The sequence below is a fragment of the Notolepis coatsorum genome, assembly GCF_963971535.1.
Source record: "Notolepis coatsorum genome assembly, chromosome: 9".
NCBI classification, from domain to species: Eukaryota; Metazoa; Chordata; class Actinopteri; order Aulopiformes; family Paralepididae; genus Notolepis; species Notolepis coatsorum.
This window is the reverse complement of record NC_140173.1, coordinates 139,221,809-139,342,126: the sequence shown is the minus strand read 5'-3', so window position 1 is coordinate 139,342,126 and position 120,318 is coordinate 139,221,809. Positions and strand designations below refer to the sequence as shown.

Here is a 120,318-nt window from a genome sequence, read left to right as displayed (position 1 = left end):
ACTGCCAATTGTATTAGTATGAACGACCGGCCAAGCTGGTAGCAATGCCGAGAGCTGGGCTCGAACCCAGCATCTCCTTTGTTGGTGGCGAGCGCCTTGCCCACTGCGCCACCTAGCCGCCCATAAAACTCTTGACTTGACTTGATTTTCAAATACATGGTTTGGGTCCCCATTGACTTCCACTAGTATGGCCAACAAGTACTAATCATTTGTACTTAAAGGAACACACCAATATTATGGGAAATGCAAGAAGATAGATGCCAATTTCCTTTCTGTGTGTTCAGTCGAAAGCTATCCGGCTGCAAGCTAGCCCAGCTTAGTACAAATGAGTGGAAGCAGAATGTGGACCACTAGCCTACCTTAAATCTCCAGGAGAGCTGTCAGCCAACAGCTAGACATTCATTTGTGCTAACCAAAAAATAAAAGTCCATTATGGATGGACTGATGGGCTTCTTCAAATGGGTGGAGTATCCTTTTAACCCTTTCACTGCCACACTACAGAAGGTTAATCCTAACCGTCTGTAGTGTGATAGTAAAGGGTTAACCTTCTGTAGAGGTAGTGAAAGGGTTAACCTGCTGTTGTGTGGCAGTGAAAGGGTTAACCTGTGTTGTTGCAGTGAAAGGGTTAACCATTTGGTAGTGCGGCAGTGAAAAGGGTTAACCATTTTGTAGTGCGGCAGTGAAAGAGTTAAATGGCCATACCAGTCTTTTTGACATGTGGGTTTCCAAGTCATTCTCTTCTTGATACAAAATTCAAGGAGCCCTTTTTTTTCTCCATAATTTTTTACCGTTACTGAAAGTGTGGTAGTTATTTTCTGCTGATTCACAACTGCATTGGTTTCTTTCCTAACCAGAAGAAAGGCACCACATTTGACAAAAATGCCATGCTGCCACGTGTCACTGAAAGGTTTTTCCATTGTGATATAATACAGTATCTGAAGAATTCCTCTTGGTAAATGGTGCATTTATATAGTGGTTTTATCCAAAGTGCTTTAAAATGTTCCTCACATTCACCCGTTCACTCACACATTCACTCGCCAACGGCAGAGGTGCCAACCTGCTTATCGGGAGCAATTAGGGGTTAGGTGTCTTACTCAAGGACATGCTGCAAGTTGCAACCGCAAACCTTTTGATTACCAGATGACCGCTCTACCTCCTGAGCCACTGTTGCCCCCCTTTTTAGACACTTCTTCATTTTTTTTTAGACGCCATATAAGGCACAACGGAGCAACTTTTCTGGGGGGAAAACTAAACCTTTTCAGGAAAATAAATGCACCTCAGATGTTAACATGGCATTTTGATCAGATGGTGGAGAGAGTAGTAGGGTGGTGTGACAACATTCACCTCTACCTCAACATCCTCCCCCAAGAGGAGGAGGTGGAGATGGTGGACACCTACAAGTTCCTGGGAGTACAGTAGTAGACTGGACTGATCAGACAAACACAGAGCCAGCCTCTACAGGAAGGACTGTTCTTCCTGAGGAGGATCGGGTCCTGGTAACATCAAGAGGCTAACAAACTGAACACGCTGGTGAGGAAGGCTAGCTCCATGTAAGCGGGCTGTACATTGTGTTATTATTATTGATATACAGTACATATGTCTCATGTGGTCCAGCAGATCATTTATATTACATTTCATTACATCAGATCAGACCCACACCTTTATTTTTTTGTTCTATCTTGTTCTACCTTTTATTATATTATTCTCATATATTTGTATTATCCTCGTAATTTATAGTACCCTCCCCTCCCCCATGCTGCTATGACCCCTGAATTTCCCCAAGGGGATCGATAAAGCAATATCTTATCTTATGTCTATTGTTATTTGCACTTACAAACATACATCCTGGAATAAAATAAGTAAAAGAAGAACAGTTAAAATGTGCAGAAAATACATCAGAGACATCTTTCAGTTAAAGTCACACAGGTTAGAACAGTGGTTCACAAACATGTTCATGTCAAGGACCCCCAAATTGATACGCAATTAACCAAGGACCCGTCCCAGGATCCCCATCTCACTATATATTCATGTTAAATAATAATCCAGAATTCCATAACTGTCTATATACTGTAGGTGGAGAGATAACAGAGGAGAGAGCAGAATAGGCATTATTATACAATCACTCACTGTACAAACTTGTAGTGAAGAATACATTAGTGAAATTAATTAATGAATCTATTTCTCATTTAGCTGTGGCCTGTGGACCCCCTGGAACCCCCTCAAAGACCACTGGGGGTCCCCGGACCCCACTTTGTGAACCACTGGGTTCAAGCAACGGCCTGAAGATGACTTGTCTGGACCACTTTACCTCCAGAGCCTCAGACATCCTGTCAGACGGTATAGAACATTGTGACGGAGAGCAGTTGATAAATGTCCACAGACGCGTCCAACAGAAATAGGTTACTTTTCGAGCCAGTCTTTCTTGAGAGCAGCAACAGAGCCTTGCAATCTAATGCAATGTAATCCAGATGATCCACGCTGCCAGACAACAGATTGCTGGAAAACCCAGCTGTCTCACAGACTGGGCAGGAATACTGGAACATGTGGTTTTCAAAGTGGGGTCTGGGGATCCCCTGGGGTCCTTGAGAGGGTTCCAGGGGGTCCCCAGAAAAATGAGTAACAGTTTCATTTCTAGTGAATAATGTATATTCACTAGAAGTTTAGCCCAATGAGAGAATGCACATTTCTCTCCACTGTTATCCCTCCACCTATATAGACTATGGAATTCTGGACTAAATCACATCTTAAAAACAGATCTTCTCAGATAGTCTAGAGTTTTTTTTTTTTGTCACGGCATACAAGTATACAATGAAATGCGGGTCCCTGCTGGCCTGAGACAAATCAAATGGGGGTACCGTACCTGACCTATTACTTACTTTAAGGCTTGAGATTAGAACCAATGAGGCAACCTAGTATAATTTAAGATATTGATTGATTGATTGATTGATTGATTGAAAACTTTATTAACAGATTGCAGAATGGGTACAATACAGTACAGCTCAATACACACAATTGTTAAGGGGATGCAGACCAGAGAAAGACTTTCGTCTTGTTTACATCAGGGTCCCCCATTTTCAATTCATCAGGACATATGACATACATGACATACAGATAGTCAGTACTGCTACATCTATACATTTATGACATACCAGATTTGCAAATACAGTACTGTTTGTGATACAGAAGGAGTCAAGAAAAGGGAGTATATACATTTGACGTAGAAACTGTACATTGGAGGAGGTTGGGTGGGGGGGGTTGGGTACACTGGGATATTGACAACCATACTGGGTAATTTACATTGGAGGTGGTTGGGGGGGCACACTGTATAAACAAGCAAAACTGTACATTGAGGGGGGGGGGGAGACACTGTACAAACAAACAAAATTGTACATTGGACTATTGGCAAGACCATACTAGGTAAATGACTGTACATTGGAGGGGGTTGGGTTAGGATATTTACAGGGGCCAGTGTTGAATTGCAGTCTCCCGTAGGTGTCCCTTGAGAGAGGTTTTGAAAGTGGGTAGTGATCCACATTCCTTTACAGCTTTGGGTAGGGCGTTCCACATTGATGTGGCATAATTGCGAAACGTGTTTAGTCCCTTATTTGAGCCGAATCTGGGTTTAACATGATTTGTGGAGCTCCCTCTGGTGTTGTGATCGTGGTATTCACTGACCTTTGGGAAGTATTTTGACATGTACATGGGTACCTTGGTCGTGTAGTGTATCTTGTAGACCAGGCCCATTGCAAGTTGCTGTACTCTGTCGATAAACAGTGGATTCAGTATTAGGCCTATTATTATCTGTACAGTATGATGGTTAGTAAAAAAAATAAAAAATGCGTGTTTGTGGGAAGACGGTTGGCATTGGGTTGTTGTTGTGCTACCTCGGCCCTGAGTGGACCGAATTGAATAGTTGGAGCATTCTTATTTTCAGGGGCATTTTTGCAACAAAACAGCCGAGTTACTAACCATCAATATAGGACGCATTATTCAATGCAACAGTCTAACAACTACTACTCAACTACTGCTGCGGATGCGAGGTAACGACAACCTTGGGCAAATCACTGGGGGGTGCGTTGTTCGCCGGTCGCTGTTTGACACCGGTTTAACATAATGTCGCCGACCCGTGAGGTGAGGGGGTTGTTGAAGTAAGTGAAACTGTATATCATTCAGAACTACTTTGCTTTTAGTGCTAAACATTTACTGAAGTTGTCTGGGAAAACACCTGCATCACGTGTATGTGAATCAACTCAGACTACCATTGACCTCATTCTGACCTCCGACAAGTCCAAGATCTCAAATAAAGGGGTTATAGCATGCGGGTTAAGTGATCATTATATGATATTCTGTACCCGAAAAAAACTAAAACAAAAGGCTGGCTGCCACAAAACAGTCACATCTAGAGACCTCAAAACCTACTCTAGCGAGGCCTTCAACCTTGAACTGGAGAGTCTGGACTGGTCAGATGAACTCAATGGTACACTGGTTGACGAAACATGGCTTGGTTTCAAAACCAAATTCTCAGCAATACTAAACGACATGGCCCCCCTAAGAACCACCAGGGTAAAAAATCGCGCTGAGCCGTGGATGCACTCCGAAATACTGGCCGCTATGAAAACCAGAGACAAAAAATGCTCTGAGTTTCGTAAAAGTCAGTCAAAGCTTACTAAAAGCACGAGCAGTGAACTCCAAGCCCACGTGACTGAACTCAAACTAGAAAGAAACAGACTAAGAAACGACGTAAACTCCATGATCAAAACTGCAAAAAAGAATTTCATCAATGACAAAACTGAGGAAAACAAAAACAAACCACGTGAACTTTGGAAATTACTCAATAATCAACTAGGATGCAGTAAAAAACTTAAAACCAGATTCTCAAACATAAACATAAAAACTGACAACACGCTCATCACAGACAAGCTGGATGTAGCCAATTACTTAAACATTTTCTTCACAAACATAGCCACAACACTGGTAAACAAACTACCCTCCCACTCAGGGCTTTATGGGGTAGAACACATAGTAGCTTTCTACAAAAACCTAGGGGTCCGCAAGGACGACTTCAAGCTGGAAATGGTAACAACAGATGAGGTACTCAATAAACTGAGCGCCCTCCAACCTAACAAGGCCACTGGCCATGACAACATCCCCTCCAAATTCCTCAGAGACTCAGCAGCCGCCATCACACCAATCATCACACACATAATAAACCTCTCCATAAAACAGGGACACGTCCCCAAGGACTTCAAAATTGCGAGGGTGACCCCTCTGCACAAAAAGGGCAGCAAATTAGACCCAGGCAACTACCGCCCTGTTTCTATTCTCACCTCCATCTCGAAAGTCATGGAAAAAATAGTCTACGAACAGGTCGAAAAGTACCTAGCGGAAAAAAATCTAATCTACGAATTCCAATCTGGCTTCAGAACATCCCACTCCACTGACACATGCCTTCTCTATTTGAATGACCACATCAAACAAGAGGTGGACGCAGGCAAATACTGCGGCATGGTCATGCTGGACCTACAAAAGGCCTTTGACACGGTCAATCACTCCATTCTGATTGACAAGCTAAAAGCAATTGGTTTTGATAGTCTATCAGTGAGCTGGATGCAATCCTACCTTGAGGGGAGGGAACAGATGGTGGAGGTAAACGGTACCCTATCCCCCCCCCTCACAGTGAGCTGTGGTGTTCCACAAGGAAGCATACTAGGACCGCTACTGTTCCTAATTTATGCAAATGACATGTCGTCAGCTTGTGACTGCAACTTGTTCCTGTTTGCGGACGACTCAGCCCTGCTGGTCTCTGACAAGAACAAGTTACAGGTTGAAAAAACCCTCAGCTCGGAACTAGGCAGAATCTGCATATGGCTCGCTGATAACAAACTATCATTACACATGGGCAAAACAGAGTCCATTCTCTTCGGTTCAAATAACAAACTCAGCAAGACCGACGGCTTCTCAGTTACAGTGGGTGACAATATTGTCACAAGGAAAGATGAAATTACCTACCTGGGGTCCATCCTAGAGGCTAATCTCTCCTGTGACAAAATGGCATCCAATGTAATAAAAAAAGTCAACCAACGAACTCGATTCTTGTACCGGATCTCCTCTCTGGTAAACAAGAACACCCTGAAGACTCTGGCAGGAGCACTCATTCAGGGGTACTACGACTATGCTTGCACCTCATGGTACCAAAGCACCTCAAAGGCGCTAAAAACAAAATTACAAACATCTCAAAACAAACTGGTCAGACTACTGCTTGACCTTACTCCTAGAACCCACCTCACCCCTGCCCACTTCGACAACCTAGGATGGCTTAGAGTAGACGACAGAGTACAACAACTTGCAATGGGCCTGGTCTACAAGATACACTACACGACCAAGGTACCCATGTACATGTCAAAATACTTCCCAAAGGTCAGTGAATACCACGATCACAACACCAGAGGGAGCTCCACAAATCATGTCAAACCCAGATTCGGCTCAAATAAGGGACTAAACACGTTTCGCAATTATGCCACATCAATGTGGAACGCCCTACCCAAAGCTGTAAAGGAATGTGGATCACTACCCACTTTCAAAACCTCTCTCAAGGGACACCTACGGGAGACTGCAATTCAACACTGGCCCCTGTAAATATCCTAACCCAATCATTCCAACCCCCTCCAATGTACAGTCATTTACCTAGTATGGTTTTGTCAATAGTTCAATGTACAATTGTGTTTGTTTGTACAGTGTCTCCTCCCCCCCCCCTCAATGTACAGTGTTACTTGTTTATACAGTGTGCCCCCCGCCCCCCCCCCCCCCCCCAACCACCTCCAATGTAAATTACCCAGTATGGTTGTCAATATCCCAATGTACCCAACCCCCCCCACCCAACCTCCAATGTACAGTTTCTACGTCAAATGTATATACTCCCTTTTCTTGACTCCTTCTGTATCACAAACAGTACTGTATTTGCAAATCTGGTATGTCATAAATGTATAGATGTAGCAGTACTGACTATCTGTATGTCATGTATGTCATATATGTCTATATGAATTGAAAATGGGGGACCCTGATGGAAACAAGACAAACGTCTTTCTCAGGTCTGCATCCCCTTAACAATTGTATGTATTGAGCCGTACTGTATTGTACCCATTCTGCAATCTGTTAAATAAAATTTTCATTCATTCATTCATTCATCAGATTAAAAACAAACACAAGAAGCACCCCTCTGAGCCGCTGGAGGTTGGTATGACCCAAGGCTTCCCAAGCCTCCGCTGCTTCACGCCAATAGGGGATATCTGCAGAGCCTCAAGCCCGGAGGCTTGTATCCTTTCGGCAAGCAACAAGCCCTTCCGCGTTGCTCTGATTGGCCGGGCGCGCGCATGCGCATGAGCCGCGACAAGCCACTCAGCCAGGCAGGAATACTAAGCTCCGCTTAACGCAATTTATACAAATGGAAGTATTGATTTCGCCGTAACGAATCATTAAAAAATATATACCGTTAACTGGAATATGTTGTTTCTTTACACATTATGTTGGATTATGTAATTGGTTTGTCATGACAAACCAATAAAAAATCGCGAATTAACCGGTGGCTACAACAACACACAGTAACTACATGCATCATTGTTTACAATGAACGGTGGGGCTAATCGAAAGGACTGGACACGGACGCGTTAAACAGCAATCAATTAATTTAATATAACAGTCCGGTTCTGTGTTTGTTTGTGTCTGTAGATTGTTGGTGAACAACTAACTTTAGGTTAGTTTAACTTGTCCGTGTCCAGTCCTTTCGATTAGCCCCACCGTTCATTGTAAACAATGATGCATGTAGTTACTGTGTGTTGTTGTAGCCACCGGTTAATTCGCAATTTTTTATTGGTTTGTCATGACAAAACAATTACATAATCCAACATATGTGTAAAGAAACAACATATTCAAGTTAACGGTATATTTTTTTAATGATTCGTTAAGGCGAAATCAATACTTCCATTTGTATAAATTGCATTAAGCGGAACTTAGTATTCCTGCCTGGCTGGGGAGCTTGTCGCGGCTCATGCGCATGCGCGCGCTCGGCCAATCAAAGCAACGCGAAAGGGCTTGTTGCTTGCCGAAAGGATACAAGCAGCCCGCTTTACAAGCCCCGAAGCCCCGCCCAGACGTGGGGCTTGCGGCTCTGCAGATATACCCTACTCGCTCAGTGAGACAGACCAGTAACATGCGAGCCGCGTCTCTGATCATCATTATGTCTGACTCGGGAATCGGGATCGAGTAGGTTTTTGGACGCAGTCCTGGCTACAGGGAACCTCACTGTCGACTGAAGCGATGTGATGTTCTCCTTCTTCGTATAATTGGAAGAAGGTGAGTCGCCTACTTCTGGACTTTATTATTATGTTCAAACGAGTTTAATTATGATGACTGATGATGCACTTGTTGCATCGAACAACGACTCCCCCTCCACACACACACACACACACACACACACATAGACACAGACACACACGCACAGAGAGACAGACACACACACACACACACACACACACACACACACAGAGACACACATAGACAGACACACACATATACACACATAGCCAGACACACACAGACACACACACACACACAGACACACACAGACACACACAGACACAGACACACACACAGACACAGACACACATACACAAACACAGACACACACACACACACACACAGACAGACACACATAGACAGACACACACACAGACACACACATACAGTACACACATACACACATAGACAGACACACACACACATGCTGAGGGTTGGGAAAATAGCCTACGGGGGCGTCTGATACCACTGTTTTATGGCTTTGGACGTCACACACACACCTGACCATAAGACAGAAGGTGGGAAACTAATATAAACTTAATTAACTGATTCTCTGCATGTGTGACTGCAGAGCATAACTGTACATATAGCGGGGTTATTCAGTCCAGGGGAGATTGATGGGAAGAACTTTGACTCATCATCAGATTGTCTGACCTAGATGGTCAGGAATTCCCCGGACTTGATGACCAGTTTAATAACCAGTGTGTGGGTGGATGAGGTCTGTGCTGCTATTCATTCAGTCACACAATCCTGGTTACTCTTTGAGACCCCCCCCCCCCCCCCCGGCCCCCACTAGGGGGTCTGACTAACGCTACAGTCTCTCTGCTGCACCTCCAGACAATAGGATGCCTTGAATTGATCGTATGGTTAACTGGAATGTCTCTCTTGTCTGGGGGTGAGTCGGGACTGGGAATGCATTGGTTTGGTTCCAGACTGGGTGAATCCCCCCCCCCCCTGTTGTCCAGGTGCTTCCTAGCTGGGTGGATATTCCAGCCATCAGCACTAATCCTATATCAGTGGTCATTAATTAGGCTCGTCATCATAATGTGTGGCAGCGGGGTGTCTTAGTGGTCAGAGAGACCGTCCCATAACCGGAACGGAACACACGTTCGAGCCCCAGCAATGATGACCCAATGTGTTGGTCCATCCCTGCCGGCGTGCCTTTGAGCAAGTGAACACTGAATGATTCCCACAGAGTGTTTTGCGTGGTGGTGGTGGGAGGGGGGGGGGGGGGGGGGGTAGGATTCAGTTGACTGGGAAGGATGGTGTCCATGCGAGACAACAAATATATTGTTAATGTATCAGTTTGAGGAATCTATTTTGTGGTGGGCCGCCTGTATCTATTTTGTGGTGGGTCTGTATCTATTTTGTGGTGGGCCTGTATCTATTTGTGGTGGGCCTGTATCTATTTTGTGGTGGGCCTGTATCTATTTTGTGGTGGGCCTGTATCTATTTTGTGGTGGGTCTGTATCTATTTTGTGGTGGGCCTGTATCTATTTTGTGGTGGGTCTGTATCTATTTTGTGGTGGGCCTGTATCTATTTGTGGTGGGCCTGTATCTATTTTGTGGTGGGCCTGTATCTATTTTGTGGTGGGCCTGTATCTATATTTTGTGGTGGGCCTGTATCTATTTTGTGGTGGGCCTGTATCTATTTTGTGGTGGGCCTGTATCTATTTTGTGGTGGGCCTATATCTATATTTTGTGGTGGGCCTGTATCTATTTTGTGGTGGGCCTGTATCTATTTTGTGGTGGGCCTGTATCTATTTTGTGGTGGGCCTGTATCTATTTTGTGGTGGGTCTGTATCTATTTTGTGGTGGGCCTGTATCTATATTGTGGTGGGCCTGTATCTATATTTTGTGGTGGGTCTGTCTGGAATTGTGTTGGGCTGCACCAATTTAATCTTATGTATCATGAGGGAAACATTGACTGAATCCTTGTCTGCTTCAAGGTGTTCTCACCTGCACTCATTTATAGGGAAGGGGTATTTCTGATGTCTGGAACCCTAAGACGTTTCTTGCGACTAACCAATGATGTTGTGGATCGGTAGAGTCCAATGCAAAGTCAATGGGGTCACGCTCCTTGCCGTCTGTACACACACGCTGACCAAAGAAGACAACTGAAATCTACTTCACAGTTCACACACATGCAAAGTAGATCTCAGTTGTCTTCAGTCAGCTTGTACCACCAGACAGGAGCTTGACCCCATTGACTTCACATTGGCTTGTGGCTAACTAACTAGCCGGAGCTGGTATGAGGAACAGCATGGATTGTGCTGAGAAAGGACTCTAACTGATCAGCAACATCATTGGTAAAAGTGGCAAATAATAGGGCTATGGTTCCCAAACTCAGAACTATCCTGTTCAAGTTCAAGTTTCAAGTTTCTTTAATAGTTGTCATACAGAAGTACAGAATACTTTTATACAAAATGCTTCTTACTGTTACGCTCCAGAGACTGTGCAAGACAAGATAATATAAGTATGAAATAAAATAACATAGTATAGTATGTAAATTAGAAGTAAAAAAATGAGGTCACAGTGTTCAGTATAGACATATGTACAGTGTTCGATGCAGAATAGACGTAACTGAGTTACCATATAATATACAATACTATGCAGTGTACTAATATACAATACTATATAGTGCAAGGCAGAAATGGGATGAGGTGCAATTTAGGTACAATTTACAGTAGGTGTACGAGTTGTAGTGCAAATCCTTTATCAATAAATATAAAGTGTGTTTGTGTGATCTAAAGTGTGGAGAGTGGGTGCTGCAGTGTGTTGTTTGTTTAAGTGAGTGTGTGGGTGTGTGTGCTGTGTGCATTTGATGGTTGTTGCATAGTGTTTATTGTTCGTTTAGCAGCCTGATGGCCTGGAAATAGAAGCTGTTAAGTGTATTCTGGTGGTGGACTGCCCTATAGGTTGTCTGGGGGGTATCTCGGAAGAAATGCATTCCGTGACGACGACACCACTGTCCTCTCTTATCTACGCTAGATTGCTCCGTGTTCACCAGGCAGCTTGTATGTACAGTACAGTACTCGGTACCGCCCGGCGGGAAGGTTGTTTTTACACCCTGGAGGAGGGATCAGCGTGGGGGAGGGAGGGAGGACAGGGAGGATAGGGCCTGCGTGCTGCAGATGGTCACTCGCATGTGATGCCGGGTTCAACTCTGCTCAGCAACTAAGGGGCGGGGGGGGGGGGGGGGCCTGGAGACGTCAGCTGGACGTCTGGCTCTTCCCGCACACGCACACGCTCGGTTGAGATGCAGAGGTGTGGAGTAACGGTGTGGAACACCACGCTCTGCCGGGGACACTGTCAGAGATTCTCTACGGTTGGTTTCTTTCTTCTCGTTCATTTGACTATTATTATGAATGAATTCATTTTGTCTCTCTTTATACCTTTTTATTATCAACTGGAATTTGAGCCTGTTTTGGGGACTCAGTCAGTCGTCTACTGTCTCACGACTTAATGTCTGCTGGAAGAACCACCCGGCTGTATTTTTATTACAATTTACAATTTAGTCATTTAGCTCAGTGGTTCCCAAAGTCGGGGTCGCGACCCAAAGGTGGGCCGAGAGCAGCCACGGGAGGGCCGCGAGATGATTTCCAAAAGAAAAAAAAGATTTTTTTTTTCTTTTTTTTTTCAGGCCACTGAACTTCGAAGCAGGCCAGGACGCGTGAATATTTTAGGCAACCAACTTGTGTTTAGCGTTTCTCTGATTGGCCAATACGCCCATGTGACCACGGTAGCGCGAGAGAGCTGCAGCGCGGAAATAGGCTGTCTATTGCCATTCTCTAAGACAAACTCTAACCTTAACCAGCTCCTTAACAGCGCCTAAACTTAACCCTTCTAACCTTAAGCAACTCCGAAACAATGCCTAACCTTAACCAACTCCGAAACAATGCTTAAAGTTATGCCTAAACTTAACGGCGAAAGAATGCGAATGCACGTTAAAAAAAAAAAGAAAAAAAATTGAAGGGAATCGAACTTGCCAGCAACGGGCCGTAGGATCCACAGCAATGCAGCGCTGCCAATTGAGCTAGTTCTGGATAGTAAAAAAGGGCGGATTACTGCTACATAATGCTGCCGCGACGGAGCTCCGCGGCAGAGCTCTAAATAACAGATTATGCACATAAAACGCTGAAAACAACCGAAGCAACAATAGTATTTTAATGAGGCTATTATTATTATCATTATTATTTTGCAACAAGTTAGCCCTCTCATAAATAGCACATATAAATGAATAACTAACTTAATAGGATTGAAGTGATATTTGGCTTAAAAAATCGGTCGCCTGGCAAAAAAAAGAAAAGAAAAAAAGCCTGACGATGTGCATTGGGCCGCAGCTCTCTGACGCCTTATTTTCTGGGTCCCGGCCTGAAAAGTTTGGGAACCCCTAGCTGACTCTTTTATCCAAAGCGACGTATAAATTGTGAACAACAAGTCACCAGGAGCCGGAGGGGGTACCCCGGGTACTACATCCTTGTACAGCTTGAGTGTTACACTCTTGAGTGCATAGTAGTATAGACATAATTAGCAAGATGGGTAGTAGTATAAGAATAGTAGCATAGTATTGGGGTACATAGTAGTAAAACAGTAAGAGGTAAAAAAACAAAAAAAAATATTCAGATATTGTTTTATTATTATTATTGTTATTATTATTACAGTGTAATTTAGTATAGCATTTTCATACTATTTACTGTCCAGTTTATTTGCATCCTGTGTATATAAGAAATATGTTTATCTTCAGTAAGAATTAGGGCTGGGATGTACAGTATACTGAATATGAAGGTTGTCATGGATCCATGCAAACAAGGTATGGATTTTTTACTATACCGTCGTCCACGATATATACATATTAGGGGTGTAACGATACACAAAAACCACCGTTTGGTACGTACCTCGGTTTTGAAGTCACGGTTCGGTACGGGTTTTCGGTACAGTGGGGGAAAGTTTGGCATCAGCAGTCACGAAAGGGGCTAGCTCCAAGGCAATAGCTAAAAGACGATGTGACAAATCATGCAGGATACTCTAATGCTGGTAGTGATTTGGCTGTGAAAACGGTATTCTTTTTGACAATTAAAGTATTGACAATTGGTATCGTTTGTCTCTATATTTTTCAACACCAGGGTAGAATTGATTTGATTCAATCAATAGCTCGATGGTATTGACTTTCACTACCCAGTTCGAGGTGCCAGTGCTTCCTGTCCTATAGACAGAAAGTCTAAATCAGATCTGATTCTCCCTTATTGGACCCACAGCTCTCCCATGTAGATTAGATTATGTCTCACACACCACAGGTAGGCAGCCCAGTTAAAATGCATGTAAGAATAAACAATGTAATTGGGAGTGTTTTAACAATTTGGATTGGAGCAATTTCAGGGAAGCTTCAAGTTCAACCACTGCATGGAGTAACATCTTGTTTTTCATGTTCCACTTTCGCTCCCTGCCTCTTAAGTCTTAACCGTGGCCTCCGGCCAACACGGCTTAATTGTAGGATTCGGTTTGGCGGCTGTGGTGTATTACTGTGATAAGAGAAGGTTTACTGTTCAGTCTACCGGATTTACAGGTTTCCACATCTCTTGTGTTGACTGTCGGGCAGATGATGTGAGCAAGCGGCGTGTTTGAACACGTCGTCTCGAGGTGATGATGACGGGAGTGAAGTAGCCTTGCAGCAACAAACCCACCTCACCATCCTATACTGAGCCGGCGTGTTTTATCATGTTGCGTATGAACCTGTATGTTCCCATGGGGAGTGTTAGTTAGCCTCCAGTAAGGGCTCCAGTTTTAGCAGGTGGTACGACCGAGGAAAGGGAAGCAACAGCAGTTAATTTGTCGTTTTCCTGCACTTGTGACAATACCTAAGTAAGTACCTTTTTTATTTTTGTAGTTATTTTTCATTAGTCTGTTTTTCTTTTTTGACTGCAATGTTTGAACTAAATGTTTCTGGGCAGCAGGGAGTTTCTAACAGCGTTGCTCCCATGCTTCTCTCTCCTTGTATTTCTCCAGCCCTGTTTTTATGGTCAGACCTGAGCTTAGCAGGGCATCAGTGTGGTGGTGGCTCCGTGGTAATAAACCAGATTAATTGACTTTTGAAACAAGGCAACATCAGGCTTGACTTAAAACATTACTTTCCTAACTTAGTGAAACTAAATGTAACAAATTAACACATAGATATAAATGTACTGAATGGTTATTTGTTATTTTTTTTTATTATAAAAAAAATAATAACCAGTTTTTTTTTTACCGATACCCGATCCAGCTATTTTACTGATATCGGCGGCCGATACGATACCAATATCGGATCGGTGCATCCCTAGTCACGACCCGGTCACAGTGTTCTTGCCTATAGAATCCAGAACCCATTCAGCACAACATTGTGATGCTGGTTGCACACAAGGCTATGTATGTTCTTGGGTTAAAGGGGAATGCCACCCATTTCTTTTATTCACTATGTTTCTTCCTGAGCCCCAGGACAGTTCAGTCAGTATTTGTGAACACTCACCACCCTCTCCTGAAGCTAGGAAACAGAGAGAGAGAGAGAGAACCCTCCACTCTGTGATGCCACTTGTGTGTAAAACCGAGGCTGTTTCATCGACAATGAAGGGGCAGCGGGTGACTTTGTGGAGCTAAAACATTTGCTTGTGTAGCTTTTACACCCAAATGAGGTTTGAATTCTGGTTTGGACCTGTGGGCAATATTAGAATATAAATCTGCTTTTGGGTGTGAGAACTCGGTTGAATGTTTCATGACTCCACAGTCAGTCAGTCACACGCACACACACACGCACGCACACGCACACACACACGCACACGCACACGCACACGCACACACACACACAGTCAGTGCCCCATTCACTATTGGGCAAGAGTCCTAGAGACACACACTTGCACACTTTTACACACACACACACACACACACACACACACACACACACACACACACACACACACACACACACACACACACACACACACACACACACACACACACAGTCAGTGCCCCATTCACTATTGGGCAACAGTCCTAGAGACACACACTTGCACACTTTTACACACACACACACACACACACACACGCACACGCACACACACACAGTGCACACACACGTGCACTTGACCTCTATGCCCAGTTGCAGCCTCCTGAAAGCTGTGGCCACTAGAGGGCGGGGAAAGAGTGACTTACAGAGCTGCTGGTATTAATGAACAACAAATTGAGTAACATGATAATGAACTATAAGTGTTCGCTCCTGATTCATGTAGCTGTCTCGGAGGGAAAAACAGTTTCCTATGTTTCCTTATTTGAAGTGTTTTCAGTAGCCTTAGCCTATAGGGAGGTGTAGTCTGAAGTCACTTTGGACCACCCGTTTAGGGATTTATCATCGGGAAAATGGATTATCGTCGGCTATTGTAATAATTATGCCTCATGAGCATTGGCAAGCTTTCCATTTTTGCACAAAATGAGTTCCCTTCCATCACTAACATTATTGTTTAAGAATTTTTGGTTGAAATAGAATTTTACGTAATTATTTTCCGATTAATTGTGAATATTTTCAGGTTGAGCTATAGCTTGTGGATGAATACACACAGAAAGGTACACCATGCAAATGTTCATGCTTTATTTGTTTTAAACGAGACGATTTAGAAACGGGCAATGGGGAAATACATTGCGATTTCAAGCGAGGTGGACCGGCCGGAAACAACAATGACATAACCACTACACCTCTTTATTATAGTTATTCATTATCTACAAGGTAGTCATAATGTGTGCCTCCAGTAAAGTAAAGTGATACTGTATTAACTAACTGTAATATCAAAAGGTATAGTTGGATACTTTACATCATGTCGGCTAGCTTATGAAACGAGCGATTGTTTGAGTCTCACATGCTGTGGACGTCACGGTAGGACGGGGCGATTCATTCACTTTCAATTTCAATTACGATGTTTGCTTCCCACGATCATGGAAACAAGATAATCGAGATAAAGCGATTATTGTGCTGCATGCCGCGTTGCTCTCATTTTGTGTTGTAAATGCAGCGCACCCTTCCCTCACAGCGGTCCGCCCCCCCCCCCCCCCCAAGCCCAAACAATCAGCTCGTGTTGAGAGGGAGGAGGGAGCCACGGCGTGTTTTTCTAGTCATTTTTAAACGTCTTTCGTAACTTGTAGAAGATAGATGGATAGATAGAAAACTTTATTGCCATTTCAACACATGGCTGATTGGGATTTGTCTTGGTGCCAAACATACAGTACATACAGTATAAAAACACACGAGTACATGCGATGATGGGGCGGTCGGGTGGCGTAGCGGAGATTGCGCTCGTCACCAATGCAAGAGGCTGCGGTCTCGACTCCCGGAGTCGGCATTGCCCTGCGGCTTGGGCCGGTCGTCATACTAACTCGTTTGGCTGAGTTAGCGGGAGGGAAGTTGATGGGTGGTAATCTGGCGTTGTGGACAGCGACGCCTACAGGTCAGCTCTGGGCGCCTGCTCAGCGAAAGGCAGGAAGTGGTGAAGGCAGCGTGACCTCCCACGCGTTACGCTTCACCAATGAGAGTCCTCGCTGCCAGGTGAAAAGAGAGCCACTGGCTGTCTCCGCATGTGTCGGAGGAAGCATGTGGTAGACTTCAGGGTTCCCTTGTACAACAGGTAGGGGAGGGGGGGAATTGGCATAACGACTAAATTGGGATGGGGAGAAAAGCATAGAAAATCAGGCGGAGAAAAAGAGAAATAAAATAAAAAAATAGTACATGCGATTCAATCCCCACAATATAAGTATTTCACAAACAATAATAATAAAAAAAAAAAAAAGCTACAGTACCTAAAAGAGCTCAGTGTTCCTATTTAAAGTACATATTGCCTTAAAGTGCCTGTCGGCTGGTGCTAGCCCTTATGGTACAAAGTACCTGTGCATTAGGACTTGAGTTCAGGTGACGGTCAACCTCGGGATATGTGCTATTTTTAAAACGAGATGTCCTACACCTGAGACTTTGGAGTCTTCTACCAGAGGGAAGGGGGTTAAAAAGGTAGTAAGCAGGGTGAGAGGGGTCACCGATCACCTTCTCCCCTTTCCGCCTGATTTGTGTGGCATATATGGAGGCCACAGAAGGGAGATCACAGCCAATGATTTTTGACACTGTGCGTACAGTGCTTTCTAGTTGTCCCCGATCATGGACGACAGAAAGGCAGCCTTTGGTCGAGAAGAAAGAATAAATAAATCATTCAGTCGTCATCACATGATGGCCTCGCATCAATGAGCAATCGTGATTTCAATATCAATCAAAATTATTGTGTGTATGATATTTGCCATAATTGAGCAGTCACACAGTATCCTCAATGAATTCTTCACCTCTATTGGTGTATTGTTGATCCAGAGAGCTTGTAAACATGGGCCAAGCCATGTGGAGTTAATCTAGATGGCTGAATGATGGAAGGAATGCAGGCTAACCCTGTGGTGTTTACTTATGTCTGGGGATCCATGGGATTCTTCTCTTTGTCTGGTTATGACTGCATACCAATACTGTGTCAATGCAACAAAAAAAAAAGACTTTGTATTATGAAACTGTCTGAACAGGAAGCGTAACTAATTGGGCTGAAATGTGATGTTGTGTATATGATCATAGATGAACTGATGAGCTAATCTATGCTTATTTTCAAAAGTAAGCTAAAAACTCTTCACCTTAGCCTTTTTAATGCACTCTGCTGCTTGGACTCATGGCATTCAGACTGAGAACTATTGTATTGCACTACACTATTGCTGCACTATTGTACGTCTATCTTATGCTAATTTCGTCTATTTTATTCGTAAATTTTTATCTTATTCGGTCTATTTTTATATTCATTCTATTTCTGCACTTTATACATTGCTTTTATTTAGTCAGAAACCGGCTAATCAAATTAAAACCTGTTTTATAGATTTTAATGTCGGAAATCTATCATAATCAATAAGACATCTATTACAATCTTTTATTATTTGTATTGATTTTAATGACAGAAATCTATTATAAACCTTTTCTTTTTAATTTTTAAAAGTTTTGGGCACTTTGGGCTGCAATTCTTGTATATACAAATAAAGTTTATTATTATTATTTTGCATTCTGTTATCTCCATTCAAGGTTGATTTCATATAACAGTATTGGCCTGATGAGCAAAACCTGGCAGCTATATAATGCCAAACATATATCGACTGGTGATGGTGATTATTTTATTTATTGCATTGGTTTGATGAGAAAAACTGGGCCAACAACTAATTATTTATGTCTAGCTGTGTGTGTGTGTTTTTTCTTCTTTGGCCATACAGAGTTTGTTTGGGTAATGCTACTTGCATGTGACAATGATACGGCACAGGATTTTGAGCTAACATTGTTTCAGTATCCGTATGCACAAAAACTTTCATAAAATTTGATTATCACCGAAGTTTGTCTTGATAATAATATTGACATTGGTAATGTTGGTTATCGGCCATAACAGAAATATTCATATTTGTGCATCCCCACTAGGGGATACAGTACTCTGAGGACAATTATACAGTTCTCTATGAGGACAATTATACAGTACTCTATTTGTATGGTTATTGTATGCAAGTTGTTGTGTGTGTCACATTGTGAAACTAAGTTCTATCTGCTCCATGGTCACTGAGACTGTACTGTATGTTCATTATGTCTCTGATTCTGATACATAAAGCACTGGCAACAGATGACAACACAGTACATACCTGCCACAATAATTCAAATACACCACTGTTTCAGAGTCTGGTGTGACAGGGGAGTGAATAGGTTTGTGTTTTCATGCACATTGATATTATTCTGGATTAGGCAGAAGTGGGACAGTCATTGTTTTTGCAAGTCCCAAGTAAACCAAGTCTTAACACTCAAGTAAGTCTCAAGACGCAGGTTCTGTGTTCCTGCGTTACAACGTCTAAACCTTGGGTTCTGTGTTCCTGTTAGACGTCTAAACCTTGGGTTCTGTGTTCCTGTTAGAGGTCTAAACCTTGGGTTCTGTGTTCCTTTTAGAGGTCTAAACCTTGGGTTCTGTGTTCCTGTTGTTAGAGGTCTAAACCTTGGGTTCTGTGTTCCTGTTGTTAGAGGTCTAAACCTTGGGTTCTGTGTTCCTGTTGTTAGACGTCTAAACCTTGGGTTCTGTGTTCCTGTTAGAGGTCTAAACCTTGGGTTCTGTGTTCCTGTTGGACGTCTAAACCTTGGGTTCTGTCTGTGTTCCTGTTGGACGTCTAAACCTTGGGTTCTGTGTTCCTGTTGTTAGAGGTCTAAACCTTGGGTTCTGTGTTCCTGTTAGAGGTCTAAACCTTGGGTTCTGTGTTCCTGTTAGAGGTCTAAACCTTGGGTTCTGTGTTCCTGTTAGAGGTCTAAACCTTGGGTTCTGTGTTCCTGTTAGAGGTCTAAACCTTGGGTTCTGTGTTCCTGTTGTTAGACGTCTAAACCTTGGGTTCTGTCTGTGTTCCTGTCAGACGTCTAAACCTTGGGTTCTGTCTGTGTTCCTGTCAGACGTCTAAACCTTGGGTTCTGTCTGTGTTCCTGTTGGACGTCTAAACCTTGGGTTCTGTGTTCCTGTCAGACGTCTAAACCTTGGGTTCTGTCTGTGTTCCTGTTGGACGTCTAAACCTTGGGTTCTGTCTGTGTTCCTGTTAGACGTCTAAACCTTGGGTTCTGTCTGTGTTCCTGTTAGACGTCTAAACCTTGGGTTCTGTCTGTGTTCCTGTTGGACGTCTAAACCTTGGGTTCTGTCTGTGTTCCTGTTAGACGTCTAAACCTTGGGTTCTGTCTGTGTTCCTGTTAGAGGTCTAAACCTTGGGTTCTGTCTGTGTTCCTGTTAGACGTCTAAACCTTGGGTTCTGTCTGTGTTCCTGTTAGACGTCTAAACCTTGGGTTCTGTTAGACGTCTAAACCGTGGGTTCTGTGTTGTTCCTGTCAGACGTCTAAACCTTGGGTTCTGTGTTGTTCCTGTCAGACGTCTAAACCTTGGGTTCTGTCTGTGTTCCTGTTAGACGTCTAAACCTTGGGTTCTGTCTGTGTTCCTGTTAGACGTCTAAACCTTGGGTTCTGTTGGACGTCTAAACCTTGGGTTCTGTGTTCCTGTTGTTAGACGCCTAAACCTTGGGTTCTGTCTGTGTTCCTGTTAGACGTCTAAACCTTGGGTTCTGTGTTGTTCCTGTTAGACGTCTAAACCTTGGGTTCTGTGTTCCTGTTAGACATCTAAACCTTGGGTTCTGTGTTCCTGTTAGACGTCTAAACCTTGGGTTCTGTGTTCCTGTTGTTAGACGTCTAAACCTCGGGTTCTGTTAGACGTCTAAACCTTGGGTTCTGTGTTCCTGTTAGACGTCTAAACCTCTGGTTCTGTTAGACGTCTAAACCTTGGGTTCTGTGTTCCTGTTAGACGTCTAAACCTTGGGTTCTGTCTGTGTTCCTGTTAGACGTCTAAACCTCTGGTTCTGTTAGACGTCTAAACCTTGGGTTCTGTGTTCCTGTTAGACGTCTAAACCTTGGGTTCTGTCTGTGTTCCTGTTAGACGTCTAAACCTCTGGTTCTGTTAGACGTCTAAACCTTGGGTTCTGTGTTCCTGTTAGACGTCTAAACCTTGGGTTCATTCTGTTTTCCTAACATTTCTGACGTGGCCTTTGTTTTGTTTTCCTCACAGAATATGAAAGAAGTCACTGTGCCTGAATAGAGACCAAGGAGGAGACGGCCCACAACACCACACTGTCCAATCATCATGTCTGTCTCAGCCAAGCAGGAGAGGACCGTCTGTGTTCTCCTCCCCAACAAGGAACAGCTGGACATCACTGTAGCGGTGGGTGTCTCTCGCTTGGTAGGGGGGGGGGGGGGGGGGGGGGGGTGGTATAGACAGAACGATATATACTTGAAGGGTATAGACTGTATGGTATAGAGACGATGTGTGTATTGAGCTGTACTGTATTGTACCCATTCTGCAATCTGTTAATAAAATTTTCAATCAATCAACGATAGACTTGAAGGGTATAGACCTGAAGGGTATAGAGCGAAGGCTATAGACTTGAAGCGTATATGGCGCAGTGGGCAAGGCGCTCGCCACTAACGCATGATCTGCTGGTATCGAGCCCAGCTCTCTGCGTTGCTACCGGCTTGGCCAGTCGTCACACTAACACAATTGGCAAGTGTTAGAGGGTGGGAACGCCGGTGGGTGGGGATTGGACGTTGTGGACAGCGACTCCTACAGGTCGGTTGGTGCGCCTGTACAGCAGAATCAGGAAGTATCGGTGGCAGCGTGAGCCTCCCACGCGTTACGCCTCGCCACTGAGAGATTGCGCTGTTCAGGTGAAAAGATGCGACAGCTGCCTCCTCGTGTACCGGAGGGGACACGTGATGCAAGGCTTGGTCCTCACTGCAGCCGACCAGTGGGAGGCATAGTCTAGCAACGTTCGAGACAGGGGAGGGGAGAATTGAAGGGAGAATTGGCGAGGCGAAATTGGGATGGGAGAAAAATAGAAAATAAGGAGAAAAAGTGGATTAAAAAAAAGACTTGAAGCGTATAGTCTGATGGGTATAGACTGAACGATAATAGACTTGAAGGGTATAGACTTGAATACCGGTAATAATAATACACTTTATTTGTATAGCACCTTTCATACAGAAACTGCAGCTCAAAGTGCTTCACAACAGAAAGAATACGGGCATAAAATGAGCACATAAAGTGCAGACATGTAAAATCACAGTTTTTCACATGAACTCTTTCACGGCCAACAACGTTATATACGTTATTGGGCGCCAACGGTTAAGGGCCAATAACGTGTATATATACGTTTTTGGATCGTTTTTGCTTTTTTTTATTTTAATATTCTATTCAATGTCACGGAATCGTATGTTGCCGTTAAAAGGCATACTGGGACACCGAGGGTGCAGTACCAGCCAGATCCTGCTAGTAGGCAGTATCGAGAGTGCAGTAAACCCTGTTGCAGACCGGGTGTTACTTTCAAACCGCTCCGGGCGCAGTTTTCTAGTACAGGGAAGCCTAGGGCTTCACTCGATCGCATTGAATCATTTTCGGGACAATCGATGGATATGTTGTGCTGGATTATGTCGTGGACCAGATGAACATCAGATGGACCAGATGGCGATCAAACAATTGGAATATTCTTTTTGGAATACCCCTGACCACAGGTATCTGATGTCCATTTCAGCTTGATCCAACAATGTTTTCATACCGATCCAGCTAATCGGCGTGTGTTGTGGTAATAACGAATGCCGTTACTGACAATCAAAGCATCAGAAATGACCCCTCCCCCCCCCTTTCATGCATTCATGATGAGACATAATACCTATTATATAAATTTGATTTGGAAATAGTAGCGTGTCCAGGGACGAAATGCCAATGCTTTTAGTAGAATTCACGTTGCGCCCTATAGCCGGCCTCCCAGGAATTAGCCCGGATCATTCAGAAATTATACTTATATTCACCACGGCGTGCCGCGCGAACGTATTCATGAATTTTTTTTTATTCTTTTTTGCATATTGGACAGAAGATAGTTACTGTCAAATGACCATAGTATTGTATCCATAGCTATAATATAGATATAGCTCTACAAACAAGGTGACGCACAGTGAAAACATGTAATGAAAACCTGGCCTAGCTAGAGTAAGATGGGGGAAAGGCCTCGGCCCTGAATGAGTTAATAATAATAATATAATAATAATACACTTTATTTGTATAGCACCTTTCATATAGACACTGCAGCTCAAAGTGCTTCACAACAGAAAAAAGACAGGCATAAAATGAGCACATAAAGTGCAGACATATAAAATCACAGTTTTTCACATTAGGATCTAACATCCCAACAGACAACCTTGTTTATGGTTTGATTCAGTTTTAAATAGACAATAATAAAAAAGAGTAAGATAAAATAGATGGAGTAAAATAGTACAATAGTGCAGTGCAATAAAATAGTAGAATAGAATACATGAAATGTATTTTTTACAGTGCAATAAAATAGTTCTGGATTACTGTTCAACAGTTCAAAGTCGTCTTTACCTTCTCTGTTTGCTAGCCACAGTTTAAAACTTGACAGTCTTCCCTCCTGTTTTATACCCACTTTGACCCTTCGAACCTCCCACTCAGGGCAAACCTCCCTCTCAGTGCGCAGTTCCCTCTCTCAGGGTGCAGTTCTAGGCCTGGGTCATACACCGTTTTAAAGCCTGACAGTCTTTCTTGTTTGATACCCACACAGTTTAATACCTGACAGTTTTGAACCTGTAATAGACGGAGTAAAATAGTACAGTGCAATAAAATAGTAGAACAGAATAGATAGTAAAATTATGCAGCAGTGCAATAAAAAGTAAAGTAAACACTGAAGGGTATATAGACTGAACAGTGTCTATCACCAAGAGACCCTAATGAATGGCCCAGGTTCTGGTGTGAAAATGATTGTGTATGAAATACATCTCTCTCTCTCTCCAAAAAAATAAATACAGAAATGAGTATTGAGGATAAACAAAGTTATGTTATATTATGTATGTAGTGCTGTACTATATTCACTGCTGTCAAGTGAATCAAGTTTTTTCTTGTAATCTTTTAATATAAGTAAAAGTATATTCTATATTGTAATGTACTAAATTATGTTATATCTAGTCAAATTTAATGGAAGAACAAATATAAATGTAAGGGGGTAGGGATCAATAAGCTAAGCTTCCCTCTACTCCTTTTTTGGACATGTCTGCTAACCAAACACATTGCTCTTGACCTTTTGTTTATAATTCCCTTTTTTTCTTCTTTTTTTTATGTTTTTCTTTTAATGTTTTTTTTTATTTGCTGTTATGATTGTTAAGATACTGTGAGTTGTTTGGAGAAATATGGAGAATAACATAAACTTTTCATTCATTCAGGTCAAGGCCACAGGACAGGATGTTTTCGATCGCATGTCAGAGCTCCTCGGAATCAGAGAGCTACACTTCTTCGGCCTGACAGTAGTTAAGGGTAAGCGCTCTCTCTCTCTCTCTCTCACTCTCTCTCTCTCTCTCACTCACTCACTCACTCACTCACTCACTCACTCACTCACTCACTCTCCCTCCCTCTCTTCCCCTCTATCTCTCTCCCTCTTCCCCCTCTCTTTCTCTCTCCTCCCCTCTCTCTCTCTCTCTCTCTCTCTCTCTCTCTCACTCTCTCTCCCTCCCTCTCTTCCCCTCTATCTCACTCTCTCTCCCTCTTCCCCCTCTCTTTCTCTCCCTCTTCCCCCCTCTCTTTCTGTCTCTTCCCCTCTATCTCACTCTCTTCCTCTCTATCTCTCTCTCTCTCTCTCTCTCTCTCTCTCTCTCTCTCTCTCTCTCTCTCTCTCTCTCTCTCTCTCTCTCTCTCTACAAAACCTCTGAACCTGAAAGCAGTTTTTCACACTAGATTAGACAGCGCAGTAGATCGGCATCATCATCCTAATGTATGGAAGGAGTAAGGTTCAGGTCAGGCAAGTAGGCAACACAACCCCTCCCTCTCATGATGACTCTGCTAGTTTGTCCACTGCAAGTGGCACCTTGACAAACCCCCCCCCAAATACGGTCCAGGGCCCAACGTTGCCACCCTCCTTTTTAGTGGCACTGTTTACACAACAGTGCAGAAAACGGGGTTGGCTGCCAAAAAAAAGGGGGGATTTCACCAAAATAAAAGGTTCAGTTCTCTCGCCCGGTCTGCATCAACAAGTGGTCTAATCTTCAGCCGCTGAACTAATCTTCTCCCTCTCTCTCTCTCTCTCTCTCTCTCTCTCTCTCTCTCTCTCTCGCTCTCTCTCTCGCTCTCTCCCCCCCCCCCCCTGTACAAACATGATGAAATGCCTCGCGCTAATTCCTGCGCGGCTCACCTCTCCGAACAAGCGGCCTTTTGTTTTTTGTCGGTGTTGGTCCGGGCGGACCACTTCAGGCCTTTTGGATTCCAGCAATATTAACTTCATTAAGCCTGGAATGCACCCCCGCATTCCAAACCTCCTCAGCCGAGGGAGGGGGGGGGGGGTTGGATGGATGGATGGATAGATGGATAGATTGATGACTGGAAAAGGGGAGCAGGAGGGAGGGAGGGTGGGAGAGAGAGTAGTGGAGGAGGAGGAGAAGAAGAAGAAGAGGGACGGGGGTAGGGGGTAGGGGGCGAGTCTAGGTGACGGGGGAGTCTCACTCAAAAAGCCCTGGTGAAAGAAAGAGGGAGAGAGAGAGGGAGAAATGAGTCAGAGTTGAGTAGAGAACGGGTTGAAAGAGAGAGACGAATAGTTGGAGGAGTCTGTCCTAACTAAGGAATCTCAGGCGAAAGGCGGTTTGGCAAGCGAGCCGTATCTCACAACGTCAAGGAGTTACGGGAGGTGATGACGTGCATCGCTGAGTACCAGGCGCGGGGGGGCGATAAGAGAATATTTAGCCAATGAGCAAAGCACTTACAATTCACAAACAATGGCAGTAAATAGTGGCTTATCAGCCCCTCCTCCACCCACACGGAACAAATTGGATTGCGATGAAACACAAGATTAGCTTCGGTGTCCGCTTGTAATCCTTGAGCATGAGTCGTACTTTAACAGTTTGAGTCTAATTTTTATTATTTATTTCCAGCCACTTTCTTCTTCCCTGGTGTTGGACATGCCGTTGTGGTGGGTGTGGCACAAACCAAATCTTTAATTTTTTTTTTTTCACTGCCTGGCTACACCACACTCAAATTGGGCAGTAGATTAGGTAGGCAGTGTTCCTGGCCCCAAAAAGCACAGCTAATTGATTTAATTCAAGTAAATGTATTGCTTGTGTCCCCCTTGTGACATCATAACGAGCAATAATTCTGAACAGCTTCTAGACTGTAAAGTTCTATACTGAATAAACAAACTCCTCAGGTTGAAACTGGATCCCTGGAACACTGTTTGAAGCTAGAAAGCTTAGCATGTTTGTTTTATTTTTATGATAACATAAGATAGAATAATAAGAGTTACAGTAAATGTATTTTTCAGGCTCTGCTAACAAACCCCGCTGCTCTGAAACGGCATAGTTTTAAAAGGTGATGACATACCGGGACACAACTTATTTAAGACCATAAAGTCCGATGAACAGGACTCGTTGCAGTCTAATATTAAAACCATAAAAACATGTCAGAAGCTCGTAACTCATTGCAGTCTAATTTTAAAACATAAATGTCAGAAGCTTGTAACTCATTGCAGTCAAAATTATTTTCTTTTTCAATTTACACAAAACACAACACGATACAGTAACAACAATAATACACAGGACAGTACTTCAACAATAATAACGACAAGACCATTAGAAATAATAAATACAGAATATAAAAATCGAATTATATTATCACAGACTCCACAAAAAACATTTCCTCCCCCACCCCCCGACCCCCGGACCCCCCAGGACCAACACCCCAAACCCGCTCCGCTGCTAGATGGTGGTCTTAACCTTCTCGGCCGCTGCGACCCACAGCTCAATGCTGGTCTGGCCCACTCCAATCACACGTGCACTAGAGATTTCCATATAAATGACATCCAGTAGTGTCGGAGACCAATTAATCATTGTGAGTTTCTCAGGTTCCTTCCACCTCATGGCTATCAGCTTCTTGGCTGCAGTGACAGCCGCCAGAATGATTCTTTTTTGTTGTATGGATGCTGGTAGTAATGATGTATCTTTCAGAAGTAGTGTTGCTGCCGTAAGTGGGATTGTTAGGTTACATATGTTTGAAAGTTTAGTTGTTATTGATTTCCAAAAACTAGCTACTGGTGGACAATCCCAAAACATGTGCATATAAGTAGTGCCAGTGAAGTAGTGTCAGAGAGCACAAAGTGCACCGAGAGTCGGTCACCAGTCCCATAGCACACAGCTTCCTAGGTGTGAGATACGTCCTATGAATATAATTAAAATGTATTTGTTGGGGCGGTCAGGTGGCGTAGCGGAGATTGCGTTCGTCACCAACCCCGGAGACGCTGGATTCGCCTGTTCGAATCCAGCTCACAGCTCCGGGGTTGTCACCAGCTTGGCTGGCCGTTCACACTAATACAATTGGCAGTATTAGAGGGTGGGAGAAGCTGGCGGGGTGGGTCCGGGTCGTAGTAAACAGCGACTCCTACAGTTCGGTCGGGGCGCCTGCTAAGCACGGATAGGATCTAAGAGCGGTAGTGTCATCCTTCCACACGTTACACGCTCTCAGTGAGAGTCAGCGCTGCCAGGTGAAAAGAAGCGGTTGATTGGCTAGACGTGTGTCGGAGGAAGCACGTGGTAGCCTCCACTCTCCCAGACCGACTGTGGGGGGTAAGTGCACAGCGACCAGGAAGGGGATTGGGAATTGGCATAACGACTAACGATAACGATGGGAGAAAATCTGAGGAAAAAGGAGGGGGAAAAAGATCAATATAAAAAAAATAAAAATATTTGTTGATGATTAGGGTTGCGGGAGGCCAATGTAACATTAGTCCAAATATCATCCCAGTCAAACTCTGTGTCTAATTCTGGGATGTCCCCTCGCCCAGACTGTATCCAATGATAATTTTTTATATGTGGATTTGATTAAGAGTGTATACAAATCTGAGACCAATCCTCTTGAGGTTGTCCTGTCCCTGATAAGCTTAATAAGGCCTAACAAAAATAATAGTTGGTTTCAGGTTGGTTGTCAGTTTGGCCAGTTTGGCCTACGTAGGGCATTTTTTTTTTTTTTTTTTTTTTTTTTTTTTTTTTCCCACGGCGACTATGGATAGGGAATTTCTTTATTTAATTAACCCTTTCACTGCCACACGACAGAAGGTTAGCCCTTTACTATCACACAACCGACGGCGATGCTCCATCATTAGCATCATTAGCTCCGCATCCGCGGAGCTAATGATGCTAATGATGGAGCATCGCCGTCGGTTGTGTGATAGTAAAGGGCTAACCTTCTGTATTGTCACAGTGAAAGGGTTAACCGGCTGTCGTGTGGCAGTGAAAGGGTTAAAATGTTCACAACAACATGGATGCATGTACTCTGCCAGCATGTTTAATATCCATAATACTAAATGTTTGACTAAGATTTCTATGAAACTTTATTCTAAAAAAAAAAAAAAAAAAAAAAAAAAATGATTTTTTTTTTTTTTAATATATCATTTTTTTTTTAAACTCATAAAATATATTGGGTCGCACCTAAATCGGCAGGGTCGGTCGGCAACCTGAAACCAACCATTATTTTTGTTAGGCCTAACAGTGTATGGGTGTAGTGTTTGAGCCCACGGCACCCCATGTGTCTTGAGCACCGACCTTAGTTGCAAGTAGAGGAAGAATGATTTGCCAGCGAGATCATAAAAATCTCTTGGGTCCTGAAACGCTCGAAGGTCATTGCAGTCTGATTTAGAAACATAATGTCAGAAGCTTGTAACTCATTGCAGTCTAATTTAGAAACATAATGTCAGAAGCTCGTAACTCATTGCAGTCTAATTTAAAAACATAATGTCAGAAGCTTGTAACTCATTGCAGTCTAATTTAGAAACATAATGTCAGAAGCTCGTAACTCATTGCAGTCTAATTTAGAAACATGATGTCAGAAGCTTGTAACTCATTGCAGTCTAATTTAAAAACATAAAAACATAATGTCAGAAGCTTGTAACTCATTGCAGTCTAATTTAAAAACATAATGTCAGAAGCTTGTAACTCATTGCAGTCTAATTTAAAAACATAAAAACATAATGTCAGAAGCTTGTAACTCATTGCAGTCTAATTTAGAAGCATAATGTCAGAAGCTCGTAACTCATTGCAGTCTAATTTAAAAACATAAAAACATAATGTCAGAAGCTTGTAACTCATTGCAGTCTAATTTAGAAACATAATGTCAGAAGCTCGTAACTCATTGCAGTCTAATTTAAAAACATAATGTCAGAAGCTCGTAACTCATTGCAGTCTAATTTAAAAACATAAAAACCTAATGTCAGAAGCTCGTAACTCATTGCAGTCTAATTTAGAAACATAATGTCAGAAGCTTGTAACTCATTGCAGTCTAATTTAAAAACATAAAAACATAATGTCAGAAGCTTGTAACTCATTGCAGTCTAATTTAGAAGCATAATATCAGAAGCTCATTACAGTTTGATTTCCGGGTGAAATGTGTTTTTTATTTGTATGTACATCTTTAGAAATTGAGACATTTCCACATGCTGCTCTTGAGATGAAGATAATTATTTAACGAAAACCAACGAATATATTCAATCCTCTGACGAAGGTCCACGTTAGTGTTCATTAACAACTGATTGTGTTCTTCACCACAAGAGCAACATGTGGGAATTTTCTTAATTTCTAAGAAATGTCTTCTCCCGATGCACCCCGAAAAATAAATGGCGGATGTTCAGATTGATTTGCATACACATTCCAAAAGATTTCTGGACAAAATAATCGCTGTGTCTGTCTCCGAGTGGCCGAGTGAACACTGGGACGAGCAAACAGAAACATTAGCATATTAACACATTTGTCCCCGGCCTCCTGGTCGCCTTGTTCAACCCATTTAAAAAAAAGAATTCTACCCCCCCCCCCCCACCCCTGCTAATGAATTTCATTGTCAGGCCGATTTTACGCTCGGTTACATTATTCTTTTGTTGTGTGGCTCTTGTTTCCTGCTTGTCTCTCCCTACACTCCAGATAACGAACACATATTTCTGGACCTGGAGGAGAAACTGACTAAGTACTTCCCCAAGGAATGGAAGCAGGACTCCGTGAAGGTGAGGGGTTGTGTGTGTGTGTGTTTTTCTTTTTTTTGTCACCGAGTGAACAGGATCAGGGTGGCGGGACGGCAAACTGTTGTTAGTCGCAAATGATGAACACTTTGCTTCTTTGAGCCCCACTCCACTGTGTGTGCCATTATAGTTCCCTGCCCTACATACGAGACACACATCCTTTAGCGGGACGAGCGAGATCAAACTGGATCAAACTGGATTTAAACTCTCAAAAAGAGGTGGATGTTTGAGAAGTTTGTATGAGGAAAAAAATATATATATAGTGTGCCCACTTCGCCACATTGATCCTGCATTTTATGGTGTGGTAAGCAACATTTTCTAACTTGTTTGAGGCACACCTATCAGTCACATCTACCAGTCACACCTACCAGTCACATCCACATTTACATTTAGTCATTTAGCTGACGCTTTTATCCAAAGCGACTTACAAGTTCTGTACGACAAGACGGCAAGAAGGGTACAACTCTATCAGCTGAGTAACAATGTTTATCAGAGTGTTGCGTGTTACAGTGTAGGTTAGTTTATTAGGACAAGTGCATGACGGTAAGGTTAGTCGGGGTTAGATTTTTTTATTTTTATTTTAATTTTTTTAATTTTTTTATCATTTCAGATCATTTCAGACATCTACCAGTCACACCTACCAGTCACACCTACCAGTCACATCTACCAGTCACGTCTACCAGTCACACCTACCAGTCACATCTACCAGTCACATCTACCAGTCACATCTACCAGTCACATCTACCAGTCACATCTACCAGTCACACCTACCAGTCACGTCTACCAGTCACGTCTACCAGTCACGTCTACCAGTCACGTCTACCAGTCACGTCTACCAGTCACACCTACCAGTCACACCTACCAGTCACATCTACCAGTCACATCTACCAGTCACGTCTACCAGTCACGTCTACCAGTCACGTCTACCAGTCACGTCTACCAGTCACACCTACCAGTCACATCTACCAGTCACATCTACCAGTCACATCTACCAGTCACATCTACCAGTCACATCTACCAGTCACATCTACCAGTCACGTCTACCAGTCACGTCTACCAGTCACACCTACCAGTCACATCTACCAGTCACATCTACCAGTCACATCTACCAGTCACATCTACCAGTCACATCTACCAGTCACACCTACCAGTCACATCTACCAGTCACATCTACCAGTCACACCTACCAGTCACACCTACCAGTCACATCTACCAGTCACATCTACCAGTCACATCTACCAGTCACATCTACCAGTCACATCTACCAGTCACACCTACCAGTCACATCTACCAGTCACATCTACCAGTCACGTCTACCAGTCACACCTACCAGTCACACCTACCAGTCACATCTACCAGTCACATCTACCAGTCACATCTACCAGTCACATCTACCAGTCACACCTACCAGTCACATCTACCAGTCACATCTACCAGTCACGTCTACCAGTCACACCTACCAGTCACACCTACCAGTCACATCTACCAGTCACATCTACCAGTCACATCTACCAGTCACATCTACCAGTCACATCTACCAGTCACATCTACCAGTCACACCTACCAGTCACACCTACCAGTCACACCTACCAGTCACATCTACCAGTCACATCTACCAGTCACGTCTACCAGTCACACCTACCAGTCACATCTACCAGTCACATCTACCAGTCACGTCTACCAGTCACGTCTACCAGTCACGTCTACCAGTCACACCTACCAGTCACGTCTACCAGTCACGTCTACCAGTCACGTCTACCAGTCACATCTACCAGTCACACCTACCAGTCACATCTACCAGTCACATCTACCAGTCACATCTACCAGTCACACCTACCAGTCACATCTACCAGTCACGTCTACCAGTCACACCTACCAGTCACATCTATTCAAGCCAATGGGAGCACAGAGGTTATTCCTGAATAGTAACACCTCTATATTTTCCAGTAACTAGACAAACCTGTGATTGTCCAGTTGACGCATTCTTGGAGACGGCACGCAAATGAACTGTTAAGTTAAAGTTAAACATCTAAAGACTTGTAATCTGGTCTGGTATATAAACCTAGAGCCTTATTCCAGTGTGGCTCCTCCCTTTTTTCCACAGGGGCCCCAAAAAAGATCCCTGCCTCTGCTGCTGTGTCTCAAGGTGCAGTACTACGTTGAGAATGGCAGACTCATTTGGTACGTCATATATATATCTACCGTATATCAATATACAGGTGCAGCTCGATAAATTAGAATATTGTGGAAAAGTTATTTTATTTCAGTAATTCAATTCAAAAAGCGAAACTCTTGTAGATTATAGATTCATTACACACAAAGTGAAATATTTCAAGCCTTTATTTGTTTTAATTTTGAGGATTATGTCTTACAGCTCATGAAAGCCCAAACTTCTGTATCACCAATAAAAAAAGATGTATAGATGTATTTTTCTTTTGTATATAGAAATGTCGGCCTTCTGAAAAGTATGTTCATGTATGTTCACTCAGTACTTGGTTGGGGCTCCTTTTGCACAAATTACTGCATCAATACAGCGAAATATATAGACTTTTCCACAATATTCTAATGTATTGAGCTGCACCTGTATGTCCATTGTGAATCTTCACTTGTTAAAGGTGCTGTAGATAAATAAAGTAGAGTAATCATGTACAAAATAAACTTTTAGAGCTTTTAGAAAGGTGTGGAATAAAAGTAATGCTTTTAGATTGATTTAATGAATTTATCATTAAAAAATTGTTGGCATGTGCGCCTGATTAGATACAATGAATAAATGACATGCTGGTGCTTTAGTGCGACATCTAGTGGCTGAATGTTGTCTATAGCTCCTTTAAAAATTCACAGCTATCTTCACATCCCTCACTTGCGTCATCCGTGTCCTTACCGTACTACTGTTGTCTTTCTGTGTGTGACACCCCACCCCCACCACCTGTCTTATTACGGGCGGTCTCAGCGAGCGGAAAGCGCGGCGCCTGTACTACTGGGACGTGCGGGAGCGGGTCTTGCGCTCCGAGTGTCGTCAGCAGGAGGAGGTTTACTTCCAGCTGGCCGCTTACGCCCTGCAGGCCGACCTGCCCGACCTGCAGCCGCTGCCGGGAGAGGAGGAGGAGGAGGATGAGGGGGCCGTGCCGTACTTTCAGCCCAAGGAGTACTTCCCTCCCTGGGTAGGTGTTGCGCTTCTTTGAGTGCTTTCTAGATAACCTTAAAGGACCCAGTAGGGCTGTCCCCGACTTAGGATTTGGATGGTCGACTAGGATTGGCCAAAATGTGCCGTTAGTCGACTATTGGTCGCCAAAAAAAAAAGTATAATATTTTTAAACCTTTTATTTATTTTTATTTTTTTATCATTCCATTTGGGCTGTGGGGGGTGCTTAATGTCTGAAGGAGTCGACTGAAGGCTTCTTGTCCTCTGCAAAAGCATGCAATTGGTCCACTGATGGATACATCTTGATATTTGTCTAGTCCAGTGTGTTCATTAGATGGGTGAAATCCTCTTTCAGTGCCTCTGTGCCTGTTTTCGTAGGCAGTTCGCCTCTGGTATGCGTGCCATTAGCGTTAGCCACGCTTCTAGGCCTCTTTTCTTTTGGAAAGAATGATAAAAAAATATAAATAATAATTTAATATATATTATTATATTCGCCTAAGAGGTTAGCCAGTCGACTACGGCTCCTTTCGACCGATTAGTCGACTAATCGATTAATAGGGGTCAGCCCTAGGACCCAGACAACTTTATATTGCGGGAAAAAAGTTAAATAAAGTTAAAGGAACAGTACGACCAACATTATGGGAAGATGGATACCAATTTCCTCTCTGTGTGTTCAGCAGAAAGCTATTTTTTAGCACAAATGAATGGAAGTGGATACGGACCACTAGCCTAGCTGTTGGCCAACAACACGTTTTAAGCTAGGCTAGTGGTCCGTATCCACTTCCATTCGTTTGTTTTAAGCTAGGCTAGCTTGCAGCCTGGATGGTGTTCTACTCACTGAACGCACACGTGTCTATCTTCTTGTCTGACTCTGGAGAAGACGATAAGAGAATTTCCCATGGTGTGTTCCTTTTTAAGCTACAAGGTTTTCACACAACAGCATTATGTTAATTGATTGATTGATTGATTGAATGAACATTTTATTAACAGATTGCAGAATGGGTACAGTACAGTAAAGCTCAATACACACAATTGTTAAGGGGATGCAGACCAGAGAAAGACTTTTGTCTTGTTTACATCAGGGTCCCCCGTTTTAAATTCATCATTAAAATGGGACATTATTACGTTATGTGACCTACTTGAATCTGTGGAACATGTTAAATTTTTTCCCCTAAAGAAAACTAAATCTAAATCGAATCTAAGTAAATATATATAACTATTTATTTATCCAGCACCTCCTTGTATTGACCATGTTGTTTTTGTTGGGGCGTGACACATTTGAAATGAATGTGTTCCTTCCCTGCCTGGCCGCTTGAAGCCTTTTTTTACAACGCATCCGCGTTTCCGGGTTCCCGTTTTGCGCTCTGATTGGCCAAGTCATGTGACATGAGCGCCAATCGTGGGACGGCAAGTTTCTACACTGGTTAAGCTTAGGCACTCTTCGAAGTTGGTTACGGTTAGAGTTTGTCTTAGAGCATGGCGATAGAACGCCAGGTAGTTTGCAGGCTGTTCGACGCGGAAATGGGCAAACACACGCTATTGGGCGCACATGTCACATGACCTGGCCAATCAGAGCGCCGGAAACGCGGATGCATTGTAAAAAGGCTACACGCTGCCTGGCTATCCCACAACCAACAGTAAAAAAAAGAAAAAGAAAAACACCTTTACAAACTGGGCAGTACATTAGGTAGTAGTAGTCAGTGTTGCTGGCTTCAAAAACGCTTGTTAATGTGAAGACTAGAAAGACTAGATTAAAACTAGTCTATAATATGTCCAATATAACCATCTATTCTGGTTTGGCTGCCTGTAGATTTTGGCCAAGCGTGGGCTGAACTTCCTGCTGCGCCACGGGCCCAAGGTGCACCGGGAGCTGTGGGGCATCTCGTCTCGCGACGCCATCCTGCACTTCATCCGGGAGTCGTGTCGGCTGGAGGACGTCCCGGTCACCTTCTACAAACTACAGAAGGTAATTCACAGTGCGGCTAGGTGGCGCTAGTGGGCAAGGCGTTCGCCACCAACGCGGGAGATGCTGGGTTCGAGCCCAGCTCTTTGCGTTGCTGCCAGCTTGGCTGGTCGTTCATACTAATACAATTGGCAGTGTTAGGGGGTGGGAAGCTGGTGGGTGGGGATCGGACGTTGTGGACAGCGACTCCTACAGGTCGGTTGGTGCGCCTGCGCAGTAGAATCAGGAAGCGACGAGGGCGGGGCGGCGTGCCCTCCCACGCAGACCCTCGCCGCTGAGAGATCGCGCTGTGCAGGTGAAAAGATGCGACGGCTGCCTCCTCGTGTACCGGAGGGGACACGTGATGCAAGGCTTGGTCCACATTGCAGCCGACTTGTGGGAGGCGTGGCCTAACGGCGTTCGAGACAGGGGAGGGTAGAATTGGACGATACGAAATTGGGGACGGGAGAAAAATAGAAAAATGGGGAGAAAAAGTAGATAAAAAAAAAAAATAGGGTAATTCACAGTATCTGTCTAAAGCCAGCAGCGTGGTCGAGGAGCACACTCGGGTATATAACGGGGCAGCGGCGGAGAAGCGCGCTTTTGACCGGAAGGTCGCCGGTTTCGAACATTTGTGTGGGGAGGAAGTGAATGAATAACACCGTCTACTCCCTCAACACCAACCGTTGAAGTGCCCTCGAGCAAGGCACTTACCCCAGCCTTCTGCTCCAGTGGACCTGCTCTGTGGCCAACAGCAGAGGGCTGGTAGCACCGGGCGGCTCCCAGGTGTCAATATGTGTGACTGAAGGAGAGTGTAGCACAGCATTGCAAAAAAAAAATGGCATGGATGCTCAGTAAAGCCTATCCTGGTAAAAAATAAACGTATAGATGGAGTTTATTCAGCTCTCGCATGGCTTAATACCCTAACCAATATAACGTATAGAGTTGACCCAGCTCTCGCATGGCTTAATAACATAACTAATATAACTAGGGCTGTCAGTTTATCGCGTTAATTAGATTAATTAATTACACAGCAAATTATCGCGTTATGAAAATTAACTCAAAATTAATTACAATTTTTTTTCTTCTTTTTTTTTTAATAACATTTTTTTTTATCTCATTCATTCCATAAGAATGTAGAATACACATTACAGACTTTTTTTATATGGTCCATTTGCATGTTCTTGGTATCTGATTCTAGGGACATCTATGGATCTCAGGGAATGTATTCCCAGTGTCAGAAATACTGTGTCTGTTACTAGGCTTGAGTAAATTGTAATGAACCAAATGAGAATATAATTTTTTTTTTTTTTTAAACTTAAATTTTTTATTAACATTTATTTAGACAGACAGCACTTACAAAAAATAAATAATAAAAAATGAAGAGACTAGTATCACAATAAAAACAAAAAGAAAAAACAGTGCACATAAATATTTACATGGGTATCACATGGTTAGTTGTCTGGTTCCCCTACTGTTGTTTTCTAGGTATTTGATACAAAGGCTGATTGTGTATCTCCCTTAAACAGGCATAAACAGGTAATTCCTACTCAAAGACAATAAATGCTGACTAAGGTTTGTATGTGTGATCTGGGTCCAGAGACCCTCCTTGAGTTTCTTTCTTCCCTTCTCCTTCGTCCTTTCTTTTTTTTTCTCTTGTTTATTAACTTTCACTTTGCCTTTTGTTTCACCCATACACAAACCACATCATCCCTGAATATTTAATATCACACCGTTAAACAGACATAAATAATAAGTTATAAAAGCATTCAGCACTTGTAATATCCCAAAAACAAAATAGATAATATTAACTAAAGTACAGGTGTGTGACATGGGTTCATAGACCCTGCTTGAACATCTTTCCTCCTTTACCCTTCGCTCTCTTGTGTTGCATTTGGTTCTTCCTCTGTGATGTCGTTCTCGTTCCTTTTATAATCCTCCCACTTTCCCCATCTTTCCCCAAATTTCTCTTCCTGTAACCTCAGCATGTGTGTTATCCTTTCCATATCCTGTATTTCTTCCACTATTCCTACCCATTTTGCTATTGTCGGTGGGTCTTCCTTATACCACAGTCTCGTTATTGCTTTTCTGGCCGCTATCAACATTATTGTGAGAATATAAATTTAAAAGAAAATGTATCTTTGACTGTGAATAACACTATTCTCAAATTGACCAGACCTGAAAAATCTAAGCAAATTAATAGATGAAAGATGATTAAACAGAAGGTTTTGTAGATACAGTACTGAATTCTGCCATCTGGACACATGCAATTTGAAATATGATTATAGAATATAGAATATCAGGCATAAAATGGTTATGCGATTAAAATGCGATTAATTAATTACAAATCCTGTAATTAATTAGATTATTTTTTTTAATCGCCTGACAGCACTAAATATAACATATAGATAGGGTTGGGCATCGTTTGGATTTGAACAATTCCGATTCCGATTCTCCATTTCGATTCCGATTCTTTGAGGTGCAGGTCAAAACAGGTCACAGCTTATTTCGCAGGAGAATTATTTTTTCCGGTTCCAGAACCGGAAGTTAGGAACCGGTTCCAACCCTACATATAGAGTACCAGCTCTCTGACGGGGCTTAATAACCTAACCAATATAACATATAGAATATACCCAGCTGTCTAACAGGGCTTAATAACCTAACCAATATAACATATAAAATATACCCAGCTGTCTAACGGGGCTTAATAACCTAACTAATATAACATATAGAGTACTAGCTGTCTAACAGGGCTTAATAATAATAACCTAACCAATAAAACATATAGAATATACCCAGCTGTCTAACAGGGCTTAATAACCTAACCAATATAACGTAGCCTATCGGTATTGACTTCTATTAACACACGACCCTCCCCCCTCGAAGATCAAGGCAGGCGTACTTCACTCAGAACTGCCCTGGAGGACCAGCATGGCTCTGTGCCAGCTATAATAAGACCTCATGTTCCATCTATCTCAGTGTATTTGTACTCCTTGCGCTCAGCTAGTGTGAGTCGAGTGATCGGGCTGGTACACCGGTCACTTTTTTAATTTACCCTTTCTGTCTGTCTTCACCCCCCCCCCCCCCCCCCCGAGAACAGCCTGAAGTTTTCTTATCTGTGAGACTAGTCGGATGCCTTTCTGACATCTCCTCGTTCATTTATCTTCTCCTCCAGGACAGGAAGGCGGAGAGGGGGACGGCGCTGCTGGGCCTGACCCTCCGAGGAATGCAGGTTTATCAGGTGGGTACGTCTCAGGAGGAGTGGACGTGCGTCAGGCGTACGTGGAGGATGAGCGAACCTGTGTTTGCTCAGGAGGACTCTTTTTAAACCGTGGCTGGTGAAATACCTCCCTGTGTGTAGCCCATGTGTGGAATGTGTAGGGTTTGCCACCAGCAGGCCTTTCATCAGGAAGACGGAGAGGGTCTTGTCTGCCAGGGCCCATCGCCTGTTTGATCCGTCTTGTCAGAGAGGCCATCTGGGGGGGATTAGGCTTCCAGGGCTCCTGGCCCCCCGTTACAGAGCCAGCGGAGCGTGAGACGGTTACCTCCGTGGACCCCGGCCCCCCCCCGCCCGCCCTCTGACTGACGTCCAGATGGATCCAGCTAGAACAAAAAGGACTGTGAACCGTTGATAACGAATTGCCTAATTATAAGATAAGATACTGTGGACATGCGAGGAGATTATCCAGTCAAAAATCCACATGTCCTCTCTTGCACTGGGCTGCCGACTATAGAAGACTGTGGTTGCACTGGGCTGCCGATTATAGAAGACTGTGGTTGCACTGGGCTGCCGATTATAGAAGACTGTGGTTGCACTGGGCTGCCGATTATAGAAGACTGTGGTTGCACTGGGCTGCCGATTATAGAAGACTGTGGTTGCACTGGGCTGCTGTTTGTGTTACTGTATTGTTGCTGTGTGTGTGGTAGTCTGTTGCTGAGAACAGACTAGACCTTCTCTGGATAGATAAATGGCAATTATTAGAGTTGTTCCGATACCAGTATCGGAAAAGCCGCCGATACTGCCTAAAATGCTGGTATCGGTATCGGCCGATGCTGCTCTAATGCTGCGCTCCGATACCATATGACGTAATTTATCAACAACACTGCGGTCTATTGAGTGAGCGTTATAAAACAAACGTGTGCTTAATCGACCGTGAATTAAAGTGTCGATGCCGTTTGTCATTTTAACAGCAGATACTTTCTTAAAATGCCATCGTCCCGACAGAGCGGTGTTGACGGGGAGCTCGTGGGTTCGCTTGGTGGCTGGTGTTATTAGCATTGAACAGCTAACCGAAAGCTAGCTTTAACGTTACCTTGGCTAAAGTTGGGGCTATTCATAATCCAGCAATAATGGCTGCAGACCTGCAAGCAAAGTACAGCAAGTTGGCAAAGGAGTATTCGTTAAATCACAATGTCACCAGTAACGTTACAGTCTTTCCATATACCGGTAGCGTCTATACTTTCCGCAACGGAGCTCGGTTTCCGGGTTCCTCTGATTGGCCGCGACCCCCACGTGACCCGCGCTAGCACGCCCCCTTATCCACCGCTGCCGCTCGCCGCTGTGTTTGACGCTCGCTTCCTGAGTCAAGAAACGCGCCACTCTGAGTCAAGAAACGCGCTGTTGGTAACACCACCCACTTCAATGACAGAGCTCTCTTGTTTAATAATATTGTTGCGTCATCTTAATATGCTGCTTATGCAGTTATCAGCTGTATTTGGCATAGACGCCTGAGTCAAGAAATGCTATTGTCGCGCCGCCACTCTGAGTCAAGAAACGCAGCCATCTTAATATGCTGCTTATGCAGTTATCAGCTAGCTGACTAAATGTAAATCTTATGCAACGCCAGTCAAAAAACGACTGCCTCAGCAGCATCACGCATCAACTGTAATGTGGAGTGGACTTAAACATATTTACAATTAGCATTTTATAAAGTAGAACTGTAATGTTTACTTTCTCAGTCAGCGCTAAGTGCAGCATAAAGTCAAGTCCATGCCGCTCTGCCGCGCGCCCGTCAACACACAGGCGAGCGTCAACACACAGGCGAGCTGTAGCGGCAGCGGTGGATAAGGGGGCGTGCTAGCGCGGGTCACGTGGGGGTCGCGGCCAATCAGAGGAACCCGGAAACCGAGCTCCGTTGCGGAAAGTATAGACGCATACCGGTAGCTCATGCTATGCTAACCTAGCTCACGTTGACGTCGTCATTGAGACCACCTCGTGTACACAATTAATGACATGTTGCGGACAGCCATATCGGTGACAATGTTTAGCTTTTAGTGCCAAATGATAAGAGTCTGAGGCGCCGGCGGAGTCTCAAAAGAGAATGTTGAATATTTATTGTGCAAAAATCACAATAGATCCTCTGCTACTGACACGGAGCCTTGTAGACTGAGTAGGGTATATCTGCAGAGCCACTGGGTAGCGAGTGCAGCAACGTTAATGTCCGTGTGGATCATTGGAGTAGGGTATATCTGCAGTGCTGCAGCCCCATACTCATTGAATAATGATACTCTATACAATCACCTGTTGTTGAATAAATACCATTACTTTCTAGTTATTACTAAAAAACAGTATATATAAAACAGTATTTGTTTAAAAAAAAAGTATAATTTATATAAAATCGTTTTTTTTTTTTTTTTTTTTTTTTTATGCACTGGTATCGGATACGTATCGGTATCGGCCGATACCCAAAGCTTAGGTATCGGAATCGGATCGGAAAGGAAAAAATGGTATCGGAACATCTCTAGCAATTATACATAATATTCAAGGTCTTTCATGTATTCAAGTGGTTTCTGTTAGTGTAACTTCCTGTGTGTAACGACCCTGTGTGTAACGTCCCTGTGTGTAACTTCCTGTGTGTAACGTCCCTGTGTGTAACTTCCTGTGTGTAACTTCCTGTGTGTAACGGCCCTGTGTGTAACTTCCTGTGTGTAACGTCCCTGTGTGTAACTTCCTGTGTGTAACTTCCTGTGTGTAACGTCCCTGTGTGTAACGGTCCTGTGTGTAACTTCCTGTGTGTAACGGCCCTGTGTGTAACGGCCCTGTGTGTAACTTCCTGTGTGTAACGGCCCTGTGTGTAACTTCCTGTGTGTAACGGCCCTGTGTGTAACTTCCTGTGTGTAACGGCCCTGTGTGTAACGGCCCTGTGTGTAACTTCCTGTGTGTAACTTCCTGTGTGTAACGGCCCTGTGTGTAACTTCCTGTGTGTAACGGCCCTGTGTGTAACTTCCTGTGTGTAACTTCCTGTGTGTAACGTCCCTGTGTGTAACGTCCCTGTGTGTAACGTCCCTGTGTGTAACTTCCTGTGTGTAACGGCCCTGTGTGTAACTTCCTGTGTGTAACGGCCCTGTGTGTAACTTCCTGTGTGTAACGGCCCTGTGTGTAACTTCCCGTGTGTAACTTCCTGTGTGTAACTTCCTGTGTGTAACGGCCCTGTGTGTAACTTCCTGTGTGTAACTTCCTGTGTGTAACGGCCCTTTGTGTAACTTCCCTGTGTGTAACTTCCTGTGTGTAACGTCCCTGTGTGTAACGTACCTGTGTGTAACGTCCTGTGTGTAACGGCCCTTTGTGTAACTTCCTGTGTGTAACGTCCCTGTGTGTAACTTCCTGTGTGTAACGTCCCTGTGTGTAACGTACCTGTGTGTAACTTCCTGTGTGTAACGTCCCTGTGTGTAACTTCCTGTGTGTAACGGCCCTGTGTGTAACTTCCTGTGTGTAACAGCCCTGTGTGTAACATCCCTGTGTGTAACTTCCTGTGTGTAACGTCCCTGTGTGTAACTTCCTGTGTGTAACGGCCCTGTGTGTAACTTCCTGTGTGTAACGTCCCTGTGTGTAACATCCCTGTGTGTAACTTCCTGTGTGTAACGTCCCTGTGTGTAACGGCCCTGTGTGTAACGGCCCTGTGTGTAACGTCCCTGTGTGTAACGTCCCTGTGTGTAACTTCCTGTGTGTAACGGCCCTGTGTGTAACTTCCTGTGTGTAACTTCCTGTGTGTAACTTCCTGTGTGTGCTGTACGTGTTCCCAGGAGGTCGACAACATACGGCAGCTCCTCTACGACTTTCCTTGGTCCAACGTGGGACGTCTCACTTTCCTGGTAGAACTTTCCCCCCCCCCCCCCTCTCTCTTTTCACTCTCTACTAAGTGGAGGCATGCCGATGATAATTATTTAATGAGCATCTATTACACAACACTGTGAGACCCACCACTGATGTCATTCTCCTCGTTCAACCCCCCAGGGTAAGAAATTTGAGATCCAGCCAGATGGCCTGCCGTCCGCCAGGAAGCTGGTCTACTACACCGGCTCGGCGTTCCGCTCGCGTCACCTGCTGCTGCACCTGAGCTGCAGCCACCGCCTCTACCTCAGCCTGCAGCCTGCGCTCAAACACCTGCGCCAGCTGGAGGAGAGTGAAGGTACGTGAAGTAGAGCCCCCCGCCGGCGCCAGGTGTTTGGGGCCCGATACCGATATTAGGGAGTCAAATATTATTTATTATTAATAATCGGTATTATAAAATGTTAAAAGTTTGGGGGGCGTTGACTGAATTTGAGCTGGAACCAAACTAGTTTGCATTGCATTTTGTATTTTTATTTATATATTTTTTTTTTTTGGCGTTTTATCGCTTTATTTCTACTGGGCAGTCCAGTAGTGAGAGACAGAGGAGGAATGGGAGACAGAGTGGGGCGAAGACATTCGGCAAATAACGACGGGTCCGGGAATCAAACCCGGGTCGGCCGTGTGGCGGCTGAGCGCGCTATGTGGTCCCACTGGGGCGCCCTGCATTTTGTATTCTAAATAGCGTAATCTTCTGAATCTTTAATTTATTTTTATATTTAGGTATTATGGTATAGTAAAAAATCTGATAACGTTAAACCACATATTGTCTACTCTATCAAGCTAGCTATGAGATTCATGCACACAGTGCTGCTGGGTCTGTTGAGAGTATTATGACTGAGTTATATGTAAACAATGGAGTCAGAGCGCGCTCTGCTGGACGAACTGTGGTGACACCATTTCTAAATGACCCCAAGCATTTTTCTCACACTGAGGAGATATCGTTTGTTACAGGAATAATTTTAAAGGAATATTTTGGCGTTTAGAATTTTTTTTTGTGTGTATGTATGTAACATGTTTGGAGGGGAAGGGTTTTAACGTGATTCCTTCAGTCTCACTAAATTAGCATGGTAGTAGTATTAGCATAGCTAAACTGAAACCGTGGGACACAGCTAGCTGCAAGCTTATCGCTAGCAGTGGCCCATGGTTTCAGCGAGGAATGCTAACGATGCTAACATGCCATTTTAAGGCAAACTGAAGCGACAAGTGTCAAATATAAAATTCTAAATGTCAGTGTATCCTTTGGAAATAGGCCTATACATAAGCCAGTAAACATAGGCCTACATACAGTATATACTTGAGTTGTGCTTCAGGAAGGTTCTTTTTTTTTGGTGGCAAATATTATCTGTCAAGCTTGGGAGAGAAGGCAGAATGCTTTGTTTGTATTATAAGACCGAGCTGTAATCTGTATTTATGGAGTCTGTATTTAGGTATGGAAATGTATGTAATTTAGGCGGCTAGGTGGTGCAGTGGGCAAGGCGCTCGCCACCAACGCAGGAGATGCTGGGTTCGAGCCCAGCTCTCGGCGTTGCTACCAGCTTGGCTGGTCGTTCATACTAATACAATTGGTCGGGAGGTTGTGTGTGTGTGTGTGTGTGTTTCGAGAGAAGCTCCTGTCCCTCTCTCTCGCTCTCCCTCTCCATCTCTCTCTCCTCTCTATCTCTCTCTCACTCGCTCGTTCTCTGCCTCTCTCTGTCGGCACCCGCTTGAGGAAGTGTTTCCACTCGCTCTGTTGTTGCGCTACAACCATAGAGGGGCCGTTACTGCAGATCAGCTCCGTGCTACGTAGGACAGCGAGTCAAATCAGAATGGCAGAATGACTGGGGGAGGATATTGTCTCAACTGAATTGGAGCAATCAGCCAAAATGAGAATTAGAGACACAGACCCCATTGATACAAACCCCCATTGCTAGGAAACAATGCTAAACACTGGAAAAGGCCATTTATAAGACACAGGACCTTTTTAAAGGATAAAATGTAGTCCAGTCCTTGACTGGCCCCTTAGTCCTATTGCAGTTTCACGTGTGCTGAGCTTCCCTGGTACATACAGTCAAAACAAGCATTGCTGGTCTGGATCAGACGACTGATTGAAATGTGTGTCCAAAAGCACCACTATCCATGTCTTATGGTCTTAAGAGTGTGGATCTGTCTCGCAGCCTTTGTTGCATGTCTGTCCGTCTCTCTCTCCCTCTCTTCCCCCCTCTTTCTCTCTCTTCCCCCCTCTCTCTCTCTTCCTCTCTCCCTCCCTCTCTTCCCCCCTCTCTCTTTCTCTCCCTCTCCCCCCTCTTTCTCTCTCTCCCTCTCTTCCCCTCTCTCTCCCTCCCTCTCTTCCTCTCACTCTCTCCCTCCCTCCCTCTCTTCCCCTCTATCTCACTCTCTCCCCCCTCTCTTTCTATCTCTCTCTCTTCCCCTCTATCTCACTCTCTCCTCTCTCTCTCTTCCTCTCACTCTCTCTCCCTCCCTCTCTTCCCCTCTATCTCACTCTCTCTCCCTCTTCCCTCCCTCTCTCACTCTCTCTCTCCCTCTCACTCTGCCTCTCTTCCCCTCTATCTCACTCTCTCCTCTCTCCCTCCCTCTCTTCCTCTCACTCTCTCTCCCTCTCCCCCCCTCTCTATCTCTCTCTCCCTCTTCCCCCCCCCTCTCTCTCTCTCTCTCTCTCTCTCTCTCTCTCTCTCTCTCTCTCTCTCTCCCGACAGCTTCTGCTGTAATAAATAACCTCTAAAAAGCCTGTTTCCTTCCACTCCTCTCTCTCTCCAGAGAAGAAGCGCTACAGGGAGTCCTACATCAGCGACGACCTGGACACCGACCCCCCGGGCAGCGAGGGCAGCCCCGGCCTCTCCCGCCACTCCACCAGCAGCTCGGGCATCGAGGTGGACACCCGGCAACACAGCCTCTCCATGGCAGAGCTGGCGTCCATGTCGGAGGAGGCCCCGCGGCGGGCGGAGCGGTGCTTCAGCTCGGCCACCAGCCACGGCAGCTCTCACACCTCCGGCGTGGACACCGGCAGCAAGGCACGCACCGACGACGAGGAGTGCCAGGACGAAGGTTAGAGGCACCGTATTCAGCAGTTGGGTCATTTATGTTTTTATTTTTTATTTTTTATTGATCTTTTTCCCCCTCCATTTTCCTCCGATTTTCTCCCATCCCAATGTTAGTCGTTATGCCAATTCCCAATCCCCTTCCTGGTCGCTGCGCACTTACCCCCCACAGTCGGTCTGGGAGAGTGGAGGCTATCACGTGCTTCCTCCGACACACGTCCAGCCAATCAACCGCTTCTTTTCACCTGGCAGCGCGGATTCTCACTGAGAGGGCGTAGCGTGTGGAAGGATCCCACTATCCCACTCAAGTCCTATCCGCGCTTAGCAGGCGCCCCGACCGAACTGTAGGAGTCGCTGTTTACAACGACCCGGACCCACCCCGCCAGCTTCTCCCACCCTCTAATACTGCCAATTGTATTAGTGTGAACGGCCAGCCAAGCTGGTGACAACCCCGGAGCTGTGAGCTGGATTCGAACAGGCGAATCTAGCCGCTCCGGGGTTTGGTGACGAACGCAATCTCTGTTACGCCACCTGACCGCCCATTCCAGGCAGCTTTCAATAAATGTTGGTGGTGAGGCCCACCAGGCCAGACGTTGTGACTTTGTGTTTGAATGGTAAGATTGATGACAGTCCCTTTTTTTGTTATTTAATTTATTTTTCTCACAAGTGTTGTTTTTGTTTGTGTGGTTTTTTTTTATTTATTAAAAATAGAATTACTAAAGAAAGAAAACATAGAATAGGCTTAAAGTCATGGGGCTGTCGGTTTATCGCATTAATTAGATTAATTAATTACACAGCAAATTATCGCGTTATGAAAATTAACTAAAAATTAATAAAAAAATTATTTATCTATTTTTTATTTTTATAATTTCTTTTTTATCTCATTCAATCCATAAGAACGTAGAATACACATTTACAGACTTTTTTTTAATATGGGCCATTTGTATGTTCTTGGTATCTGATTCTAGGGACATCTATGGATCTCAGTGAATGTATTCCCAGTGTCAGAAATACTGTGTCTGTTACTAGGCTTGAGTAAATTGTAATGAACCAAATGAGAATATCAATTAAATTTTTTTTTATCTTTGACTGTGAATAACACCATGCTCAAATTGACCAGACCTAAGCAAATGAAGAAATGGAAGATGATTAAACAGAAGGTTTTGTATACAGTACTGCATTCTGCCATCCGGACACATACAATTTGAAATATGATTATAGAATATAGTATATCGGGCATAAAATGGTTATGCCATTAAAATGCGATTAATTAGATTAATTAATTACAAATCCTGTAATTAATTAGATTAATTGTTTTAATCGCCTGACAGCACTTCAGTCATGATCATAATACTATAATGAGTACTATAATGAGTACTGTAATGAGTACTGTAAGGAGTACTGTAAGGAGTACTGTAATGAGTACTATAATCCCACCCTAAACATCTCATTTTGGTGCTTGAATGAACGGTCTGTGTTAAATCACGAGGGATTAAGAGCAGCTGTCTGACTCCTCTGGCATGTAACTTCTTAAGTCCTGTGGAAAGACATGCATGATTGGAATTTCTCTCAAGATAAGATACTGTAAGTCAACAATGTCTTCATCAGCTATTTATTTTCTATTCCCAGGCCCTGTTTAACATTGTCTGGCGTGATGTTGACTGGTAGGCCTACATGCCATCATGTCAGATTGATTTAGTATTGAGAAGCACTGTGCTGCATCCTCTCACCAGGCCCTAATCCAAATGTATGGGGCAGGTGTTTTAGCTTAAAAAAAGCAGAACTATGGGGCGGCTAAGTGGCGCAGTGGGCAAGGCGCTCGCCACTAACGCAGGAGATGCTGGGTTCGAGCCCAGCTCTCGGCGTTGCTTCCGGCTTGGCTGGTCGTTCATACTAACACAATTGGCAGTATTAGGGGGTGGGAAAGCCGGTGGGTGGGGATCGGACGTTGTGGACAGCGACTCCTACAGGTCGGTTGGTGCGCCTGTACAGCAGAATCAGGAAGCGACGGGGGCGGCGTGTCCCTCCCACGCGTTACTCCTCGCCGCTGAGAGATCGCGCTGTGCAGGTGAAAAGATGCGACAGGCTGCCTCCTCGTGTACCGGAGGGGACACGTGATGCAAGGCTTGGTCCTCACTGCAGCCGGCCAGTGGGAGGCATGGTCTAGCAACGTTCGAGACAGGGGAGGGGAGAAAAAGTAGATAAAAAATAAAAAATAAAAAAAAGCAGAACTATGAGCTTTCCAAAACAGGAAGCTCACAGTATAATCAGATGTGTCTTCATCTGTTCTACTGAGGAAATGGTTACAAACTGTATATCATATGAAAATGTATTACGCATGTAAACGGGACACCTTTAGATGACGGGAGGGAGCCCCATGTGATTGGATTGGAGCCTGGTGGTGAGAGGATGCACCAGTGCAGCACAGTGCTACGTTTTAAAGCAATCGGTGAAACGATGGCCTGTGTTTAGTCCACATCACAGCAGACGATGTTAAAAGTGAACCTTTTAACCTTAAAGGAACACGCCAACATTTTGGGAAATTAGTTTACCGTCTTCTCTAGCTTAGCACAATGAATGGAAGCGGACAATGCCTAGGAGGCTAACCGGCCATGTCCGCTTCCATTCATTGTGCTAAGCTAGGCTAACGTGCTGCAGCCCAATAGCGTTCTACTGAACGCACAGAGAGGAAACTGGTATCTATCTAGTTGTCTCTCTCTGGAGAAGACGGTAAGCTAATTTCCCCCAAATGTTGCCGTGTCTTCACTCCTCCTTCCACTCCTGCTCTCCTCCACCACCAGAGGTCCAGGTCAGCGTGGCCGGCGGTCCCGGGGAGGTGTTGGTGGACGACCCCGACGAGATGTTCCGATTGGCCGAGCTGCTGGAGGGCGTGTCGGTGGATTCCCCCGAGCTGACCTCGGAGACCCACTGGTCACTGCGTTCAGATGGTAACGGTCGTTGGATCATATTTTTCTCATCCCTCCACTGAAAGTAATGACGATTTATAAACGATTTCCCCCTCGGTTGACCGATTTTTCAGAGCTTTTTGTTTGTTTGCTCACCACCAGGGACCCAGGAGGAGTCGTCTGCCACAGACGGCCGTGAGGATCCAGAGACGTTACGCAGCCAGGAGGAGGACGCACCAGGGCAGGTGAGTCCCCTCTGTCCTCCTTTGCTGTTGGATGTTCCTCGCTCTCTCTACTGGGGTCTATATTTCTAATACGCCTCTTGTCTCTATTCCAGGCGGCGCTGAAGTCCAGGGCCCACCACGGCTGTACTGTGGACCGACACAGCCAGAGTCTGGACGACGTGCGCCTGTTCCCCCCCCCCGTCCCGCTGGGGACCGCGGTGCCACCGGACTCCTCCCACCACAGCTACACATTCGGGCTCCCGGACCCGGACCCCCAGGAGGCCAGGGGCCACAGTTACTACCTCCCCCTACACTGCCAGCCAGCCAAGCCTTCCTTCTACGGCCGCCGGTCGACCAACTGCCTCTCCCTGGACCTGCTGGACCTGCTGGGGGACGAGCAGCTGCTGGAGTTCATCCTCTGAGTCTCCACGGAGCTCTGCCTGCCTCCCAGTTCATCCTCTGAGTCTCCACGGAGCTCTGCCTCCCTCCCAGTTTATCCTCTGAGTCTCCACTGAGCTCTGCCTCCCTCCCAGTTCATCCTCTGAGTCTCCACTGAGCTCTGCCTCCCTCCCAGTTCATCCTCTGAGTCTCCACTGAGCTCTGCCTCCCTCCCAGTTCATCCTCTGAGTCTCCACGGAGCTCTGCCTCCCTCCCAGTTCATCCTCTGAGTCTCCACCGAGCTCTGCCTCCCTCCCAGTTCATCCTCTGAGTCTCCACGGAGCTCTGCCTCTCTCCCAGTTCATCCTCTGAGTCTCCACGGAGCTCTGCCTCCTCCCAGTGACACTCGCATGCAGAGGGGCGGTACCTAACTCTGGACATCTCTTTTTTTTTTGATCCACTTTTTCTCCCATTTTCTATATTTTTCTCCCATCCCAATTTCGTATCGTCCAATTCAACCCTCCCCTGTCACGAACGCTGTTTCTTGCCTCCCACAAGCTGGCTGCAATGTGGACTAAGTCATACATAGCACAAGTCCCCTCCGGTACTTGAGGTAACAGCAGTCGCATCTTTTCACCTGCGCAGCTCGATCTCTCACTGGCGAGGAGTAACGCGTGGGAGGCTCACGCTGCCCCCGACACTTCCTGATTCTACTGCGCAGGCGCACCAACCGACCTGTAGGAGTCGCTGTCCACAGCGCCCGATCCCCACCCATCAGTTTCCCACCCCCTAATACGGCCAATGTGTATTAGTACGGACGACCAGGTAAACTGAAAGCAAATGTGGAGCGCTGGGCTTGAACAGGCGAGCCCAGCGTCTCCAGATTTCGTGGTGAGTGCCTTGCCCACTACGCCACGTAGCCGCCCAACTCTGGACATCTCTTTTGGTGGTACATGATTTCTCCTTGTGATGGTGACGAGGGAGGCGTGGCGAGGGAGGCGTGGCGAGGGAGGCGTGGCGAGGGAGGCGTGGCGAGGGAGGCCTAGCGAGGGAGGCGTGGCGAGGGAGGCGTAGCGAGGGAGGCGTAACGAAGGAGGCGTAGCGAGGGAGGCGTGGCGAGGGAGGCGTAGCGAGGGAGGCGTGGCGAGGGAGGCGTGGCGAGGGAGGCGTGGCGAGGGAGGCGTGGCGAGGGAGGCGTAGCGAGGGAGGCGTGGCGAGGGAGGCGTGGCGAGGGAGGCGTGGCGAGGGAGGCGTGGCGAGGGAGGCGTGGCGAGGGAGGCGTAACGAAGGAGGCGTGGCGAGGGAGGCGTGGCGAGGATGTTCCTTTTCACAAATTCTTTTTCTTGTGCTATTTTAGTGTAAACCTGCAAATATATGAGCTAGATAAGCGAGGCCCTAAATCCAGCAGCATTTCAATCAACCCGACCCATCATATTTATTGATATATTTCTTTTGTTACTGTATATTGTGTACATACTTGCATTATTTTATTACCTATTTCTACTTTTGTGAACTGCAGTCGTTATAGAAACAAATTGTTACCGTTAGGGATTTGGAAGGTTTACAACATTTTAAAAACGTATTGAATGGATGAACAATTCCAAATATGAATCGGAGAGTCTGTGCTTCCGTAAGTAACTAACCTGCTGTATGGAATATGAGAAACATGACCGGGACATATTCTCGCCACATATTCCTTGATGTTGGGTGATTTTATACATAACATTTTATAAGATTCTGAATGTTTTTGTATTGTATGTTTGAAGATATTCAGTAACCAGGTTTAAAACAATAAGAAAAGAGCATGAAATCTCACTTCCACATGTTTTCTTGTTTCAACCCAAATCAATGAATCATGTGGAAAATATTTTTTTTGTAAAAATATGTTATTTTGTACGTTCACTCATCATCCTATATTGTCTCCTTTCGTAAACTAGAGCAGCGCAGTATTACTTGTAAAGCACTATTTCTGTATATGAAGTGTATAATGGATCTATTTTTGTATTATATAACCCACAGACAAAAGGGCCTTTCTCTCAAGACGTGATTGTCAATAACTGCTTTGTAACTTCTAATAGACCTGTTAAGCCTGTTTAGATAAGAGTGATCCGATCTCTGTTCAAAAACAAAATAGAAATATTTGCCTTCAGTGATACATTTAAAGAAACATTTCTATCCATTAGTTCAGAGCTCACAGTCACCACTGACCCATTCTCTACATGTTTTTTTTATGATAATGAAAATAAATTATAAATGCAGCAACGTGTCAAATGGTCCTCTTGTCTTTCTTTTTTGTAATGTTTTTTAAATGTTAAATTAAATTACTGAATGAATACCCTTCCAAATGTAACAGTTGGAATCTAGATGCGTATAGAATATCTAGTTGTACAGAACATGCTCATGATGATGAAAACAACTTTTATATCGGTGACCGGGCCTGTTCTAAATACTGATATTACTCTGAATATGATGAGTGATGGGCCTGTTCTAAAAACTGATAATACTCTGACAATGATGGTGCACAAAATGAAGAGATGGCGCCATCTAGTGGGTGAACAGATATCAACCAGAACATACCTGATCCATGAGAGTTCTATTGAGAAGAACGTTTAGTTACTTGTTCTAATTTCTCATTTGGATAAGGAGGTTGACATACCAACCATACAAATGTCTCACGTACCACTGATTAAATTAACAGACCCCTCCTGGCTGGAGGTGAAATCCAGCTTTGATGGCCAAACAATGAATGGACATCTAACATTAGGTCAAGATTTCTGGTTATTCAGCGGTCGGGTGGCGTAGCGGCGATTGCGCTCGTCACCAATGCAAGAGGCTGCGGTCTCGACTCCCGGAGTCAGCATTGCCTGCGGCTTGGGCCGGTCGTCATACTAACTCGTTTGGCTGAGTTAGCGGGAGGGAAGTCGAGGGTGGTAATCTGCCACCCTTGGACAGCGATGCCTACAGGTCAGGTCTGGGCGCCTGCTCAGCGAAAGGCAGGAAATGGTGAAGGCAGCGTGACCTCCCACGCATTACGCTTCACCAGTGAGAGTCCTCGCTGCCAGGTGAAAAAAGAGCCACTGGCTGTCTCTGCATGTGTCGGAGGAAGCCTGCGGTGGACTTCAGGGTTCCCTTGTACCGACCAGTAGGAGGAACATGCGCACAACAAACCAGGTAGGGGAGGGGGGGGAATTGGCATAATGACTAAATTGGGATGGGGAGAAAAATTGTAAAATCAGGCGGAGAAAAAGAGGATAAAAAAATGTCTGGTTATTCCACTGATACAACAGTACCCTTTTAGAGAATGATGGATAACAAGGCATTGTATAGTCTCAGTACAAACACACAAAGATGAGTCATAACATTATATTTGTTATTTGATTATAGCTTATATAATTCTTTTTGCCCAGGTTGGACTTTCAGGGCCGACATAGCAGTGTTGCCGTATAAGGTATATTGTCATGATGTAACCAGTGGCCTGGTTTGCCTACAAGCGAGACTAAATAATCTAAGTTCATAAAGTCAATCTTGGTTTTAACCATCGCCATTTACAACATGTGTATTTTCTTCATGTTCCCGAGGAGCAAAACATGACAAAGGCAGTTTCCCATTGTTCCTTTAATTGGTTGTAATCTTGTTCAGATACGGATATTGGTATTAAAATTCCTCTTTAAAGAGTAAGACCAGTAGATTGTACAAACGATGGATAATCATGCACACCCCCATGCTCACTTTACCACACACTAGGGCTGTCCCCGACTATGGATAGTCGACTATGATTGGCCGAAATGAGCCGATTAGCTTCATGTCTGAAGGAGTCGACGGAAGGCTTCTTGTCCTCTGAAAAAGCATGCAATTGGTCCACTGATGGATACATCTTGATATTTGTCTAGTCTAGTGTGTTCATTAGATGGGTGAAATCCTCTTTCAGTGCCTCTGTGCCTGTTTTCTTAGGCAGTTAGCCTCTGGTATGCGTGCCATTAGCATTAGCCACGTTTCTAGGCCTCTTTTCTTTTGGAAAGAATGATTGTATTCGACTAAGAGGTTGGCAGTCGAGTCGACTACGGCTCGTTTCGGTCGATTAGTCGACTATTCGACTAATAGGGGTCAGCCCTACCACACACACACTCTCAATAGCAAAGCATGTTCATCACCGTAATTAGACTATGGCTACAATAAGGAGAATGGTACTCTAGTATGTCTCTATATACATGCTAAAACAGCAGTACATACAGCACAGAAATCAACCCAGTACTCAAAAAGCAAAGAACAGAAAGGAGGACATATTTTGTGCAAATATGTTTGCTATGACCAGGGATTATAAATTAAAAACTTGACTGGAAGTCACCCCAAACCAAATTGACTCAAGTGTCAAGAGTTTGCTGATCTAAGATCGTATCCGACTCCCGCATTTTAATATTTGAGATGGTCACAGAAAGGAGACCAGTGATCCCAGATCAGTGCCCTGGTTTGATCCAAGGAGAATAACAGACGCATCGATGTCCCAAAACATCACACCGGGGGTAGGTTTTACATGTGGTTCTTACAAAGTGGCTCATGGGACTTTTACCACAGGACATTCTCTTGAGTGACCTACATTTTGGTAGGACGTTTATTCTCCATTAAAAGATGAAAGTTTAATGCCAGTAAGGCACTGAGAGAAAAAAAACACACAGTGTAACATGACTACTGGCACCAGGAACTGAGACTGGTGTGTTACATTTTTGTGTATTCCTACTGGATACTATTTCACTAGTAGTAGTAGTAGTAGTGTGCAGTTCTAGAGTAAAGGCAGCTGCAAGCCTACAAGTGATCCAGTTCCCACCGGTCTCAGCCACTGATGGGCTCCGTGAGAACATCCTGGAGGGCCACATAGCAAACATGACAAAACACTGCTCTTCAGCTTCAAATGCACAACATTATGTCGACCCCTTAAACCCCGATCCGTTTGTGGGCCATAAAGGACATGTTACGTTGACACTATACTGTCCTACTAATAAAAGCTATTAGAGGGGAGTGTTTATAAGAATACCTTGACATATTAAATCTTAGTCTGGTATTCTTCACCAAGCTGTTTTTCAAATCACAAGGGAAACATTTTCCCTCCATTAACTGTTTAAAAGCCTTGCTGCTAGCGTTCCACATTAAAACCAGTGATCAGCCACAAGCTAGCTGGCCAGCACTGCCTCTGCGTTTCAAGCCTACTTGCCTCATAATGTCCTGTGAGGAGAGATAACCAACTTGAACTAACACATCAAGGTTCGTCTTTTAGCTATCAATTCATGTAGAAGGCTAAAGGCTTACACTATTACCGGTACACTAAAAAAAACACTAATTTTAGCAAAGTTTTCTTGACTCAAACGAAAACCTTCCCATTTCAAACCCACTAGATTTTTGGTGGTTTTCTCGTAAAGGGATCAGGGCTGACCTTCGAATTCAAAGCTTCGGGGCCGAGATTCGATTTAAATTCGAAGCTTCGAGATAAAAAAAAAAATATATATATGTACCGTAATTCCTCTAATAGTGACCGGTATTCAATTACAAACCGGGTCTCTATTAATGGCCGGGTGTGCTCTTGAGCTAAGCAATTATAAGCCGACCTCCTAATACAAGCCGGGTTACTAATATACTGAGCTGCATACTGAGCTGCTAAGGTAAAGTTACTTGATTTCACTTTGAAAACGTTGAAATTACCAGTGACCACCTGTAATTGCACTGTTTACTATTTCATACAGCACTTGGTTTCAATAAATGAACCCAGTACATTTTACTGGGTTCAAACTGACACAAAATGTTGATTTATTCATTATGATGTTTGAAAATTAGAAATATAGGCCTCTCTCTTATACATGCCTTACGGTATATATATTATTAATAAAAGAAAATTATATATATATTTTTTTTTAATGTTGTGGGACTTGTACAGCACTTTGTTCAACTTGGTCAGTGCTGTAAAGTTTAAACCTTTTTAAATCTTACAAACAAAACACTTTGCTTTCATGAAATATTGTAAGCAGTCATTTGAGGCTTTATAAAAGCAGCACAATGAACACAAATCTGTCAGTGCCGAGTCCGACCTCATCTTAAATAACAAACAGCATTGCTTGTTGTAGTTAACAAAGAGAGGCAGAGTTGCTTTTGCACAAAAAAAAAAATAAGAATTCATATATATATTTTTTAATAATCAAATTTTATTTTCATATTCGAATCCCATGCCCATCGAACGAAGCTTCGAAGTATTTAAGACAGCCCTTATACACTGGACACTTACTGAAGCGGTTGAGAAATCACATTACAATAGAAACCCAAAGTAGAAACAACACTACACATCTTCCAGTCAATAGTTTAATTAGGTGAAAGGTGTGTGTGTGTGTAAAATTGTATGTATTGTATGTATTGTATGTTCCAAGCAGCAGCCAAATCCTGACTTAATCTGCTGTGTGTGTGTGTGTGTGTATGTAAGGTTGTTTAAACACATTCATTAGTCTTAAAAACAGGTGCCAAAGCAAAGTCTTCCCTGGCATTTTGTGTGTAGCGAGGGATGGAAGAGGATGAAACAGAGGGCGGACAACAGCAATGGAGGACGAAGGCGCTGCTACAACTACAGTACATACTTTACATGTTGCTGCTCGGCGAGGGGCTGTTGGGTATTTGGGTGAGTGTATGTGCGGGGGTCAATGTTCTAGAACAACACAACTTGGGAGTAACTGTCCCAGGAAAAGGAAAAAAGCAGCATGACTTGAAAAATAAAATCCCTTTAGTTTCATATCCAGTGCAGGTTTTCTGTCAGACAGCTGGTAGGAACACGGCCATGCGGTCAGGAGGACGCCACACAGACGGGGACCTGGTTTGAGCCGAGGATGCGGCCACACTCCTCTCTACCTCCATGAGTGAACTAGGTGGACGATCATGTGGCTTTGCTTTGATCTCCAACATGCAACATGTGGCTCTGGTGTGGGCGAGTCCCTAATCTGACCAGCCGCGTCACGGTTTGTCGTTTAGGGCGGCCGAGTGCAAAACAGCCATTCTGGCTCCGTGGCGTGGAGTGGGTCATAACATTCTAGATTAAAAAGTATGAATAAAAGATAATTCATTCAGAACACAGAGTAACTTGCTCATACATAATACAATGTACAAGCATACTGTATACACACACGGGGAAAAAAATCAATTACAGAGAAGCTTAGTAAGCACACAGAACATGTATAATGTGTGGCCTGAGATGAGCTTTAAAACATCTTGAACGTGCAACAGGGATGTACCGATAGCCGTCCTGCAGGGCCAGCACGGACTCCCAGGCAGTTAAAAGGAGACTTGACATTTGGAATCTTAATTACTTCACTGACACTTGGCAAAATGGATTGTTAGCATCCCTCACTGAGAGCCTCCATTTTGAGGGAGAGTGACGGATATAACACAATGTCAAATGTAACGCTGGAAACCTCCCCCCCCACAATGTGAAAACAATTGAGGAAAATAACCAATGAAAATATTTAAATGTCTCCTTTTGGGTTTAAGTACCTGTTGATTAGACGCAGCGCTGTAACATCTAATCAAGACTTATCAATTTGAACATCGATGATGAATTTGCACCAAATAATATAATGGGATCACAGATATAAACGGGTTCCTTTTGAAATTATAATACGTTTTGTCTAATTGGAGTTCATTACCATCTTAGTTTTAGCAGTTACATTTTTGTTTTGTTTTTATCTTATTGGATTACCTTAATCTTTGTTTGATTATTGTGATGTCTATCTATTCTTGCTTTGGTTGTTTAGTTTCAATGAAGTTGCTTCACAAGTTGATAGGATTGCTTATCGGATTGCGATAAAAAACTAAAACGATTCTCTCCATTTAGATCTAATGTCCTCCGTTATGATAAAATGGCAGCAAATCAAGTCACTTTTCTTAGTTACACACAACTCTTGGAACTTTCCCCAGACAAAATTCCAATAACCTATTCTTTTGGCGTGATACACAATATGGTCTATCGGTGCATCTAGTCTATATCAGAGTAACTATCCTTACATTTAAACTGTACAATGAACCACACAAAAGAGAATTGTTACAAGAAAGAAAAATGGCACCGATACATTCTGCCGTCTATCCTATGGCTGGCTCCAAGACATCAAATCATTTAGTGGACATCAGTGAATAAAAGGTTCCCGAATTCAAACATTCTTTGTTCGGGATGTTCTTATAAGTGTACGGCTGTCAAATGAACCATAACAGCTGATTAGGACTGTGGGAAAAGTAAAACAAAAAACACTAAAAACCAAAGAGAACGGCTTAGTGTTTTAAATTGGGAGGATTTGAACCTGAACAAGTCAACGTTTAAGATGTAAAACATTAATGATCACAATAAGGACAGATGATCCCATTAACATACAACAAAGTAAGTAGCAGAAGGCCACAAATACAGACCTAAAGAAATCTAACTCTGATGTCACAACAGACACCATTCTGGCCAGAATTGTTTTAAGCCGGCCAACTGTATTTTATAGCACAGAAAGACAGGCTGAAGGAGGTTGGTTTCCTCCCAAGTGACAAGCAGACCAACACCAGCTACTCATTTGAAACCCTGCTACATCACACTGTTGAGGTGACCTTTAAAATCTGTCCTCCCGTGTCAAGATCAATGCCTTGGACAAGACAATTTTGAAAGAACAATTGGGCAGCTACTACCCTTTTCAAATCAATATCCCCATTCCTACAGAAATAGCTTTCTGTTGAGGGGGCCGCGTCACATACTGTACCTCCATTCTCTTCGATGCAGGACAGTAAGTAAAACTATACATAGTTTTGTACTAAATGTCTACTACTGTGTGGTTTTCCTATTGCATTTTACACTATAAAAAGGAGGTGTCCAGAGTTCAAAGTGGCATTAAGAGATATTTCAAAATGTTGGACCCCTAGCCTTATTTCCTATTTACCAATGATGTTGTTGGTTGATATTGTAACTTCTCAGCACAATTCATGCTATTCATGCCGTTTACCCCCAGCTCCGACTAGTTAAATGTATAATATATGGACTGCATTTATATAGCGCTTTTATCCAAAGCACTTTATAACTTATGCCTCACATTCACTCACACATTAACTCATTGGGGGCCAAACACGTAATAAAAAGTGTTTCACCACCATTCTAAACGATCATCCGGATCACTCTAGCCGCCCCTGGCTCGTTTGCCTATGTTGGAATTGCAATGCAATCAATCTCACCAGGTGGCAGTATCGCCTACCCTTTGAACTGATAGAAAGGGTTCAGGAGAGACAATGAATGAGCTGGACTAACAAGACTCGCTCTGAGGGGGAGGAGCTCTTGCAAAGCAATCGCTAGCAGATCTGCTCGCCTCAAAACCTAGTTTCCCGTAAACACGTGTAATTACATATAAACGAGTAATCGCGATCGCCGATGGGATCATTGAAATTATTCTTTCTGGAGTACCTTCTGGCTAAGGTAAGGACCCCCTATGTCTATTTTACCGAAAACATGTTTCTGTAACGATCACAGTGTCTTACTTTACCGGACATAAGCCAAGCGTTTTGTAACGATCGCATTTTCGGGGTAAGACTAACACAGAAAAATACACTGAAGCCACATTTCAACCAACCAACCAACCAACCAACTTCCGAGAGGGTTTGTTCACTAACAGGTTCTCTGGGATAACGATTCTCACAGGACACTGTGTGTGTGTGTGTGTGTGTGTGTGTGCTGAGTCTTTCCCTCAGACATCATGGTGGTTAGGATATGTGTATGAGTGTGTTTGTGTTTTAATGGCGCCTGCTATGTGAATGGCTATGACTGACCAGTAGGGGGGATCAAAGAGGAAGGTGATTAGGTGCTAGATTATGTACCATCTAGTTATCGTCTTATAGTGAGGTTTTTGGAAACAAGTGTAAATCCAGGGGAGAGACTTTAGGAATTATGGGAACCATTTATGGCGCGGCGTCAGGAGGATGTCATGGTTTGGCAGTCTGACGGTGAGGGGTCCTGATGCGGTAAGAGTCCGGTCGGTAGAGTAGATTCTTCCATTACACTGGTAGAATACCAATAGTAGACGTCATGAACCTATCCCTCTCTCTGAAGAGGCCAGAGGAGGGTAGGATAGGTAGGCTGGAGGGTAGGATAGGTGGGCTGGAGGGTAGGATAGGTGGGCTGGAGGGTAGGATAGGTGGGCTGGAGGGTAGGATAGGTAGGCTGGAGGGTAGGATAGGCAGGCTGGAGGGTAGGATAGGTAGGCTGGAGGGTAGGATAGGTAGGATAGGATAGGCAGGCTGTATGGTAGGATAGGTAGGCTGGAGGGTAGGATAGGTGGGCTGGAGGGTAGGATAGGTAGGGTAGGATAGGCAGGCTGTATGGTAGGATAGGTAGGGTAGGATAGGCAGGCTGTATGGTAGGATAGGCAGGCTGTATGGTAGGATAGGTAGGCTGGAGGGTAGGATAGGTAGGCTGGAGGGTAGGATAGGTAGGCTGTATGGTAGGATAGGTAGGGTAGGATAGGCGGGCTGGAGGGTAGGATAGGTAGGGTAGGATAGGCAGGCTGTATGGTAGGATAGGCGGGCTGGAGGGTAGGACATGGTAAGCATGGTGTGTTGTCGTGTGGCCTCTTGCTCCCCGTGTTAAAAGACCTGGATCATAGACTCTCTGGACTTGCCCACGCCGATCCACTTGACTGGAGAATAGAGAAGAGTAAAAAAAGGTAGAGGTTAGTTACTAAATCACACGGCGGTTACACTTGCCTTGACTGAATCAAAGTAAAAAGGTCTTGTATTATGTGAAAAATTACGTCTTGGTATGGATTTGGCAGACATTTTATTTAGATGCTGGGGGGGGGGGGGGGGGGACTAGGGTTATTACCAGAAGAAAAGCCTTGGGATTAACTAGCCATACCAAGCTGTTCAGAAGTATTGCCCTTTGTGATGTCATACCAAGGACACAAGCGATCAATTAGGTTGGTATCTAGGGACATCTATGGACCCCAGGGAATGTATTCCCAGTGTAATTTCTGTAATGATCATTGTAATAATCATTGTAAATTAATGAAACAAAGGAGAATATAAACTATAATTCTTTCATCATCTTTGATGGTGAATAACACCATGCTAACATTGACCAGACGTGAAATATTGCCACTGAGCTCATTCAGCACCTTCTTGAGATCACGTGTACTAGAAATCTAAGCAAATGAATAAAGAGCAGATGATTTACAGGGGGAATTTTGCCATCCGGACACATGCAATTTGAAATATGAATATAGAATCAGGCCTATAAATGACTGTATTATGGCCAAGTCATATATCTATGGATCGGCCCAAATCTCCTCTTTCCAATGGCAGAGTTAAATCAGGATCTAGTACCACCAGGCCCCTTTACAGGGCAGCAAAGACTGTGAATGAAATCTACTGTAAGTAGTTACTTTTGTATAATGTCCATAGCTCTGCCATTTTTCACCAGATTGCGACATGTTTTATTCTTTCTAGACGTTCACAGAAAGGTAAAGAAACAAAATGCGTTGTATTTCATGGCAATAACGTTCAGGTTTGTTGTTGTGATTGTTGTGAGATATAATCACGAAAATCACTGCAATATTTATTTTTCACGTCAGCCAGCTGCAGCTTAAGACAGCGGCTGGTAGTTTTATGAAATTTCATCGTCCATCGAAAGCCCCGGGTCTCATGACGGCATAATTTCCTCGCGTCTAAAATCATCCGGTTTCCAATGCAATGTGCAGAGATTTCTATAAACTCATATTTCGCTAATAACACTTAAAATCATTGGTAAACAAACGTAGTGCTGAAAATATACACGTTGACTGCCGTTTTGATAGGGTTAGGGTCTTTACTCTTGGCTACATTTGAAAAAGAAACGCAACATAAATTAACCTCTTAAGCCCGATGGGTCCTGTACCGGACACAAAATGACATCACGGCATAAATCTGTATGAATTAATGTTGCGTTTTTTTTCTTCTTCAAATAACATTCAGGTAAAAGACATTTTAAGAACCTGTATATACCCTGCAATGATATGACAATAATGGCCAGATAATGTGCTCATGTATGAATGTCTGTGTGTGTGTGCGTGTGCGTGCGTGTGTTCCTACCTGGCACCCCGACGTGCCTCTGGATATAGTGGACATATTTCTGGGCGTTCTCTGGCAGCTCCTCGAACTTTCTAGCAGCTGAGGTGTCACTGTTCCAGCCAGGCAACGTCTCATACTGGACCTCCACACGCTGCAGCACCTCCTGATTGGCTAGCGTAGACCAGGGAGGGAGGGACAACATCACAACATTGGCTAGGGCTTACGCCAATCAAAGTGCAAAGACAGCAGCACACTGTGCTTCTACATAATAGACTCCGTTCTGCTTCAAGTGACGAATCCAATCACCTAGTCTATGGAGAAATTAATCCCGTTTCAAACGATGGCCTAAATTCACCATAGCCTTGGCTTATTGTCTATAATAAAAATGTATATTCAGTATTTGATTTATGTTTTTGAATTCTGAAGCCTAGTTTTAAAAATGCCAATTTCCCGTTAGCAGCAGCTCACATTCTCTTTACACAAGTTTATTTATTTACATTTTTTAAAGGCTATTCTGCTCTTTTGACGGCAGCATTTTCATCTTTACAGATTAAAGTAACATCATAAGGCATTCAAAAAGGAATACAATAGTATTATTTGATCCTGGAATTTCAATATCAACCCCAAAGTGATGTTATTGTGTTCTATACTGTCTACTCAAAATAACCCAGAAAGGAAGAAGGAAACTAATAATCTCCTCATATTTATATTTTTCATAATGTAAAAAAGATAAAAATTATAAAAACTACTAAACCATGTCACTAAATAATTAAGTAGAGAATCAGCCTCCCGATCAGGTCCTACAAGACGTTTCATTCCCTCACACCCGCTCACCTGGGAAGTGAGGTATCGTTTCGTCATCCACTTTGTAAGCCACGCCCACTTTGATCTCTGGGAGCGAATCAAGGATGTCTAGCTTGGTGAGAGCAAGACTGGAGGACAAGAGGATGAGAGGTTAACACACACACACACACACACATAAACTACACTAAAAACACACTTCATGCAGAACTCACGCAGTGAATCCATTGATCATGTGGGCATATTTGATGAGCACCAGATCCAGCCAACCACATCGCCTCTTCCTGCCTGTGGTCACACCCACTTCCTTCCCCTTGGTCTGAAGCAGCTCTCCGATCTCCTACAGAGGCGAGGAGAAATGGTACAGTAGTTATTAATACTTTTATTTGTATAGCAATAGTTAAAGTTAGACTGTATGAATTAATGTTGATTATTTTTTTCAAACGTAGCCAAGAGTAAAGACCCTAACCCTGTCAAAACAGCAGTCAAAGTGTATATTTTCAGCGTTACGTTTGTTTACCAATGAGTTTAACCGTTATTAGTTAAATATAAGATTATAGAAATCTCAGGGCATTCGGTCGGAAACCAGCGCATATTGACGGGAGGAAGTGGAGCAGCCAAAAGTGAGTGTAGTCTTTTGAAGGAAGAGACCGAGGGCTTTCTATGGGCTTTCGGATTTCGAAAAACTACACTACCCAGCTCATGCCAGCCCGTCAATCATCTGACTTCTGGATTTACTTTTTTATTTCTGTAATTTTTCGGGATTATCTCCCACAAACCTGAACGTTATTGCCATAAAACAGAACAGTTAGTTTCTCTACCTTTCTGTGAACGTGTAGCAAAAAACGGAGTTGCAATCTGATGAAAAATGTCGGTGAAATTTACATTATAAAAAAGTAACTGTACTTACAGTAGATTTCATTAATGGTTTTTGCTGCACGCCTGGTGATACTAAATCCAGATTGAACTCTGCCATTGGAAAGGGGAGATTTGGCCCGATCCATAGATGTGCGACTTGGCCACAATAAGGTAATTTATAGGCCCGATATTCTATAATCATATTTCAAATGGCATCCGGATGGCAGAATTCAGTACTGTATCTACAAAACCTTCCGTTTAATCATCTTCCCTTTATTCATTTGCTTAGATTATTTGTACACGTGATCTCAAGAAGGTGCTGAACGAGCTCAGTGGCAGTTTTTCCATGTCTGGTCATTTTTTGCATGGTGTTATTCACAGTCAAAGATTAAAATTGAATAAATAAATATATATAATTGATATTCTCCTTTGGTTCATTACAATTTACCTAGTAACAGACACAATATTTCTGACACTGGGAATACATTGCAAATGGACCTTGTAGAAGTGGAGCAATCTTCCATTTACTTATGTATTTTTAGACGGATTTTCAGAAAATAAGGCTAGGGCTTAACTCTTTGACGGCCAAACCCCAGTAAAGTCGGGTTATCTCGCCAAACGTTGAGCGCCAGAAACCAGAGTATACTCTGGTTTTGATCCTTTGATATTTTCTTTTGATCCGCGTTCTATACGGTCATCCGGAGCCCTCTAGGTGTCTCGGATTCCTCTGCCTACGTTGGAATTGCAATGACGATTGAATCTCACCAGGTGGCAGTATCGTCTACCTTTTGAACAGGGAACTGGGGATATCACGTCTTGTGATCCACTCCGGCTGTTTCCGCCTAGGAGTGGATCACAACATAGCAATCGGTGGAAGATTTGGTGCCTCAGAGCTATTATTTCCCGTATGGTAGCCATGCCCAACATACACGAGTAATTGCGATCGCCATGGGATCGACTGGGATTTATTCATTTTGGAGTACTTCCTGACTGAGGTAAATCAAATCAAATAAAATTTATTTGTAAGGCCCGACAACACACGTTAATGTCCCCATGGGCCGGACACGTCTTCTTTAAACAAGTCAAGAAGAAACATAACAATAAGACAAGAACAAAACAAGAACACCATAAGGTGTTGCAAAATAAATGAATGAATGCAAACACTCCCAGAAGGTAAGGAAAAACTCACTAAAACCTAATAATAGGAAAAAATGCACCAGGCAGTGTGGAGGAGAGAAACCTTAGAAGGGCCATTCAAGGAGGGCGGTTAGGTGGCCGAGCAGAGATTGCGTTCGTCACCAACCCCGGAGCTGTGAGCTGGATTCGCCTGTTCGAATCCAGCTCACAGCTCCGGGGTTGTCACCAGCTTGGCTGGCCGCTCACACTAATACAATTGGCTGTATTAGAGGGTGGGAGAAGCTGGCGGGGTGGGTCCGGGTCGTTGTAAACAGCGACTCCTACAGTTCGGTCGGGGCGCCTGCTAAGCGCGGATAGGACCTGAGTGGGATAGTGTGATCCTCCCACACGCTACGCCCTCTCAATGAGAATCCGCGCTGCCAGGTGCAAAGAAGCGGTGATTGGCTGGACGTGTGTCGGAGGAAGCACGTGGTAGCCTCCACTCTCCAAGATGATCTGACTGTGGGGGGTAAGTGCGCAGCGACCAGGAAGGGACTGGGAATTGGCATACGACTAACATTGGGATGGGAGAAAATCGGAGGAAAATGGAGGGGGAAAAAGATAAAAAAAAAAGAAGGGCCATTCAAGGGGGGATCTCCCTTCTTAGATGTCGGTGATAGTAGTGTTGCAGACGGACAGTTGGTAAGCATGCACTCATGTGTGTAGTGAAACACAGATGAGTGCATGCAATAGCAACTGAACATTTTGAAAAATTAATGATAGAGCTGATAGCGATAGCAACTGAACATTTTGAAAGATTAAAGATAGAGCTGATAGCGGATCTATTTGAGGCACAGGGGCGGCGCAAAGAGGGACGTTCAACACTGCGGTCATCGCTCCGAGACAGCCGTAGACAGTGAGATAGGGGTGGCGGCGCAGAGAGGGTCGCAACCTCCCCGTCATCATTGTGGGACGTCCAGCACTCCGGTCATCACTACGAGACGACAGGTAAGGTCTATCTTCGGGTCTATCTTCGGTAACATAGCTAAAATGGTCAATAACGCTGGCGCCAAACAGTGCAGATGGCGAAAGCTGGTGGCCGTCAAAGAGTTAAGAGGTTAACCTTTACTACTAGAGAACGCTATTGTGGTTATTAACCTTTACTACTAGAGAAAGTAGTAGTACCTTAGCCCATGATATGACTACAGGCCGGTGGCTCTAACCTCTCATATAATGAAGACCATGGAGAGGTTAGTCCTGGAGCAACTCCGCCCGGTGATCAAACCCCACCTAGACCTACTCCAATTCGCCTACCAGCCCCGACTGGGGGTAGAGGATGCTGTTATCTACCTGCTGAACCGAGCCTACACTCACCTCACAAGCCGGGGAGCACTGCGAGAGTCATGTTCTTTGACTTCTCCAGTGCTTTTGATACCAGGCATAAGGCCTGGGCTGCTGGGTGAGAAGTTGGAGGCGATGCAGGTAGAGGCCCCCCTGGTGTCCTGGGTTGTTGACTATCTGACAGGCAGACCACAGTACGTGCGCCTACAGAGCAGGGGACAGTCCTCTCTCCCTTCCTCTTCACCGTCTACACCAGTGGTTCCCTAGGGGGGTCGTGAGCCACCGCGGGGGGTCGCCAGATGATTTAAAAAAAATTTAAATAAAAGATTTCCAAAAATAAATAAACGTTTTTTTATTTGTTTTATTTTATGCAGTCAGGCCACTGAACTTAGGCCAGTGTTTCTAGTTGCAGAGGTGCAATAGTTAGATAACCTAGGTGGGGAACAACCAGGAGATCACTGCAACTCACACAAGTTGGAGAACAGAAAATTCATCAAAATCAGTGTTGTTGCTAATCATACATATGCTAGCCTGTTTTTTAACAATAATTTGTAATGCCATCACAAACACCGGCATTTAAAGGGTACAAATGAAAAAGTTCCTGCACCAGAATGCAGGAAATGAAGTGTATTTGTAACAAAAAAAATCCTGGTGGGGGACCCCCAGACCCCCTGCTTAAAAAGTGGCCTGACTGGGGCTATATTTCACACTATATTTCCTGGCCTGAATGATTTCCCCAGTCTGGCCCTGGTTAAAAGCCTCCAATGCTTATTAGTGAGTGTGCGTTTGAACGTTTGCATGTTTCAACCATACATTTCCATTTATAAAAAAAAGAATTAAAATGTTTAACCTCCTATAATAGTGGGGGTCGCGGCTCTCCGACACCGTTATTTCGGGGGTCGCGGCCTGAAAACTTTGGGAACCCCTGGTCTACACCACACATATTTGAGCAACAAAATGCTCAAATATGTGTGGTCCATGCTCAAACTTTTGAGACACTAGGGAAATGGTATTACAGGAGGGTACTAGCTAGAAGAACGAAGGTATACAGTACACATTACAGCCGGCTGCCTCTGATCAAGGGAGAACAATTATACTCCTCACATGATGTCGTGGCAACTAAATCCACCAGATGGCAGTGTTTAGCCTTTAATTCAGTACTAGCCCCTGCCAGCTTTACATCTATAAAACACAGTGAAACAAACCATCAGAGCCCCATTCAGGGATCCTTTGTGTATTATAGATGAAAAATAAAGTTGCGTCAAGCATAAAAGGAAATAAAAACGTCCCATGTTTAACCTTGCTGTGATGGAGCTACCCTGTTATTTAGTTTGAAGGACAAGATATGTCAACCACACATCTGACTTCAAGTAGGGTTGGGCGATATTTCAATATGATCCTTTAATTGTTGCACACAATGCAGTCATTGAGATGAATGACAAAAAACAAATATGAAAAAAAAAGTTAAAAATCAGATTGTGATAGTGTGTATGACAGATATTTTTTGATAACGCCCCGCACATCAAGACAAGTGTGTGTATGTGAGAGAGTGTGCATGGGTGTGTGTGTGTGTATGTATGTGAGTGAGTGTATGTTTATGTGTGTGCAATGTATGTATGTATGTATGTATGTATGTATGTATGTATGTATGTACTGTATATGTGTGTGTATGTGTGAGAGTGTGCATGTATTTATGTCAGGGTTCCCACAGACATTGCAAAATGAAATGAAATTCAAGGACTTTCAATGACTTTTCTAAGCACTATTTTCCATTTTAACACATTCGGCGCCAAACCCGAGATAAGTCGTGTTAACTCGCATGCATGTTGGACGCCAGACCCGAGATATCTCGGGTTTTGGTAGTTTTTTCTTTTATTCAATATTTGTATTCATTATTCATCCACTCACCTCAGTGTTGCCATAGGAAAGGATTTTGAAATCGCCAAAGTGCAATACCGGCCGCATCCTGCCAGATGGCAGTGTCGCCCACCCTTTGAAACCTTATATCTAACTCTGTGTTACACTCAAATGTCTCCAGGCGCTATATTTAGACGAAGCCGAGTAAGTCGCTTCATCCGACCACTTCGAAACGCATCTGGCACACTCGATCCATAAGTTGTGCCAAATTATGTCCGGGACCAGATGGACACCAATTCTGGAAATCACGATCAGACAATTGGAATATTCTTTTTGGAATACCCCCAATCAAAGGTAAGGACTATCCGACATCAATTTCAGCTTGATCCAACAATGTTTTGGTATCGACCCAGCTGATCAGCTTCTGTAGTGTTCAACACGAATCCCGTTACTGGCCATCAAAACATAAAAAATACCCTCCCCCCTTTCATGCATCCACAATGAAACATAATACCCATTATATACATTTGATTTGGAAATAGTAGCGTGTCCAGGCAAGAAATGGCAACGTTTATAGTAGAATACACGTAGCGCCCTATAACTCAGCGTTTCAGGAATTATCCCGGATCACTCCTAAACTATACTTATATTCACCATGGGATAACGCGCGAACATATGCATGAACGATTTCTCTTTTTTGCATGTTCGACGGAAGAAAGTCACTGTCAAATGACTATTGTCTCCATAGCTATAATATAGATATAGCTCTCCAAACATAGTGACGCACAGTGAAAATATGTTATGGAAACGTGGCACGTTAACCACAAGGACCCGACTAATCCCTGGCGCTGAATGTGTTATTTAAAATGATACAATTCACTTTTAAATGCCGTTTTTAATTGAAAAGAAAATCGGATACAATATTTATGGCTTAAAACCAATTTCTGACAATTAGTTACACTTTAAATAAAATAAATCTATTTCTTGATTCAGAACTATTTTATCATGGATGAACAAAACTTTCAATGCGAATGGTTGATTTGAATTTCAAGGACTTTTTAAGCACCTTGTTAGAAAATGGGCTGTTTAAGGAATTCCAGGCATTGACTTTTTTTGGTAAAAAATCAAGCACTTTAAGCACTTCAAGGACTTTGTGCGAACCTTGTTATGTGTACGTGTGTGTGTATGTGTGTGTGAGAGTGTGGATGTATTTATATGCATGTGTGTGAGTGAGTGTGCATGTATTCATGTTTATGTATGTGTGTGTGAGTGAGTGTAATCAAGCACTTTAAGCACTACAAGGACCTTGTGCGAACCCTGTTATGTGTACGTGTGTGAGTGTGTGTGTGTGTGTGTGTGTGTGAGAGTGTGCATTTATTTATGTGTATGTATGTGTGAGTGAGTGTGCATGTATTCATGTGTATGTATGTGTGAGTGTGTGAGTGAGTGTGTGCGAGTGTGAGAAGTGTGCATGTATTTATGTGTGTGAGTGTGTGTGTGTGTGTGTGTGTGTATGCATGTGCATGTGTGTGTGTGAGTGTGTGTGTGTGAGTGCATGCTCACGTTGATCTGCTCAGAGGGGAAGGCTCCGATGCCCACCCTGGTGGTGTAGGCCTTGACCACACCGTACACCTCTCCTACATTCCGAGGCGGCATACCCAGCCCTGTGCAGACGCCCCCCACTGTGCAGTTAGACGACGTCACAAACGGGTAGGTCCCTGCAAACAACACAGTGGTGGGAGAGAATTAGCACTACAACCAGCTAGCTGCCACTTCACTATGGCAATTTAAAAAGAGCATGAGAAGAGAATGTCAGTAGATTAGATTTCATAATTGCAGTGTGCATTGTCCACTAGTCGGGTGAGGAGCGCTCGTTTTCCATCATCGCCTTAATGGGCGTTTTCATGCAGTGAAAGGGCCAGAGGGAAGGTGAGGGCTAGGGGTTGTTTGTGGACAAGGTCCCCCCCACGTTGGCGCTGCAAAGTGACACCTTTTACCACCTGTCTAAACTCGTCCGACTGACTGGTCTGGTCAAACACCCACCCCACCCCACCCCACCGACTTACCCAACATGGAGAGTATTGATGTTGCTTGCTGCTTGGCTTATATATTCCCAGTCCACACACACTCGCTCTCTTAAAACAAACACGCATATCTTTACTTCCGTCTTCTAGGGCTGACCCCGATTAGTCGACTAATCGATCGAAAGGAGCCGTAGTCGACTGCCAACCTTAGTCGAATGAAAAAAATTATTATATATATATATATATATCGCATACCAGCGAGGCTAACTGTATAAGAAAACCGGCACAGAGGCACTGAAAGAGGATTTCACCCATCTAATGAACACAGTTCAAGTTTCTTTATAATTTGTCGTACAGAAATACAGAATACTTTGCATGAAATGTTTCTTTCTGTTTTGCTCCCGAGAGTGTGCTAGGTAATAACAAGATAGTTTAAATAAGTATAATAAGTATAAAATAGAAAGTCAAGAAGTCAAGTCACAGTCACACATACCTACCAGTCACACTAGACTAGACTTAATATCAAGATGTATCCATCAGTGGACCAATTGCATGCTTTTGCAGAGAACAAGAAGCCTTCAGTCAACTCCTTCAGACATTAAGCACCCCCCACAGCCCGAATGGAATGATCATTTTTTTGCATTCAGGGGGGTAGTCGACTATCTGCAAGTGTCGGCCAATCAAAGTCGACTATCCAAATCCTTAGCCGGGGCCAGCCCTACTGTCTTCATATTGATAACATTCAGACAGCTGGCTGAGGATCCCTATCCAGGGCGCAGCCGTCTCCAGAGGGAGTTCCCAAATAACCCCAGTGACTCCTGAATTGCTAGGATAGTTAGTTCCACACTATCGTCTAAGAAAGAGGCTCCAAAACATAATGACGTCTGAGGTACAGTTGTTGCTCACAAGCTGGTAACACGTCACATGTTAGCTATTTTCTTTGCTGACAAGGTCTGGCTGTGTTATGTGTTGTTGACTGTAGCTATAAAGGGTTGTTGAAACCGCCACCACTCGGACAGATACTAAGACTCTTACACAATGTTTTGCATTTTCTCTCATAATAACTGACAGACTCCTGTGCTTCTTCAATACATCACTCTGTGTGTCTCTCTGCCTACCTGTTCTCTCTAACCATTTCCTTTGGTGTGTTCTGTGAGTGACACTCCCATCACACTCATAATACCGGTGTGCGCTCCAGATGTCAGATAGAACACCATATTTGTCATCATCAGAATAAGCACGACATATACTGGGATACTGACTATAGTAAGAGACTATTCTGCCATTGGTTCATAAGCAACACCAGATAATAAACAAACACACAAATCAACCTTAGTGACGGCTTCAAACAGTAGTCCAGGTGTGTTTGGAAAACCTGTGCATACTTTTCTGTCATAGACAGAGCTTGCCTGGGGGCAAGTGTGCTCCAGTAACTACTTTCAGCGTTGCAAACCCCGCCCCTATGGATCTTGTGATAAAAACAAATGCTCACAGTAGGGGTTGGGAGTGACTTCAAGCTGCTGTCGTTGTCTATCCGTCTACTACTGTGTATGCAACACTTGACAAGAACACGATTTCACCCCAAGCCATTTGTAAAATGACCCGCTTCATTTAGCTCACCCTGTATATTTTATTTGTATCATTCCATTCGGGCTGTGGGGGGTGCTTAATGTCTGAAGGAGTTGACTGAAGGCTTCTTGTCCTCTGCAAAAGCATGCAATTGGTCCACTGATGGATACATCTTGATATTTGTCTAGTCTAGTGCAGTGGTTCTCAAACTGTGGTACGTGGTGGTACTCCTGGTGGTACTTGAAAACATTTCCAAAAAAGCTAAAAAAAAAAAAAAAAAGAAAAAAAAAAAATGTTGCAGTCAGGCCACTGAACTTAGAAGCAGGCCAGGCCAGTGTTTCTGGTTGCGGCAGCGCGATAGTTAGATAATCTAAGTGGGGAACAACCAGGAGATCACTGTGACAGAGAGTAATACAGTCTAAACAGTCATAAATCTTTAATTCAACTTCAGCCCTGATCATAACCATTTATTTTTTGATTTCTTGTAATGTCAGATAAAAAATGAAATACTCCCACTTTTCTGAAAAGAGTTGATGTTAAATCTGACATTACAAAAAATCCATCAAAATATGTGTTGCTGCTAATCATTGACACATGCCTAGCCTGTAATAATCCCCCCCAGAAAAATTTACTTTGCATTTGATATATTGTAAATATTTAACTTTGTGTTTTTTTTAACAATAATTTGTGATGCCATCACACAAACTGGCATTTAAAGGGTAAACATTCAAAAATGTATTGAATATGTGTTTTCTTTTCTACAATAATTTGTGATGCCCATCACAAACACTGGCATTTAAAGGGTAAAAATTCAAAAATCCTGCACCAGAATGCAGGAAATTAAGTTTTTGTAACCAAATAATTGTGTGTGTGTGTGTGTGTGTGTGTGTGTGTGTGTGTGTGTGTGTGTGTGTGTGTGTGTGAGAGAATGACGGACAATTGCTTGCTGTGTGAGAGAGAGAGAGAGAGAGAGAGAGAGAGAGAGAGAGAGAGAGAGAGAGAGAGAGAGAGAGAGAGAGTGGGAGAGAGAGAGAGAGAATTAAGTACATTTGCTGAAATACAGTTGTTCTTAATTTTCTCACTTGCTATGTGAGAATGTTAGTTATTATGTTCTCAATGCCCCTTGCATTGTATGAGTTGTGTGGAAGCATTTGCTAGTTCTAGTGCTATCCCTTTGTAGCTGTGTCTGACAAAAGTTAACAATAAATAATGGTATTAGGAATACATTTGCCTCCTGCGTGAACTGTGCATAGCTGAATAGACTGTATTTTAACGCCGGTCATATGGTGGTACTTGGAGAGCCAGCTACGTTCTCAGGTGGTACTTGGTGTAAAAAGTTTGAGAACCACTGGTCTAGTGTGTTCATTAGATGGGTGAAATCCTCTGTCAGTGCCTCTGTGCCTGTTTTCTTAGGCAGTTAGCCTCTGGTATGCGTGCCATTAGAGTTAGCCACACTTCTATGCCTCTTTTCTTTTGGAAAGAATGATTACAAATTTAAAAAAATATTATAATTATAATTATTTATTTTATTTTTTTATTCGACTAAGAGGTTGGCAGTCGACTACGGCTCCTTTCGACCGATTAGTCGACTAATAGGGGTCAGCCCTAATGTTTAGTGTCTTCTAGCTCTTCTATTGGCACATAAGGTTAACGGTGACATTATTGTCCAGTGTCTGTAATAACAAAAGCCAATAAAGCCTTTCCGTTTCTATCATGTGCACATGCTGCTGCATTGGTGCCTATCAGGGGAGAGAGGAGATAGTCTGCATATCAGTCTGTAGCGTTGTGCACCCAGACTCCTGTTACCAGCTACGTTGACACAGGCAGAGTGTTATGATAATGGCAACAGTGTTGGACCTCAGCTGTAATTCCATCAGCTCACTGCAGCCAAGCGCTCTAAGTAATGGCATGTCTGATATGTCGCGGCAGCAGCAGTCATATCGGGGGCTCGTATAATGAGCCTTACACCAAGTCCTTTCTTAGTACCGATACTCCAACAGAAATAGCTTTTTATGTCTATATAAGTAACATCTGTGTGTACCTTTACATTTGAATACTAGGGATGTAATAATGATACACATTTTCAGAATCTATAAAAACTTTTATTTTAAACGATTTTGAGGTCATTCGATTTTTTATTCTGTATGCATTACGATTTAAATCATACTACAGAGCTCATATATATATTAGGGATGCCCCGATCACGTTTTTTGCCACCGATACCGATCACTGATCGTCGTGAGCCATATCGGCCGATACCGATCCGATACCGATAGTTTTTGATTAAAAAAAATTAAAAATTATTTTATATGATTTTATTTTTTTTATAAAATATATATATTATATAATTAGACTTGTACTTGTATTATCTGCGAGACATCGCCACCACGCAACAAGTCAAAATGCTCGCTATCTGCAAACAGCTCCACTGTCTGTGTGTACTCTAGTAGCCTCCAGCTCCAAAAAGGATTCTCCTGCGCTGCAGCTGGACCCTATTGGTAACGTTACTGTGCTTTGGTCATATCACATTCAGCAAGCCCTCAGCTCGAATACGCATTGAATCAATGTTATAAGACATTGATATCAGGAGCTATCTGTAGCTACTGCTAGCCGGCTAGATGACGTTAAGACAGAACTTTTTAGTTCAATGGGACATTTCGTTTTGAAAAGTGAACTAACGTCAGCTAACGCAAGCTAACGGAGGTATCAACATGGACTACTAGACTTGCTGGAGCATTTGTTGATCAGAAGCTATCAGTAGCTAGCCGGCTAAATACCGTTAGACAATGCCTACTAAAAGTGAATAGTTGACTGGGTAATTTTGTTTAAACAGTAACGATAGCTAAGTAGCTAACGTTAGCTCAGGTCGAATGCACTATAGACTCAGTCCTCGAATATGACTCATTATCGGAATTCACCGATCGCATATTTATACTGATTATCGGCCGATAACGATCGGTGGCCGATCGATCGGGGCATCCCTAATATATATATATATATATATACACACACACACACAGAAACACACACATTTTATTTAAATGTCGTAAACAATGAAAATGAGCCTCAACATGATGTTAATAGCAGTAGCCATTCCATACCACCAGTTAAACTGAGCGGAATCGAATTTCAATAGTGAACGTACACTTTTTGTTCTAATTTTGAGATCCTCACACACCCCTATTGAATACATTTGGGGATTTGAAATAGATGACAATCTTTGTGACTTTAGATGTGCCATCAGCCTGCGTGTTGCATGGTGACAAGCGTGCTCATCGTGCATGAAGAGGTGGTGTTGTGAGCTGCAGGTCATGCTGCACATTTAAGACCACAGTGGAAACAAGTAAAAAAAAAAAATCACTCTGTGCCATTTCCCCCTGAACACAAATCTAAATCAAACCAACTAAAAGTTAGTAAACTTACCGTATTCACTGGGCTGTACTCCAGCAGGCTTTCATAAAGAGTCACAGAGTGTTAAGTGGTATAAACAACACAGTTTCCCAGGGCCCTTGGAGATGGAATGCACAACACTTGGGGCAAATGAAACCATTTTAAACCTGCACTATGGAACTTTTTCATGGAAGATTCTAGCTTCTTAAATCACAGAGTTGGGCGGAACAAGACAACCGTACAAGCGGGTTAACTCTGCACGATGGAGAAACTGACCGAAGTCTATGTCCAGCAGGGCTGCGTTGGCTCCCTCCACCAGGATGTTCTGAGGCGGCCCGTGGAGCGCATTGTACATGTAGAACACCCCGTCCCTCACCATGGGCCTGATCTGCACCACGTAGGCCTGGACACAGTTCACATTTAGAAAAAGGTGTACATCGGGAAAAGTATAACAAGGATATTCATATTATGTATATATAACCCTAATGCGGTGTAAATGTGGGCATCAACATACATAAATGTCCCAATTATTATAATTATATATTTTTAACCATAGCGCACCCTATTTCCTACTTACCAATGATGTTGTCCATCATCAGTAGTAGTCATTTCTGATCACAATCCATGCAGTTATCCCTACTGGATAATATCCATAGTTCTGCAACTAATGGGTAAAACTAGGTATGTCCGATATTATCGGCCAATATTGGCATTAAAATGTGATATCGGAAAATATCGGTATCGGTTTTCAAAAATTCAAAAATTAAAAAATGTGTTTTACATTTCTATAACCTTTATTTACCCAGGCAAGCAAGTAAGAACAAATTCTGATTTTATTTATTGTCAAAAGTATGCATAATGTTATGTTAATTCCACAACAACCTGACATTATTCCGTTTTGGGGGGGGGGGGGGGGGGGGGGGAACCCTGCATATATCGGTATCGGTTGATATCGGTATCGGAAATTAAGAGTTGGACAATATCGGTATAGGTAAAAAAGCCAATATCGAGCATCCCTAGGTAAAACTAATGCAAAGTCATTGGGTCCACGACTCCACGCTCTTCTGAAGGAAATGCTGAAATCTACATTGGGTGCACTGTAGAGTAGTTTTCCAGCATTCATTTCCGGGCTTGTACAGACATTAGCGTGGCCCCATTTTTGCATTACCGTACTTTTCGCACTATAAGCTGCACCTGACTATAAGCCGCAGCAGCTAAATTGAATGATGTGTACATATATAAGCCGCACTGTACTATAAGCTGCATGTGTTTTAATGTTTAATTACCATATGTAAGGAGTGGAGCCTGCGGCTTAATTTGACTCAACACGGGAAACCTCACCCGGCCCGGACACGGAAAGGATAGACGGATTGATTGCTCTTTCTCGATTCTGTGGGTGGTGGTGCATGGCCGTTCTTATATTGAGCTTTAAGTTCCCACCTCTACAGAGAATGACTCCCATTGGGACACAATACTGTCGGACAAATAACAAGAATTAACTCATTTAAAGTTGTATTAAGTTTAGCAAATAAGGGAACAGATAAATAACATTTCAATGTTCAATAAAAAAAGCTATATTTCGGGTTTTGTCCACATAAGCTGCACCGTTATATAAGCCGCAGGGTCGAAAAATGGGGGGAAAAGCCGCAGCTTATAGTCCGAAAAGTACGGTAGTTTGTGGCTATACCAGAGCTGCAGGAATTCAGTATTAAGAACAACGTGGATGAAAAATCATTGTTAAGTAAGAAATACGGTTAAAAAATAACGTGTCGGTGTACGTCTCAAAATGATAGTTCGGATTTTTGGCTTTGGCTTGCTTACAGAGTCCTGTGGTCGGGGGGTTCTGGCTGGGTTCTGAGTGAACCCAAAGCAAATGGGGTCAGGAAACCAAAAGGTTTTAATCCACACCAGAGCTTCCCGGTTCGCTCAGAACCTGTCCAGAACTCCAACCACGGGACTCGTAAGTAAGCCAATAAGCTTTGCATCCACTACTGGCAAGTATTTCATACAACATATAATGTCGAAAAATCCCAAAGTATCATTACCCAATTCACTTTTACTGCTTTTATTTCATTTTCAGTACCTTTAGTCTGTTCAGCTCTCCATCTATGTCGATCTCCAGGGTCGGATACATGTCCTTGTACTGCTGGGCTAATAACTTGTACCTGCAATACATGTCATTCTATCAGCCACATCTTTCTATCAGACATATCCTTCTATCGGACACATGTTTCCATCAGACACATCCTTCTATCACACACATCCTTCTATCAGACACATCCTTCCATCAGACACATCCTTCTATCAGACACATCCTTCTATCAGACACATCCTTCCATCAGACACATCCTTCTATCAGACACATCCTTCTATCAGACACATCCTTCTATCAGACACATCCTTCTATCAGACACATCCTTCTATCAGACACATGTTTCCATCAGACACATCCTTCTATCAGACACATCCTTCTATCAGACACGTCCTTCTATCAGACACGTCCTTCTATCAGACACATCATTCTATCAGACACATCCTTCCATCAGACACGTCCTTCTATCAGACACATCATTCTATCAGACACATGCTTCTATCAGACACATGCTTCTATCAGACACATCCTTCTATCAGACACATCCTTCTATCAGACACATCCTTCTATCAGAGACATCCTTCCATCAGACACATCCTTCCATCAGAGACATCCTTCCATCAGACACATGCTTCCATCAGACATCCTTCTATCAGACACATGCTTCCATCAGACATCCTTCTATCAGACACATCCTTCTATCAGACACATCCTTCTATCAGACACATCCTTCTATCAGACACATCCTTCTATCAGACACATCCTTCTATCAGACACATCCTTCCATCAGACACATCCTTCCATCAGACATGTCCTTCCATCAGACATGTCCTTCCATCAGACATGTCCTTCCATCAGACATGTCCTTCCATCAGACATGTCCTTCCAGTTCTTCCATCAGACATGTCCTTCCAGTTTTTCCATCAGACATGTCCTTCCATCAGACATGTCCTTCCAGTCCTTCCATCAGACATGTCCTTCCATCAGACATGTCCTTCCAGTCCTTCCATCAGACATGTCCTTCCATCAGACATGTCCTTCCAGTCCTTCCATCAGACATGTCCTTCCAGTCCTTCATCAGACATGTCCTTCCATCAGACATATCCTTCTATCAGAGATATCCTTCCATCAGACATGTCCTTCCATCAGACATATCCTTCCATCAGACATATCCTTCCATCAGACATATCCTTCCATCAGACACATCTTTATAATGTTATTGCAGGCAGCATGATCAATTCCAACACCATAGAGCCATATTTCACTTTGCTAAAACATGGTTTTTAGACTAGATTCTCAAACAATGTAAGTAAATGGAAAGTGAAAAAAAATAAAAACTCCCAGAAGACCTTTGTAGAGGGTGTCTGGGTAGCGTAGAGGTAAAAGTAAGTAAGTAAGTAAGTATTTATAAAGCACCTTTCATACATGTCATGTAGCTCAAAGTGCTGTACACAAACATAGGCATATATAACGATAAAAGCAATAAAGTCACAGTGATCAGTTAACTTAAGATCAATGGTTAAATCTTTTTTTTTAAGAAAAAATTACGTAAAAAGGAAAACAGTCAAGACATTTTGGGAGAACAGGTCCGCACAAACACGTCCGTTCAGTAGCAACCGGAAGTAGGAAGTGCACTAAACCAATGCACAGGGAATTGGAATAAAGGAAGAATTGGGGAGAAAAACACAAAAAATAAAATAGCTGAATATGGTCTCCAGGAGCTATAGGAAGCTGCAGAATTGTTTTTAAGTCAGAATCTCTTGATTGGTAAAAACAGAGCCACTGTACCTTTCAGAGAACTGAGTGAAGTCCGACATGAGGTCACATATCCGCAGGCCGCTACGCGCTGCCTTGGCAGAGTACACGGGACCGATCCCCTTCTTTGTCGTTCCCAAGCTGGGGGGGGGGGGCAGAAAGAGGTGTGGAGGAAACAGTTAACGTGTGATTTAAATACCATTAATAATCACAGACACAACATATGTCTGTTGTACATTGCGAAGCGTGACCATGTGAGTGCTCCCCCACTCACGCCACCATTGAGTCAAATTGTACTTGCAGTCTGAATTAAGGTCCTGAATAATCTAGAGCCGTGCTAGAAAATGCAGTAAATTTTGTAATGCGATTGGTCTGAAATTACATAAATGGTGACCTATTAACAATACAGCCTGAATATAGTCTGTTGAAACTGTAGAACCAATCACATCCTTCCTTACATACAGTATTGCACATAATTGGCAATATATTGGGCACATAATTGTGCATAATATATATTTCAACATTTTGTTGCAGTTGTAAGCTCTGCATTTCATTCCAATAGCAGCAAGGCATAAAGATTGCAGACATCCAGGGGGATACATTTGCAAGATGCCATCTCTTCCTCTGCCATATTCCAATCCTAGGCTACTTACTTTTCAATTGCAAATGCATCAAAAACTCAAAAGAAAAAAAACTCAGCCAAGCAACAACCCACAGTCCAATGGTAAATGGTGCAATTATATAGTGCTTTACAATTGTGTGCCTCACATTCAATTCACCCATTCACTCACACATCGACGGGAACCATGCAATGAGCCAACCTGCTCATCGGAAGCAGTAAGGGGTTAAGTGTTCAAGGACACTTCGACAAGCTTCGCAGGAGGAGCGGGAATCGAACTGGGAACCTTCCAATCACCAGACGACAGCCACTGTCGCACCCTAGTAACTACACAGACTCTGCTTATTACAGGACTGAGCTCTGACTATCGAAGCCCCTGCACCATCTTGCAGATGGCACCACGCAAACATATTAACTTTTTCCGCACATGCATGAATGTTGGGGTTGTAGCCTTCTCATGGGATTCCTCTCTTCACAGGTTTTATTTGCAGGATTCACTAATGTAGAGGCACTGTGCCTCTCCCCCTAAAATGAAATCTGTAAGTAGTCCAGAATCTCTGGACCACATCAGACCTTGAGCCACCCTAGGTCCACAACACCGCAACTTGCGATTCTCTGCTAGCTCATTTTAGAACACTGGGCATATCATGGTGGCAATAGGGGTGCAACGGTACACAAAAACCACGGTACGGTACGTATCTCGGTTTTGAAGTCAAGGTTCGGTACCCCACGCATGGGTGATGTAGTGTGCAGTAACTAATTGTACTTGTAGGGCTGTCAACGAATATTCTATATTGAAATTAATAATAGACTTGTAAAAAAAAAAAAAAAAAAAATAATTATATTAGATTGTGAAAAAAACAGCCCCCGGTGGGCGGTCGTTAGTGGTTAACATACCGTTGTATTCGTTCGGTACACTACACAGCCGTTCGGTACGGTACACACTGAATCGGTTCGGTATGGATACGTGTACCTTTACACCCCTAGGTGGCATCGTCAAAGCTTGTATTATTTGTGGCCAACACTTCATGGCTCCCATATTACAATCTGGAGTCTGGACTGATACATCACATGTTCTTATATGCTTCTGGCCATAATCTTTATGGTCTTCAGCCAGTGTTTATATCGTTTTCAGACAGCCCAAGCGTATGCATCTTGCTTGGCTATCACGAGGCTGCTCCTGCAGGCTAGCCTAACTGATCTGGTTGTGATTCTGAGACTAGTGCCACTCTTTAGAATAGTAATCTGCTAAAGGCCTATAATGACTGTCATTATTATGCCCTGCGAAAGCATTTTTTCAAACAGCTGGGTACTATGGTCTTTGGCTGTTGAGCTGGCAAAGACAACCCAGCTCTGAGTAGGAATGGCCTGACCAGGGGGCCCATTACCCTGATCCCGTAACACTCGCTTGACTTAACATTCCTTGCATATCCAAATGTATGGCTTGCTGTATAGCTCAAGGGTGTATTAGAGGAGAATAGCATTAAATGGAATAAAATAAAACTATCCCACTTAGTGGATGATGCTTTAATCCAAAATGGATTATAGTCAGTATTGGTAACTCCAGTGAGAATTGAACCTCTAACCCTGGCAGTATTAGTGCCATGATCTAATCATTAAGCTACACAGGTCAACTCCTGGAGATCATGTTCAATTTAGGGGATCAATGCTGGGTTGTCCGCTTGTACAACGTTAGCCACTAATGTTACTAAAAAAGGGCCAGTGTATCACCTGTTAGTGCCCTTCTCTACCCAGGTACTCCAGAACACTTGCAGTGTTAGTGCTCTGCTCTACTGCTCTATTGAGCCACACAGGGAATTGTATCCATAACCTTTAAACAATAAGGATATACATAAATCAGCTTTTCTAACAGTGAGCAGGCTTGGGATAAAGCTGAACTCTTTTTACACTGGAATTTCCTTTCATGACCTTTTGTTAACACCCCCCTCCCCCCTGTACCCCCCTTCCTTCACCCCTCACCTGGTCATCCCTCCCCCCTGTACCCTCCTTCCCTCACCCGGTCATCCGTGCCCCCTGTGCCCTCCTTCCTTCACCCCTCACCTGGTCATCCCTCCCCCTATACCCTCCTTCCTTAACCCCTCACCTGGTCATCCCTCACCCTATACCCTCCTTCCTTCACCCCTCACCTGGTCATCCCTCCCCCCTGTACCCTCCTTCCCTCACCTGGTCATCCGTCCCCCCTATACCCTCTTTTCTTCACCCCTCACCTGGGCATCCCTCCCCCCTATACCCTCCTTTCTTCACCCCTCACCTGGTCATCCCTCCCCCCTATACCCTCCTTTCTTCACCCCTCACCTGGTCATCCCTCCTCCCTATACCCTCCTTTCTTCACCCCTCACCTGGTCATCCCTCCTCCCTATACCCTCCTTTCTTCACCCCTCACCTGGTCATCCCTCCTCCCTATACCCTCCTTTCTTCACCCCTCACCTGGTCATCCCTCCCCCCTATACCCTCCTTTCTTCACCCCTCACCTGGTCATCCCTCCTCCCTGTATCCTCCTTCCTTCACCCCTCACCTGACAGATGTCATTTCGAAGAATAAAACATTCTTATATTGAAGCCAATACCGTCCATTAGTCTCTTTTGAAAGCGTTCCACTCTTAAATATAAACCCCAGTGGTCAAGTCAGTCTCACCAGCTAGGTGCCATCCAAATAATTTGTCATCATCTCCAGTGTGTCAGTCTGCCCTCTGCCCTCTCTGTGGACGTCTCACAGGGGGTATTCATGTTATATGCAGTATGCATGTAGCACTGGGTGTGGAAAGACAGTTCTGTGCACATGGATGGATGGTCGGCTGAGATGTTGAAATGCACTTCCTATATATCTGAACATGAAGTATTTGCTTCCCCTCTTTGTTCCGGACGATGGCTCAGATACCTTTAGATGAGAACAAAGGCTACGATTCATATATCTGAGATAAGTGCGTGAGCTTAATACCAAACCGCCCCATGACTCAGACCTAAAACTAATCCTCGATATTGAGTGGCTCAACCAGTTGCACATGTGGGGAGGCGTTTCCACCAACAGGAGGTGTATCTTGAGACGGTCGTATTCAGACTTGCAACTCGAGTTCATTCTGACTGTGCGATACAGACCCCTGAGGAAAAGTGGAATTAGTCCAGCGCCTCTTGTGACCATTATCCATAATGTCTGGTTTAGTGCGTGCCCTTAGGGAAAACAATCACAATAGAATCTAAATGTATTATTTAGGATCAGAGGCCTTGGTCCATATTGATAGATATTGCCTATTGTGTCTTTCATGATGCAGTCGTTCATTAATTCATAACAAAATGCACGAGGAGTTTACACCACTGTTGTATTTAGTCTCTTTTGTCACTCGCTTAAAGTCACTTTCAACTCCGATGGCAGTAAGTTGCTGCTACCGTCTCCTTGGGGGAGGGGTCAGCTGGAGAGGTGAGCTTGTCCAACCAAGGTCTCCATCAACGTTGCCCAACTTGCCTTTTTCTTTGTGTTGTTGGTATGGAGAGATTTTGCACCATGCTGAGCTTTGTGGCTCTTGGGAGAATCTGAAATAAATCCGCTGGCCGACTCTTCAGTGCGTTTTAAAGGGGATCAGGGAGACGTATCATTTGAAAGGAACTTTTAGTCCAGGACTAGGCTTAAGGACAGTCAAATATATATATATATATATATATTTTTAAAGCCGACCTGATTTATCACAGGGTCTTAGCATCTATTAGTGATGCTGGCGAAAGTCAAATGGGGCACAATACACATCTCTGAAAGATTGTAGATACTTTGTGCCCTCAATACTTTCCACCAGCATTGACTACACGAGACCAGAACACTGCTTTTTGGATGGACTGAAAGGACAAATGCCATTGGCTTCTTGGAAGTGTGAAGCTCGTCTGTGAACCAGGCCATTAGTGTCCATGTTGCAGCCATTAGCAGTTAATTGGTTTCCTTACTTCTTGCCCGCTTGCTCTTGTCTCTGCTGCTCCTGAACGCCATCGACCGCTTGGTGGAAGTCAAACACTGTAGAGGGGGCACAGAGGGGGTCTCACACACACACCTGAGAAGGTAGAGCACGCACGCACGCACTCGCATAAGGCACACACAAACGAATGCCAGGGCCCTCACACAGACACACACATAAACACTATCTCATACACACGCACACAAAATGAAGAGCCGTGGCGCCAAGTAGGACTTACCGATGTGAGCTCTGTCCGAGATGATCAACCTCTTCTCCCAGTCTTGCAGACCTACACACAGACACACACACTATATGAGATCTCTCTGATTGAAAGCATAGTAAGTCTATAGATTCATTTGGGACAAAATAATACACGTTAGTAGGCTTGGATATCATTCAGATTGTTTATCTATTTCAATCCTGATGATTCTGCTTATCAAATTTGGTTCTTTCTTATTGAATCTTGGTCTCAAGTTTCAATTTGTCACATCCCTGACATCCCCAGGGTGAAATTTGGCCTAGCAGCAAAGTGGGCGACATGTTGTTGGCACAATTTGGAAATGCACAACACGAACCGCTGTTTTCATCTTTTAGATAACGCTAAGCTAGCTTTCAACGCAACAATGTTTTCGTGGTGCGCGCTCATGATCCACAACTAACCAGTGTCGTCTTCCTGCAACAACTCACATCTCGTGGGATTTCAGAGCGAGATTTCAGTGGCACAAACAATCCCTTTTGATGATATAAGCTGCTCCATCAAAAACTATTTGAGTTCAGTTGAAATAGAGAGTACCGAGTAATCGATTACTCGCGCCCATCCCTAGTTATTATATAAGTTTCAAGTTTCAAGTTTCTTTAATAGTTGTCATACAGAAGTACAGAATACTTTCATACAAAATGCTTCTTACTGTTACGCTCCAGAGACTGTGCTAGACAAGATAGTATCAAATAACATAGTATAGCATGTAATTTAGAAGTAGAAAATGAGGTCACAGTGTTCAGTATAGACATATGTACAATGTTCGATGCAGAATAGACGTAACTGAGTTACAATATAATATACAATACTATGCAGTGTACTAATGTACAGTACTATATAGTGCAAAGCAGAAATGGGATGAGGTACAATTTAGGTACAATTTACAGTAAGGTGTACGAGTTGTAGTGCAATCCTTCATCAATAAATATAAAGTGTGTGGAGTGGGTGCTACAGTGTGTTTGTTTAAAGTGAGTGTGTGCTATAAAGTGTGTGGAGTGGGTGCTACAGTGTGTTTGTTTAAAGTGAGTGTGTGCTATAAAGTGTGTGGAGTGGGTGATACAGTGTGTTTGTTTAAAGTGAGTGTGTGCTATAAAGTGTGTGGAGTGGGTGATACAGTGTGTTTGTTTAAAGTGAGTGTGTGCGTGTGGGTGTGTGTGGTATGTGCGTTTGATGGTTGTTGTTGTGTAGTGTTCAGCAGAAATACACTGTAGCTACGATATAGGAGGTAAGATAACTGGTGAAGCAATGTGCAGTATTACAAACATGTCAGACCAGTACAACAGGAAATTGGCAGAAAAGATCATAGCCGATCAACTGCACCCACTATGGTCTGAGAGTATGCACTCTTACCCTCAGGGCGGAGGAGGTACTGCATGGCTAGGACTAGAACCAAACGATGCATTACGTCCTTTGTCCCACAAAGCATTCAGCTGCTTAACAAGTTTTTATTATTTGGTCTTGTTTAGCACTTGCACCATGGTGCCTTTGAGGGGTCATGCAGTGTCATGCTTTTTATGATGTTCGTATTTATTATGCTCATGTCTCGTTTGTCTGTGCTGTATTGTTTATATTTGTGCCTATTAGGCTTTTTGTTGCTCTCTTTGTGCAAAGAAAATTCCCTGAAGGGCAATAAAGGTTTCATTAATTCATTCTATAAAGGAGAAATACACTGTAGCTACGATTCTATATGGATAAATACACTGTAGCTACAATTCTATAAGGAGAAATACACTGTAGCTACGATTCTATAAGGAGAAATACGCTGTAGCTACGACTTTATAAGGATAAATACACTGTAGCTACTACTACTCTATAAGGATACATATGCTGTAGCTACGATTCTATAAGGAGAAATATGCTGTAGCTACGATTCTATAAGGAGCAATATGCTGTAGCTACGATTCTATAAGGATAAATACACAGTAGCTACAATTCTATAAGGAGCAATACACTGTAGCTATGACTCTATAAGGAGCAATACGCTGTAGCTACGATTCTATAAGTAGAAATACGCTGTAGCTACTACTCTATAAGGCTGTCCCCGAAGCCTGTTTTTGGGATTCGAACTTAGTCAGGGTTTTTCTAACGGACGTTCAAACCTTCGTTTTTAATTATTCTTTTATTTTTTATAAATATTTTTTTATTATTGTTATATATTTTTTTATATACCGTATATAAATATCCTCAAACTAAATCCTCAATTTGAATAAAGTGATTCATCTGATTAAATTAGTCTTTTATTTGTATTAAATCAACTTTCTTTAATGAATATAACTCCATTGGTATAATATATTTTTTTTTATAATGTTTTTCAAGTTTTATGTTTTTCGAATGTTGATTTAGAATTCGAATGCCAACATAACGAACGAAGGTTAGAACGTTCGGGCTCAGCCCTACTACTCTATAAAGAGCAATACGGTGTAGCTACGATTTTATACGCAGATTTAAAAGTCACATTTCTTATGGAATTCACTGTTATAGGGAGGTGTAGTCTGACTGACGTCACTGATTGTTCCACCCGTATAGGGATTTATCATTGGGAAAATGGATCATCGGCTATTGTAACAATTCTGCCGCATGGAAATCGAAAAGCTTTCCATTTTTGCACAAAATGAGTTCCCTTCTATCACTAACATAATTGTTTAAGCATTTTGTTGAAATAAAATTGTGATTTTTTTTTATGATTAATTGCAAATATTTTCATGTTGAGCTATAGATTGTGGATGAATAAGCACAGAAAGGTACACCATGCAAATGTTAATGCTTTATTTGTTTTAAAACTAGACAAATTAGAAATGGGCAATGGGGAAATACATTGCATTGGAACAGAGGGTGGAACACGAAAAACGGCAATGACGTAACCACTACACCTCCCTATTGTAAACTGATTCTCGTTTCCCACCTTTTCCTTTGTTCTGGTTCTTCTCTGCCTCTTCAAAAAGGCCCGGCAGATGGATCACCACTCCGTTACCTGGCGTTAGAAAACATCACCAAGGTTACGACCTCATAATACAAAACCAAAGACAATAGAGAAACAGAGTTCCTTTCTCTCATCATTATTCTGCTTCATTAGATGCACAGAGAAACATGTAAATGATATGCACTCCTGTCGCCAGGACAACAGATCTGACACAATACAAGTTCTGTACTGGGTTTAGTGAGGAGATACTACTGACTGGCTGTTGGGCTGACTTGAGGAAGCAACTTGTTAATGCATTGAGGGGAAAGCAACAGGAGGGTAACTATTACTTATGTAATGTTAAAGGTGCGACTAGATGCAGGGGTGACTAGATGTCAATCAGAATGTAATTTATCCAATCAGGTGCATTCCACATGGGGGAAGACAACGTTAATTTGACCCACAAAAGGTTTTCAATAATCAAATTTTTTTAGGGGGGGGGGGGGGAGCAATACTTTTGTTCCGCACTTTCCTAAAAGCTCTGTGGATGTTTTTTTTTAAATGATTACTAGTCTACGTGATAATGTGGAAGTGAAGTAACCACATAAAGGACTGGAACTACTCCAAGTCACATTCTGCTCTGTGGAGCTGGAGGCTATGAGTGTACTCCACGACACCACTCCCTTTAGGCACAATAGAATAGAGTTCTCCATTTAACTCAACAGTGGAATGGTTAGGGTGTGCTCTGTACAGTTCCTCTGTTAGGGCCGGAAAGATAAAAAATCAGGACACGGACAAACATTTGCAGATGTCTCGTTACTCTCCCAAGATAATGACCAGGATTAAGGACTGATTCTGGTAAATCATGATAAATCAATGAAGGTGGGCATCTACTGATGTTAATGGACACAGAACCCCCCCCCCCATTGGATACTAGTAGATTTGAACGTTCTAGGTCTTGTCCTGGCTAGCTACAACTGTCACAAGTGAATGTACTTACATAATCAGGCAAGTATGTTAACTTATTGGGGTGGTTATTATTCCAACAAAGAAATAAAAAAGTATCCTCCACAGTAGAGAATATGAATACATTTCCATAACATTTAAAAAAAAAAAAAAAAAAAAAAACATGTTGAGCAGGTCTTACTTCCCATACTTTTCCAGACTGGGCGACAAAACAAAATGTTCACATTCCACTCTAGCTATTCCATGACTGTAGGAAGGAACCCTGAGATGATGTTACATGTGTAGCTAACGGAGCGATCAGAGACAGATCGGTGCCGTTCAGTCAGGTATACAATGGCAATGTTAATTAACCTCCTTCTGTCCCATTTATTGTGGTGTGCGTTATCCACCCCGTCCGCTGTCCTAAGAATAGTACAGATTCATTCTCCAAAATGTTGTTAGAACATGAGTTGTAGTAGGGGTGTAACGGTGTATTCGTCCCACAAATTTACGGTACGGCCGTCACGGTGCGGTACGTGCAGCCATACGAAGAATACGCCTCAGCGCAAACACACCAGTCGCACATGCAGGCACTCGCGGGTTCCGTGCGAGAACAGCGCGCGTGGCCGGGCACACCGAGTCCGACTTCAGAGCGGGCGAAAGTGTACGGCCATGGAGGAAGGCACATTTACATTGGAACAGCTGCAGGGTCATTACAATTTTACAGTTTTCTTTCGTTTTCTTGTTCGCCCAATAATGTTAATCAAATGAAACCAATGGAAAGAAACGCACCAACAAACACCGCAACATTCTCCCCCGTACTCGAGTAGGGTAAATCTGCAGTGCCGCAGCCCCGGACTCACAGGCACAGCTGATCAAAAAAAAAAAAAAAAAAAATCCTATAGAAAATTATACTATTTAATAATAATAATTATAATAATTATCATAAATATAATATATACATTTATAAAAAAAAATATAAAAAAATGTATATTAATAATAATAAATCTTTTTTTTCTGTTGTACCGAACTCTTAACGAACCACGGTGACCCCAATACCGAGGTACGTACCGAACCGTGGCTTCTGTGTACCGTTACACCCCTAATGTGTAGATAGAGGGTTAAGAACCAGAGAGAGGGGTGCTCCAGTAGCACACCATGTTACCGCGCTGCGTCGCGGGACTCCGTGCTGCGTCACGGATCTGGTTGACTCCGAGTTCGATTCCCGGACTCGCCGTCATTTGCCGAATGTCTCCCCCTGCTCTCTCTCCCGTTTCACCCTACAACTGTCGGTCATGCTTGACCAGAAAAGCGATAAACGCTAAAAAATAAAGTTTAAAAAAAAAAAGAACCAGAGAGAACAGAGAAGGAAATATAAACGGAATGAAAGGAGGGTGGGTATGAGAGAGAAACAGAGCAAGATAAAAAGAGCAAGAGAACAAGAGAGAGCGAGAGATAGAGAATATATATGTCCATGAGGGAGGGCAATATAGGGGTCCATTAGCTAATGAAGTTACTGCAGAGGAGAGGATCTGGCTGGGATTCCAGCGGACCACTCTGACTGGAGCCCACTCTACTGCCTAAATACATTCATCAACAAAAGTGGAGCGTGAACATGAATGCAATGCATGCACGTGTGTGTGTGTGTGTGTCTGAATGTGCGTGCATGCTCTTTGAATGTCTATAAAAAAAATTTACTTACAAAAACTTTTTATAAACTAAATCCTCAATTTGAAAAAGTGATTAATCTGATTAAATCTTTTTATTTTATTAAATCAACTTTCTTTAATGAATATAACTCATCAGTTTCGTCAACATAAATAATCCAATAAGGGCACGGTTGGTATGAAAGTGATGGTGACGTCTTATAGTATAATATTATAATATTAGTGTAGCCTAATCTTTAACTGCAACTGTGAAGAAAACCCCCATTGGTTTAAACAGATTGAATAGACACAAAAAGTGTTTTTTTAATAAAATATTCGAATGTTGATTTAGAATTTGAATGTCAACATTATGATCGAAGCTTCGAAGCATTCGGTACAGCCCTACGCCCTTGCATATAAAAAAGATAAATAGTAATAAATTGGACAATGGATTTCATAGCTCCTGCTCCTGGGGTGAATATATGGATCTTGAATAAAAGCACCATAATTGGGAGTTGTTTACATATGACCGTGTGTGCGTGTGCGTGTACACTGTGTGTGTGACCCACCGATGAAGGCAGTGACTTTGGGGTTGATGATGCCACTGGGGAGGAGGTGGAAATCATACTCCACTTTGTCAACGACCACCGTGTGTCCAGCATTGTTACCACCCTGGAGAGAGAGAGAGAGACAATGATGAGGAGGAGAGGAGAAGAGCACACAACCTCAATGGAATTTCGGAGGCTGTGTTTATATGAGCTGGTTTAGCAGTTAATATTAGCAAGTGGTACACAAACTATATCTACTGTACTCTACCTAGACTAGAGGTCCATTTACCATGTAGTCTACTGCACTCTACCTAGACCAGAGGTCCATTTACCATGTAGTCTACTGCACTCTACCAGGGCTTCAAGAGTCTGAATAAACAGCTCACACGCTGCAGGGCTCCAAGAGTCTGAATAAACAACTCACACGCTGCAGGGCTCCAAGAGTCTGAATAAACAGCTCACACGCTGCAGGGCTCCAAGAGTCTGAATAAACAGCTCACACGCTGCAGGGCTCCAAGAGTCTGAATAAACAGCTCACACGCTGCAGGGCTCCAAGAGTCTGAATAAACAGCTCACACGCTGCAGGGTCGAATCAATGTCAAGAGATTTCATGATGCATTGGATCATCGTTGCCTGAAGAATCGTAATCGAATCATTGTTGTGGGGTGAAATATTTACACCCCTATGTACTTCTATTTAAGGAAGCAAGCGAGGACTCATCCTCTTAGCAGATTAATTCAGTTGGTTTGGTTTTTAGTCGTCGTAGACTGTCAATCGATACGACTTTTTTGTTGTTGTACATGCTGAATGAGGTATACCCTGAAAGATAAGCACATATCTGTCTGATAAGCATTACATAGAGCCATATGGAATCCGCGATCACGGAATCGCGGACGGAATCGCGGAATTGAGCAATAAAAATGGAATCAACTATAAAAAAAAAAAAAAAAAAAAAAAATTATGTTGTGAGACTTGTACAGCACTTTGTTCAACTTTGTCAGTGCTGTAAAGTTTAAACCTTTTTAAATCTTAGACAAACAAAACACTTTGCTTTCATGAAATATTGTAAGCAGTCATTTGAGGCTTCATAAAAGCAGCACAATGAACACAAATCTGTCAGTGCCGAGTCCGACCTCATCTTAAATAACAAACGGCATTGCTTGTTGTAGTTAACAAAGAGAGGCAGAGTTGATTTTGCAAAAATATATATACCTTTTTATTTTTTTTAATAATCGAATTTTATTTTCATATTCGAATGAAATAAATGAATGAAGCTTCGAAGTATTTAAGACAGCCCTATTAAATGGACTGTTATATCTTATTAAATTGTGGACATTTATTCATTCCCACTTATTAGACACTATTTCTGATGGTAAAATGAGCGTACAAAGCAAAATACAGAATTCTGAAATATTAAAACGAAAAAAACGGAATTTGGAAAAAAATAAAATGGAATTTGGAAAAAAATAAAACGGATTTCATATGGCTCTAGCATTACATTTAAAGAGGTCCTTCTGCATGAGGTAAACACAATTTTAAAGATTTGTCAATTTAATCAACTACTAGGCACTAGGGGTGGAACGGTTCACAAAATCACGGTTCTGTTCACCTTCGCGTGGGGTATGTCTGGGAGTGTTGCATTCATTTAATTTATTTTACATTCTATTTTGGATTTTCTGGTATTTTTATTGTGATGTTTCTTCTTTTGGCCCATGGGGACATGAACGTGTTGTCGGGCCTTCAATGCATTAGTTGACAGTAGGGCTGCAACTAACAATTATTTTGGTAGTCGACTAATCTGTCGATTATTTTTTCGATTAGTCGACTAATCTAAAAAAATATATATAATGTTTTTTAATTTTTTTTTTAATTATTATTATTATTTTTATTTATTTTTTGCACTACCTATCTTTGTGAAAGTGGCTTCTCAGCTCTGGTCCAGCTGAAGACAAAGCAGAGGAACAGATTGGACATTGAGGATGACCTCAGAGTTGCTTTGTCTACCATCACCCCAGACTTTGAGACTCTTGTCAGGAGCAAACAACATCCCCAGTTATCCCATTAGTTCCCTGGGATGTTAAGCTAAGAAGTCTGCTAAGAAGGATATATTATTTTATTATTATTATTTCAATTCATTTCATTGTGTTTTTAGCCCTAGTTGCACTTTTGTTGCAACCCCAGTTATCCCATTAGTTCCCCCAAACTTACTGTCGGTCTGTTATGTTAAGCTAAGAAGTCTTCAGCTGGACCAGAGCTGAGAAGCCACTTTCACAAAGATAGGTAGTGCAAAAGAAAAATGTAAAAAAAAAATATATATATATATATTTATTTTTTTAACGACTAATCGACGCAAAAAGTCTGCGTCAACGAGTTTTTATGATCGACGTCGTTGATTATGTCGACTAATCGTTGCAGCCATAGCTGACAGCATAAGGAACACACGCATGTCACACTAGCGTGACTGGCTGCGTGCATATAGTTTGCTATGGGCCTAAATAACAACAGTGAGGATTTGATTATGGATTTTGCCCTGTTGGAATCTAAATGCAGAGGTTGTGTTGTGTAATTACTAAGGCTGTCAACGTTCATTATTTTAACGCCAGATTAATGTTTAAATTATTTTTTTAATAAAATGTAACTTTTTAACTAGACTTCACTCAGGTGTATTATTTATTACTATGTTTGTTTCTGACTCAAATTGTGTGAGTGAGTGAGTGAGTGAGTGAGTGAGTGAGTGAGTGAGTGAGTGAGAAAACCGCTCGATCCCTAGGCCTAAAAGAAAAAATGGTTTCCGACCGACCCTGCCGATTTAGGTGCGACCCAATTTATTTTATGAGTTAAATTTTTTTATATTATATTATTATTTCTTTTACAATAAAGTTTCATAAGAATCTTAGTCAAACCTTTAGTATTATGGATATTAAACATGCTGGCAGAGTACATGCATCCATGTTGTTGTGAACATTTTAATTAAATAAAGAAATTCCCTATCCATAGTCGCCGTGGGAAAGAATAAAATAAAAAATAAAAAATAAATTCCCATGGCCTTAACTGACAACCAACAGGAAACAAACAATTTTTTTTTTTGCCCTACTAGGCCCTAATTGATTAGTGGACAAAATTAGGGCTGTCAGTTTATCACGTTAATTAGATTAATTAATTACACAGCAAATTATTATTATTTAATCTCATTCATTTCATAAGAACATAGAATACACATTTACAGACTTTTCTTTTTTAATATGGTCCATTTGCATGTTCTTGGTATCTGATTCTAGGGACATCTATGGATCTCAGGGAATGTATTCCCAGTGTCAGAAATACTGTGTCTGTTACTTGAGTAAATTGTAATGAACCAAATGAGAATATCAATAATTTTTTTTTTATCTTTGACTGTGAATAACACCATGCTAAAATTGACCAGACCTGAAAAATCTAAGCAAATGAATAAATGGAAGATGATTAAACAGAAGGTTTTGTAGATACAGTACTGAATTCTGCCATGCGGACACATGCAATTTGAAATATGATTATAGAATATAAAATATCAGGCCTAAAATGGTTATGCGATTCAAATGCGATTAATTAGATTAATTAATTACAAATCCTGTAATTAATTAGATTAATTTTTTTAATCGCCTGACAGCACTTTCAGCTCCCCTGAAATTTCGTTGTATACTGTGCAATGACAATTAAAAGTCTATTCTATTCTATATATATATAATTAATATATAACCAAAGTAGACATTTCTTTCCACTGCGTGGCTGACTTGTGCGTCATTGCCTTCCGCAGCCAGCACAAATAACCTGTGAGAAACACTGACATTAATTAACAGCCTGCTCTGACCCTCCTATGATGAAGATCTGTTCCTACCACTGTAGCCTGTACTACCGGTAGATATAAATATGTGTGTATGTGTGTGTGTGTGTGTGTGTGTGTGTGCGCGTCACATGAGGTTATTCCTGGCCGCAGCAGCAGTTGGAGGTGGGGGCAGCAGATGCCTCTCCTTTTTGGATACTTTTACGATGTGTCCTGCCTGCCATCACCCATCTCCTGGAGACAGGATCTCCCTGTACCTTTCATCCCCTGTGACCCAACACCACCATCTCCCCACGGGACAGCAGCTCAATTTGGGATTGAGGGTCACCTGCTACAGTACTAGCTTGTGCACACAGCATTGGGGAGGGCTTAGGGGAAGCACGTAGAGACCGAGCTCTGCATGATCCACCACTGATTCAAAAAGATTCCACCTCACATGCTGGTGCCGTGGTGCATGATCCTGCTCTCGTAAACACAGCCATGGGCAGGGTTGTCAGGATATCACAGCTTATCACAGACAGGGTTGGCAGGATATCACAGCTTATCACAGACAGGGTTGGCAGGATATCACAGCTTATCACAGACAGGGTTGGCAGGATATCACAGCCCGTGATAAAAAATAAGTTTTTAAGAGGGGGGCGGAGTTTGATTTGATTGAAGTTTATTCCAAATATGCAACACAACAAACAAACATCAAGTACAGATATGGCCATAAGCCGTTCAAATAATAAATGTATAATTTTTTTTTAAATAGTAATCTAAAAGAACCGATAAGAGTATCGATAAAGTACCGAACCGCTAAGCAGTATCGATAAGAGTAGTAGTATCGATAAAATCCTAACGATACCCATCCCTAGTTGGCAGGATATCACAGTTATATCACAGACAGGGTTGGCAGGATATCACAGCTTATCTGTGCGTCTCCTCTAAAGTTCTGGGCAATGGCATTGGTAGGGTGAAGGGGTGGCGTACATCTTGGTGCTGGAGCCAGGTTTCGATCCAAGGTTACAACCTGTCCAAGGCAAGAATATTGAACCCTTATTCCTCCTCGCCGTTTCGTATCAATGGTTTGAACGCAGAAGGTGAGGGGGGGGGTCGTTGTTCACCTAGCATTAAGCCTCCAGCAGAGGTAGTCACGTTGATGGGGTGAGTTTTCCCCGGCGTCTGTGTAAATGGACCTGCCAGATTAATGGCGTGATGTTTTGATGATGTGGTTCATTCTGTGGGGGTTAGCTTGTAGGTAATATCACAACCACAACTAATTTCATAAGTGGAGCACCTGCTTCATGCCCCTTGTCGCATGAAAGGTTGGATAGAACACATGACCACATGATATAATTAGAATAACAATAATAATGATAATAATAGGTTACATGTTTTACTAATAAAAGATAATATACAATGTTAGACGAAGCAACTATGACCTCAATGAGTTTGGTAAAAAAAAGCTTATGGTACATAAATCAACTGGACTCCTACCTGGACTCCTATCTGGACTCCCACACTGTTGACTAAACAGCATCACTGCATAAATCTACTTCAGGATAAAGCCATTTTGGGACATGGAAACATAGAAAATAATGTGACACAATATTTAATGGCCGTTAGATGGAGCCTACCTGTGATTAGTAGCCTACACTCTCTACAGACACATCCAAGGGCAGGGGTGACTTGTGGCTTTCAGAACTGGACTGCAGATCTTTGGAGATATTGCTTTCATTCGACTCCCTGCTGGTGATTTTCTAAACCAGACAGTTCAAATGTCACCTCTAAAATTGAGCATGTTTCAAAAGCCTAGAGGAAGCTTAATTGATCATGAGTTATGCAGGTGACATTGATTATTGGATTCAAGTCGCCATATAAAACTTGGTATTATTTATTTCACAACACAAAATAGTTCAAATAAGCCTTCAATGTATGAAGGCGTGGAGATGAAAGCAGTGTTTCTTGTCACCAAACTAATCAGGGAGAAGAAAATACCATAACCACAGCCTGAGATGCAACAAGATGTATATATTTATATATACTGTACATATCTATCCAAATCCGTCTCAGTATACATGCATATATTCCTTTTTACATACTATCTATTAGGGCTGTCCCCGACTAAGGATTTGGATAGTCGACTATGATTGGTCAAAATTTGCCATTAGTCGACAAAAAAAAAGTATATATTTTTTTTCATTCCATTTGGGCTGTGGGGGGTGCTTAATGTCTGAATGAGTCGACTGAAGGCTTCTTGTCCTCTGCAAAAGCATGCAATTGGTCCACTGATGGATACATCTTGATATTTGTCTAGTCTAGTGTGTTCATTAGATGGGTGAAATCCTCTTTCAGTGCCTCTGTGCCTGTTTTCGTAGGCAGTTCGCCTCTGGTATGCGTGCCATTAGCGTTAGCCACGCTTCTAGGCATATTTTCTTTTGGAAAGAATGATACAATATATATATATATATTTTTTTTTATTTTTTTTTTATTTTTTTTTTTATTTTTAATTCGACTAAGAGGTTGGCAGTCGACTACAGCTCCTTTCGACCGATTAATAGGGGTCAGCCCTACTATCTATATATCCCTTACCTACTCTTACTAGTTATACCGCTGGCCAGTATAACTTATAACGATAGTGTTTTTATACCTTTATCACTGTACATGTACATAATACTATAACACTGTACATACATGATTGTATTAGCATTATTACTCAGTAGTACTCATGTATATATACTACTCCAGTTTAATCACTTGTACATTGTATATTGGTATTGTACTTTACCGTTACATTTACACTGTGGAACCCAAGAGTGCAGTGTCGAGTGTCAAGTCAATCGGATGAGCGGTTCTCCACAACGCTGCAAGCAGCCATACCATGGGTCTCCACAACCCTACAAGCAGCCATACCGTGGGTCTCCACAACGCTGCAAGCAGCCATACCATGGGTCTCCACAACCCTACAAGCAGCCATACCGTGGGTCTCCACAACGCTGCAAGCAGCCATACCATGGGTCTCCACAACCCTACAAGCAGCCATACCATGGGTCTCCACAACCCTACAAGCAGCCATACCATGGGTCTCCACAACCCTACAAGCAGTCATACCATGGGTCTCCACAACCAACGCTGCAAGCAGTCATACCATGGGTCTCCACAACGCTGCAAGCAGCCATACCATGGGTCTCCACAACGCTGCAAGCAGCCATACCGTGAGTCTCCACAACGCTGCAAGCAGCCATACCGTGAGTCTCCACAACGCTGCAAGCAGCCATACCGTGGGTCTCCACAACGCTGCAAGCAGCACTTCAGAGGCCAAGTGATCGTGATGTAAATTGTGCATGGGCTCACTGCCAAGTCTCAAATGAAACAGACAAAGGATAGACTGTGTTAGTGTGTGTGTGAGTGAGAAGAGAATAATAATGTAACAATAATAATTCATAGTATTCGAATGATATTTATACAATATGGCACAATGTCACAGCCCATGGTTGTCATTAATGATAATCACCTACCATTTGATTACAATCAGCTGTCGTTTGCAACCAAGATGTCCTGTGATCTAATACTACGAATAGTACATTTGCTATTCTCTTTGGGGTTTGTTTTTCCAATATAGAAAATGTGGTTTTTACATTTGAACAATATCGTGAACCCTGGTAATTTTCTTCACTATAGTCATGATATTAAATGTTCATGCCTCTACTTGTTACCTATACGCCTATAGTAGTCTTGCGTAGCCATACCGCCACACTACGTTAGCACTGTGCCAGCGCAGGAGAGGTCTGGGTGAACCCATTATCATTCCAGTATAGAGGGGAAAAAAACTCCGACTTGTTTGTATTTCTTTAAAACAATCACAATCATCCTGGGCAGCACTATGCCCTTTGCAAATTTGTGTCACAGATAGTGGAAGGGGAGGAGAATTCCGACTGAAATAGTCAGCCAATGACAGCAGATACCCCCACAGTCTCAGTCCTGTGATCCAAACTAATAGGCCAGTGGCCCACTTGGCTGCCAACACCAAATACTAATAAACACAGACTGTCACCAGCATAGCTATCCAATGAAACATGGTAATAACTTCTCGCTGCACACAGCCGGAACACACAAACCTGTTCAGTTGCCCTGGCAGAACAGTCGGTCACAGGTTTGGCTGACACTCGTGTTTAGAAGCCGGGTGATGTCACATCTGATGTGGCTAAGATGAAAGGGACGGATGATAGAGCCATATGAAATCCGCGATCACGGAATCGCGGACGGAATCGCGGAATTGAGCAATAAAAATGGAATCAACTGTAAAAAAAATTTAAAAAAAATTATAATGTTTTTTTTTTAATGTTGTGGGACTTGTACAGCACTTTGTTCAACTTTGTCAGTGCTGTAAAGTTTAAACCTTTTTAAATCTTAGACAAACAAAACACTTTGCTTTCATGAAATATTGTAAGCAGTCATTTGAGGCTTTATAAAAGCAGCACAATGAACACAAATCTGTCAGTGCCGAGTCTGACCTCATCTTAAATAACAAACAGCATTGCTTGTTGTAATTAACAAAGAGAGGCAGAGTTGATTTTGCAAAAAAATATATATATATCATTTATATTTTTATATTTTTTAATAATCAAATTTTATTTTCATATTCGAATCCCATGCCCATCGAACGAAGCTTCGAAGTATTTAAGACAGCCCTATTAAATGGACTGTTATATCTTATTAAATTGTGGACATTTATTCATTCCCACTTATTAGACACTATTTCTGATGGTAAAATGAGCGTACAAAGCAAAATACAGAATTCTGAAATATTAAAACGGAAAAAACGGAATTTGGAAAAAAATAAAATGGAATTTGGAAAAAAATAAAACAGTTTTCATATGGCTCTAACGGATGAGGAAATACCGGATATGAGGTGACAAGTTAAAAACAAGGTATTAGTGTAGATTTCCCCAAACACTAAAACCCAACACCAAAAGCCACGAGTAACCTGCCAGATCAAAGTAACATAGTAGGATGTTAGGACATCCTTCTCATGGAGAAATGTTGATTTTTATCTCAATTAGGCCTGCACGATATTGGAAATAATTTACATTGAGATATATATATATATTGCAATATGAAAGATTACAGAAGCACCCACCCATAATTTCACCAGATATATGCAGCTTTTAACTTCAATAGCTCCATTTGGGAAGAATGAGTCACTCCCAGCAATGATAGGGTCATTCTGGGGGGAGAAATGATGTTTAAAACTCACCATGACACAATTGTATTCAGAAAATAATTTCAAGTTTGTTTTTATTTTTGTCACATATAAAACGCATAACGTACATGTCTTCAGTGAAATGCTTGGTTCTGGTATGAGCCCCTGAGAATGTGCTTCATACAGTAAAAACCTAAGTACAGTGAAAGATAATGAGGTACAAATGCAGACTTAATGAGGTACAAAACTTTTAAGGCAAGGTGCAAATGAGGAATGAATGTATAGTGCAAATCTTTTTAATAAATAGATAAATATAATGTAGTGTTAACACTTTGGCTGCCATGGGTTAAATTAATGATATACCATAGATTGCCAGCGCTATTTGTCTATGGAGAAAGTCCCCTTCTTTGCAGGGCTATAACTTTTTAAATTCTATTGCTACATTGCCATTATTAGGGCCCATTCAAAGTCCTATATGTATTGTTCATTGTGTAGCAACGTTAAACTTTTTCATTCACATATTCATAGTAAAGTATGGTCTAATGTATAAGTATGTTTTCATCTCTTTCTGCAGCTTTCTCCAGAACGTGATATATAGCCCCAAATGCATTATATTGATGATGAAATACAGTTTGATGGCAATCCGCGCGATATAAAAAATTCCAACTAGACGTACTTCTAGAAGTTACTACACGTCATCTGATGTTGACCGGATGGGCGAGGGGGCGTTTATAATTCCGTGGGCAGCGTTATACCAATCATCTAATGTGGGTCAAATGTTGATAATATCAGTTATTATCGAAGACGGCAACGTTACACGCTGAAACTCACCCCAGTGTCCGCGCGCCGTTGGGCGATCATCGTCGAGTAGAAATTTTATCATTATGGGATATATTATTACCCGGTCCATCTCCAGCTTGTATAATGGTATATACGTCCAAATCATGTTGTTTATCGAGTTATTGGCAATCGATCGTTATGTAGTGTGACGAGCTAGAGTGCCGGAACCTATCCCGAGTGGCCGGAAGCAATACGGACATCTATCACAACCTCCACTGTGCTTCCTGTTAAGCGGTTGCGCGATCGGCCACCAGATGGCGCTCCTGAACCGCCAGAGAGCTCAGTGGGTCCTGCTGGTGGTTCTCAGGCCAGCGGAGGTACATTATGGATCAGATCGCAGATTTTTGAAATATTGATATAAAGACGACTTACAGCGTCCCCCGGCAACTTTAGCATCGCCAGCAAAGACGTTGTAAATCGTTTTTAGGCAGTCAAAGTGTTAAGTGTTTTTAAAGTGAGTGTTAAAGTGAGTGTTTGTTTAAAGTGAGTGTGTGCATGTGGATGTGTGTGCAATGAGTGTAGATAAATACTCACCAATCCAGGCAAGTTTCTTTTATTAAATGGCTGCTTTTTTATATAGAGCTTTTATCCAAAGCGCTTTACAATTTGTTACTCACATTTTACCCATTCACTCACACATTCACACACCGACAGCGGAGGCAACCATGCAAGGTGCCAACCTGCTCATCGGGAGCAATTAGGGGTTAAAGGGGACATGCATTGCTATTCCTAGCACTATTTGGGCAACTTTACACAATTACTGAGTCTATTGAACACATCTGTAAGGTTTTATAAAAAAAAATGCATTGTTTTATATTTCTAATCAAGTACTCAAAAGCCACATTTTTCTCACTTTGGATTTCAGGCTGTGTTGGCCTGGCTCCGCCCATAAGCACTTTGAGTGACATCCACACAGTCTGCGACTGGCACAGAGAGATAGAGAGAGACTGAGGGGGATACTAATTAATTTCCCCGCGGGGGGGGCATAATCCCACGGGACAATGCATTGGTAACTTGTTTCAAATTACAATATATACCCCTGTGAATATTATTGTACGGATCGGAATATGGGCGTGCGCGTGGGAGCATGTGCAAAGATATTACAGTGATATGTTGGTGCTCCCGACTGCGAGGGAGAGAGAGAGAGATAGAGAGGGAGACAGAGGGACACATGGAGGCACGGAGCACTTACACACAACCTGTGTAAACGCTCCGTGTGTGTGTTTGAGAGAAGACGGGTCCCTCTCTCTCTCTCTCCATCTCTCTCCCTCCCTCTCTTTCGCTCGTCGCGGATGAGTGATAGAGGGAGGGAGAGAGATGAGAGAGAGAGAGGGACCCGTCTTCTCTCAAACACACACACGGAGCGTTTACACGTGTGCCTCGCAGTCAAAACCTGTTTGAGGAAGTGTCGGGTTACACTATGCGCTCTCTGCCTCGCTCTGTTTGAGGAAGTGAAGATATTTCCACTCGCTCTGCTGTCGCTGTCAACCATAGAGGGGCGTTAGTTATGCAAATCAGTGCTATATTCACATCAGCAAAACTGTCAAAACAGAACAGCTTAGCTGAGTGAGGGAGGATCTCGTGAACTCGAGACTAGACTGATGAGTCAATATGATAATTAACGACACAGACCACATTGCTAGGAAAACATGCTAATCACTGGAAAAGGCAATTTATAATGGATGACATGTCCCCTTTAAGTGTCTTGCTCAAGGAAACATCGACACACTGCCCAGGAGGAGCGGGAATCGAACCGGGAACCTCCGGATTGCCAGACGTCCTGCTCTACCTCCTGAGGCACCGTCGCCCCCATATTAGTCATATGTATGTTAAGACAAGGTCAACAGCACAATGAATTGTGTTGGACAGCTATAGCTTAGTAAAGAAACATGGCCATAACTTAACTGCAAGATACAGGTCTGTGTTCGACATACTTGACGTTTCTCAACTACTGTAGGTCTGAAGCAACCAGCACTTCTCTCATACCCTCAGCAATATCTTCACTTGTATGATCCTCTGGGGAAAATTCAGTCTATAAACAGCAGCTTTTCAGCTTCACAATGTCACTATTGCACATGCGCACATCTCACCATACACTGTGCAGCCCTAATCTCAAACATTTTTGTCCAATAACCAAAAACTAGACGACATTCTCAGCAACACAGGTCTGAGCACACAGGCCTTCCTCGCTGTATTTTACAACATTTTAATCACAGAACAAAGTTAGCCTGAAGCTTGGCTTTTTTGAGTGTGGAAATCTAGCCGAGCCAAAAGCCCATTGATGCAGCAAACTCCTTGTTTTCTTGGGAAAATTACATGTTACTGCCAATTCCAATAATTAAGCAGTTTCTGAACAACAAGAAGTCTCTATGCCGAAAAGGTCGTCATGTTACGTCAAAAGTGAGTTAATAACTTGTGACGCAAGATCAATAATCATTCAAATTAATTCAGGTCTTGAGCATAACACTAATACAGTACATACATACACACACAATATACAATAGCGTAGGCCTCACCTTTATGTTCAGCCAGTCCATCAGCAAACTTCTCTATGGCAACCAACGCATTGTTTAAAAACAGCAGTAAAATCCTAGGTGAAACGTTTCTCCACTGCACAACACGAACCAAGTCTGTGTTCCTTCATGCGTCTATAAAGCCTCTGTACGCAGGGCTGTCCTCAACTAAACAACTTCTCATGCTTTCTTTACCTCGCTGACCTGGGTGAAAATGTCTTAAAGGTGCTATGCATTATAAATGTCATTTTTCAGTCTCTAGCATTGTATTATAGTAATAGGAGTTCGTATCAATGTGTTTTTGGGCCTAAATACTATATTGGCGAATTCCTCAGCTACAGCCCATCCCCTCTTTGCCTCTAGTAAATCAGGTCATGTTGATTTGACGACCTGGTGCACGTCACAGGGCGCTGTTTATAGCGCACGGTGATGTGATTGGCTCTGTGGTTTTAGTAATGCCCGCCTCCATTCTTGCTACCTGCAGGGTGGAAGGTTTGTCCAGAAGATCACTAATCAGCTGAAGCCTGATGCGGTTCCCTCGGTCTTCGACAGACAGACCGGCGTTAGCTCTCGGGACTCGGGAGCGATCGCTAGCTACTTAGCACCAGCCGGGGCCGGCGTTAGCAACCGGGAGCGTCGTTGAGCATTCAGCCTGCTGGCTACCTATATCCACTTCAACCAGCGTCGCGGAGCATTCAGCCTGCTGGCTACACAGCTTGTCGGTGTGCTAATAGCCTCTGCAAGCTAACGGTAGCTGGCTAAACAGCTTGTCGGTGTGCTGGAGCCTCTGCAAGCTAACGGTAGCTCGCTCCAGGCTATTAGCACATCGACAAGCTGCTGGAGCTCCCGACGCTCGGCTGGTTGAAGTGGATCTAGGTAGCCAGCAGGCTGAATGCTCCGCGACGCTCCCGGTTGCTATCATGTGCAGGTCCTCTTCTCAGACCTGTGTGGCAAAGCACTGCACACGCATCATGCAAGCTACACATCGCTGCATGTTGATCAATGGTGGCCCACTCGGTGCATCACAGTGGGCTACTATTGTGCTAACAACAACCGCGGTGTCCGGCTTGTCGGCCGGCATGAGTGCTCGATTTGGGGTGGTTCTCTCCTCCTTGTGTGCCCCCGTTCTCGCGGGTGTCCTGCCGGGGAGCTTGTGGACGCGACAACAGCGGCGGCCGTAGCGTTAGTTAGCTCATAGCTATTGTGTACCACTAGCGTTACGGCGGGCTCGAGCACCCTACGGCTGCCGCCGTTGTCGCGTCCATGGGCTCCCCGGCAGGGTACCCGTGGGGACGGGGGTGTACAGAGAGGAGAGAACCATTTTGTGTCGGGCGTGCATGCCGGCCAGCGAGCCGGACGTCGGGATATGTTGTTAGCACAATAGCTACCAAGCTAAGCTATGTTAGCTTCTAACGGTGTATACACAATATGTACAACGACACAATGATTTACATTATTACAAATATGGTAACGTGGTTGTGGCTTTTACAAATAGTGGTAACATATATATAGATAGACAGTACTGCTACATCTCTATTGAGCCGTACTGTATTGTACCCATTCTGCAATCTGTTAAATAAAGTTTTCATTCATTCATTCATTCATTCACTCTATATTTATGACATACCATATTTGTATTGCTACAGTACTGCTCAGTACTGCTATGATGGAGACCAGAGAAAGACTTTCGTCTTGTTTACATCAGGGTCCCCCAATTTCAATTCATGGTAACATATTATATATATATAGATAGACAGTACTGCTACATCTCTATATTTATGACATACCATATTTGTATGTAACCTGAAACCTAATCTCTGACGGGGAGATGGGCGGAGCTATTTGGTGGGTGGCTGTCACTCAAAGCATTCTGCCAGAATGGGTGGAGCCAAGCCAATAATAGCCTGCTTTCATGAGGCTGAAAAATGCTGGTTTTGAGTACAAGATTAGAAATATAAAACAATGATTATTTTTGGAATAAAAATTACAGATGTGTTACATAGACTCACAGGAAGTGTGTAAAGTTGCCCAAATAGTGCTAGGAATAGCAGTGCATAACCCCTTTAACAGGTTGAATTAGGCTAATTTAATTATGATCAATTTCCACAGGCGTTCTTACAATACAATACAAGTCAACCCCTCCGCCAATCGATCACAATGGAAGATGAGGGATTGGGTTAAAAAGCTCACAGCATGACGATGTCACACAAATAGCCCATCCACACCAACCTGCGGTGGTCAGGGTAATCAGTAGGGTTGGCCATCGTTTGGATTTGAACGATTCCGGTTCCGATTCTCCATATCGATTCCTGTTCTGAACGATTCTCGCTTCCGATTATTTGAGGTGCATGTCACAGCTTATTTCGCAGGAGATTTTCTTTTTCTTTTTTCATACTATTCACATTTTTAGTTGACTTGATACAGTTTAATTTGGTTGCTGTACTGTAACTAGGGTATTAATTAACAAATTAAAAAATTTGACCCGGTTTTTGGTGCCCAACCCTAGTAATCATAGGTCAAAATCCCTATTCTAATGCTTCGTTATTTGTTGTGTTTTTTGGCCTACATCAGCATTAGAAATAACCAATGCTCCTCTGTCGGCAGAGACATCATTCGTCCACGAATCTCAGTCGATCAAGTAGTAATTTTGATCAAGACTTTGGTTGTTCAAAAGTTATTATCTATGCTTTTTTCCCCCCCATGTTGAATAGGAAAAATTACAAGCACATCTGTGGTAAGCACAACATTTAAAGGGGTCCTTCTGCACAATTGCATTTACACTACAGACGTTTTTCTTTTCTTATTATTATTACCGTGTGTAGATCATTTGGCTAAATGGTTGTCCCATTTGATCATCGTGAGCCACTGTAAGTGTGTGTGTGTTCGCTCTGAAATCCTGTGAGGCGTGCGTCTTTACCTTGCGAATTGCGATGTAGCTGGATACATGTGCGACATGCGTTTGTGTGAGCACTAGGGGTGGGAATCACCAGTTTCATCATGATACGATACGAGACCACCCGCATTTCAGACCACCCGCATTTCATTGTATACCTGTATGCCGTGACAATTAAAACTCTTGACTTGACTTGACTTGATTCTTTGGACAACGATACAATATTTTCCGATATCACAAAGTCTGCCACGATACGATACGATTCGATTCAGGTGGCTGCGATCGATATGAGACGAGATTATATGCCCATTTAACACGATATTATATGCCCATTTAACACAATCAGTAACATTTAAATCAACAACAAAAAAAGGCAATGGAAATATCATTTTATTTTTTATCTCTTGAATCTATTGTTTTTAATACAAATAGACCTCCTGTTCACTGTTTTTGGTTTGTTTTTCTTTTTTCTCTCGATATTAATATATATCCTATTCACTGTCACAGCGCTGTATTTTGGCTGGAAAAGGCATATTGGGAGTCAGAAGGTGCAGTACCGGCCAGATCCTGTTAGTGGGGCTATCTCGAGAATGCAGTAACCCCCCCCACTCCTTCCCAGTCCCTAGTGGACCTCTGCTGTTCTCTTAGCTTAGTTAGCTTACGCTAACGCAACGTTAATTTCGGTATTTAACGCGACGTGGGCATAAAGGAATGGCGTGGATGGAAACCCCTTGTGGGGGAAAAAACAACAGGCACTTATTTCGGGTCTCAAAATAGGCGGACTCTGAAGCAATGCTGTATAACGTCTACACACGCTGAGCTGCGCTGAGCTAATGTTGTTGTTGCGGCCCGGCGGATATGTTCAACAGGGGATTTTCAAAATAAGAGTATCGCAATATCGATCTTTTTACGTTGCATCGATCCTATTTGATAATTGATAATAGATCGATATATTGATCTGGATCGATGTATCGTCCCACCCCTAGTGAGCACAGGACAACAAACAAGGTTTCTATGGAGTAACGTGGAATTGCCGTTTCAGAATTCTGCCAACATGTGGCCTACTTGGCACCTACTTCATAGACACAAATCGATCTCTAAACAATGTTTGTATGTCTCTGCAATGGTATGATTCTGGCCTGGTAGGTTAAGCCACCGTTCTACGCAGTTTCTATATCTATCCCACCGTGTCTGTGTAAAATCTTGTACACGTTCTTTCTGAACGGACGTGAGATGCATATAACATTGTTTAGAAACCTTTTTGCGGGCGGCTAGGTGGTGTAGTGGGCAAGGCACTCGCCACCAGTGTGGAGACGCTAGGATTCGCATGTTCGAATCCAGCTCTCCACATTGTTTTCAGTTTAGCTGGTCGTCCGCAGTAATACACATTGGCCGTATTACGGGGAGGGAAAACTGAAGGGTGGGGATTGAACGTTGTGAACAAGCGACTCCTACAAGTCGGTTGGTGCGCCTGCGCAGTAGAATCAGGAAGTGTCGGGGGCAGCGTGAGCCTCCCACGCGTTACTCCTCGACACTGAGAGATCGAGCTGCGCAGGTGAAAAGATGCGACTGCTGTTACCTCAAGTACCGGAGGGGACTTGTGCTATGTATGACTTAGTCCACATTGCAGCCGGCTTGTGGGAGGCAAGAAACAGCGTTCGTGACAGGGGAGGGTTGAATTGGATGATACGAAATTGGGATGGGAGAAAATATAGAAAAATGGGAGAAAAAGTGGATCAAAAAAAAAAAAAAAAACTTTTTGCAAACTTTAGAGGGTGTTTTCGTCCATTTTCGTCCGTAACGTTACTCTGTGGATGTCATTTGTTGTCGCCCGACGGCCGTATCCTCGCAACAAAGATAGCTGCTATTGGTCGAGCGCAAGATACGTGACCGAACTCGCACCAATTACGTCAAATAAAACTCTGTGGGTGACCATGTATCCGTTCGCGAGGAAAGATCTAGTCCCGACTTTAAAATTTTGCTTGCGCAAAACGGGCAGGATTGTAAATAGAGAACTTTTTATCTACACCCAAATCTACACCAATATATCTTTCACCCAGAGTGAAAATGTTGTTGGTCCGATGAAGGCGAACCGAGACCTATGTTTTTTGGAGGACCGAGTTCGCGTGTTTGGTCCGCGGACCGAGTTCGACTGCGCATTCACACAAACCCGAAAAACCGGACTATCGACTTCTGGTCCGATAGTCCGGACCAAACAGCCCCTGTGTGAAAGCGACCTAAGTTGAATTGATAGTAAGATTTTATTGACTAATTGAATAGTCAACGTAACAGATAAATCTGTAAAATTACACAACCCACATATTATGTATATTCTAAGAACGATTATCATTAGCTGCTGTATTTACTTCATTAGTGAAGCAGAGGTGCATTCTGTGTTACGTCATACTAACTCACCCTCCACCCAACTCCAATCCTCCAGAGATGTGTCGACTCTAGTGTCAGTGGCTAGCTGCCCCCCCACACACAACCTTAATTCTACTGCATATCCTGGCACTGTAATGCACACCACACATAAGCGCTTGCATAGCCCGTTTTATAAAAAGATGAATGCATATCGCCTCCAACACACACGTACTTTCAAGCCCAATGTAAGGATCATCTGCCTGCTCCTCACACACACACACATTATATGCTCACACACAGAAAAGCCCCCAACCCCCAAACTCACGTACCACAAGACAGAGGGAAGTAGCCCTGTGCTACAGTCTTGCCTGTAAAACAAGTGGTTTATTTTTACACGCCCCCAGGCTTGGCAAGCGACACAGTATGAAGAGAAGAATGGAGAATCCTTGCTATGTTATCAATATCAAGCAGTGTGGAGGAGGAGTAGTGTTCGATTCTGAATATTTAAAACGGTTTCAATACCCATTTCCCGCAATATCGATATTTAATTATTCATAAAAAAAATGTATAAGGAAGTTGCATTGTTTATTTCAATACCTGTAATAGTACAGTAGTCCACACACACACACATGTGCATTCAGTTAAGTTGGAAATGGAATATGACTAATACAAACAGTTCAGTTTGTCAGGTACATGCAACACAGATTACAGTGTTTACTAAATTTATAAGATTATATCATTTAGTTATTTTTAAATGTGTGATCTAAAGATAAACAAAGGGTTTTAAAAGTGTTATATTTATCTTCTCTTATAGTACCAGAGAGAAGCTGAGGAGAATCAACCAGCAACTAAAGCAATATTTATTAAAAATATATATATATATAATTATCTTGTTTTTTTTTTTACATTTTAAGATTGAACCTTTTTCCCTGTGGTATCGAAAATGGTATCGAATATCGATACTTTTCAAGTTATCGTATCGAAGTTCGAAATTCCAGTATCGTGACAACACTAGTGTGGAGGAGGAGCCGCTTCAAGCCTAGGGCTTGAGACTATGTAGCTAACACATTCAAAACAAGATTACAAACATCACAAAACAAACTGGTCAGACTACTGCTTGACCTTACTCCTCACCCCTGCCCATTTTGACAAACTAGGATGGCTTAGAGTAGACGACAGAGTACAGCAACTTATTTGGGCCTGGTCTACAAGATACACTATAAGGTACCCATGTACATGTCAAGGTACTTCCCAAAGGTCAGTGAATACCACAACACCAGAGGGAGCCCCACAAATCATGTTCAACCCAGATTCGGCTCAAACAAGGGACTAAACATGTTTCGCAATTATGCCACATCACTGGAACGCCCTACCCACAGCCGTAAAAAAATGTGAATCACTACCCACCTTCAAAACCGCTCTCAAAGAGCACAGCGAGAGGCTGCTATTCGAAACTGGCCCCTGTAAACATAAAAAAAAAAAAAAAATCCAATGTACAGTTTCTTCCCCCTCAAATGTATATACGGTACTCTCTTTTAGAAACCGTCTCTTAAACAGTACTGTATATTTGTATAATCGTGTATGTCATAAATGTCTGGATGTAACAGTATGTCGTGTATGTCATAAATGTTACGATTAATTGAAAATGGGGGACCCCGATGTAAACAAGACTAAAGTCTTTCTCTGGTCTGCATCCCATTAACAATTGTGTGTATTGAGCCGTACTGTAATGACTGAACACAATCAGGTATTTTTTCCTGAAACACCTGCGAGTTGCTCACATTCACACATGGGAGCCGACCAGAACAATCACAGGGCGATTATTGACGCTATAAATTTGCGCTACGCCATTTAGTTTTTTTCTCTCTCTTATTTCTAACGTTATTCACGCGAGGTGGGTCAGATTCTGGCAGGGGGTCAGAATTCGGCACAACCCCTGGCAGGGGGTCAGAATTCTGCACAACACCGGTTACTTCACAGCTCAACTGGAGGGTATGGTGGGTGGTGAGCAGTGTCTTGCTCAAGGGCATGTCGGCAGTAGTGGTTGAGAAAATCACCAAACTGTCAGTACAAACTCGGTTACCACTTCTCTCTTCTGCAAATGTATGAAAGTTACACACAAAAAACTCTTCAGGGCAGGGTCAGATGCATATCATTTAGATGGTTATTATACAACCTCAAATATGCCATTTGGCATCCAAATAAAGTTGTCATGAGAGTTTTGATTTTTTTTTTGTAAAAAGCAGAACTTCAAGCTCTGTTGGCAAACAGCAGATATGCTGGGCATACGTTTAATTTATCTAAAATCTCAAGAGGAAATGGAAATCCACACTTCCCCTCTACAAACTATATTTGTCAAGACTGAGCGTAGCGTTTGTTTTGTTGCAGATAGTGCAGTTTGACAGTCTTACTTACTTGATCAACCCCTCCCTCCCACTCCGTCTCTGGCTGCAGTGGCAGCGATAAGGTGGTGGAGTGGGGCCCCGGATTGCTGTAACGTTTAAACCCAACAACAACATCGATGCTGGGCGCGCAGGTCAGACCGATTCACGTTTGAATGAAAGCCTCTCACATCATGCAACATGACACGATGCACTATGTATATTTCTCTCCCACCCACCCACCCCCTCCATAATGTATATACTCTGTCAGGATCTATCACACAGTACTGTATATTTGAATATCGTATGTCACAAATGTAACAGTACTAAATACCTGTATGTCATGTATGTCCCTCCCTATGCCATAAATGTCATGTATGTTGTGTATGTCATATATGTCCTGATGAATTGAAAATGGGGGACCCTGATGTAAACAAGACAAACGTCTTTCTCTGGTCTGCATCCCCTTAACAAGTGTGTGTATTGAGCCGTACTGTATTGTACTTTGTACCCATTCTGCAATCTTGTTAAATAAAGTTTTCATTCTTCATTCACTGCACGGTCAAATGTAAAACGTAAACCCCGTTGAACATTATATATTGATAGCTTTAGCCAGCGAGGTAACGCAGTCTGATGCATCGAGACGTGACGTGATGAACTAGAGTTAGCAGCAGTAGTAGTAGCTAAACGGCAGCTATCTTGCCATGTGTGTATGTAATGCGACAGGAGATATTATTAACGTTAGCTGCCTTTGGGGGGAGCTAACACACCTAGCAAGAATTCAAGGTGACATTAGCAAAAGGATAACGGACAACATTGGGCAAAAATAATGTTGGCTAGTAGCAAGTTCTACCAGAAGCCATGTCACAACTCTACTGTTATTTAGTTAAAGGAAAACTCCAACATTTTGGGGAAATTAGCTTATTTGCCATCTACCCTGGAGTTAGACAAGAATATGCATACCCTTTTCTTCTCTGTGCATGCAGTAGGAGTAGGGAAGACGTTGGGAACTAGGCTAATGGAGGAACCCACTTCCAGTGACTGACGCTAAGCTAGGCTAACGGTGCGTGTCTTCCCTACTCATACTGCATGCACAGAGAAGAAAAAGGGTATGTATCTTCTTGTCTAACTCCAGTGGTAGATGCCAAATAAGCTAATTTCCCAAAATGTTGAAGTTTTCCTTTAATGTTATTAGCTAACGTCGTCGTGCTCTGTTGCGTTTGAACAGCTAGTAAACCCGCAGCAGTGACGTCATGCACGCGTTGCCTACAAACAACATGGCGAACAGCAGCAGCACCGACCTGACATCTGCACACCATGTCCGCGTTCTGTGCCAGCAGGTCCACCACTTTCCCCTTGCCCTCGTCGCCCCACTGAGCTCCCAACACCACGGTCACTTTGTTTCCGACGTCCGGCACGGGTACACGCGACGTCTCCGCGCTGCCGCCGTTCTGCTGGGCCGGTTCTTCCCGACTGCTGCCACTTTCCGACATGATGACCGTGTTGTCTGTGTGTGTGTCCCCTGTCTGTCCTGTCACTGTGGCGGGGCTCGCGCTGCTGCTCTCTGTTCCCGCTGGTTCCGTACTGTAGCTCGCGCCTCGCTCCTCGCTCGCGCAGTGTTCAAAGAACAGACACGCCCACTGAGAGACTCTGTCGGGGTTCGTTGAGAAGCATGCAGCTGCAGAGCCGCAGAGCAGCAGCGCTCTCAGGACCGCGCTGTGAGGGCCGCGTCTATATTAATGCCAGTGCAAGAGTGCTTCCGCATTCGCCGGTAACCAAGGCCAGATTAAGACTTCAGAGGCCCCTGGGCCAGATTCTTGTGGAGGCCCCCCCACACACACGTGCACGCACGCACAGTGGCGTTTTTATATGTCACTTTAAAAAATATATAGAATACCGTAATTCCTCTAATAGTAACCCCGGCTTGTATTTGTTTCAACTGTAGTGAATACCAGGCTTGTATTAGGAGGAGGAACCAGCTCATTCGTGTTGGTGTTGGGGCTGGGCTGTGGAGATGCGGCGGGCGTATACAAACAGGTGGCAGCCACTGGTGGTGGTGGGCCGGCTGAACTAGAGGCTGCCGCTGCCTCTTCTCTGTCGCTAGCATCAATAATAATAACAACGTTAGCATTCTCGTCCTCTCTGCCCGCGGCGCCTGGCTCAGCCTCTTTAACGTTGCTGCTACTACTAGTGCTAGCCAGGCTAGCCTTACCTGACGGGGTGAAAAAAGTAGCGATAGTTGGTATTGTGCTGAAGGGTCTGCAATTAGGTAAAATTAGACCTAAAATAATCCCCCTTTAAGTTAATATGTGGGAGTTAAGTTATTATTTACCACATAATGTTACACTGTCTGCCTATTGATGGCATCTCAGGTTATATGACGGTGCTGCCATCTAGTGGGCCAGAGGTGGTTTAGTGTTCCCTCGTAAATGCGTCACTTCCTCTAGGATACGTGTTGTTGACGTTGAACTTGACCGGACACCCAGCGAGAGAGACGTATAGCGTTGCGTTCGTTTACGCTATAGTTTGACGGTGACCAAGTATGTAAAGTGGCTTACCAAGCGGACATTATACCACCAAGAGAGAGTGAGTTTTAGTACCCAGCTAATTTGATGTTTAGTAAACGTCTGGGATTAGCATATTACAGCGGACTATAGTATTCCCCATCTATCGTTACCAGTTAGCCGAAGCTAGCTAGCTCGGCGCTAATACCTAAAGTAGCTTCGGCTCATGCTTCGATAGCTGTTCTATACTGGACATATCAGTCGATATATAACACAGACCAGAGAACATTTAGATAGGGTCTGTGTCGCTGTAAAAGGAGTAAAGGACACAACTAGTCCTAAGAAGTAGCCATAGCAGTAGCCTGTGGTACAGAGGGGACCAGCGTGTCTGCAGCAGCTGTCGGCCTGCGCCGTGCAGCACCACGGAGCGGAGGGAGACACTCGATCCACCACAGCGGAGCATCTGGTCTGCAGGAGCAGACTGGTGGCGCCTATTGGACCGGGCAGCGTCTTCCCGCCCTCATCACCACGCAGCGGTCTACTACTCCTCATCCGGGTCCTTTTCTCACCCCCAGGATTATTAACTCTCCATCTCTCTCATCCTGCAGAGGGAATTGTTCCTCTGACACAGTGGTAACCGCGGCAACGTTTGGCCAGAACACTTTAATAGAACTATTTGGGCGCCCATCTAAATTTAGTAATAGTATTGAATTTAGGCATTGTGTAACGTGATAACAATATTTTGTATGTATCTTTTTTCCCCTTTTTTTGCTTATATAAAAGCATTATGATTCAAACAGTTTCCTCGCTCTTTCTAGTTTAGGTGACTCCATTTTAAGTTATTCACTCAGTTGTGTATTTGGTACAATTAGTTTAAGAGTTAAGGCATCCTACCACACCCCCTAAGGTGATAATTATATACAGTCCTCTAAGCTCCCGCACAATTTGGTCACTTCGAGCCGGAGTTAAACCAGATAGGATGTCACAAAAGAGCGAGGTAGGTTCAAAGGGCCCCCCCCCCCCTTCCCTGAAGGGAAGACACGTGCTCCTAGGGAGCGTAGATTACCCTCCCGACTAGATGACTGTGTCCTGGGTACACCCAGTAGCCCTAGTTCGGAGAGCAATCAGCATGTGCTAAACACATCAGCTGACCGGACAGTAGGGGACTTTACAACCCAGACGGCAGGCACACCCCAGCTAGTAGAGGGTGCTGCTGCCACACCACAGTTAGATCAGACGGCAGGCACACCCCAGCTAGTAGAGGGTGCTGCTGCCACACCGCAGTTAGATCAGACTCTGAGAACAGAGTCAGACCCGACTGACACCCCCCAGCGGCCTGAAGAGAAGAAGAGACACCAGGTGGCAGTCTCATGTAGTAAAGACATAACTACCTTCTCGCCACTGGATACCGCCAACCAAGATGAGTATGATGAGCAAGATGAGTCTGAAGAAGAAGAGGAGAGTGACTCCGCTGAAAACGACTCGCAACCTGGAGAGGATATCAATCCCCCAGACAGAGTGGAGCCACGCGGCAGGCAGGACTTCAATCACTTCCAACCGGGAGAGTTCTTCCTAGACACTCGCAGAACTAGTAGGCCCCCCAGCAGAGCACAAAGCAGAGGGAGCGTTACCAGCCAAACAGGATTCATATTCCAATGCATGCAACAACAACGCGAAGATGCGCTCGACAGAGAGAGAAGAGCCGCGGAAGCACTGGAGCGGGAGCGCGATAGAGCGGCAGCCCAGGCCTTGGAGTACACCCGGCTCGCTACCGCCCAACTGCAATCGGCCTCTGCCTCCAGGCAATCATCAAGAGCATCCACTAGGAATAACTCACCCCAGCGCCGCCAGCATGAAAGGGAGGAGCACCCGGCTACGTATCCCCGACCCCGAAGAAGGGACAAGGCCGACTCCGAAGACCTGGAAAGGCGACTGGCTCGTCTGCAGGAGGAATATACGGCACCAAGAGAGGTGCCACCCCGCTCTCAATGTGAGCGGCTACCCGCCACACACAGAGCAACCTCCAGATCCCATCAACATTGGCCCGTAACTGCACCGGCCCCTAGGTACGACCCGCTCCCACAGCGCCCACCAGGGAGCGCCATACCATTCTTCAAAGACAATTCTAGAAGCCAGTACCATGACATGAGGATGTGTCTGGAGTTCCTCCTGGCCCAGTCCTGGGCGCCGCCAACCACAGCGAGCAACAGAAGTTCCTCGAGCTGTCTATGCACTGTACGCTGCCTGCGGCCAAGCTCATATGCACTGCCAACGCATACTCCCCCACCCCCTATACTTCGTCTCTCCAGGCCCTGGACGAGCGCTGGGGACGCCCGTGGGACCACATATTGGAGGAGATCCACGAGCTGGGAGAAATGGCAGACATAAAGGACGACCACGCCCTGGACGCATACTCCTTGAAGGTACAGGCTCTGGTGAGCCTCCTGACGTTTCAAGGAGCCGCCGGCCGCACTGAGCTCTATGCAGGCTCCAACGTAGAACGCTTCGTCAGGAAGCTTCCAAAGGAAAGGGAAGAGAGGTTCCGACGGGAACACGAGCGTCTCCACCCCCAACAGCCACTGTCTACCCTGATGGAGCTCTCAGAGTTCCTGAAGTCGGAGATGAGGCACATCCGCCTCCCCAAGCGGGAAGAGCCGAGAGGCAATGGACGCAGTGGACGAGACAAGTCAGACCGAACGGGGCGGCCCGTTAGGGTGCTGACCACCGTACATGAAACCACATCAAAGGAGCACCAAGGGCCCCCGAAAGGCCAACGAGGCTTCTCCTCCCAGAAGAAAGGAGAGAAGAAGACTCCGCCGCCATGCCAGTGCTGCACAGAGGTCCACTGGCTAGACAACTGTCCCGTGTTCAAGGAGAAGACTACAGAGGAAAAGAAACAGTGGATAATAGAGAATAAGCGGTGCTGGAAGTGCGCCCGTGAGCACAGAGCAAAGGACTGCACCCTCAAGGGACCCTGCAGACAGAGCGGGTGCGGGAAGATCCACCTCACGGCCCTCCACGACCTCAACAATAGAGACGACAAGGCTAAGCCTTATGTGGCGGAAGTCCGTGATGAGCCCTCTAGAGAGCTACGCAACTACTACGTGGGTCCCGTGAGAGGCAGCACTCCCCGCGTGCTGTTGAAGATTGTGCCGGTGGTCCTGCGGAACCGCGACAAGACTCTGGAGACCTACGCGGTTATTGACGATGGCTCGGAGCGCACGCTGCTGATGCGTGAGGCTGCCATCGCCCTTGGACTCGTGGGCGACGCAGAGGAGCTGGATCTCCTCACCATCCAACCAGGGCGCACCACTATTCAAGGAGAAAGTGTGGCTCTCACCCTCACACCGGCCGGACGGCCGAAGGAAGTCTTCTAAGTGAGCCGCGTATTCACAGCTGCCGGGTTGTGCCTCTCCAGTTACGGCTACCCGATGGAGTCCCTCATGAAGAGGTACCCACATCTCCGTAATCTGGGGATCAACGCTGCAATGGAGGTGAAGCCCACCCTCCTGCTCGGCTCCGATAATGTGAACCTCACTTTACCCAAGCACATCATCCCGGGTCCACCCGGATGTCCCGTCGCCCTGGAGACTCCGCTAGGCTGGACCCTGCAGGGCCCCATCAGTCTAAGAAATCTGAACGCCCGTCAGACCCACTGCCTCTTCATTGGAGCGGGGCACGAAGACGAGGCATTGCTGGAGAATGTTCAGAGGTTATGGCAGCTGGACATTGCTCCATACAAAAACGAGAAGATACACACTCGCTCCAAAGAAGATAAGGCGGCGATGGATCTTCTCCAAGCCAAGACCAAGCGTGTCTGCGTGCGCGGTGTCCTCAGATACGCCACACCGCTCTTGAGAAGAGAGCCCATGCCGACCTTCAAGGTTCCCCCAGGAGTAGCGAAGCCGTGTCTGCTTAGCACTGAAAGAAGACTCAGCAGAGACCCCGAGACGGCTGCCGCCTACGCCACAGAAATGAGCAAGCTCATAGAGTCTGGACTCGTCAGGAGGCTGAAGCCTGAGGAGGCGGAAAGGAGTACCGAGTCATGGTACCTTCCACACCATAACGTTAAGCACAACGGAAAGAACAGAGTGGTCTTTAATTGCAGCTTTCAAGTGCGCCAGCAGAACCTCAACCGCTATCTCCTGCCCGGTCCGACTCTGACCCCTCCTCTCCTCGGAGTCATGGTGCGCTTCCGACGACAGAAGACCGCCGTCAGTGGCGACATCAAACGCATGTTCCATCAGGTGTGTTTGCTCGACGAAGATAAGCCACTCATGAGGTTCTTGTGGAGAGAAAACCCAGACGACCCGGAACCGTCCATCTATCAGTGGGAGGTGCTGCCCTTCGGGACGACCTGCAGCCCGTGTTGCGCCACCTACGCCCTGCAGCTTCATGTCGACGACGGCGCCGCACCCCCCGGAGTCTCCGATGCTGTCCACCACAGTTTCTATGTGGACAACTGCCTCCACAGCGTGGAGACCGCGGAAGAGGCCTACAAGCTGGTGCATGACATACGCACCTTCCTGGCCACCGCTGGCTTTGAGGTCCGCCAGTGGGCCACCAACGACCCTGAGGTCGTCCGAGACCTCCCAGACGAAGCGAAGGCTGACAGCAGCGAGACCTGGCTCTCCCAGTCAAGTGAGGACGCCCAGGAAATGACTCTGGGTCTCCTCTGGCGTTTCAAGTCTGACACCCTGTGTTACCGGCAAAAGAAAATCGAAACTCGCCATTACGTAACCAGGAGGTCGATCTACAGTACTCTGGCGAGTCAATATGACCCGTTGGGTTACATCAACCCCTACACGACTCGTGCCAAGGCTCTGGTCAGCGAGCTGTGGACTGAGGCGAAGGGATGGGATGACCCCCTACCAGAGACACTCGGGGCGAAGTGGAAGAAGTGGGAAGAAGAGCTCCCCACCCTCCAACAGATCGAGTTTCCCATGAGCTACTTTCCCTCGAGCGTCAGTCTGACCGGCAGCCAGCTCTCCCTTCATGTATTCTGTGACGCGTCTGAGAAGGCATATGGTGCAGTAGCGTACCTGCGCGCGGTGGAGCCCGACGACACAGTCCACGTCTCCTTCATTCTTGCACGCTCAAGAGTTGCACCCAAGAAGCAGCAATCCATTCCCCGGCTGGAGCTCTGCGCAGCTCTAAGTGGAGCCCAGTTGGGAAAGATGCTGAAGGAAGAGCTGCACCTCCCCCTTCACGCGGTGTCGATGTGGTCTGACTCCACAACAGTCATCCAGTGGATCCAGTCGACTTCGTGCAGATATAAAGTATTCGTAGGAACAAGGGTGACAGAGATCCAAGAGCTTGTGGGGATCAGCTGCTGGCGATACGTTTCGACAGATGTCAACCCGGCGGACGTGATCACCAGAGGTGCGACCCTCGAGGAATTGGCACGTCCCAACCTCTACCACCGTGGACCCGACTACCTACGCAAGCCAGAAGAAGACTGGCCTTCTCCTCCGAACTTGGAGAACGCAGAGGTGGAGGTGGAACTTAAGAAGTCCATCTTCTGTGGCCTCACTGGACTCCAAGACCCTTCAAATACTGACGGTCCCAAGGTTGAGGATTGCCAGACCCTAGAAGAGCTCCAAGTACGTACCTTCCACCACCGGAACCCCGGTCCCGGAGACCCGACCCCTCTCAGCGCTGACGACTACGCCGCAGCTGAGATCATGTTGCTGCAGAGGGTGCAGCGGGAGGTCTTCCAGATCGAGATGGCGTGCTTGGGACGGAAGATGGAGCTACCAAGAGACAGCAAGCTGAGGTTACTGGCCCCCGAACTGGACGAGAAAGACCTCATACGTGTCGGAGGCCGCCTACGACGGGCTCAGGGCCTCACTGAGGACAGCAAACACCCCATCCTACTCCCCTCGAAGCATCCGGTGACTAACTTGGTGATTCGTCACTATGACACCAAATTGTATCACCCTGGAGCGGAGCGGCTCTTCGCGGAGCTCAGGAGAAGGTTCTGGATACTTTGCGGCCGGGAGGCTGTGCGGCGTTACCAACGGTCATGCACAGACTGCCAGAAGCTCAGAGCCCAACCCATCATGCCACGAATGGCTGACCTCCCATCCTGCCGCCTCCGTCTCCAAGAAGCGCCCTTCCACAACACAGGCATGGACTGCTTCGGGCCCTTCACCATCAAGGCGGAGATCGGGAGAGCAACTGCTAAGAGATGGGGAATCATCTTCAAGTGCCTCACCACGAGAGCCGTCCATCTCGAGGTGCTGGCTGAAATGACAACAGACAGCTTCCTCCAGTCATTCCGTCGATTTACTGGAAGGAGAGGGCGACCCCATACCTTATGGTCTGATCACGGGACAAATTTCAAGGGAGGAGAAGCTGAACTCATCAAGAGTTACCACCAGATGAGTGAGGAGTTGAGGGACGAGCTGGCCTCCCAACAGGTCACCTTCTCCTACAACCCTCCAAATGCACCCCACTTCGGTGGAACGTGGGAGAGAGAGGTCAAGTCAGTAAAGGCTGCTCTAGCAGCCGCGCTCAGAGGACAGGTTCCGAAGGCAGAGGTCTTCAACACCGTGCTGGTGGAGATTGAAGCCATTCTGAATTCCAAGCCACTGGGGTACGTCAGTAGCGACGCGGCCGATCTCGACCCCATAACACCCAACAGCCTTTTGATGGGGCGGCGAGACGCGGCCCTTCCCTTTGCGGTCTACGCCTCATCGGCAGAAGACAATGGAGGTATAGTCAGGCTCTAGCCGACCAATTCTGGAAGAGGTTCACCACCGAATATCTCCCATCGCTGCAAGGCCGCCGCAAGTGGATCACTGAAAGAGGCAACCTAGAACCAGGAACCCCAGTCATGATCGTGGATCAGGCGCTTCCCCGAGCCCGCTGGCTCACCGGAGGGGTGAAGAGTGTGGTAAAAGGGCAAGACGGAAGAGTCCGCTCGGCTATCGTGGATGTCGGAGGAAGAACATACCACAGACCAGTGGCTCGACTGATCCGACTACCCCCGTACTCTGACTCTGACCAGCCTGAGTGATTACTAGACATTCAGCAGACCTCAGTACTGATTAGCGCCGCAAATCAGGGGGCGGCTGTGCTGAAGGGTCTGCAATTAGGTAAAATTAGACCTAAAATAATCCCCCTTTAAGTTAATATGTGGGAGTTAAGTTATTATTTACCACATAATGTTACACTGTCTGCCTATTGATGGCATCTCAGGTTATATGACGGTGCTGCCATCTTGTGGGCCAGAGGTGGTTTAGTGTTCCCTCGTAAATGCGTCACTTCCTCTAGGATACGTGTTGTTGACGTTGAACTTGACCGGACACCCAGCGAGAGAGACGTACACCCAGCGTTGCGTTCGTTTACGCTATAGTTTGACGGTGACCAAGTATGTAAAGTGGCTTACCAAGCGGACATTATACCACCAAGAGAGAGTGAGTTTTAGTACCCAGCTAATTTGATGTTTAGTAAACGTCTGGGATTAGCATATTACAGCGGACTATAGTATTCCCCATCTATCGTTACCAGTTAGCCGAAGCTAGCTAGCTCGGCGCTAATACCTAAAGTAGCTTCGGCTCATGCTTCGATAGCTGTTCTATACTGGACATATCAGTCGATATATAACACAGACCAGAGAACATTTAGATAGGGTCTGTGTCGCTGTAAAAGGAGTAAAGGACACAACTAGTCCTAAGAAGTAGCCATAGCAGTAGCCTGTGGTACAGAGGGGACCAGCGTGTCTGCAGCAGCTGTTGGCCTGCGCCGTGCAGCACCACGGAGCGGAGGGAGACACTCGATCCACCACAGCGGAGCATCTGGTCTGCAGGAGCAGACTGGTGGCGCCTATTGGACCGGGCAGCGTCTTCCCGCCCTCATCACCACGCAGCGGTCTACTACTCCTCATCCGGGTCCTTTTCTCACCCCCAGGATTATTAACTCTCCATCTCTCTCATCCTGCAGAGGGAATTGTTCCTCTGACACAGTGGTAACCGCGGCAACGTTTGGCCAGAACACTTTAATAGAACTATTTGGGCGCCCATCTAAATTTAGTAATAGTATTGAATTTAGGCATTGTGTAACGTGATAACAATATTTTGTATGTATCTTTTTTCCCCTTTTTTTGCTTATATAAAAGCATTATGATTCAAACAGTTTCCTCGCTCTTTCTAGTTTAGGTGACTCCATTTTAAGTTATTCACTCAGTTGTGTATTTGGTACAATTAGTTTAAGAGTTAAGGCATCCTACCACACCCCCTAAGGTGATAATTATATACAGTCCTCTAAGCTCCCGCACAGGTATGCTTTGCCGAAGTAACGCGCTCTTTCTGTGCCTTTCCTGTTTAGACTTTAACTTAGCAGCTCCGCTTCCCCACCGTTTAACTTTTTTATCCATGTTTTTTGAGTGTCACAGTCATATGATCAATTGATCATACAGTACTACTCGAGACGAGTCTTAGCCTACTTGATCAACTTGCAAGTGCAATTCTCGCGATCAGTGGTCACCTGACCTGACAGTGACCCCTGGACCTGGACGTCAGTGTCACGTAGACTCAACGTCTCTCACCCCTCATTATCAAACAATTTGCAATACAAAACATTTAATAAAAATAGATAGAGAAGAGATGAGATGATACTAGTAGTCACCAATAAACAATAAAAAATCAAAGTTAAAAATAAAAATAAAAAAAATAATTTAAAAAAATATTTTTTTTTGAGGCCCCTCATCACTAGAGGCCCACGGGCCGCGGCCCGGTCGGCCCGGTCGTTAATCCGGCCCTGCCGGTAACCAATGCTCATTTTCTTTTTCTACAGCTGTCAACTGTACTTTGTAATGTTATGTTATTTCGGGCATTCATAAAAGTTATTTTGCGCGACTGTACATTGTAATGTTAACACAGCCCCAGCTGTCAACTGTACTTTGTAATGTTATGTTATTTCGGGCATTCATAACGTTATTTCGCGCGACTGTACATTGTAATGTTAACACAGCCCAGCTGTCAACTGTACTTTGTAACGTTATGTTATTTCGGGCATTCATAATGTTATTTCGCCGACTGTACATTGTAATGTTAACACAGCCCAGCTGTCAACTGTACTTTGTAACGTTATGTTATTTCGGGCGTTTTATTCATAACAAACATTGACGCGATTCCGCCAACACATATGTAATATTAATAGGTTTTGCTCACAGAGAGATAGATAAATAAATAAACATAATCACGGTTATCTACCTCAACAACTGCATGTACTGTAGAAATGTATGTTTCAGTGCAGATAAAGGTACTGTACAAAATAACCTCTA

General features: G+C 43.9%; 2 protein-coding genes across 3 annotated transcripts; one reads left to right on the top strand and one right to left on the bottom strand.

Moving 5' to 3' along the window:
- Nucleotides 1-8,250: 8,250 nt before the first annotated feature.
- LOC311234448 (FERM domain-containing protein 6) lies at nucleotides 8,251-49,779 on the top strand. 2 transcript variants are annotated; one of them, XM_084321627.1, is made up of 14 exons: nucleotides 8,251-8,349; nucleotides 20,997-21,149; nucleotides 24,215-24,305; nucleotides 29,936-30,015; nucleotides 32,135-32,211; nucleotides 32,981-33,191; nucleotides 34,983-35,138; nucleotides 38,290-38,355; nucleotides 42,138-42,206; nucleotides 42,349-42,523; nucleotides 44,980-45,267; nucleotides 48,062-48,208; nucleotides 48,329-48,411; nucleotides 48,504-49,779. In XM_084321627.1, the coding sequence occupies exons 2-14, from the start codon at nucleotides 21,072-21,074 to the stop codon at nucleotides 48,810-48,812; spliced, it is 1,830 nt and encodes a 609-aa protein (XP_084177753.1). In that variant the 5' UTR covers nucleotides 8,251-8,349; nucleotides 20,997-21,071; the 3' UTR covers nucleotides 48,813-49,779. The 2 variants fall into 2 exon arrangements, with proteins under 2 accessions (XP_084177753.1, XP_084177752.1); XM_084321626.1 differs by lacking the exon at nucleotides 8,251-8,349 and adding an exon at nucleotides 14,117-14,214.
- Nucleotides 49,780-59,137: 9,358 nt separating this feature from the next.
- On the bottom strand, nucleotides 59,138-110,123 carry LOC311234449 (adenylosuccinate synthetase isozyme 2). The gene is made up of 13 exons (XM_084321628.1): nucleotides 109,827-110,123; nucleotides 88,551-88,653; nucleotides 85,394-85,462; nucleotides 82,471-82,521; nucleotides 82,225-82,291; nucleotides 77,689-77,796; nucleotides 75,892-75,973; nucleotides 74,085-74,211; nucleotides 68,389-68,543; nucleotides 61,869-61,993; nucleotides 61,687-61,784; nucleotides 60,874-61,023; nucleotides 59,138-59,444 (listed from the first exon to the last, which is right to left on the bottom strand). The coding sequence occupies exons 1-13, from the start codon at nucleotides 110,016-110,018 to the stop codon at nucleotides 59,392-59,394; spliced, it is 1,380 nt and encodes a 459-aa protein (XP_084177754.1). The 5' UTR covers nucleotides 110,019-110,123; the 3' UTR covers nucleotides 59,138-59,391.
- Nucleotides 110,124-120,318: the final 10,195 nt, after the last annotated feature.

Coding starts and splice junctions, on each gene's coding strand:
- LOC311234449 (XM_084321628.1), bottom strand. CDS start 110,018: ATGTCGGAAAGTGGCAGCAGTCGGGAAGAACCGGCCCAGCAGAACGGC. Junction 68,544..74,084: donor CCTGCTGGACATAGACTTCG/GTCAGTTTCTCC, acceptor TGTTGTTTGCAG/GGACCTACCCGTTTGTGACG. Junction 61,785..61,868: donor ATGATCAATGGATTCACTGC/GTGAGTTCTGCA, acceptor CTTGTCCTCCAG/TCTTGCTCTCACCAAGCTAG.
- LOC311234448 (XM_084321627.1), top strand. CDS start 21,072: ATGTCTGTCTCAGCCAAGCAGGAGAGGACCGTCTGTGTTCTCCTCCCC. Junction 33,192..34,982: donor AGGAGTACTTCCCTCCCTGG/GTAGGTGTTGCG, acceptor GGCTGCCTGTAG/ATTTTGGCCAAGCGTGGGCT. Junction 38,356..42,137: donor GAGGAATGCAGGTTTATCAG/GTGGGTACGTCT, acceptor ACGTGTTCCCAG/GAGGTCGACAACATACGGCA.